The following is a 128,455-nucleotide window of genomic DNA, read 5'->3' on the forward strand; positions in this document are numbered from 1 at the left end:
GTCTGCCACACAAAGCTCGCTGTTTTGTGAGAATTTAAGAAACGGAAGAAGAAAGAAATGTCTGGGCACCAGGCCAAACAATATCCAAAAAGGCAGGAGTCACAGAGGAGAGCTAATGAGTATTAGTGGGAGCACGTGTTCCAAGTGAGAGGCGACCAGAGTCCTCTGAAAATTTGGGGAGGGGGTGACGTTCTTATATCCTGGGTTAGGGGCTTGGACTCTTTTAGTTGGCTGTTGGAAAAAACAAGCTGGAGGACTTTGGGGTATCCACAACCCTTAGGTTACATAAGGATGATAAGTAATTCATAGGGTTGTTGTGAGGATTATATTGGGATAATTCATGTAAAGCGCTTAACACAGTGCCTAGCGCATAGTAAGAGCTCAGTAAGTGTTAGTTGTTGTCTTCCTTCACTTTCTTCCATTCCCTCCACTCCCTTTCTACCAGGCTCCATTCATTCTCTTCCAAGGACACGCAGGAGGCGTGCCCACCCCTTCCCTCCGCCCCCACCCAAGCCCCGCCCCCCGCTTCTCCACCGATTGGTTGCCGAGAGGCGGAGCTGAAGGAAGAGCCCAGTGCGGCGCGGTGGGGGCGGGGCGCATGCGCGGGCTGGGCAGGGTGGAGGTGGGGAGGAAGAGCTGCCGGAAGTAGGCGGCGGAGGTGGTAGCGGAGCTGACGGCAGCTGCCAGGGAAACCGAGGCGCGGGACGCAAGGCCAGCAGACAGGCCGGCTAGAGGGTCATTTCTGCGTCCGGCACCCAGGAGGCTCGTGGTCTGCCTTTTCCTGGGCTGAGGGTCTCTGGCCCCGCAGCCTCTCCTGGACGCGGGCCTGTTCCTAAGCCCGCCAAGGGGCGCCGCGCCGAGGGGCTGCGGAGTGGGGGACGGACGCCGCCGACCCGGAAAGGGGCGTCCGGCGGGGCCAGAGGAGAGGGCTCTCCCCGCTCAGGATTTGCCCCTGGGCAGGGGACCGGGAGTCCTCACCCCCGGACTGAGGCAGGGGTCTCTGGGGGCGAGGAGGGCGCGTCGCCCTCTGCCCCCGCCGGCACCCTGGCCATGACAGGCAAGTCGGTGAAGGACGTGGATCGGTACCAGGCTGTCCTGGCCAACCTGCTGCTGGAGGAGGATAACAAGTTTTGTGCGGATTGCCAGTCCAAAGGTAGCGCATCCCACCTGGCGGGCCAGGGGTCCAGCCGCGTCGGGGTGGTGGGGGTGGGCTGCTTGAAGAGGAGGTTTCTGGAGCTTAGGCCGCCCAACTCGGCTTATAAGTGGTAACGCGTGCTGCGCTTGCAGTGAGCCTGCTGGGCTTTCTGCTGCTCGGGGATTGCTGTGGGGAGAGCTTGCGAGGGCGAGTGTGTGTGTGTCGGGGAGGATGGAAGTGATGGTGCGGGTGGAAGTTGCCTGGCGTGTTCAGGTGAGAATGTCTGTATTTGAGGGCCCTGAATGAGTTCTGGGCCGGCTGTCAGTCCAGAGCTCCCAGCATGTCACCTGCAAAGCTGGGGATGAACTGCAGTGCGTGCGTGTGTGTGTGTGTGTGTGTGTGTGTGTGTGTGTGTGAAAGAGAGAGAGAGAATGACGAGGAGGAGGAGGGAAGTGAGATGGCGGAGAGGAAAACTGCTTACATGATTTTTAAAGGTGGTGATTGTTGCTGCCTGCTCTTTGGTTAGCAACTCCTGTCATTTCGCAGCCTTGCTAAGATGTGACAAGAGTGCTTAGGTGGTTTTAGTCCTCCTGGATATGTGCAGTGGGAAACTGCCTTATGCAGTGACACAGTGCGGATTTCTAGACAGCCTAGCCCTGGCTTGTAGAGTGCTTTGGAGGCCTATGTATGAGTGGTGGCAGAAACTAGCCGATTATGCCTGTAGCGCAGGATCCGTTTAATCAGTGGAGACAGAAAGATGAATTCGATGAGTTCGTTGCTTCTATGGTGATTACACTTCTAAAGGTGAAATATGATCATTGTAAATTGGCAGAACCATTTAGTCTTTGTTTTCTGTGCCCTAGAAGATTCATGATTTGATACAATTAAAAGTCTGTACAATAGGAAATCTTGGTTATTAGTGAAATGTTGGCACTTGACACTTATACAAGCCGCTGTGAATCTTTTTTTCCGTATTTTCTAATTCTTTTGGCGTATAATTGGAGGAGTTGGGAAAATTATTTTCCCTTTGGTTGGGGAGAAATGAATAGTTATAATTTGAGGGCGACTATGCAGTGGATTTGCCAGGGTTGTTTGCCGTATAGCGTAGTGGCATATACTATAAAACAAAGATTCAGTTATATTTGTATTTATATGTTTTGAGAAAGGAAGGAAATACTTAATTGATGCTTTCACTTAATTACCTTTTATTTTTGAAGAATAAGGTTATAAAAGGAGAACAGGGGAATGATACATGGACACCTAGTAATGTGTTTTGGTGACCTCTACCAATACATAAATGGAAGTGCCATTAGGAAAACAAATTCCTAGACTTATTTCCTGACTTTTTGCATTAGCAATAATTCATTTTAAAAAGTATTTTAGGATCAATTTATGTTGAGTAGGTTAGTGTCTTATAGGTTGATTACTGTTAGATCTTCTGTTAAATCCATTGGAAGAGTCGATTGATTTTAGGAGCGTATCTTGGCTTTATTCAAATTCCCTTATGTCCTCATGTGACAAATCTTGAGTCACAGGGAAGCACCCACTGGAATGAGCATTGCTGCATTTGGAGAGTCAGATGCCATTTTGGTGACTAGAACCCCCCTGCCATTTCTCATATTACCCTTGTACTTACTCATATTCCAATAAAATACAGCATATAGAAGAGAGAGGCTGATTCACTACTTCTTCCTCCAAATTTCCATTGCTTTTTATTTATTTTATTTTTTATTTTTATTTTTTTGAGACAGATTTTCACTCTTGTCGCCCAGGGTGGAGTGCAATGGCGTAATCTCGGCTCACTGCAAACTCCGCCTCAGAGGTTCAAGGGATTCTCCTGCCTGAGCCTCCCGAGTACCTGGGATTACAGGTGCCCACCACCATGCTCAGCTGATTTTTGTATTTTTAGTAGAGACAGGGTTTCACCATGTTGGCCAGGTTGGTCTCGAACTCCTGACCTCAGGTGATCTACCCGTCTCGGCCTCCCAAAGTGCTGGGATTACAGGCATGAGTCACCACACCCAGCCCCAAATTTCCATTGCTTTTTACTAATAAGCTTACTGGGGATCAGGTTATGAAATATCAGTTAATTCCTAATGAGAACTAGTAACTGCTGGCTTGTAAACTTTATTAACTACTGTTGATGGTAGACTCCTGGATCCTCAAACAATTTCTTTTCAAAAGTTCGTTTTACATTTTACCGGGTGGCTTCAGTGACTTGGTCATTGTATTAAAAATGAGATGATAATGGGTCAGTCATCTTTCGACTATGACAAATAGGCATTTGTTGGGGCCTCTGTTTATCCAATTTATGAATTATCTATCCCATTCCACCCCTCAAAGCCCTCTCACTCTTTTTCCCCTACTATTTTCTAATTTCGGTTGTCATAATGATCATTTGGACAACTATCACATTGTTGAAGGAAAAGATGTTTGGATCAATAAATTGTTACCTGTTAGTGCTGATAAAAAAATACATTTCATTGGGGGAGGAATTTAAAAAGTGTTGGCTAAAATGAGAATTGGGTTTCAGTTTATTTACCTGTATTCCTGTGTCCTTTCCTGAAAAATTGGAAGTTAACTGTATAGGATATGGTGAGTGATTGCTCATCTATTAATATCCAGTTAGATGATGTGGCATAGACTGTAGAGCTATGAGCAGGCATTTTTGCAGTGTTCCAAAATATAACTCTTTGGCAATGACTTTTATTTTTAAATTCTTACACTTATTTAGAAACACTTATTAGTTGACTTTTAAGGTATGTGATTTAAACTTCAGAATAGAGGCTGGGTGTGGTGGCTCAAACCTGTAATCCCAGCACTTTGAGAGGCCGAGGAAGGAAGATCAGTTGAGTCCAGGAGTTCAAGACCAGTCTGGGCAACATAGTGTGACCTTGTCGCTACAAATAATTTAGAAATTAGTTGGGTATGGTGGTGCGCATCTGTGGTCCCAGCTACTCAGGAGGCTGAGGCAGGAGGATCACCTGGGCACCTGAGCCCAGGAGGTCGAAGCTGCAGTGAGTCATGATCGAGTGCCACTGCGCTCCAGCCTGGGAAAGAGAGCAAGACCCCGTCTCAAAAACAAAACAAAACAAAACAAATAAGCATCAGAATAGAGAACAAGCATGTATTCTTTTTACTTTGTACAAGTTTTGTTGATCCTGGGGTTTTTAACTTGCCTGGGCACGAGTCTCACCAGTTTCTGGGGCCACGAAGCCATTCCAGTAATTTCAGTGTGGGAAAGGAAACTTCTTTGGTGCTGCCTTTTTAAGAAATGCTGTGATTTGCTCTAGGCTCAAGATGTGATTTCTTCATTACCCAAAGCCCTGGGGTTAACGTGACTTTTAGGGTGAGCTTTTGGATTGACTTAGGTAGTGATAGAACAGAGGACAAAACTACTGAAAATTCCAGATATGTGAATGGTTACTCTGGCTGATTTATTGAGGCTGGGTTCCATTTTTGGATATGGATCATACTTCCTTTGTACTTAGGATCATACTGGTCCAAGATTTAACTTCTAGCTCTGCAGTTCCAGATTTTATCGGTGTGTCAGGAATAACTGCTAAGCCACCCCTTCAGAGACTATGTTTTAAACTGGACACTGTCTTATTTACTATGAAAGGATCTACAGTTGTCCTTTGGTATCCATGGGGGAAAGGCTCCAGGAACCTTCTGGGGTATTGAAATCCACAGATGCTCGAGTCCCTGACACAAATGGCGTAGTGCTTGCATATAACTTTTACACATCCTCCCTTATACTTTAAATCATCTCTAGATTACTTATAATACCTAATACAATGTTAATGGTATGCCAGTAGTTGTTACTCTGTATCATTTAGGGAATAATGACAAAGAAAAAAGTCTGCACATGTTCTGTACAGATGCAACCATCCATTTTTTACTGAATATTTTCTTTTTTTTTTTTTTTTTTTTGAGACAGGGTCTTGCTCTGCCGCCCAGGCTGGAGTGCAGTGGTGCAATTATAGCTCACTGTAGCCTCAGACTCAATCTATCCTCCCACTTAGCCTTCCAAAGTGCTGGGACTACAGGCATGTGCCACAGGACCCAGCCATGTTTTTGAATATTTTCAATCTGCAGTTGGTTGAATCCACAGATGCAGAATCCATTTCTAACAGAGGGCTGACTATACCTTTCTGATGACCTAAATATTTGTGTCCACTATTGGGACACTCCTTTCTTAGTGTCAAGGTTTGTGAGAAATTAAGAGCTGTTTGATGGGCAAAGATGTATTTATTCATTTACTGGATTGTTTGCAATTGAGACAGGGTCTCACTGTGTTTCTCAGGCTGGTTCTAACTCCTGGGCTCAAGGAGTCCTCCCGTCTCAGCCTCCCAAAGTGCTGGGATTACAGGTGTGACACATCATACCCGGCAGAGCAAAGAGTTAAAAGTACAAGACATTTGATCATCTTGAGGAATATTTACCTCAGACTGAAACACCATATGAAATCTAGAGTCTGACAGAAAGTGTAATAATTTTTTGCTTTTCCCTTCTTCTGCTACATCCTATCTCTGAAATGTTTCACCCCACCCAACACTGCCTGTGTTCCAACTCCTATTGTATATTTTAAAATTTACATTTAAATTTACTTTTTGAAAAAAGTAGCACTTTCATGTAGTTCAAAATTCAAAAGGTCCAAAGGGGAATATGTACAGTATAAAATCATTCTCCTGTCCCTCATCTCTGAGCCACCATTTTCCCTCCCTGGAAGTAACCATTGTTGGCAATTTCTTTTCTTTTCCTTTTTTTTTTTTTGTGTGAGACAGAGTTTTGCTTTTGTCGCCCAGGCTGGAGTGCAACGGCGAGATCTTGGCTCACTGTAACCTCTCCCTCCCGGGTTCAAGTGATTCTCCTGCCTCAGCCTCCCAAGTAGCTGGGCGCCCTCTATTTTTAATAGAGATGGGGTTTCACCATGTTGGTCAGGCTGGCCTCGACCTCCTGACCTCGGGTGATCGACTCGCCTCGGCCTCCCAAAGTGCTGGGATTACAGGTGTGAACCACCATACCTAGCCCATTGTTGGCAATTTCTTACGTGACTTTTAAGAGATAATATATGCGTAGACAAACAACAACATTTAAATATGTTTCTTTGCAGTGCTTTTATGCAAACAGTAGCATATTACCCACAGCTCTTGACATCTGCATTTTTCAATCAACAGAACATGGAGAGCATTCACTTTCCATGCACATTGAGGAGTGCTTTGCTCTTTGAAGGTGTTTTCTAAGGCTACGACCAAGTTATCTTGATTAAGTTGAAAGATATTCTTAAATGATTTGGAAGACACTGCTCTCTCTCTCTCTTTTTTTTGAGACGGAGTCTTGCTAAGTGCAATGGCGCTATTTTGGCTCACTGCAAACTCCACCTCCTGGGGTCAAGTTCTCCTGCCTCAGCCTCCTGAGTAGTGGGGATTACAGGCACCTGACTAACTTTTATATTTTTAGCAGAGACAAGGTTTCACCATGTTGTCAAGGCTGGTCTCGAACTCCTGACCTCAAGTGATCTGCCCACCTTGGCCTCCCAAAATGCTGGGATTACAGGCACAAGCCACCACGCCCAGTGACTCTGTTCTCTTTGAAGGCATCTTAGAAAGTGTCCTAGGCCCATAGACACATATAAGCCTACCGTTAAGATGGCAGAGAGGCAGAATAATGGAAGAGTCTGTAGACTTCGTGTTGAAACAGCTAGTTAAACTCCTTTACTTTGCCTATTGCAGCTTGGTGACCTGATTCCACATACACCTAACTTTCTCAGTTTAATTTTCCTAGTTTGAAAAACGAAAGTGCTTTGTAAGCTAATGTGTTACACAAATGTCTGCATTATTTATTTTCACCATTGCTGATCATAAATTTTTTTATCTTGATTTTATTAGTTTTACTTTTGACTTTATTCCCTTAAGATAGTCTGGTTACTGGAAGCCACAGTTAGAATGACTCACCCAGTAATTCCCTAGTCTTTAAGCCAAAACTGTTTTCTATATATGGAGTTCTGGCATTTTTGCAAAAATGTGCTTTATGGTACCCTTGAGGATGGTCTTTGGATGTTTCCTGATTTCAAACTCGTATGGAAGATTAGACCAGGGAATTTCTTTGTGTAGAAATTTTCTCATAGTTGTCTTAAATTTCAACTCATGTACATTAATCTTTAGCTTTGCTTTACATTTGTTTTCTCTTGATAGCCAAGTCATTGCTTATTAAATATTCCTTAGAAATGAACTTTCCTATCAATTTTAAATTATTTTAGCTGTATCTGTGGCACTTTTTTTTTCTTTTGAGATGGAGTCTCGCTCTGTTGCCCAGGCTGGAGTGCAGTGGTGCAGTCTTGGCTCACTGCAACCTCCGCTTCCCAGGTTCAAGCGATTCTCCTGCCTCAGCCTCCCGAGTAGCTGGGATTACAGGCTCCGTCCACCACACCCAGCTAATATTTTGTATTTTTAGTAGAGACAGAGTTTCATCATATTGGCCAGACTGGTCTCGAACCCCTGACCTCAGGTGATCCGCCCACCTTAGCCTCTCAAAGTGCTGGGATTACAGGCGTGAGCCACCACGTTCAGTCTGTGGCACCTTTTAAAAAGTAAAAATTCCAATGGAGCTAAACAACAGAAGGAGTTCTGCTTCCATTTCTAGTTGTTAAATGCCTTTCTCTAGCCAAGATCACATACATTTCTGGGTTTTTACAGCTAGTGCACTGTAACTCTGACAGTCATGCTTAGATTGATACAGTTTTACTGAAAGTGATTTATCAAAATCCCCATTAGATTGTCTTTTAATGTCAACATATTAAACCTGTTCCCTGAGAGATACTTTCGTATTTGTTCTCCTTGCCCTTTAAATATCATTTGGTGCCAGTGAGATGAAGAATAGAAAATGTAATATCTTTTAGGGGAACTTCGCAAGCCTGAGATCCCCTACTACATATAGTCATTCAGAAAATGTTTCTTAAGCACTTACTACCTACTTTTTCTCAGACATTGTACCAGGATATATAGATTAAAAGAAAGGGTTTTTGGTCTCAAGGATTTTACGGTCTAATGGGGAAGCAGATGTGTACAAATATAAATGATGCAATATAGAAATTATTGTGGCATGGTATACAGGGAGAAATGAAAGCACTGAAGAAGGCAAAGAAGTCTTCCTCAGGAAGTCATGGCTTCAAAGAGAAAAGTAGGCTGTGTCTTAAAGGATAAGCATGATTTGCCAAGTGAATTTAGGGAACTTTGCATTCTAGGAAGAGGGAACAGAATGTGTAAAGCCTCCGAGGTACACTGTTTTGTGTGTGTGTGTGGGGGGGGATTCTTTAGTATATTTTGACTGCATTTTGAGGAGTGATGAGGAGTAGAGTTTGATAGGTAGTTAGGATCCTGTAAGGTTAAAACCTGAGCTCTGTGGTTGACTTGCTCCGTGACATAGAGATTTTGAATATGCACTATGCTTTAGACTTCCTGTTGTATAAGAAGCCCATAGTATTGTAGGTCCACCTGCTATTCACATGGGGTTATAAATATTGCAGGCATGAAACGCTTCCTAATCGCTGAATAGTAAGAAAGGTCTGAGCACGGTGCCCATAAATTCTCCATTGAAATGTACCTTTGTGGGTACGTTAAATTATTTTAGCATAAGTCTAGTGAAGTGCCAGAAGTAGATATTATGTTATTTCTGGAGCTCATGATGTTGATTTTTGAGGCTGAACATGCTCTTAGGCTCAAGCAGGTCATATTTGGAATACCTGATGTGTGCTCCTGGTTGCTCAGTGCTTAGGATGCATAAACAGGTAGCAGCAGTCTCATCTCTCAGTATACATACTTTTCAGCAAATCTTTTTTTTTCTAGATAAATTAGAAAACTACCTTCTTTCTGCATTTTTCATCTGATGTCATTATGGTATGTAGGTGGCAGCTTTCTTGGGCACAGTTGTCTATATAACTGTTCACCACATGAGTCATTGTCTGTTTCTGTTCTTCTGCCTGAAAATTCCATCTTGGAAATTGTGTCATGCAATCAGTGACTGCAACATTCTACTTGTTATGTACATTACCACTGGCTGTATATGTTATGTTGATGGACTCTACTTGCGCTACAGAGAAGGAATAAAGTGACTTATTAAATTGAGTCAGACTCAGTTCCTCCAAATGGTATTTCCTGTAAAAATGATGCCAAGCAAGAATCTGCATAAAACATACATATGCTTTACACTGTAAGCACACAGTGCCTATCTTTTGTTATTGTGTCTGTTTAAATCCTTATCACAGTTGTACTCCTGTTTGATCAAGTGGCCAGTTTAACTAGATACTAGCTTTGAAGAAGTTCTGTATTGGCCCCTGGAATGTGACAGTTCATACCACATTGAAAAGGTAAGAACCAAGTCTTTGTAGAGTAGAACACCTTAAAGTTAATCCACTTTTATCAAATTCCTCTATTGTTAAAGCAACAGTCCTGTATTGGCTAATTTTAAAAATTGTAATGTGCCACACTTTACCCGTCCCTAGAATGTAAGCTAGGGGACAGGGGTCTATACCTGTTTTGTTCACTGTAGTATTCCCAGCACCTAGAACAGTGCTTGGCACAGACCAAGCTCTCAGTAAATATTTGTTTGAATGCATGAATTGATTTTGTCATCTGTAAATGTTTTGTTTCATATTAGAAGATACCTTTTCTAGGTTATCTGAATAATTGTTTTAATTCTTAGGAAAGCTATTAATTTTCTGAAAAATAAGTTTTGAAATATGTTTGGAAGGCCCTATGTCAGTCAAGGACCAGTTGGGAACAGAAGCCACTGTTGGTCTTATAAGCAGAGGGAATTTAAAATAGGGAATAGGTTACACGGTTGCTAGAAAAGCCAAGAAGCTAAACGGGCTGGTGAGGCACCCCATCGATTAGCAATGCCTGGGAACTACTGTGCCCACAAGGAAAATAGACGGTGCACTGGTGTCACCAAGGGCTGGAAGTCCCTGTGGTCTGGTGTGAGCGGAAGCATGGAAAGAGGAGCTGTCTGGTGAGAGCTGGAACTAGGCCGAGTGAGAGAGTGTATTACCCTGGCTGCTCCCTGCTCCTGCCTCTTATCCTCGTCAGTGCCTCCCGTTGATGGAACTTATCCCGAAATCAGTTGGCAAAGGGAGCCTGGGAGATGTAGTTCCCTGTGATCCCAGCGCAAACAGGCAAAGACACAAAGGCACTGAATTCTCCAAGATGTAATTTCTTTCCCCTTATAGTATTTGAATTATTTTGGACAAGAGAACAGAAGGTTTTCCGGCGGATACAACATTGAGTGCTTCTAAAGGATCTTGACTGTTGGTGAAACAATTATTAGTCCCAGGAAGTAATGTAACAACTCAGTCATAGTTTATATACTTAGGGGGTATGACTAGGCAAATTGGCTCCTATATTGAAATATATTTGACTGTTGGCTGCTGCCAGGAGCAACTTAGGTTACTCAGAAAATAAGTTCCCACCCTGTCAATTCTGAGAAGTCTTAGGTATGGTGTATCCACATTGAGTACATCTACAACTGGACAGCTTGAATTAATAACACAGAAGCCATACACAGAGAATGTTGAAGATTGCAGCCTTAAAACATGGTACAGCTCACTCTTTTTTTTTTTCTTTCGTTTTTTTGGAGACAGAGTCTTGCTCTGTTGCCCAGGCTGGAGTGCTTTGATGCCATCTCAGCTCACTGCTATCTCTGACTCCCGGGTTCAAGTGATTCTCATGCCTCAGCCTTCCAGGTAGCTGGGATTATAAGTGTGTGCCTCCATGCTCAGCTAATTATTTGTATTTTTAGAGTAGAGACAGGGTCTCACCACATTGGCCAGGCTGGTCTCAAACTCCTGGCCTCAAGTGATCCACCCTCCTTGGCCTCCCAAAGTGCTGGGATTGCAGACGTGAGCCACCAAGCCCGGGCCTCAGCTCAGTCTTTTCTTTATAGTTAAGGTGACTGTGGTGTGGCTGTTTTATCTTGTGCTGCATGTCAGTTTGACTAGTCTTACTGATTTGTTTGTTTTACCCCACAACTTCAGATAAGTTTGCAGTGGGTGAGGCAGGCAAGATCACTGGGTCTGTTTTCTTCTACCCTGACCTGAAAAAATATTTTGTCTTGTAAGGAATGTTGCTGCTGCTCCATTTAAGGGCAGAGCTTTCCAAGTTGTGGCTACTTGTTTTCTTCTTGATTTTAAAAGTGTCTAATGAGTTATATGAGACAAGTTCAGCCCTTTCTAGAAGTGCTTTTTTTGTCAATCAGGTCACCTGCATTTGGGCCCTTGCTATATTAATGGAATTGGTGGAACTAGGCCAGCAGAGTTTTCAGTGCAGTGTGAGTATGTTTGCTTTTAGGCTGTTACTTCCCACGGAGGCCACAGATAAAGGACTCTCATTGTTTGAGTGAAGTTACCAACTGTAACAATTGCATAGGTTTCCTTGTTTCTTTCTTTTCTCCAAAAAACTCATTTCCTCTTGGCAGGCGGTTACTATAATTCACAGGTGTAATGAAAATGTAATTTGGGATTTGAAAAAGCGTATCAGACTGCTTTCCAGAGTACCGGTTCTTTTCAACTGGTCCATTTCAACTTAAGAGATCCATCTATGCATTTTTGAAGCTTCACATTTAATAAACATAATATTTCACTGCTATGTTTGACTATTCCGTTTCCTACACTTTCTCCTTCCCTACCCCACTCTTCTGGATCCTGTTTCCCCACAGGCTTTGTGAATGCCGGTCCACTGATGGCTGAACTGCAGGTCTCTCCCCAGTGGACAGCCCCAGAGATGAGCCAGATCTGCCTCAGCTGTGGCCATCCGTCAGCGTAAGGTTGCTCTGGTGGTCGTCTTCAGTTTGTCCAGCTCTTCCCCTTATCCCCCATCCTCCCTCATGTGTGGCTGAAGCTTGCCCTGGAATCCCTCCTTTGTAGCATGTCACTGGGTAGTAGTAGAATTTTATTATTGTTGCTTCTTTTCATTTTCAATTAATGTTAAGTGATTCTCTGACAAGTTTTGTTGACATAGCCCTCTTTTCCCCTCAGTTTACAGATTTCCTGTAGGAATTCTGGTTTGCTTTTAAATACATATAGAATACAGTTTATTTAAGTTCTGGATTTCATAAGCTCACTTGGAAAATGCTTTTTTTAAAAAAAAAATTTCAGGTCAAAGCTTCCAAGAAGAAATTTCTTAATCTGAAACAACGAGAACTGGGTTCCTCAGGCCTCATGTCATTTCCCCTCACCCACAAACCAAATGTGTAATGCTCTCATTTTATGATGTGTTGAAACAGTGAAGCAAATGCGAGAGGGGGAGAGACCTACTCTCAGCTGTAGCTGATAAGCGTGTCCTAGCATGGTGATTTGAGCAATTAGAGCACCTTTTCTTTTCCTTTTCTTCAAATAGCCATGCTGTCTTTTGCAGCAGTTGCTGGTGATGGAAGACCATAAATCCCCAGGCTCTGTCTACCACAGAGCTTACATCTTTAGATGTGGGTTTACATGTTAATCCTGCAGTGTTACTTCACCTCATTGGTCCGAAGTGCACACACAGTATATTTTGTTGTTTAACTTCCTCTTTTCTTGTCTGACTGGAAGTCCCCAAATGTGTGGATTTAGAAAATAGTTCTCTAGTGTTTCTAGTTTTGAGTTAAGGAAATTTTGTCTGAATATTATTTAGGTGGTTGTTTTTGTTCTATGCCTTCAAAAATAATTTCGTACAGGATTTTCTGTGTGAACTGGTGACATCATATGCTGTAGTGTAAAGCTTGTAGAGAAGGGGGCATCGGTGTATTTTTGTTGTTGTTGACACTTTATCACTCCTTGTAACTGACACAAACCCTGAGAAGAGAAACAGGAAGGAAACTCCCTGTTCTTACCATGATGCTTTTGTTCAAAATAGCTGAAAACAGCAGAGCTGACGGAAACCAATTTGAGTGTGACAGCTGATTTGAGAAGGAAAGAATTAAGAGATGCAGGTGCTTCTGCTATGTTGAAATCATTTTTACTGAAAGATTAGCTGTTTGGAACAGGGATTGACTTTGTCTCTCTGAAAGTAGGCATGAAGAGTTCGGTTAGAGGAACTGTTACAGATGGAGGAGAAACTTGAGGAAAGGTCTTGCCTGTAGTGTGACTACAGTATTAATATTCCCAGATTATATGAAAGAGAAAGGAAGCTTCATTAAATGCAACATTGGAATCAGGAAGACTCCAGCTTGGCTCCTCTGAGCATTCTAACTTGTTCTGAGTCTAGTCTCAACAGAAGTAGCCTGACACAAGTGGCTCAGATCAAGGATCCATATTATGGGCAGAGTAAAAATAGGTCCCAGTTTCATTAGACTTCTCATACATTTAAGGAAAGAAAGATTTGTTGCCATAGTTGTTTTCTGTCTTACGGGATTTTAGGAGCTGGGGAGATGGGAGGATCCCTGTGCTTATAATCAGTAAATGCTGGTTGTTTTTTTTAAACAACAACAACAACTTTATCTTTTATGATTATGAAACCTATACCCCATGATAAAAATCACTGGAAAGTATGAAAAATATAATGATGCTGAAGGTATTTTTCATAATTCTTTTTTTTTTTTTTGAGACAAGGTCTCTCGCTCCGTCACCCAAGCTGGAGTACAGTGGCACAATCTCAGCTCACTGCAACCTCTGTCTACCAGGCTCAAGCAGTTCTTCTGGCTAAGCCTTCCGAGTAGCTGGGACTACAGGTGCACACCACCACGCCCAGCTAATTTTTGTATTTTTAGTACAGACAGGGTTTTGCCATGTTGCCCAGGCTAGTCTCAAACTCTGAGCTGACATCATCTGCCTGCCTCGGCCTGCCAAAGTGCCGGGATTACAGGCGTCAACCATCACACCCAGCCTTATTTTTCATAATTTTTATCACCCATTTACTTAAGCTTATACCATAACGATTTTATATCATTTGTTTTGCTTAACATTTATTATAAGCTTATTTCATGATGTTAAAAACATTTAAATACCTTTTTTGTATCCCATCATTAGAATGTCATTATTATCTCTTGCCCAATTGTTAATATTTGAGTTTTCAACTTTTCAACAATACAAATAAGGAAGTATAAATTTTTGTGGTGTTGTTAGAGTGATGGGTTATTTATGTGTTCAGATTTGAGTAGTCAAGTGGGCCCTCTAATTGAAAAAGTTACCACGGGGATTCTCTGGGTTGAGCCCACGTAGAGACGGCTTTGCTCTGGGCGTTATTCTGAACTGCTTCATTGCAGTAGATGTCTGCTAAGGCAAGGAATGGGGAACTTGGGAGAACCCTGGTTTCTCCATAAGGGACGTAAGGAACATAAGGGACATAAGGAGCATAAAGAACAGCTTTATGGGTCATATCACAGCAAGATGGGCCGGCACTTTCACATCATATACCTGATGTGCGGAAATACCCTTGTGCCAATGACTAGCATCTTAGGTTGTTGATATAGTCCTCATTGACTTAAACTTAGTCCTCTAGGAAGATGGATTAGAGGTCCTACATTAGTAGAAAGGAGGTAACAGCTACTGCATTATTATTTCTTTTGAAGAAGGGCCTTAGACTGGAAATGAAGACAGGGACTGTGTTTTCACATCTATCTGCATACCTAATGCACAGTGTCTGGCACATAGTGTCTGTGTCCCTGTTATGAGCAGCATTATTCTATTAATGTGTGTTCAGGTCATCTACTTTGTTTTGTTTTTTGATAGTCACCCTCATACTATTAGCCCAGATAGCTGAAGATTTGTGACAGTCCAAGAAGCTGAACAGGTGAATCTCATGGTTGCTTTGTGGTAATTGCTTCTTTGTGCCATTTCATTTCTGTGCTTCTGCCACCTGTGCTGCTTTGAAAGCTGGAGCTAGACTTGAAGCGAATCCTCTGCCCTCTCAGTAGGAGGTTTTGGTGTGACACATCGTCTTGGGAAAAATGTAGCATGAAGTGTGAAACAGGAGGCTGAAATAGCAGCCCTTTAGCCCTTTTGTGGGATGGGAGTAAATATTTAGACATTGTTCTCAGGTGCTGTGGAATTTAATAGCCTTGCAGCAGTTTTAGAAACTCTCCTTGTGCCCAATGGAACAGGTTTGTTTAATTTAAAGAATCTTACTTGGGCTTTTTTGAAATTGTGATACCCCTCCCCCTGCCTTTCCCTTACCCTGCCCCGCCAGACTTTCCCTGGGTTCATCTGCCTAATGTTCCCTTTGCAGGATCTTTCTATTCACTGGTATCTTTGCCCCACCCCCTTGTGCCATATCTTTGACCTCTACCTCATTGTATTCTATTCTGAAACACCTAGGTTTTGAAACATCGTGGTGAATGTTTTCCTTTTCAAAGGGCAAATCTCCATCTTTTGCTCTCCTCCCTTAAGCCAGGGCTGTTTTGATGACTGATATTCAGCACCCACTGGACTAACCAACCATCTGTACTTTGATCCCAGAATTCATTCTGATTTTGCTGTTTGTTTAGAACTGGAAGCTCTCTAGCTTGTTTGGATGTGGTTGTGATTCAGTGAAACTGGCACTGATTTTCCGTCTGTTTGCCGTTGGTTGGGACTTCCCCAGTGTGTTAGGAAAGCTGCTGTGCTGAGTTGCGAAGAGAAATTCGCATGTCCGTGGTCTTGTACAAGGGCTCATTTGCTCACTTAGAAGGTTTTGTGTAGAGCCTCTGCCTGGGTGAAAGACATGAGCTTCCCTGGAAACAATGGAAAAACATTTTCTGCCTGGCCACTCTGTCTTGAGCTCTAGTACGTTACACTGTTTTTCCCTTCTGGGCTTCTTTTTGAGGAAGGGGAGTGTGGATGGGAGGAACTTCGTCTTCACAAACAGTCTCAGATTCCCAGGAGCAGAGAGTGAATTGTATGTTGTAACTTAAAAAAAAAAAAAAAAAAAAAAGAACACCTAAAGAACAAGATATCAATTTCGTGACCATTATTGAGCATCTACTATGTATAACACACATTTGGGTGTGTAAAGGTGATTCTAAGTTCAGTCCAGCGGATTCTTTCTTCTGTGAACTTGGGCAAATGGCTTGACCTCTCTAGGCCTTAGTTTCTCCAACTGTGCTTAGACTAGATCATTCCTAAGGTTTGTTACAATTTTAGAATTTTATACTCTAAATGTGTATCTGTTTGTTACAGAACAAGAGAAGAGGCCTTTCCACAAAACTGACATATTCTTATGTCTCACTTCAAACTAAATGGCTTAAAAATGGTTCCTCTAGAGCAGGATTTCTCAACCTCAGACTATTGACATTTTGGGTAATTCCTTGTTGTGGGCACTGTCCAGGGCATTTTAGAATGTTTAGAAGCCAGCATTCCTGTCCTCTGCCCACTAGATGCCAGTAGCACTTCCCCACCCCTCTGCCAGTTGTGACAACCAAAAGTGTCTCTAGACATCAGCATTGCCCCTTGAGGGGAAATTGTTTCTGTTGGGAGCCATTGGTCTAGAGGGACAAAGATGAGACTATTTGAATATGGGCTGTTTTTAATACCAGTTTTCATATTGTTCCACTATTGCTTATTCCCTGTTTAATCAGTAAGCATGTATCAAGTGTGTACTATACACCGAGCCGACACTTGATTATGAGCGACTTTAATGACCATGTCAAATTTATAAATGTTGAGTCCACCTGGTCAACTTTGAAATGATTGCCCAGCTGTTAGCTCTGCAGTCCCTATAAGCCTACACCCACCAGCCTGCTGTTAGCCTTGGTCAGGGTAATGATTGAAATGTATGAAAGCATTTACTCGCAAAGGCTATCAGGTAGCAACTTAGGAAGGCCCTGGGATTGTGAGTTATGGATTGGGACTGGGTCGTGTGCATCCAGAACCTAGTATTATGATAGTTATCCCTTCAGCTTTCTAGGGGAAAAAAATCCCTCGTCAATGTGGTGGGGTGGGGAGTCTATCCTAGGGATGGAGGTTGAAGAGCAATCTCACTGGACAATGACCATATCACCCTTTTGAGTAGCTTCTTCTAAACACAGGCCCCTTCCCTCCTGCAGCGGGCAGTCTCACTTTGCAGCTTTAGTTTTTTGTTTTGTTTTTGTTTTTAAATATATGAGTAGATACTGGTTGTTGCAAAGAGGAAGTTAACCTGAAGTAACCTAAAAATGTAAAGAACTAAATGTCCCCAGGAGATGAAGACATTAACTTGAGAACCAAGTTTGCATATATTACCTGAAGTGAGGTCACTAGGAAATTGGTTTAATTATAATATCAAGTTTTGCCGGGCGCGGCGGCTCAAGCCTGTAATCCCAGTACTTTGGGAGGCCGAGACAGGCTGGATCACGAGGTCAGGGAGATCGAGACCATCCTGGCTGCTAACACGGGTGAAACCCCCGCCTACTGGGGTGCACATGCAACCAGCCGGGCGAGGTGGCGGCGCCTGTAGTCCCAGCTACTTGGGAGGCTGAGGCAGGAGAATGGCGGAACTCCTCGGGAGGCTGGGGAGCTTGCAGTGAGCTGAGATCCGCCACTGCACTCCAGTCTGGTGACAGAGCGCAGACCCGCCTCAAAAAAAAAAAAAAAAAATTATAATATCAAGTTTTAAAATATCAGGTCCACCTGGCTGACTTGAAATGATTTGCCCAGCTGTTAGCTCAGTGTCCTCCTACACCGTAACTCCACCCAGCCTGTTATTAGCCATTGCAGTGGTGATTGAAATGCATTCGATTTCCCAAGAAATCTAATCTTTGGACTTGCTACATTTGCTATAAAATATCAGTTTAGTTTAATTAACTTGAATTTGTTCTAGCAATTTCTAGTTTTCTCACTCCTGTTTTAAATTCACATTCTTCACTCAGTCGGGTGCAGAATGGTGCTTCTCGCTGATTAGGGTGAGCATCTTTGCTGGGATGCTCTGGAATTCCAAAGCCATGATTCAGACACTTAAGCCTGTGTCAGTCCCTATCCTTAGGTCCTGGCAGGCTCCGTGTTCCATTCCAGCTGAGCCTTTGCTGGAGTAATTACCCACATGGAGTCTTCAAGCCAAACAATTGTTTGTACTGAGATAGTCTCACTGTTTGGCTCCTAATGAAATAATCTCTTTCCTGCCCTCAATGAAAGCAGCTATTTTTTGTGTCCTCCCTCCCCTATTCAGAGAAGCCATGTCTCATCCACCACTCTTCCAGCTTATTCATAAATGCTTTAAGCAGGGTCTTTGTGTAAAGGAAATTGGCTAGAGCTGAAATATCATAGGCTAACCAGGAGACAAGGAGCATTAAGGACACCCTTTCCCTTGACTTTCTATTTAGGGTATTTAAATTACCTTTGTGTGATTTTCTGTAATAAGCGATCTAAAAACTTAAATCCACATAAGCAAAATACTCATACTAGGTTTTAAAAAAGTATACTAAATTAGGCTGGGCACCGTGGTTCACGCCTGTAATCCCAGCACTTGGGGAGGCCGAGGTGAGCGCATCACTAGGTCAGGAGATCAAGACCATCCTGACTAACGTGGTGAAACCCCGCCGTCTCTACTAAAAATACAAAAAATTAGCCAGGCATGGTAGGCATGTGCCTGTAGTCCCAGGTACTCGGGAGGCTGAGGCAGGAGAATGGCGTGGACCCTGGAGGCGGAATTTGCAGTGAGCCAAGATTATGCCACTGCACTCCAGCCTGGGCGACAGAGCGTGAATCCGTCTTAAAAAAAAAAAAGTATACTAAATTAGTATACTTTTATTTGTTGTTGTTACCTAAAGGAGCTCTCAAAAATAAAAGCTGGCCAGGCATGGTAGCACATGCCTGTAGTCCCAGCTACTCAAGAAGCTGAGGTGGGAGGATTGCTTGAGCGCAGGAGATTAAGGCTGCACTGCACTCTAGCTTGGGCAACAAAGCAAAACCCTATCTTAGAAGAACAAACAAAAAACCCAACAATAGAACAACCACAAATCAGTGAGTGCAGCAGGAGAGGCAGCAGAGTGCTGTGGGAGTTGGAATAGGAAGGAGAAAAAGCTTCAAGGGGAAAGTGGGCAGAGCAAGATTTGCACAAAAAGATGTTTTGCAAATAGAGGAAATAGGCCCTGTAAAGCTATTTGTGAGAGATTATAAGTTGATCAACAAAGTGTAAGTAGTTCTTCTCCCTTTTTTTGGGGGGGGGGGGACAGAGTCTTGCTCTGTCACCCAGGCTGGAGTGCAGTGGCTCAATCTTAGCTCACTGCAACCTCCGCTTCCCAGGTTCAAGCAATTCCCCTGCCTCAGCCTCCCAAATAGCTAAAATTACAGGCGTGAGCCACAATGCCTGGCTAATTTTTGTATTTTTAGTAGAGATGGGGTTTTAGCATGTTGGCTAGGCTGGTCTTGAACCCCTGACCTCAGGTGATCCACCGACCTTAGCATCCCAAAGTGCTGGCATTACAGGCATGACATACCACGCCCGGCCTCTTCTAACCTTTTTAAGGAGTATTTGTGTGAACAGAACCAATGAGTTTCTTCAAATTGACTTCTGACAGTAGTCTAAGTGGTCTCCATTTCTGATTCACCCTTTTTTCCAATTCCAAATTGCCATTATCCATGTAATTGACTCTAAAGAGAGCAAGCAAATCTATCTTCTCCAGCAGTTTTGGTCATAGATTTTTAGCTGGCTCTCTTTATCATTTGCAACTGAGTTCATTCATATGTTCCAGCGTTCAAGAATTTTTTCCTTCAGTTCCAGAACTCTTTGCTTCCATCCTGTGGTTTCTTGGGAGCACAGTTCTAAGCTTTCTTAAGATAAGTGTTTTAACCACACCATCTACCATTTTCCTCAGAAGTTGTTCTCTTCTTATGGGGTGTGTTTAGGGTGTTTGGGGCACCAGTCACTAGGGATTGGAAGGATTTTGATGGATCTTCAAGTGACTGTGTCTTGAAGGTTAGCCATCATCAGTTCACTCCATGAAATGAAAGCTTAAGGGGGTCCACTTTTGCTCTTTTTTGAAAAAGTCTATTGTCCTCAAAGAAGGAGGTGAACCTGTTCAGATTTTTAAGTTTTGTCTTATTCAGTGTTTGTAGCATCAAAGGACTGGCCTCTAATGGAAGCAACTGGGGGGCCTCGTTGGCTTATGTAATCAGTCTCATCTCACTGACTTTACAGGGTTCTTCAATACTGTCAGAAAATCTCTTGGCTAGCTCTTTCTCCCTCCTTAAAATACGTTGGCTCTTTACTATAAAAACAATCATAGCAGCACATACCAGAATCTCCTAGGGAAACCCCCAAAGACTTGGGCCTTGTCTCAGCTCTCAGACATAACTACCAAGATCTCTGCATAGCTTTCCCAGGACCAACTGGAAATAAATTTTTTTTATGACGATATAATTGACAAATGAAAATTGTATATGTTTACAGTATACAATGTGGTGTTTTGACATATATGTACGTTGATTTTTGTGGCAGTCAGGAGGTCCTCTAATTGGAACAGGGACTCACCACACCCAAGAGTCCCTCTGTCTGTATCCCATCCCCAAATCAGAAAAAGGCCTGTGGGTCTCTGTGGGTAGGATTCACTCTCTCAGATTTCTCTGTGAGTCAGGAACATGACAAGTGACATCTCTACACACAGTTTTAAGAGGAAGTGATGTCATTGTTGGTATATAGAAGTGAGAAGAGGAGTAATGAGAATTAAAGAAAGACCCAGATCATGGGAGAATTTAAGCCATACTTTGAAGTTTGGAGTTCAGTTGATGGTGGGGGGTCCACTGACATAGCTTTGAATGAGGTGATGACATTATCAGAACATATGTTGGCAGAATGTCCTTTTCAAAGCCAACAAGGTCCAAACTAGGATCCCATTCTTTCCCTCCTGAAGTCACCGGGGGAATTGAGTTGACAATAATGATACGGGATGACTGATTGATAGTTCTTTATTCCCAGAAACATCACCCAAGTAGAAACTAGTTACCTTCCACTGGTGGGAGAGACAACAAGGAAGAGTGACAGTAAATCTCTACCTGTTAATAATAAACCAATGGCCAGGCCCAGTGGCTCATTGCCTGTAATCCCAGTACTTTGGGAAGCCAAGGTGGGAATATCACTTGAGCCCAGGAGTTCAAAACCAGCCTGGGCAACATAGCAAGACCTCACCTCTACAAAATGATAATAATAATAATAATAATAATAATAATAATAAAACCAAGGCAGTAAGATTATGTGGAGCCAGATTTACTAAAAGTTAATTGCCTTCCCTTCAGCCTTTTTGGAGTAGTTTAATGAATTTTTGAGATAAAGTTACTGTCTTTCAGAAGAGGTAGATTTGAGATAATCTGGTTAAGGTATATTGACTTGTCAGAGAGGTGTATTGACTTGTCTAAAGTCACACAGGAAATTAGTGCTGTAGTTTAGATAATCCGTATCTTTAGCTCTGTAGATAAGAAGGGCCAGTTAAATAACATGAGAAAGATGAAGAATGACTCCTTCCTTTGTCCTAGTAGACCTCAGTCTGCTTCCCTGTTGATTTCTTTGTGTTACAGGCTTTAATGTTTTTTGAGAAAAGCCATTTTAAGTTAACTACTGAATTAGCTTTAGATATAGATTGACTAATCATTTCATTAGTGAGTACTTAGCAGTGTTCTACTTCCCTTAACCTCCTTTTTCCGGTTACCTCTTAGGAAGATAATGTTGCTTTGCTTCATCTCCATTGGTAATCACAGCAGTCTGTCTAATTGCTACGTCTGTTCTATCATTGAGGTCCTGGATCAAGTTGGTTCAGTGGGCTTGTATTTTGGTTGAGTATATAAGTGGCTGCTTTCTTCTGCTAGAATCTCTAAACCTCCATCTTTATCTTGCATACTTCGATATATAAGTATGGGGGGAGTAAAAAGCAGCACCAGGATATCAAAATGGTAGGAAGACAGATTAATCGGACTCAGTATAAGGAAGGCCTCTCTGCTAGTCAATGCTGTCTAATGGACAAACCGACTACCTTTTGAAATGGTACATAACTGACTTAGCGTTGGACAAAGCAGGTGGTCACCCTTACAAGGAGGGTGCATTCAGTGGGAAGTTGGACCCAAGAGGACTTCTAAAGTTCTTTCCACCTCTGATGTTCTCATTTTAAATTTCTTGGTGTAGGATTTACCTTTATTCTCTAATCAGTCTCAGACATGTTTTAATTTTGTCTCAGACATTTTTAAGCTTAACTTATGCTCTTTTTTCAACTGTACAAATGTGGACAGTGTTTCTTTTTGACAAACGGAAACAACATTCTTGCAAGATGGCCCAGATGGAAAGGGACTTCTCTTGCAAGAGTTCTGAAAGCAGAGGTTGATTGCATAAGCCTTTATTTTGGTCTCATAGTTCCTTAAAATGTTTGTACTTACAGAAGTTCAAAGTTACTGTTTATTGTTATTTTGGAATAAGGAACTTGATGAACTCTTTTTTGTGTAGATGAAAACATAGAGGTAAACATACCTCTCAGCAGCCCTACATAATTTTTCCAAGATCCCACTGGTGTTTCTGTGTATTATTCTTTTCAGTGAATCAGAGAATGGAAGGATATAATGAGTGGAACTGAGGTAACTGGCACTAGATTTGTTTTTAAAACAAATACTGCTGCTTTTTTACTTTGACTTCCAAATTTTAGGTCAGAGTTAATGACAAGCTACGTCATGTAGAATTAATCTCTTATAAAATCCAAGTTTGTTGATTTAGGTTCTTCCTCATGTGTATGTTGTATTTAACCAGTTTTCAGTGCCTACTGTAGGCTCCAGGAACTGAATTTAATTTGTGTTTTAGGTTCCTCAAGACCTAACATCTTCATAAATTGTTTATTTCATTTTACATTTTCAGAACCATTGAATGGTAAGCAGGAAGGGACCTAAAAATTACTGCAAACCATCTACTGTAGTAGTAGGACTGTAGTAGTAGAAAGAACCGTAGGGCTCGTTGTTCACCCAATTCACCACATGGGGATCGTTTCTCCACCATCCCTGAGAACTGATTACCAAGCCTCTGTTTGAACACTGCACTAACTGGGATTTTACAATTTCTGGATATGCTGCATTTGTTTTTACACAACCTTAATTGTTAGAAAATTTTTCCCCAGAGTGTGCTAAAATCAGCTTCTATTCCTTAATGCCAGTTCTGCTTTTGAAGCCTCTCCAAAGTAGCCTAATCCGTTTTCTGTGTTATAGCCTATCCTTTAAGGCATGTGAAAACTTCTTCTCCTTTCATTTTGCAAAACAGGAAGAATATATACATTTATGTTGCTTGTTGATTAACTCATTTAACATACATTTATTGTGTACCATCTTCTGTTTGCTAGCATTGTGTCAAGTGTTTGGGATAAACGATGAAGGAACATGGTCATTGCCTTCCAGAGCTCATAGTCTGTTGAGGACAAGAGAGACCTGTAAGCAACTCGAACAAGATATTAAGTATTAGAAGAACAAAGCTATTATCTGGGCTATTAGCGATAGAGAAAGTTAAGGTTTATTCCACTGGAGGGCGTCACAGATGAACTGGATTTTTAAGTTTGTCAAGCAGGGAATGAGGGAGAAAGCCATTCCAGGTAGAAAGAATGGTGTAGTCAGAGATATTTGAGTGTGTCGCATATTTCAGAATTATGACTTCCTCAGCACGTGTAAAGCACAAGGCTCTCAACAGACTTTATATATCATGTTAAGGAGTTTCAACTTATCCTACAGCCAGTAAGGAACCCTGGATGCTCGCATTGTTTTGTTTTTATGATATCTGTACTGGTTTTTCCCACTGCAAACTTAATAGAAAGTTCATTGCAAACAATCCAGAGAGTATATATAGAGAAGAAAATAGATGTTTCACAATCCCATTATCCAGATATAGTAATAATTTACATACATTCTTCTAGATGTTTTTTCTGTGCATACCTGTACATTTATTCTTTTTTCTTTTCTTTTTTTTGACAAGGTCTTGCTCTGTTCCCTAGGATGGAGTGCCATGGTGCAATCATAGCTCATTGCAGCCTTAAATCCTTGGGCTCAAGCAGTACTCCCACCTCAGCCTCCCAAGTAGCTAGGACTACAGAGGCATGCCACCACACCCAGCTCATTTATTCATATTTTAAACAAAAATGGAATTGTTTCATGTATACTCTTTTAATACTGGATTTTAAAAATTACTATATCATGGAGATACTTTTGTATCAAATAGAGGCTCCAAAATTTTTCCCCATTAAATGGTGATACCATAATTCCTTAATGTAACCTATTGATGTTTCTAATTTTTATAAAGATGTAATAATGAACATTCTTAACATATTTCTTTGTGTACTTGACCTGTTTTTTCCCTGATGAATTCTTACAAGTGGGGTCAAAGGATTTACTTAGTTCTTTTGTTTTTTTGAGTTAGGGCGTCAATATGTTGCCCAGGCTGTCCTCAAACTCCTGGGCTCAAGTGATCCTCCAACCTCAGCCTCCTGAATAGCTGGGACTACAGACATGTGCCACTGCACCTAGCACACTTGTTTTAATTAATTTTTAAACAAATGTTGCCTCCCTGCTGTGTTCAAGGAAGCATGCTATGCTGTGGGTATATGATAGTGAATGTCACAGGTCTGGTGTCAGCTCTTGTGGCACACATTAGTGGGAAAGAATCTTAATCAAATAATTAGATAGTAACAAAATGTGGTATGATTTAGAAAAAGTAAAGGGTGGCCAGGCACAGGGGCTTACTCCTGTAATCTCAGTGCTTTGGGAGGCCAAAGTAGGAAAATCATTTGAGGCCAGGAGTTCAAGACCAGCCTGGGCAGCATAGTGAGACCCTGTCTCTTTTTTATTTCATTTATTTATTTTTAGTTTATTTTTTTCAGATGGAGCCTTGCTTTGTCACCCTGGCTGGAGTGCAGTGGCAGGATCTCGGCTCACTGTAACCTCCGCTTCCTGGGCTCGTGTGATTCTCCTGCCTCAGCCTCCCAAGTAGCTAGGACTACAGGCACGTGCCACCATGTCTGGCTATTTTTTTTTTTTTTTTTTTTTTTTTTTTTTTTTTTTTTTCCTGACTCTTTACAGCACTCAATGACCCATCTCTACAAAAATAAAAAATTCAGCTGAGTGTGGTGGCTCATGCCTGTGGTCCCAGCTACTTGGGAGACTGAGGTGGGAGGATTGCCTGAGCCCAACAGCCCAAGGCTGCTATGAGTTATGATCGTGCCTCTGCACTCCAGCCTGGGTGACAGAGCAAGACCCTGTCTCAAAAAAAAAAAAAAAAAAAAAAGAGCGAGGAAAAAAAAGAAAGGAAAGAAAGAGTAAAGGGTAAATGAAAGTTCATAGCCTTTAAAAAAAAGTCCTTGTCTTTTAGAGGTATATGCTGAAGTATACACAGATGAAATGGTATGATATTTAGGACTTGCTTCAGAATAATCCAAGGTTGGAGTCGAGGGGCAGTGGGTGGGAGTAGAGCTGAAACAAAATTGGCTAGGAGTTGATAATTGCTGAAGCCCATGGTTAATTATGCTCTGCTTTTGTTTGTTTGAAATTTTCTATAAGGTAAAAGCCAAAAGAAAGGGTAGAAGAGAGATTACAGTCGTGTTTAGACTGGGGAGCCAAGGAAAGACTCCTTTGAGGAAGAAGCATTTCAGAGGGTCTATTACTATCTAGACCCTCGTGATGTATAGGAGTTGGCCAGGCTGCAAGGGGCATTTGGCAGTTAGGGAGTTTTTTAGGCAGCAGGAGCAGCATGTTCAAAGGCCAGCAAGCCCTGAGGCACCATGTTGGTGCCTTGAGGAAATGAAAGAAGGCTGCTGTCATAGGAATTGAGAGGCTGCGGAAGGAGGCATGGGCTAGACCTTTAAGACCTTGGAAACCATGTTAAGGATTTTGTTTTTTAATCCAATAGTAATAGAAGAATTTTAAGTAGCACGAGGTAGCTCTGCTTCTTTAAGAGCTCAAGTTGGCTGTTGGTGGAGAATGGTTTTGGTTTGGGCTCGAGGGAGAAGAGAATGTAAAAGTGGAGAGAGAGCTATTAGGAGGTTATTGCAGTGGTCCAAAAGAGTCTGGTGGTTTTAGATTACAGAAATAGTTATACAGATGGAGAGAAGAGATACTGATTTGACAGATATTTTTGGCTTGGTGATGTGGGGGCTGAAGGAGAGAGAGGTTTTATGATGCATAAATTTCTGGCTGACGCAATGGAATGGATGGAGGTGTAGTTGACTAAGATGAAGGAAAAAGGAAGAGATTTTGTAGCAAGAGATTGAGAGCTTAGTTTGGAATATGCTATTCAGAAAATGTACACCAATTTACATATTTACCTCTGTGTATAAGACTACATGGAAGGTATTTATATTTAGAGGTCTGATCTGTACAGATTTGTGTTTTAGAAAGATTATTCTAGTGGGATTCTGGAGACTAATTGCTTGTTAGTCTGTGAGGTTTTTGAATTGAGGTATCTCATTTTTATTTTCTCTGCCTTTGTATCCCCAGTACTTAGCAGACAAAGTGCTTGGCACATAGGTACACAATAAATAATGTTAAGAGAATGAATGCTGGCCAGGCGCGGTGGCTCACTCCTGTAATCCCAGCACTTTGGGAGGCTGAGGCGGGCGGATCACAAGGTCAGGAGATGAGACCATCCTGGTTACCACGGTGACACCCCGTCTCTACTAAAAATACAAAAACGAAATTAGGCGGGCGTGGTGGCGGGCGCGGTGGCGGGCGCCTGTACACCCAGCTACTTGGGAGGCTGAGGTAGGAGAATGGCGTGAACCCGGGAGGCGGAGCTTGCAGTGAGTCGAGATTGCACCACTGCACTCCAGCCTGGGCGACAGAGTGAGACTCCGTCTCAAAAAAAAAAACACACACACACACAAAAAAAGAATGCTTATAGGTGAGAGATGAGAAGGTCTAGGTAGAAATGGATAGATTGTGGAAAAGTTTCCAAGATAGATTCAACAGGATTTGGATGGAAGATGGGAGAGATTTTTCTGTCCCTTCTCTTACCCTGCCGTTGAACTTTTTGACAGGTCCATTATGCCAGCAGGTCTAAATATAGGTAGCCATCAATTTATCAATTTTTTTTTCTCCTCAACATTTATTTGTTTGGAATGCCATAGATTAGAACTCAATGAGGTAATTATTATAATATTAATAGTAGCTTGAAGCCCTCCGTCACTCTAGTTCCCGTTTTCTGTCTGCTGAGTTTTCTGTCTTCCAGAGCCTTTCTAATCCTGGCGTTTGATGGTGGGGAAAGTTTCAGCAGCAAGAGGAATTTGCAGCAGTAGTTACTCAGTATGTAGAAGCTGTCCAGAAGTTGAATATAAGTTGGATATTACCTGTATGCTTTCCATTTTACAAATGGAGACATAAGCCCTAAATAAACTTGTCAAAATACATGCAACAGGTCCATGTAAACCCAGGTTTTTCCCATACTGAGCTGGTACTTAGGACAGTTGATTTCTTGACTGATCAACCAAATCCATTTCCATCTACTTTTTTCATTTTCCCTGATCGCTTATTACAGAGTGATTCTATGTTAGTTTTAGTATTGCTTAATGCTGCCCAAGCCTGCTCTTAGGCTCCTGTTGAATATGTTCACTTATCTGTGACCTTGTTCTTGTGTTGTGTCAGTCACTACCAGTTTACATCACTTGCCTATCCTCTTTGCTTTCAAAATTGTTTGGCATATTGCCTCTCAGCATCTCTTTTCATTTTAAATTTCAAAATGGTATCTTTTATATTTTTTCCTTGATTACCATGACCAATATGTATTGAACAATTGGTTTATCTCTCTTTATTGATACATAATAGATATATATATTTTCATGATTATTTTGATACATTCACATAATGTGTAATAACCAAATCATGATAATGGTATATCCATCACCTTAAACATTTATCTTTATGCTGGGAACATTTGAATTACTCTCTTCTACCTATTTTGAGATATATGGTAGATTATTGTTTGCTATAGTCACTCAACTGATTTATTGAACACTAGGTCTTATTTCTTCTAACTGTATTTTTGTATTTTTGGGGTTTTTTGAGACAGGGTCTTGCTCTGTCGCCCAGGCTGGAGTGCAGTGGTGTGATCTTGGCTCGTCGCAACCTCTGACTCCTGGATTCAAGCAATTCTCCTGCCTCAGCCTCCCCAGTAGCTGGGATTACAGACGTGCCACCATGCCCGGCTAATTTTTTGTATTATTAGTAGAGATGGGGTTTCACCATGTTGGCCAGGCTAGCTAACTATATTTTTGTACCCATTAATCAACCTCACTTCATCCTCCATCCCCCTACCCTTTCTGGCTTCTGGAACACCGATTTACTCTCTCTTCATGAGATCCACCTTTTTTAAACTCACTGACATTTGCAGCAACACAGATGGAATTGGAGATCATTATGTTAAAACAATTGGTTTCACTTGCATTTTTAGATTAAATGCAAAATTGCATTACCAGATTAAAGTAGGCTGGCCTTGCAGCAGCAATACCAGGTACTGTGGAATCCAAGTACCCACCACTTAGGCTGACAGCCTTGGGCCTTCTTTCTTTGCCTGTGTAGTGGGGGCATATGCAAGCACAAGGGCAGGGTGGGGGTGTGTAGCAGAGAAAGGGAACAGGTGAGGGTTTAAAAAGTGCATTTTCAAGAAATATTTTAAGATCAATAAAGGAAGCTGCTTAAAATTTCATGTTTTCTAGAAGACTTTGAAATTGGGTCTAAGGTAAATTTCTTCTCTCTAATATTCAGTTCATTTTGGTTCTGGTATTTTAGGACCAGAACTCATATTCCTTTCCAAAAAGAAGCACTCTGGCTGAGCTTGGTGATTCACACCTGTAATCCCAGCCCTTTGGGAGGCCAAGGCGAGTGGATCACCAGAGGTCTGGAGTTCGAGACCAGCCTGGCCAATGTGGCGAAACCCTGTCTCTATTAAAATATGAAAGTTAGCTGAGTGTGGTGGCATGTGCCTATAGTCCCAGCTACTCAGGAAGCTGAGGGAACAGAATTGCTTGAACCCAGGAGGCAGAGGTTGCAGTGAGCTAAAATCATACCACTGCACTCCAGCCTGGGTGACAGAGCGAGACTCTGTCTCAAAAAAATAAAATTAAAATAAAAAGAAGCACTCTGTGGTGTTGCACAGAGTGTAGGTATATATTACATATATGAATGAGTTAACTGGCCCATATCAGGAAGATGAATGGGAAGTGGGTTCTGGAAACCTCATTCGATACCACGTCCTTATATATAGTCCTCAGTTATTGTCCCTCTGTGTTTTAGGCACTGTGAGGTGAATGCTATGGTACCCATTTTATAAATGAGGAAACTAAAGCTCAGTCTCTCAGAAGGTCACACAGGTAATCATTGAAGGAACTGCACTCAAACCTAAGTCCTTACTGGCAGCAAAGATTATACTTTTAATAACTACAACTGGCAGAGCATGGTTGCTGACACCTATAATCCCAGTGCTTTGGGAGGCTGAGGTGAGAGGATTCCTTGAGGCCAGGAGTTCACAACCAGCCTAAGCAACATAGGGAGACCTTGTCTTTAAAAAAATTTGAAAATCAGCCAGGCATGGTGGTGCATGCCTGTAGTCCCAGCTACATGGGAGGCTGAGGTGGAAGAATCTCATGAGGCCAGGAGTTTGAGGTTACAGTGAGCCATGATCTTGCCTCTGCACTCCAGCCTGGGCAACAGAGTGAGAGACCCTGTCTGTAAAAAATAAAATGAAATAAAAGTAACTACACCATTTCCCCATGTTTTCAGCCATATAAGTAACATTTGTCTCTTTTATTTTTCTTTTCTCTAGTTTCAGAATCTTTTGTGGAACATGTAGTTATTCACTAATAAATTTAGTGTCTCAAAACTAAAAGAGACTGAGTATCTGGGATATAACTATCCCTATATTCACTGGGAAAAGGTTTCAGAAGGGATGTCAGGTGGGGATCTGCGGGGGAGAAGAGGCTCTTCTCTGGCTTTTCATGAAAATACAGTTGCCTGTATTTCTGTACTGAGGCCTTGTCAGTGGCTTCAGAGTCACCCCAAGGCTCGAAGTCTTAGCCTTGCATTCCTCAGAAGCAAAACGACTTTAAGTACTCTGGAGTGGGAGCTGTGACAGTGGCTTAGATGATTGGGAATTGCCTTTTCCCATCTTAAGGCCAGGAAGCACACAGTGTAACGTTTCACAGCTGACTTTCAATTTTTAATGAATGCGTTTGGCTTCTGACTTTGTTAGTAAACAAATACATTTTAACTGTCTTATGAGTTCTAGACTCTGGAATCTAGAGCAAAGAAAAAATGCTTTAAGAAACATGAAATATTAACTTGGTGCCATTTTAAATCTTATATAACTTAGATCTTATTGAAGTTCCTTTATGAAAACTGTAACCTAAAATGGATAGACAGCATGCTAAGAAACCCCATTTACGTCAGTTTAGGGTTTTCATTTTGTGTTTGACGTGACACTCTCCCACCTGAAACAAGTGTGCAGATCGTTTTTGTGTTTATAAGATACATGGTAGACCAACTATGTAAATCCATCTAGGAATGTGAGGGGACTAAATATCGTTTTAGAAGATAAATCTGAGCTTGTGATAACGATAAGGCATTGGGATAAAATTTCAGGCAGAGAGCACCACCTGGTGGTAATAAGGAGAATGTGAGCGTTCTGTTGCAGTATTTGCCATAGTAAATAAGTGATATCTTTGTCAAAAAATTACATTCTTATTTGTAATAATCATGTATTCAAATTTCTAAAACTAATTTTCTGCCACATGATTCTAGCATTCCTTCATTAAAACTGCTGTCAAAACCTTCAGGCTGGCCAGGCGCAGTGGCTCACACCTGTAATCCCAGCACTTTGGGAGGCTGAAGTGGGAGAAGTGTTTGAGGCCAGGAGTTAAAGACCAGCCTGGGCGACAAAGTGAGACCTTGTCTCTGCAGTAAATAAACATATTAGCCAGGCAGAATGGCACACGCCTATAGTCCCAGCTACTCCAGAGGCTGAGGCAGGAGGATTGCCTGAGCCCAGGAAGACGAGGCTGCAGTGAGCTATGATGGTGCCACAGCACTCCCTGTCTGGGTGACAGCGAGACTGCCTCTAAAAATAAAAATTGAAAAACCTGCTGGCTAACCAAATAATTGTCTGTGTCCTAAAGAACTGAAGTCTTGTGCTCCTTGTCATTCCAAGCGTAGGTCCTGTTTATCTCTATAGAAAATCGGTGTCTTTTCACCTCTTTATTGCATCCTCTAATTTTTATGTCACGCTTATTTTATGTGGTAAATTTCTGCCAAGTGGGATAATGGAGAAGGAAATATTTCTGAGTTTTCAGTAAGTTTTTGGCAGGTTTCATATGAGTCATTTTTTTTTCCTGGGTGAAAATTATGAAGAGGAGTGTGATAATTTTTCAGAGTGATTATTAGGATGAGTAAAGCTGGCAGGGGATGGGAGCTTCTGTAACAGTTTTGAATTAAAATTCATATTTGAGATTTCTTTTTTGTTGCTATAAGCATCTTTATTATTTGGCAATCTAGAAATGAGATAATTCAGTAGTTGAGTAAAGTAGGGACATCAAGCTAAGGGGAAAGGATCCTATTAAGTTAATGCGAATGCATATTTTATAGGCCTGGGGTTGGGGGGAGGATAAACACAGTTTCAATTACAGGTTGAGCCGTGGACAATCATGCCTTATCTATCTTTCTTCCTGGTAGGAAAACCGAATATAGGCCACCACTAAAAAGTGGTGAATACAGGCCCATCACCACTAATACGTCTCTTGGGAGAGGACTGTTTATATAAGGTGCTCAGCCAAATAGAATATGATATGGCTTTGCACTCCTGGGATTTTTCTTAATATAAGTAACAGTCTTGTAACATCTGCGTTTCAACACTCATATTAGCAGACACTGTAAAAAAAATTGTACCATGCACAAATGCCCACATATTATATAATTCTGTTTGTATTAAATGTCCAGAATTGGCAATCCATAGAGATAAAAAGTAGATTCATAGTTGCCAGGGCTGGGAGGGAAGAGTTGGGAGAAAATGGGTAGTGCCTGCTAATGGGTTGGGATTTCTTTTGGAGTAATGAAAATGTTCTGGAATTAGATAATAGTAATCATTGCACAACTATGTGAATATACTAAAAACCACTGTATTGTACACTTAAAAATTTTAAACTAAAGAAAAGCTGACACGTGGAGGAATGAGTAGAGTCAATAAACAGGTGGTTATGGTAAAAATTATTTCACTTACGTTCTAGCAGAAATGTCTGATAATCTAATATTGCAGTTTAGGCATTGAATGTTGTAATTTGTACTTTATTGCCCTGTTCCTGACTTTCACAGGGCCGCGATGGGCCTCTTGGAACATTGGTGTGTTCATCTGCATTCGATGTGCTGGAATCCACAGGAATCTGGGGGTGCACATATCCAGGGTAAAGTCAGTTAACCTCGACCAGTGGACTCAAGAACAGATTCAGGTACTTAGCCCAAGAGTGAGTCAGCTGCTCCCATATATTCATGTAAAAGGAATTCCAGATGAATTTCAGTCAAACCAGGCCCAAAGGCAAAGATAAAGGAAAATTTAGTTGTTAAACACTTATGTCAAATTCTTGTACCTTAACAGAAATTTTTATTCTTTCTATTTAAGATACAAGTTATTCTACCTATATTTTACCTCCTTAAAACAGAAATAGTCTATGGTCTAGGACTCCATGGGTCCACAAAAGTATTAAGAGGGATCTTTGGGTGATTTTCTAAGACTCTTAGCACTTGCAGGTCTAAAATTTATAGTTTTGAATATTCACTTTTGGTCGGGCACGGTGGCTTAATCCCAGCACTTTGTAAGACCGAGGTGGGTGAATCGCCTGACTCCAGGAGTTCAAGACCAGCCTGGGCAACAGAGTGAGACACCTGTCTCTGCAAAATACAGAATTAAAAAGTTAACTGGGCCTGGTGGTATGTAACTGTAATCCCAGCAGTTTGGGAAGCTGAGGGGGGAGGATTGCTTGAGCCTCTGCAGAAGTGGAGGCTGCAGTTAGCCATGATCATGCCATTGCACTCTAGGCTTAGAAACAGAGTGAGACCCTGTCTCAAAAAAAAAAAAAAAAATCACTTTTTAAAAAAACCTCCAAATCATAGACTTATGGAAATATTTTATTGCTAAAATGCATACATGAATCTTTTAGACATGGAAAATATTTTAATGGTACATAATATTAAAAAGATATCATTTTTGTGAACTCATCTTTTCTGTGATTGTTAATATATCTTTAGACACATACAAACATGGAATTAGATGATAACATTTAAAATTTCAAAAATTTTAAATAAATTTAAACATAATTAACCTTAAAAGTATATTAAATAAGACAATGTATATATTATATTGTTATCATCTTAAAAAAACTGTAACAGCTGGAATGCATACGTGAATCTTGCATGCTGTTAGCTTGGTGGGCTTGGAGTGAGACTCCTAAGTTAATGAGTCTGGCTGACCTAAGAGCTGTACCTTGATATAGCTTCATTATTTTTTATTCTCTTCCTACATTGAAAAGCTTTAATTTTAATTTTTTCTTTCTTGGGAGTAAAAGGGAAGCCCCCCCGCCCCCCAAATCCAGTTGCTAAAGTTGGTAATGGAAAAAGAGGTTACTCTTAACGAGAAAATGGCTTTAGAAATTGCTTTAGACTGTATTTATAGTTGTATTAAAGGTCTAAAAAGGTGAGTTAGATTTTTCAGTTACACTTTACTCTGTCTTATGAAGGAAATTGTATGCCATGAAGATATTTGGGGATTTGGAGACTTAAAAAGCTCTTGGGATTTATCCCTCACAAGTGTTTAGGAGTCTACTTAAAAGCCTAATGGGAAACACATTTATTGGAATTGATTAATAGTATAAACTCAGAATGGTAACACTGATCATTGCCTGCCAAGTAGACATTTTAATTGGTAGCTGTGTATCTAAGACTGTCAAATGAGATCTTGATTTATTACTGAATTAAATGTATCTTGGTACACAGGTATTTCAGTAAAAGGAACCTATGGAGTAGGGGGAAAGACAGCTTGGGGCAAATGATTGGGAATTCCTAGTAAGGTAGAGAGAATCATGAATTGGAAATCAGAATCTTGGTTCTGACACTCTCTAGGTTGGTTCTTCAATTGTACAGTAGTGGAATTGGGTGAGAAGTTTTTCAGTTCTTTCTTGATCTGACATGCCATGTTTCTACATTCTCTTTGGTCACAGTGCATGCAAGAGATGGGAAATGGAAAGGCAAACCGACTTTATGAAGCCTATCTTCCTGAGACCTTTCGGCGACCTCAGATAGACCCGTATCTTTTCTGGAGCAACTTAGAAGGCTGAGTGGTATTCTGATGTTTGGAGAGAGTCAAACAAGACTCCAGTCCTGTAATGTGACTGGGTCATCTCTATGTGGATTAGTCAGTGTCCTTGCTTGTCCTCTGTCCTGCAGCCAAGATGCACAAAAAGCACATGTATTTGCGAATGTCAGAATTGTCATATGGTGTCACTTGAAGAAGACTCACTCTGGAATTAAGACTGCAGTGATTTCACTGTGTATTCTTCCATAAAGTTACATCTCCACTAGTTTATTTTGGACCTCTGAAACTATTGTTTAATTAAAAATAGTAGTTTATTGTGCTCTGTTAACCCTGGCAGTCAGCAAAATGGCCATTCATTTTTATCATCTTTTTATGTCTTGGGTGAAAGAATTAACTGTTGTTTACCAGTTTATCAATAACCAATAACTTTCTTCCACCATCTGTTCAACAGAGATAGCACCTAGGACACAAAACCAAATCCCCTAAAGGCAGTGCTTCTCAAAATGTAGTTTATAGATCATCTTGTTAAGGTTCTTTTTTTTTTTTAATGGATTCAGGTGGAACCTGTTAAACACAGATCTGGGGCCTTGCAGAAGACCCACTGGTCAGAATTTGGCAGTGGGGCACAAGAGTTTATGTTTTCAAGGGGTACTTACGTGCCTTTGTTTGAGGCCTATTGACCTAAGTGCTTTAAAATAGACATTTGACTGCTTTACCTATATTCTAGAACAGCCACAGATGTATAGCCACCTCCAATGTCAATTTGTAGATTAATTCCACTTGCTGCTATCATTATGCTGAAGGAAAAGCATAGGAAGTAAGGATTCCCTGCTGTAACTGTGAAGGAAGCATTTTAAGGCTTTGGTCAGAGAAATTGCATATGAACAGGCAGGAGCCATGTGGGGAAACCAGGCAAGAGGGAAGGAGGAGAACAATGCTCCATGGAACACAATTGACCTTTTATCTTCTTACTGTTTGAGAGGCTTATTTGATTCATCCTTAATAAGCTTTTTGCAGAGCTGTCGAAGGATTTATTCGAGACAAATATGAGAAGAAGAAATACATGGACCGAAGTCTGGACATCAATGCCTTTAGGGTTGGTTATACATCTTTCAAGTTTTGTCCATAATAAGTAATTTGCTTATTAAATCAGGCCAGAGAACACTTTGAAGAACTGCTACCAAAACACTCCAAAACCATCTTTTAAAAAATGCAAAAGTAGACCAAGTGTGGTGGCTCATCCCCTAATCCCATCACTTTGGGAGGCTGAACTGGGAGGATCACTTGAGCCTAGGAGTTTAAGAACAGCCTGGGCAACAAAGCAAGACCCCCATTTCTACAAAAAATTTAAAAATTAGCCAGGCATGGTGGTATACACGCCTGTAGTAACCAGCTACTTGGGAGGCTGAGGTGGGAGGATCACGTGAGCCAGGGAGGTTGAGGCTGCAGTGAGCTATGATTGCACCACTTTACTCCCGCCTAGGCAACGGAGTTTGACCCTGTCTCAAAATAAATATTTAAGCAAAAGTAAAAAATGCCAGTTACTGAGTCAAGACCATGAGATATCATGAAAAAAACTTCTGCCTATCAGTGAATTCTTTGCCTTAACCTGTAGTTAGAAGGTGTTACTGATGATTCCCAGTTTTGAATTATTTCTTGAGATGGACATGTTACATATAGTAGATCAAATAAAACAATATAAGTGTATATGTACTACACATATATACTTTTTTCCTGTAAATGAAATCAACAAAAGTAGGTGCAATTAAATCACCAGTTTCCTTCAGTTTGACCAATGTATATTTCCAGCATTACCTGCGGATAACCACTGTGTTGGTGGACTGATTGCCAATGTGACCCTTGTTTCTGAGAAGGGTTTCAGAGGGAGGCTGACTACCAGTTTCCAAGAACACATTCCACCCTAGGCATGTTGAGAATCTGCAATACAGTGTATGATAACTAGAACAAATATAACACATGGGGGACAGACAGCAACAGCATGGTTTCTGAAAGAGGAAAATATGCCTAACTAATGACAACTAATGGAGAACCAATAGATATGACTATTTAGACCTTTAAATAACCTTTAACAAGATTCTACAGAAAATTCTCTTAGGAATAATTGGCTATTTCTCTAGTCACAGAATTATTGAGAGTAAGGGATTCTTCACTTCTAGCACAGGTCCTACCTATCTATCATCTATTCTAGTTATGTAATAATGATATCATAGACAGTGAAATCACTGTTTGCGTGGAGCTCTAAGCCCTTCTGGGTAATTAAAAGTTAAGCTAATTGGAATCCACATCAGATTGATCTTATGAAGCTGTGTGAAAGGGGCATTTAACTGGTAGGTGAATTTCAACACAGGCAAGTAAGTATAAGGTAATACATATAGTTAGGTAAAAATGATTCCTTCTCAACTTTGTATGAAGGACTCTTATCTTGCAGTCATCTAGAAAAGGGACTTGTCAGTATCATATCTGTGCCAAGAAAGAATTAACCCAGTGTGCAGCTACAGCTTGGATGGCATCATCAAAAACAGTTTAGAACCCAAGCACACACATTTCCTTTTATCTATAGAAAACTGTGGTCTGTCTGCCCAGCTCTGTTCATTGTGCCTAAAGATATGAACTCAGATGAGGTCAGCCAAGGGTATCTGAGATAATTCAGATGGTGAAGGAGTAGAGTTGCTATTTGTACACAGCTATTGTAGAAACAGCAGCTCTGCCCTCAGGGTATTCATGATTACGATGCTGGTGTCCTGTACCCATGAAAGCAAGCCCGGTTACTGGATGTTTTTCTTAGGAAGGAAATAACCTCCCATTTACCAAAAATCTATTTCAGAATTTGTTATTTAATGTACTTAGATTTTTTTCATATTCTTGTGAAGATTTTTATGCCAATAATTAATATTTGCTAAGTGAAGACAATTAATATCAAATGAAAAGCAACTGGCTTTGTTAAAAACTATTCTTTTTATAATGGACAGATAAAACATTTTTAACTTAAATGAAATGTCTGTATTAAAGACATACACTTCATATGAAAAAGCTGCATGTATTGATTATAAGATTATTTTAGAGAAAATGAAAATTAAAGTGAAATATCCATGCATACTCTCACTATCTTTGCTAATAATTATCTTCTTGGTGTGTTCCTCTTTCTTTCTATATAGTTTCTTTTTGGAGGCATAATTATAATACAGTTACATAGACTTCTCCTGCCTTCATTCCACTTAACATATATTTCTATGTCGCTTATATGGTATTTATAATTTTTGATTGTTGCATCATCTTTCAGTGAGTAGCTAAATCACTGAAAGTAATAATTTATTTTACCATTTCCCCTCTGTGGCATAAGTGTTGTTATTTAAGGTTTTTTTTAGCATAAATAATTCTGGGGTGAACTTCTTGGTGCATTTAACCTTCTTCGTATTTTGGACTATTTTCGTAAGATACATTACAAGATATGGTATCATCTGGGTCAAAGGATTTCAACATTTGTCTCTTCCTAGTTTTGCCAATATACTTTCCAGAAGTTGTACCATTTGACTCTCTCTCCTCAGCATTGTATAAGAGTACTGGTTTCACTTCATCCCTACCAACATTATAGAAAGATCTTTCGCTCTGCATAAAGTGCATTTTAAATTGCATTTTTTATCACTGGCAAGACGAAACATGTTTTTCATATGTATGCTGTACTCTGTATTCTTAAGATTACTTTGTGGTTTTGTTTTACATTTAGATGTTTATTTGACTTTAAAACTTAATTTTTGTTCTTCTAATCTGTAAACTTGAAATTAAGGTTTATTTTCTGACTGTTAAAAAAAGAAATGACTATTGAGAGGACCTATGATTGAATTTATGATATCACAAAGGACATAAGCTGAGTAAGATGAACTTATTCACTAGTATACCAAGATGAGGGGAGACCTCTCAAAGCATGGGCAAATTAAATTTGGGGCACAGATGGGTAGCATACTGGTAAAATGTTTTAGCATCTGTACATAGCCTCGATTGCAAATATCAAGAGTCATGAGTGGGTTAGGAGGGCGGGTGCCTAAGGTGTTTGGAAGACACATCGTACAGCATTGAGGCTAATGTGGAAGAGGTCAACTCTCATGCTCCACACCAAGACCCCGGCCCTCAAGCTTGCATCAGAATCGGTAGGGATTTGGGCTGTCCTTTTCGGACACTTGGAATTATGATTTATCAAACTATTAGTCACCTTGGGCCCTGTGTTCTTTGTCTTGTTAAATCATTGTAGAAAGAAAAAGATGACAAGTGGAAAAGAGGGAGCGAACCAGTTCCAGAAAAAAAGTTGGAACCTGTTGTTTTCGAGAAGGTGAAAATGGTAAGTTGGGAAGTATTTGCACTGTATGGACAGCCTCAGGTATGTGTATATTTGTGAAAGGGAGAGTAGGAGGCCTCGTGGTGAGTACCATTGCGCCATCACAGCTGGGGCTAGAGGGTTCTGCATCTGGATTGGATCGCCTGCTATCACCTCTGCTCTCCCATTACCAGTTGCTGCCTAAATCTGCTCTGTAAGAGCTTCTCTTTGGGGTCAGATGGGAACTTAGGAAGTGCATCTGTTCCGTCTAAGCAAGAGGCACGTTCCAAGCCAGAATGCCAAGGCCGTGGGACACCTTCTGAGCAGATGCTGTTTCCACATTAGTCCTTCTCTTGTTAGACCTTCTGTACCCCATTTTCCGATTTCAATGAAGAACAGTCCAGAAGTGAGGCCATACTAGACCATTTTAAATGATCCCTTCTTATATTCTTGCTTTGTCATGTTGAAACAGACACGCTTCTTTTTCCACAGGACATATTGTGGCTGTAGTAGTAGAATCTCTAATATAAAAGCTTGGAATCTTGGGAGAGAGGACTTTACTTACTATTGCTTAAGGAAGAGTTTTTTATCATCATTCTGAATCACATTGTCTATAGACACAATCACTAGTGATATTGGCAGAGTGAATTAGGTAATCTTTAAACCAACCTCCCTTTCGGTGTTAAAGTAAAAGGTTTTCTAACCACTGGGAGATTTGTTGGCTCTTGGCTCTTGTACCATCAGATACCTACCTTTATTCTTGGCTTTTCCTGGGACCAAAAACTGCTGCTTCTGTTGGATCCCCTGTTCTGTGGTTGTCTTGGTTTCAGAAAGATCTGTCTCTTCAGGACGCCAGACAATCACAGGCGATATCTTTGTTTTTCGCTTCAGGTTTGGTTTATGCACTTCTGCCTCCTGACTTGATTCTTTCACCTGACACTTCCTGAGTTTCATTTCTTTGGTAACTCTTTTTGAATAACAGTAGCCCTACCCACAAGAACACCGTGGCTTTACAGTGGAGATGGGAATAAAGAGTTCAAAAACACCTGCTTATTTCTTTCTATAACATATTTTCACCTTAGCCACAGAAAAAAGAAGACCCACAGCTACCTCGGAAAAGCTCCCCGAAATCCACAGCGCCTGTCATGGATTTGTTGGGCCTTGGTAAGAGTTGGACTTTTCAGCTTCCATGTTCTTACAAATTTTGATGAATTCTCAGTGACCCTGGAAGATAGGTAGAGATGGGATTCTCCAGTTTTGTCTTCATTGCTAAGACTGTTCTCTCACACTCTTCCTGATCTGTTTTATATCTGAACAGTTGCTCTAAGGAAGTGTTTACCATGACACTTTTCAGAGCGACAGTATGGTGTAGTGGTTAAGAGCATGGCCTTTGGAGCCAGTGTCCCGCTGTGTTACTCACTGTCTATGTGACCTTGGGTAGTTTACTTAACCTCTAATGTTGCTTTCCTAATCTGTGCAGTGAGAATGAGTCTCTACTTCAAAGGTGTTGTTGGAAGGATTAAATGAGATAATGCCTCTAAAGCTCTTAGCCCCATGCCTGGTACATACTGAACCCTCCATAAATGTTAGCAATTTTGCTAAACAGCACCTTTGAGCCTCATGTCACTCCCCTGTACTCCACTCCCTGCCTGCATTCCTTTCATTTTTCAGATGCAGGCTGTTTCTGAGATGGCCTGTGGTCATTTTTCTCTAAACCTTTGAAATCCTGAACTAGTAATTCTACCGTTTCAGAAAGAAAGCATATTGTCTGCCTTTCACAGCACTGATGGTTGCACTTTGTTTCCATCTGCTTCTGCTGACTTAGGTTATTGGCTACTTAGGTTTCTAGTTTCTGTACCTTTCCTTGCTCTCTGAAAATGAACCCTTCATACCTTGCCCTTTAAATAGCCAGAAGGGAGCCAGCCAGCCCCTCACTGCGGTGCTGAAATAGCCTTCAGGCCTGGGCTTCTGCTGCCCTGTGCCTGATAGCTGGGCTACAGGCTTTCCCAGAGCACCCTGGGAATGTGGGGTGAAGCCTCTTTTGAGAAGCCCCATCCATGCTAGATGGTTCTAGAAGTCTAGATTTCTAGGTCCGTGAGATTATGGGCTACCTTTGCTTTTTGTCTAGAATAGAAGGAAGGCATGGGCTTAATAAGCAATGCTGCATCTTAACTTCAATCTCTCTCTCTAGATGCTCCTGTGTCCTGCTCCATTGCAAATAGTAAGACCGGCAATACCCTAGAGAAGGATTTAGATCTCTTGGCCTCTGTTCCATCCCCTTCTTCTTCAGGTTCCAGAAAGGTGAGTCTTGTGGGCTCCTCAGGATTAAAGAACATTCTGAAATGGGTGATTTTGATATCTTAATTATAGAACCAAGTCATGCTTCCTTGGTGGAGTTGGACTTTGGTTTTCTTTATTCTTCATTCTTCCCTTAACATTGTGTCATTTCTGTCACAATCTAAGATTGCTGTTCATGCCATTTTTTTCTCCTGCTCAAAAAGAGTGGGCCCTTTGAGTTGCTTCTGTGGAAAGTGTGTGATATTGTGAAGGCTGATACTTGAGGCTAGCTCCTAGGCCTGAGTTACTGCCAGAGAATTGTGGGTAGGAAGATTTGAAACCTTTAATGGCTACCATTCATGAAATGCCTGCTATGTCTTGGGCACAGTGTGAGGTGGTTTTTGTATATCATTTTGTGTATTTCATTAATAATTTCACATCTTCACCACAAACCTGCAAAGTGGGAATTTTACAGGTGTGGAAACATTAGTTCATAAAAGTTATGTCACTAGCCTCTGGTTATACTAGTAAATGGCTACACTGGGATCTAAACTCAATTCCCCCTGCTGCGTCATTTGTGGGTTGTTTTGTTTGTTTGTTCCTACCAAATCACATGTTTTGGTGAAAGGAAAGAATTGTAACAGAGCTTAATTATCAGGTGTTTTCAGATATTTCAATGGTAAAAATGTCAGGAAGCTATTAACTTGAACCATGAATTCTTATTGCAGATGTTAGGAACAGCAGAGAGGGAAGGGAGATCCTTAAGGAGACCCCCATGAGAACCATTTCAATTCTTCCCCTGCCCTCTTTGCCCTAAGGTTGTAGGTTCCATGCCAACTGCAGGGAGTGCTGGCTCTGTTCCTGAAAACCTGAACCTGTTTCCGGAGCCAGGGAGCAAATCAGAAGAAATAGGCAAGAAACAGCTCTCTAAAGACTCCATTCTTTCACTCTATGGATCCCAGACGCCTCAAATGCCTACTCAAGGTAGACTTCCTGGGTATCATGGCCATGTGCCAGAGAGAGACATGAGGGCTTCCATGCAGGAATTATTTACTGTGACAGAGGATAGATACTTTGGGGACCAGGATGTCCTACAGCAAACAAACCTGAACATGACCAAAGTATCAGCAGATAGAAATTAATGTAACTCAGGGTCATACTTCTGTGGAGTCTGGGGTCACACTTCGGTGAAGTCTAACTCAAGGTCTGGATCTGGACCCTAAAGGGAAAATGACTCAGTCAGCAGCCCATTGGTAAGCCATAGCAGGCCTTGTAGAGACTCTGACTACTTTGCTGTGTAAAGAGCATTGTGAGTAGAGTAATCCTGAGAAATTCCGGCTGGAAAGGGGTAGCCAGGGAGAGTTTGGGCTGACTATGTTTTTCACTCTTTAACAGACCTGTATGTGTGTTGTCTTGACAGCAATGTTCATGGCTCCCGCTCAGATGGCATATCCCACAGCCTACCCCAGCTTCCCCGGGGTTACACCTCCTAACAGCATAATGGGGAGCATGATGCCTCCACCAGTAGGCATGGTAGCTCAGCCAGGAGCTTCTGGGATGGTTGCCCCCATGGCCATGCCTGCAGGCTATATGGGTGGCATGCAGGCATCAATGATGGGTGTGCCGAATGGAATGATGACCACCCAGCAGGCTGGCTACATGGCAGGCATGGCAGCTATGCCCCAGACTGTGTATGGAGTCCAGCCAGCTCAGCAGCTGCAGTGGAACCTTACTCAGGTAAGCTATCCATTTTACTTGCAGCAAGAGTTTTGAGCCTTCCTCAAGTTTGTTTCACTTTGTACCTCTCCACTATCCTTTGAGTCCTTTCCATGTAAATGAGATAATGCCAGAGACATTGTGTTAGGTTTGCTTTTTTTCCCCCTAGAAGGTCTGTCTAAAGTCATCCTTTCTGAGGAAGAACTCCTCAGTTCTGTAGAATTCCTGTAGAATAAGTGCAACTGCCTAAATCTGAATCTCTCCACACATTCTCAAAAGCAAAAACAAACACACAAAAAAACCCTATACAAACAATGAATGCAGATATTCTCACAACAATCTCATTTGGTAGACAAGGTTCAAATGGCATGGCAATGGGCATATAAACACCAAATCTAGCAGAGCCAGCATCACAGAGGAGGCTGTAAAAACAGAAGATGGAGCAGGGGCCTAGCAGTAATACCACAGATAAAGTAACTCCCCAGAAGGAGAAGGACCTACCCTCATCAAAGACATCCTGAGAACAGGTCTGAGATGTGGCAGATTAGAACTCTGTTTACTTGGAGGATCAAAAATAGGAGACTTGAGATATATAGGAGTATAGGTAGTAACCTTGGGAAAGCATTGCTTCTCGGGGAGATGGGCATGGCCTAAAAGGAGGAGGTACCCTTTGGAGGACTGGTGGTGAAGGGAAAGAAAGACACAAGAAATGGAAATGAGAACCACAAAATCAAATATACACCTTCCTCCCTCTTCCAAAATAACCACTTCACTAATAAAAGATGGTGCTTTTAATCTAAGAAATTTAGTAAGCCTCCCCAAACCCTCACACCTATTATTGCTGATTGAGAAAAAAAATAAGACCTTACAAAATAAACCAAACATGGCAGCTGACATTTGTGCAAAACTACTACAAGAAGAAAATAGAAAATGAAAATCAAAACATTTCACGTAATGAATATTCTCCCTCAAAAAACAGTCATGAAGCAGAAGAAAATCATTACACTATTTATCAACCTGAATTAAATGTCCTTAAACAAACATTTGCAGATAAGACAAAACACCTTAAATCAGAAATTCAAAAACTTAAAGCCAAAATGGATAAAAAACTGAATGTTGTGAAATGAAAGTTTACTGAACTCAGAAAAGAAATTGAAGAAAAAGCCAAAATGTTCTTATAAAGACTGAGTTACAAGTTAGCCAAAGAACAATAGATTGAACTGAAAATATATTTGGCATTGAGGAAAGGCATGAAACAGCTAAGAGAATAAAAACTAAACATAGAAAGGAGTAAGAAGAATCAGATAGAAATTAATATAGAAGTTAGGCAAAGAAAACCTAACATAAATATATTTGGAGATGCCCAAAGAAATAAAGACAAAATAAATAAAACAAAATATGGGACAGAATTAATGTATTTAAAACTACAACACCAGAAAACTTTCTAGTAATAAAAGACTTGGATATAATAGGGGAAGAGCCCATTGTGTATCAGGGAAAATTGACCCAGAACAGTAAACTCTAAAATATATCCCGGTAAACCTACAGACTTTAAAGAACATTAAAAATGTTTAGGGTGGCTGGGCACGGAGGCTTACACTTGTAATCCCAACACTTTGGGAGGCCAAGGCAGGCGGATCACAAGGTCAGGAGATCGAGACCATCCTGGCTAACACGGCAAAACCCTGTCGCTACTAAAAATACAAAAAAATTAGCCAGGTGTGGTGGCGGGTGCCTGTAGACCCAGCTGCTCGGGAGGTTGAGGCAGGAGAATGGTGTGAACCCAGGAGGCGGAGCTTGCAATGAGCCAAGATTGCGCCACTACACTCCAGCCTGGGCGACAGAGCGAGACTCCATCTCAAAAAAAAAAAAAAATTGTTTAGGGCTCCAACCTTTTCCATACCTCCTTCTCACAAAAATCTGTCACAACAAACAAAAAATACCCAGGTTGACATCAGACTTCCTAATAGCAAAATACAAAAAGAACAACAGGGAGAGTAGTAGTTTAAAGACGCTCAAGTATATGCAAGACAAGACAAGCATTTTACAGCCAAGCCAGCCAAGCTAGCCTTCAGGTATCAAGGCTGTAAAAAATAAATATGCAAGAACTCAGGGAATATCACACTTACAAGACTCTCCTGGGGAATCTAACAGAAGATAAACTTCATCCCCCTAAGAGGTGACTGGGGTCATTTTCATTTTTGTCAAAAGAACTGATGGTGAGAATTGAATGTTAAATTGAGAATCTAAGACTAAAACAAAGGTAGTGACCAGAATATACATTATATTCTGACAAACAGGTACAACTAAAAATAATGGAAGGAGAAGGGAGAAAAGTTGAATAGTAAATATTGTATGGGAAATAAGTAGAAGTCAAAGGACGTAATAAGCTGACAAACCAAAACATGGAAGCTTGAATAAGGAAAAAGCAGACCAAGGACATCGCTAAAAAGTATTAGTATAAAGGTAATCACTAAAACAAACGTGGGATGTTCTGAATACCAAGATAATTTTCCCTTCCCTTCCCCTTCCCCTTCCCCTTCCCCTTCCCTTTCCCCTTCCCTTCCCCTTCCCCTTCTCTTTCCCTTCCCCTTCCCCTTCCCTTCCCCTTCCCCTTCCCCTTCCCTTTCCCCTTCCCTTTCCCCTTCCCTTCCCCTTCCCCTTTCCTTCCCCTTCGCTTTTCTTTTCACCTTCCCTTTCCCTTCCCACCCCTCTCCCCTCTCCCCTCTCCCCTCTGCCTTTTTCTTTTCTTTTCTGAGACAGAGTCTCACTCTGTCGCCCAGGCTGGAGTGCAGTGGCACAATCTCGGCTCACTGCAACCTCCACTTCCCGGGTTCAAGTGATTCTCCTGCCTCAGCCTCCCAAGTAGCTGGGATTACAGGCACCCACCACCACACCTGGCTAATTTTTTTGTATTTTTTAGTAGAGACGGGGTTTCACCATGATGGCCAGGCTAGTCTCAAACTCCTGACCTCAGGCGATCCACCCGCATTGGCCTCTCAATGTGCTGGCATTACAGACATGAGCCACTGCACCCCACTGAAAATTTTTAAAAACAGACAACAAAGTGCAGCAAATACAATAAACACAGTTAAAATATAATATGATGGAATAAAGACCAAACATACCAGTCATATCAGTAGGCAACTCGTCTATCAAAATAAAATGATGTTCAAATTGGCTCACAACGCAACACTAGTTTTGTACTAGGTACAAAGAAATACAAAGTGATTTAATGTGAAAACCAAGAGACAGGCAAAGTAATACCAGAGAAGTGGTATGGTGCATGTGTACTGCACATGTGCATGTATATGCTATCTTTATCAGGGTTATACTTATTTATAAAAAGTATTTTTATGTTTTTGTTTCTCTGTGGTCCGGAATAATTTACGTAGTACTGGTCTTTGAAGGTTTTGTGGAATTCCTGTGTGAAGTTTGTGGTCCCTATTGCTTTCCTTTGTAGCAAATCTTTGATACATTTCTCTGTTTCTTCTATGGAAGTCAATTTTGGAAAACTGTATTTACCTAGATTTTCCATTTCACCGAGGTTTTCAAATTTATCAAAAGTTACGCCAAGCAGTCTCATTAATTTTTTTCAGAGAACCAGGATTTTGATTTATTGGTGCTACATTTTTCTGTTTTCTACCTCAATTTTTGGTGTATCTTTCCATATGCTTTCTATGGGTTTACTTTGTTATTTTCTAGCTTTCGTAGTGGAGATTTTAATTTACTTATTTTCATTGTTTCGTTTTTATTTACGTAAGTAATGGAATGCTGTAAGTCTGATGGGAATATGTCAGAGAGACACATGAGCCAACTTCCAATGGCTCTGACTGGCCAAATGTGAGACAATTTGAACATCAAAAAGAGTAACAATAGTAATGGATTATGACACACTGAATGGGGAAAAAAAAAAAACCCATGAGTCCATGGTGATATTTTTTAAAAACCAGGTGTGGAATGGAAGGAGAAAAAGCTTTCTTTACAGAAGAATGATAGTAATTGTAAAAAGAACAAAGGATTCCCACATTTGCAAAGAAATGCCCTTCAGATTATTTATTAATTATAATGAAAGAAATATAGCCACTACCTTAGCCAAGTGATCAAACATCAAATTACTGGCAATGGAACAAAGTAATACCATGTGCTTCCTGATATTTTGTACTAAGAAAGACATCGTATCTCCTCCATAGAATCTTGCCAAAAATATTTAACCTGGATCCAATTATGAGAAGATGAATCCAAATTGTGGGATATGCTACAAAATAACTGTCCTGGGTTCTTAAAAATGTCAGTGTCAGGAAGAAATGGGAGGAAGTGGTAGGGAAACTGTTCTAGATTAAAGGAAACTACAGAGATCTGGAAATGAAATGCCATGTACATTAGAATATTGTGTTAATGTTAAAATTCTGGAGTGTGTTCATGGTTTTGTGGTTCTGTTAGAGTGTTCATTCTTATGAAGTGCCTCCTGACTTAGGAGTGAAGTGTTGCGACAGCTGCAGTTTTGTTTTTTTTTTTTTTAATCTGCGGCTTTTGATGCTCATCAAAAAAATGTAAGTTTTTATATAAGGAGGGAGAGAAAATATGGCAAATGTTAACAGTTGGTGAATTTAAGGAAGAAGATACATGGGTATTGTACTATTCTTTCAACTTTTATGTAAGTTTGAAATTTACTTTGAAAGTTGGTAAAGAAAAAGAATTTATATAGAAAATGTACTAGGCTCAGGAAATTCAAGGCATTTTTCTCCATAAAGTATTTTTCTGTTCACTGCTAGGGGGCCAGTCTTTCCATCAAATTCATGAAGGACCCCCGCCCTATCCTGCCCAAGGCCTTATTCCACTGACTTTTCTTCCAGCTCCTTCCCTTCTCATACACCGAAGACACATTAGTCTTTTTTACCCCCTGCCTTTGTTCATTGCGAACAGTCCCGTTCCTTTTTTTCCCCCTTCTGCAAATGAAAGAGGCTGCTCAAGCGCTTTCCCTGACACTGACAGTAATAGCTGTGCTGAAGATGAGGCGGGAGCACTGGGGAGGGGGCTTGCCTTTCAGCTTTTAGGATTGGCCAGGCAAGTTAACAATAGGCCCCTTTTATTTACGATGAGGGACTGGAAAGGAAAAAGAGAGGAACTCATGCTGATTTTCTGTCAACTAGATCCAGATGCCAGGATGCCTTCTTTCCCTCCCTGAGCTTTAGTCTCTGTCAACATTGCACTCCCAAAAAGTCGTTCATGTACATGGCCTTGAAATGATCTGACTGCGAAGGTCCAGGGTTTACTGTCCGTAACAGTTTCCCTTTGTCTCATTCTCCCCATCCTGGCAGAGAAAGGGACTCCCACTCTGCCTTTTGCACTAATTGGCAGAATGCCCACAGCCCGGTCTGAAAGTCTCCTCTCTGCCTTTCAGATGACCCAGCAGATGGCTGGGATGAACTTCTATGGAGCCAATGGCATGATGAACTATGGACAGTCAATGAGCGGCGGAAGTGGACAGGCAGCAAATCAGACTCTCAGTCCTCAGATGTGGAAATAAAAACAAAACACCTGTATGGCTGCCATTCTCTTCAGCCCTCGCTCTACCCTTTCCACAGCCTCCACCCTTGACCCCCATCCTCTTTTCCTACCTCTTTGTTTGGTTTAGAAATTGCTCAATAAGTCATTTGGGGTTTGGCATCCTGCCCAGCCACTTCCCAAACATGAAGACCTCTCTGTTGCTTTATGTTGTACATGCCCCATAGCCATCCCAACGTCCTCCCCAGTCCTCTCCTGGCACCAGCACCTTAGAAGTTGTTGGCAGAAGGCACTTAAACTGTGGGAGAAACGTGCACACCTTTGAGTACCTTCCCTCAAGGTTAAAGCTCCTGTCAGACTCTCAGAAGGGTCTGTAGGTGTTGTGTATTAGGCAAACGGGAAAGCGTAGAGGTCCTTCTATATATGTTAATAAGCTGTTTCTAAGTGTTTAATTTTGAAGGGGAAGCATCATGTTCTCATGATTTATGGGAATGAAGCAAGTACTGAAATCAAACTAAATACTCCCTGGGCCCTGGGTCAGTTTGACCCTAGCCCTGGGGTGAGGCAAGCCCCCTCCTATGAGGATGAGCAAAAATACTACTCTCTTCACCCTGAGTTGCTTTCCGGGTCTGGGGCTTCAGGACTTGCTGCTTCAGTCAGCCTTTATTAGCACCAAAGACTTTATGAAGATCCCACACACAGACACACATCCCTTCCTGCCTCCCACCTGCCTTCAGTAGGATCTGGCTCCGTGGCTGGAGGACAAACCCCTAGAGTGGGAATGCAGAGCTTAACGTGTACTGCTTGTGTGTGCACGTGAGAGTGTGTGTGTGTGTGTGTGTGTGTGTGTGTATGTGTGTTCCGCCTCCCATCCTCTCCCCATCTGCTCTGGGTATTTTTGTTTTTGTTTAGTTTTAGGTTTACAACAGAGAGGAGTTAATTTATCAGCAGCCTAAAACTGTTGTGTTTTTCTTACAGTTTAAAAAATGCCATGTCATTGATAACTCCCTTTCTCCTTTCCCTTCTCCCAGTCTGCTGATGACTCTTTCATGCCTGTGTATCCGGGTGCTCTGTTTCCCCACCGTTCCCAGGTGTACGAGGCAGAGGCCGGGACAGCTTTCCTCTCAGTCATTGTTCACCCCACTTGAAAATTCAGACAAGAAAACTTTGCTTAAAAGATTTCATGTGTGGGAACTACAGTTCCTGGCTGCCTTTCTCCTGTGTATGTGTAAATTCCTTAATAAATATTGCAGGGAAGGACTGTTTGCTTGGCCATTACTGTGCGTCACTCTTGGAGGAGGGTGCGTTACACTCAGGTTTTCTGTTTTCCAAAGGCAATTCTTTCACTTACTGTATTTTGGAAAATTCTGTACTTCTCATACCCAAGGGCGAGGCCCAGGCTCCAGCAGTCAGAAAGGGGGCCTCTCTCCACTGGCGTCTAGAGCTGTGAACTGAGGGAACTCCGAAGATCAGCACCTGCTAGAGTCAGAACATCAGAGCGGCATGCCTTTCCCCCACAGATGGAGAAACTGAGACACGGAGAAAGGACATGGTTGGCTGATGTCCACTAGAGAACCCTGGGCAGAGCCGGCAGTAGCCTCGCAAGTGTCTGGATTTCCAGCCCCTTGTTCTTTCCCTATGCCATGGCAATTAAGTAGTGAGTTGAAATTCCTCTCTGCCGAGAGAGCAGTAGCTTTAGCTGGTAAAGGTAACTCACCCCTCTCTGAGCTGTCGGAACTGGGCTTTCCAAATCAGTGTCAGGAATGAGAAACAGGACACTCATTCCTGGGGGCAGTACGAAATACAAAAGGAAGAAGACCGTCTTTGGTCTGTTTCCTTCTCTCCGTTTGACTCCCTTTCTGCTCTCAACAGATGTGATCTTTGGACCCTTCCTCCCTTCTTTCCTTTGAGTACACGCTTTGAGTCCTTACAGATGTAAGTGGGAGGACAGCTCAGTGACTAGGAAAGTCAGCTCTGGGTCAGGCTGCCAGTGTTCCTATCCCTTCCTACGCTGAGCAAACTACTGAACTCCTGTGTCTCCGGGTAAAATGGGGATGATGGTAATAGTTAGGATAATAAGCAGTTCCTGTGGTATATTTAGCACACTATTGGGCACTTAGTAAGCACTCAGGTATTAGCAGGTATTGCATGCCAGATCTGTGTTAGGCAGTAGCTCATTTGACAAACATTTAATAAGTGTCAGTAATGTGCCAAACACTGTTTTAGGCTCTAGAGACAAAGCAGTGAATAAAAACTCTCCAATCTCATAGGGTAATGTGGTAGGAGAAATGGATAATAAACAAATAGATCTAATTCAGACAGTATAAGACAGGGGGAGAGAGTGCGTATGGGGCCATTTGGATGGAGTGGTCACAAGAAGTTTACATTTGGACTGAGACCTGAATACGCAGCCAGTCCGTAGAGATCTGGAAAGAGTTGGAAATAGTTTGGGGGCGTTAGTTTGGGAGTCGTGAGGATACGGGTGTTATGTAAAGCCATGAGAGTGGTTGAAGTCACTTGAGAAAATAGAAGAGAACTGAGTCTGGGAACCCATCAGCGTTTAGAGGTTGAGAAGGATGAATAAGATGAATCTGAGATAGTTTCTGGTTAAGAAGCTCTTGGTCTCATGGGGCAGCAAATTTATAATTTCTTTTTTCCGTTTTTGTTTCTGAGACAGAGTCTCGCTCTGTCACCCAAGCTAGAGTGCAGTGGTGTGATCATGGCTCACTGCAGCCTTGACCTCCTGGGCTTACACAATCCTCCCAACTTCAGCCTCCCCAAGTAGCTGGGACCGAAGGTGTGCACCACCACACTGGGCTAATTTTATTTTATTTTTTTGTAGAGACAAGGTCTCCCTATGTTGCCCAGGCGAGTTCCTGTGATCCTCCCACATTGTCCTCCCATAGTGCTGGGATTACAGGCATGAGGCACTGTGTCCGGCCTGTAATTTCCCATACAGGTGGATAATGGGAGCTGAGGTGAGGGGGGACTTAGCCCATTCAGGAAACCTTCCTGAAGAGAGTGGCACTTGAGCTGAGTCTTCAAGGGAGAAGTAGCAGTTAACCAGTGAATTGGTGTGGAGAAGAATATTCCAGACAAATAGTGTCATGTGAATAAGGATATAGAAACCTACAAGAGCATGGAACATTTTGAGAGGTACAAACGTATTTCTAGGGTATGATGTAAGTGTGGTGCGCTGTGGGAGAGGTGGAGCTGGACTAGGTTGGGGGGCCTTTCCACACCCTATGAAGGAGCTTAGCCCAAAGTGTAAGTGGTAGAGAGACTTGGTAGATTTGAGTCTTAGATAGCTCACTCTTGCATCACTGTGAACAGCACATTTGAGGAAACAAGACCAGAGGTAGGGAACCAGAAATGGCAAGAGCTGACCTAGGGCTGTGGTGGTGGGGGTAGGGGAGAATGGAGGGGCTTAGAGCAGCAGTTAATGATTGATCATGAGGCATGTGAGATGCTAAAAGGTGTTCTACAGAAATGCTAAATAAAATAAGCATTTTATTTGTCTTGGAAAAGACTAGGTTATATCACTTCATATCTAGAATATAATATCTACAAAGTAATCTCTTTGAAAAGTCCTGTAGTAGACTTTTTTCGTAGTTTTCTAGCACTTACCAATACTTATTTTACCATGGAGTCAATTTCTCTGGTATATCTAATAACCATAGAATACTATTTGGGGAAAAGCAACCAGAAGAATACTTTAGGACAGGAGTGTCCTATCTTTTGGCTTCCCTGGGTCACATTGGAAGAATTGTCTTGGGCCACATATAAAATACTGATAAAATGTGATATCTGATGAGCTAAGAAAAAAAAAAAAACATAATTTTTTTTTGTTGTTGTTTTGTTTGTTTGTTTTGTAGAGATGGAGTCTCACTCTGTCGCCCCGGCTGACTCTCAGCTCACTGCAACCTCTGCCTCCTGGGTTCCAGCAATTCTCCTGCCTCAGCCTCCCGAGTAGCTGGGACTACAGGCACATGCCGCCACACCCGGCTAATTTCTTTTGTATTTTAGTAGAGACAGGGTTTCACTGTGTTGCCCAGGCTGGTCTCGAACTCCTGAGCTCAGGCAATCCACCCACCTCAGCCTCCCAAAGTGTTAGGATTACAGGCATGAGCCACCAAGCCCGGCCCTCATAATGTTTTATGAATTTGTGTTGGGCCTCATTCAAAGCCATCCTGGGCCGCATGCAGACTGTGGCCCGAGGGCTAGACAAGGTGCTTTAGGAGGTAGAGTTGGGAGGTGTCAGTATTGGATAAGATGTGGGATGGAGAGGGAGGAAGCAGTCAAATCTCCCATGTTTCTAGATTATGTAAAAGAATTACAGAAGGAAGAGAAGCTGGCTTTTCTCTAGGAAGGAAGAAGTAGATAATTAGGAGTTTGGTTTTAGGCTTGTTGAAATTGTGTTGCATGTGTTATATCCAGGTCTGGCTGACCTGGATTTAAATTGGATTTAAGAGTCTGAAGTTCAAGGAAGAGGGCAGGCTGGAGAAATTAATTTGTGAGTTAGCCCATGGAGGTGGTAACTGATACCATAGGAGATGGATGGGAATCACATAAGGTGGGTTTGTAAAATAACAGCAGTGGGCTGGGACAATTTGTGGGGAAATATTTATTTTTAATAGAAGTTAAGGAGGAAAGGCCCAAGAAGGAGAGGAGGTGGAATGGGGATGAGGAGGAATAGTCAGAAAGTTATGCAAAACAAAACAAAACTCTAGGAAAGTACAATGTCAAGGAACCCTAGGAACTATACCATCTAGGAAAAGGGATGATCACAAACATCAAATCAGCAGGAAAATCTAGAGAGATAAGGATTGGTAAAAGGACTACTGAATTTAGCATTTGGAAACGGTAAACTTCAGTTGGAATGGTAGGGCCAGAAACCAGATTATAGCGAGTTGAAGGGTGAATTGAAGCAGTTGTAAAGTAGAGAAACAGGCGCTATAAAATTAAATATACCTCGTAAGATTTAAGAACAGAAACAGAGTACGTAAATTCCAAGCCAATAAAGAGGGAAAAATTAGAAAATGCAAATAAGCAAAAATATCAACCATCCTCTTGTCCCCCAAGAAAAAGGCAGGGTAATAATTTTTTTTTTTTTTTTTTTGAAAGCTCAGAAAAGTGGACTAAACTGACTTAAAAAGTAGTATGATTGAAACAAGTCTAAATACAAAAAATACAATGTAAATGGAATAAATCCATTTGGAATACTGACATTGTCAGATTGCACTTTTAAAATCCATTCCTAGCTGTGTGCGGTGGGTCACGCCTGTAATCCCAGCACTTTGGGAGACCAAGGCGGGTGGATCATGAGGTCAGAGGTTTGAGACCATCCTGGCCAAGATGGTGAAACCCTGTCTCTACTAAAAATACAAAAATGAGCCAGGCGTGGTGGCAGGTGGTAGTCCCAGTTACTCGGGACGCTGAGAAAGGAGAACCGCTTGAACCCATGAGGTGAAGGTTGCAGTGAGCCAAGATCGCACCATTGGACTCCAGCCTGGGCAACAAGAGCGAAACTCCATCTTAAATAAAAAAAAAAATAAATAAATAAATAAAAAAGGCCGGGCCAGTAATCCCAGACTTTGGGAGGCCGAGGTGGGTAGATCACGAGGTCAGGAGATCGAGACCATCCTGGCTAACACGGTGAAACCCCGTCTCTACTAAAAAAATACAAAAAGCTAGCCGGGCGCAGTGGCGGGCGCCTGTAGTCCCAGGTACTCGGGAGGCTGAGGCAGGAGAATGGCGTGAACCCGGGAGGCGGAGCTTGCAGTGAGCTGAGATCCGCCACTGCACTCCAGCCTGGGCGACAGAGCGAGACTCCGTCTCAAAAAAAAAAAAAAAAAAAAACCCACAAAAATTTGCTATGCGGGGTGGTGTTCGCCTGTAGTCCCAGTTACTCGGGAGGCTGAGGCAGGAGAATCGCTTGAACCCGGGAGGCAGACATTGCAGTTAGCCAAGATCTCGCCACTGCACTCCAGCCTGGGTGACAGAGCGAGACTCTGTCCCAAAATAAAATTAAATTAAATTTAAAAACCCATTCCTAGCCGGGTGCAGTGGTTCACACCTGTAATACCAGCACTTTGGGGGGCTGAGGCAGGCCAATCACTTGAGTCTTAGGAGTTTGAGACCAGCCTGGGCAACGTGGCAAAAACCATTCTCTAAAAAAGTTAGCTGAATGTGGTGGCGTGTGCTTGTGGTCCCAGCTCCTTGGGAGGCTATGGTGGGAGGATTGCTTGAGCCCAGAGGTTGTGGCTTCAATGAGCCGAGATCTCCCCACTGCATTCCAGCCTGAGTGAAAGAGTGAGACCCTATCTCAAATAAATAAAATAAAATAATAAAATAGTAAAATAAAGTAAAAATCCATTCCTTCCGGCATCTCGACCTTTCTTTAAGATCACTTTCCTTCACCTGAAGTAGATCCTTTGGAAGTTTCTTTAGTGAAGGTCTCTTTGAGTTGTTCCTGAAGCATAAGGATAGGAAAATGTTTAAAATAAAGGAATGGAACAAGCAAGATCAGGCAAATGCAAAACCAAAAGTAAATGGGGATCCTTTATATCATTTATATTTATATTTTCAAAATAGACTTTCAGACAAAAAGCATTACAGGTTGAGCATCCTAACCTGAAAACTCAAAATCCGAAATGCTCTAAAATATCAGCACTAACATGACACCACAAGTGAAAAATTCCACACCTGACCTCATGTGATGGGGTCACAGTCAAAACTTTTGTTTCATGCACAAAATTATTTAAAACATTATATAAAATTACCTTCAGTCTATGTGTATAGGATGTATATGAAATAAATGAATTTTATATTTAGACTTGTGTCCTGTTCCCAGGATATCTCATTATCATTATGCATATGTATCATTATGCATAAATCCAAAATCTGAAACATTTCTGGTCAAGCGTTTTGGATAAGGGATACTCATCCTGTATTAGAAAAGAACTCTATGTAGTAATAAAATGTTCAATGCACAAGGAAAATATTACAGTTCTAAACCAGTATGCATTCTTAAAGCCTCATAGTACAAATTTATAGAACTTCATGGAAAAAGAATCCATCATAATTGTGTGAAAATTCTCCACCAGGTTTTTTTTTTTTGTGGAAATTCAAAAGCTGATTCCAAAATTTATATGGAAATGCAAAGGATCTAGAATAGCCATGACAATCTTGGAAAAAGAAAGAATAAATTTGGGCAGGGCACTGTGGCTCACACCTCTAATCCCAGCACTTTGGGAGGTCGAGGCGGGTGGATCACCTGAGGTCAGGAGTTTGAGATCAGCCTGACCAACATGGAGAAACCTCATTTCTACTAAAAATACAAAATTAGTTGGCCGGGCGCGGTGGCTCAAGCCTGTAATCCCAGCACTTTGGGAGGCTGAGACGGGCGGATCACGAGGTCAGGAGATCGAGACCATCCTGGTTAATATGGTGAAACCCCGTCTCTACTAAAAAGTACAAAAAACTAGCCGGGCATGGTGGCGGGCGCCTGTAGTCCCAGCTACTCGGGAGGCTGAGGCAGGAGAATGGCGTGAACCCGGGAGGCGGAGCTTGTAGTGAGCTGAGATCCGGCCACTGCACTCCAGCCTGGGCGACAGAGCGAAACTCCGTCTGAAAAAAAAAAAAAAAAAAAATTAGCCAGGCGTGGTGGCACATGCCTGTAATCCCAGCTACTCGGGAGGCTGAGGTAAGAGAATTGCTTGAACCTGGGAGGCAGAGGTTGCGGTGAGCCAAGATGGTACCATTGCAATCCAGCCTGGGCAACAAGAGCGAAACTCCATCTAAAAATAAATAAATACGTAAATAAATAAAAGAATACATTTGAAAGGATTCCACTACCAGATTTTAAGATTTCTTATGAAACTACAGTAATTAAGACAGTGTGGAATCAGTGCAGGATAGACATATAAACCACTGAAATAGAATACAGGACCCAGAAACAGCCCCAGGCACATATTGATTTATGAAGGGGGCAATGCAATGCAATGGATTAAGGGTAGTCTTTTTAAGAACGGACACTGGGACATTAGATAAGCATAGAGAAAAAGTGAAAGTTGACCCCCTACCTCATATCATAACAATAAATGAATTCTAGGCCGGGCACAGTGGCTCACGCTTGTAATCCCAGCACTTTGGGAGGCTAAGGAGGATGGATCACTTGAGGCCAGGAATTTGAGACCAATCTGGCCAACATGGTGAAACCACATCTCTACTAAAAATACAAAAACTAGCCAGGTGTGGTAGCACGCGCCTGTTATCCCAGCTACTCAGGAGGCTGAGGCGAGACGATCGTTTAAACCCAGGAAGCAGAGGTTGCAGTGAGCTGAGATCACACCACTGCACTCCAGCCTGGGCAAGAGAGCAAGACTCCATCTCAATAAATCAACAAAATACATAAATAAATAAATTCTACATAGATTGTAGATCTAGCGTGAAACTTAAAAAAATTAAGCTCCTGAAAGATAATAGGAGAGACTATCTTCATGCCCGTGTGGAGAAGCCTTAGGAATTAAAAAGCACTAATCATAAGGGAAAGATAGATAAAGTTGATTAGATTAAAATTAAGAACATTTATGATTCCACTAAGAGAGCAGAAAGGCTTGCCACAGAGTAAGATAAGATATTTGAAACACATATGATAAAGGCATTGTATCCAGAATATATGAAGAATGCCAGCAAAATAAGAAAAAGACAATGTATTAGAAAAATATGCAATAGAGACCAGAATAGGCACTTCAAGAAGACTAACACTGAAGACTTTGAAGAATGACTAACGTTGAAGAAATGCTGAATCTCATTAGTAGTTAGGGAAATTAAAACAAAACAAAACAAAACACGAGACATCATGAAATACCTACCAGAATGGCTAAAATAAAAGATCATTCTAAGTGTTGGCAAGAATGTGGAGCAACAGAAACTAGTAGGAGTGTAAATTGACATGACTACTTGGAGAATGGTTTAATTGTATCATTGGCTAGATAGACAACCCTATGACCCAACAATTCTGCTCCTAGGTATATACCAAGTGGAAATAGATGTACTTGAGCATTAAAAGATATGCACAAGAATGTTCTGGAAGCATTCATAATAGCTCCAAACTGGAAACAATCCAAATGCCCATCAGCAGGAAAATGGATAGATTATAGTATATTCCTACAATAGAATACTATACAGTAATGGGAATGATCAAACTACAGTTGACCGGGCACAGTGGCTAAACATAGGACATTAAATCCAAAATCTGTGGTAGGTGCATTCGTATCAGTAAATACCACCAGACCTTAAATGACATCTTTCCCTTCTTGACTGAGCACTCAGTATTTTCCTAAGAATTCCTCATGTTTTTTCCGATGACTGTGTAAGTCTCCTCCTCTGTGTGCTTCCTGTTTGCTTCCTAGTGTGATATGTTGTACCCAAAATAAACTGTGACATTCTTAACAAAAATATTTAACTTCAACCTAATCAAGTTTCTAGACCTAACTTCCAGCTTCTAGGAAGATTGAAAAACATTTTTCTTTTCTTTTTTTTTGAGACAGAGTCTCGCTCTGGGGCCCAGGCTTGAGTGCAGCGGGGCGATCTCAGTTCATTGCAACCTCTGCCTCCCAGGTTCAAGCAATTCTCCTGCCTCAGCCTCCGGAGTAGCTGGCACTACAGGTGTGTGCCACCACACCCAGCTAATTTTTGTATTTTTAGTAGAGGCCAGGTTTCACCATGTTGGCCAGGCTGGTCTCAAACTCCTGACCTCATGCAATCCGCCCATCTCAGCCTCCCAAAGTGCTGGGATTACAGGCGTGAGCCGCTGCACCCAGCCTGCACCCTGAAATTTTATATCACCTAAAATCTGTCCATTTTCAATTTTGCCATTTATCCCAAGAATGTCTTTTGATGCTTTTCTTTTTAAACCAAGATACAGTGTAGCTTTATGCATTGCATTTGGTTATTATGTCTATTCGGTTTCCTTTAGTTTCGAACAGTGTCTCTCACTTTTTTTTTTTTTCTCCTCGTGACAATGACTTTTTGAGGGGCTCAAGCCAATTAGTTGGTAGAAAGTTCTATGTTTTTTAATCTTCCTGGAAGCTGGAAGTTAGGTCTGGAAACTTGATTAGGTTGAAGTTAAATATTTTTCTCAATAATTTATCAGTTTATTTTGGGTACATCATATCACACTAGGAAGCAAACAGGAAGCACACAGACGAGGAGACTTACACAGTCATCGGAAAAAACATGAGGAATTCTTAGGAAAATACTGAGTGTTCAATCAAGAAGAGAAAGGTGTCATTTAAGGTCTGGCAGTATTTATTGATACGAATGCACCTACCACAGATTTTGGATTTCATGTCCTATGTTTAGCAGCTGGGCATGTTTTTCATAGAGAAAGCTGAACATAATATTGGCCTATCTATTCTAAAAGCTGAGATGACAGAAATGCTTTTGTATAATGTGGAGAAAGGAATTTAAGAGAATTCTGGAACAAATTACCAAATATGTTTATGTTATCCCTTTTCCCAACCTATCCCTGCCTGGCAGGATCCTGAAGACGTTCCCTTCACCAAAGTCTTGAGGCATACTTTGTTCACAAGAGTACTGGGATCATTACAACATGATTTAGTAGGAGTTCATAAAATGTTGGTGAAGTATATTTCCTTCTTCTGTTTTTTTTTTTGTTTTGTTTTGTTTTGTTTTGTTTTGTTTTGTTTTTTGCCAGGGTCTCACTCTGTTACCCAGGCTGAAGTGCAGTAACTCACTGCACCCTCAAACTCCTGAGGCTTCAGGGATCCTCCCACCTCAGTCTCCTGAGTAGCTGGGACTACAGGTGTGGGACTACATGCCCATGCCCATGTAATTCCTATTTTTAGCGTAGTTGTAATGATTCCAACACTAGCCTTTAACGATGACCCTCGTGCAATTTATGGTATTCAAAATGGATACCAAGATCTTTGGAGGTGGTTAACTGGAGATAGGGTCCTAGATAAATGGCAGATCACTAAGGCCCTACTTGACCTGTATAGGCAAAAATTTATCCAGATTTGGAGGCAGATATCAAGACAGAAATGCAGCTCCGTTTTCTCTTGCGAGACTTAAGCTAGTTTGCAGATTCAGAGCCTATTCAATAATGGAGAGGCCATGTATCCTGAGGAGGGAGCTGGTAAAAGTGCTGTCAGTGCAGAATGTGTATCATTACCATTTTCTTGATAAATGTGTATTACCATTTTTGTCTGGATAGCTGTACACTAGGGAAACTATACAAACACTTGGGCAACAAGTGGACACTAGCTGTTAGCTATTACTAATTCCCAGATACCCATGATGTTATTGTCTGCTTCTCAGAGCTCATATGGGGACCAGGTAATGATGGAGTTTTGTTTTGTTTTGTTTGTTTTGAGACGGAGTCTCCCACTGTCGCCCAAGCTAGAGTGCAGTGGTGCATTCTCGGCTCACTGCAATCTCTGCCTCCCAGGTTCAAATGATTTTCCTGCCTCAACCTCCCCAGTAGCTGGGATTACAGGTGTGCACCACCATGCCTGGCTAATTTTTGTAGTTTTAGTAGAGACCAGGTTTTGCCATATTGGCCAGGTTGGTCTCGAACTCCTGACTTTAGGTGACTCACCTGCCTTGGCCTCCCAAAGTGCTGGGATTACAGGTATTAGCCTCTGCACCTGGCCATGATGGAGTTTTTACCTAAGTCAGCTGCACCACTGGTCCAGTGGAAACTGAAACCTCTCCTAACAGAGTTCCCCAAGTGCCTGAGCATCTAGTTGGAAAAGATGTCCTTAGCACATGATAGAATCCCCACACTGGCTTGCTTAGCTGTGAAGTAAAGCCTATTAAGAAAGGAATGGATTCAGTGAGTCTTCTATAGTTGATTGAAAGAAAAAATTAAAAAAGAAAGCAATGGAGATGAGGAAGCTCCTGCAGCTCTTCCACATTAAAACAATAAATGGATCTGGTACTGCATCCCTAGGGGAATTGCAGGGATTAAAAGACTTCACAGATGTGGTAGTGGTGATTGCTATCACATGGCCTTTTAACTTGTCTTCTAGCTAGGCTTCCAACATCACAGAGCAAAGACAAGCTGTCTGCACTGTACCCTGTCTAATTCCTGACTCATGGAAACTGGGGGAGATAATAAATGATTATTATTTTAAGCAGGAAGTAATAGGCAATCTATAACATATCATAATCTGTAAGGAGTCCTGTCACATCAATGACTTATTTTAGGCATATTAGGATAACCCCTTTAAAGTGAGGAACAAATTGCTGAACTTTTTATCCCTTTCTATTAAAAAAGAAGTACAGTAAGTGGTGAGTCTTTGTGTGTGTGTGTGAAGTACATGTGTCATATTCGAGTGTGTTGACTCAAACAATTTTTTGCACAACTTGCCTACTTCAAGCAGAGCACAGAATGATGGACTTGTTTAGGCAACAGGCAGCTCTGCCCCAACCCTTATGATTCAGTAGGTCAGTTGCAGATCTGGACGCTGTAGAGACTCTTAGGAGCCCCAAAGAAAGAATCACAAAGGAAGCAGCTATGGTTTTTGAAGTTATGCCCTTTTTGGCAAGTAACTACTTTTCCATCTGGCCCTGGGGAGATTGAACTGCAGATCATGACACTCTTGGTGCCCTGGGACCAGAGCTGCCCATATGAACTGGGTGGTGATCTGCGCGTTCCTGGGGAAACCCCAGTGTCAGTGTGCTTAGGTCTTTTCTCTTAGGCCACCTGGAGTCACTGAGACATCTCTTAAAATTTGCTGCTCAGAGAGTGTAGACCTGGGTGGGAGTTCTGAAAAAGGAGGTTGGGAGTCTTAAGTGTGTAAATTTTCATTTATCCTCACCCCATCCCATCCACCATTTTCAGCATAGTAGCCTGTCCTCAGCTGAGCCTGGTGTCCTGCTGTTCAGAGATTCATCTGTGTTATCCTCTCCTGAAACTACTGGTTCAGTCTCCTGCAGAGGTAAAAGAACAACAGTCACCTATAGAGTAGTTGAGGGACGCTGGGAATATAACTGCTTCTTCAGCAGATTTGCCACCTATATTCAATTTATTTTATTTTATTTTATTTTATTTATTTGGAGACAGAGTCTCGCTCTGTCGCCCAGGCTAGAGTGCAGTGGCACAATCTCGGCTCACTGCAACCTTTGCCTCCTGGGTTCAAGCGATTCTCCTGCCTCAGCCTCCCGAGTAACTGGAACTACAGGCATGCACCACCACACCTGGCTAATTTTTTTTTGTGGTTTTGTTGTTGTTGTTGTTGTTGTTTGTTTGTTTTGAGACGGAGTCTCGCTCTGTCGCCCAGGCTGGAGTGCAGTGGCCGGATCTCGGCTCACTACAAGCTCCGCCTCCCGGGTTTACGCCATCTCCTGGCCTGGCTAATTTTTTGTGTGTTTTTAGTAGAGACAGGGTTTCACCGTGTTAGCCAGGATGGTCTCAATCTCCTGACCTCGTGATCCGCCCGCCTCGGCCTCCCAAAGTGCTGGGATTACAGGCCTGAGCCACCGCGCCTGGCCTGTGTTCTATTTTTAGCATTGCTTTCACTCTGCATTTTTAGGGGGTACTCCAGGCAACCTATTTCTCTGCTTTTCAGGACTCTGCAAGGGAAGTTGGGTTCCTCTTGTCTTTCCCCTCTGCCCACTTAGGATTCAGCCTTTTCAGGACTCGTAAGTCCATCACCATTCATCTATTTGTTTTCCAGTTTCCGAAAGTTTTTGTTATTTTTCTTCTCTTCCACTCGATGTGTCCCTGTGGGTTCATGCCTCTGGCTTTAAATCCCTTTTTCTATAGTAATGATTTTTGATGAGGGAGCTAAAGGCATATGTTCCAACTACTCCCTTTAAATAGAATTTAAGACAGAGAATAGGGAGGAATAAAGGCCAGGGAAGGAGGCCCTTCTTTTGAGAAGGAATTCAGTTTTCCAGGGAGGGGAATTGTAGACTGAAAGTCTCTCAAAGAAAAGGGCACCTGTGGGATGAAGGTGGGGACTGCTGTCCTTGTGAAGCCCTACATTGTTGGGTACTTTCTCTTTAGGAAAGTACAAAAAAAAAAAAAAAAGGAAAGTCCAAGTTAACTACAGCTTTAATTCTGAATTTCCCTGACTCTCTCCTAAAATTAGCATAAAAACTGCAATCTGGTTTATTAATTTTGTGGGAGCTTAAGGCAAGAAAGATGAGTGTGGCTTTGTTCTGTCCCATTGTCTCCCAGGAGAGAGAAGGGGTATTAGCTTTGAGTACCCATTCCGAGTGAAACCAGTAGCTGAAAAGTGACCCAAGATCCTGGAGGATTGTTCCAGAGAGGACAAGAGAAGAGCAATAACCTTCTGTTTACCCTCGTGTGTTAGTGAAGGTTGTTCTTTGAAGAGAAAGGATTCCAGCAAAATTCTAGATGAAGTGGGGTGGCAAGATGACCTATAAACTGAATGAACTCACTGGAAGCAGAAGCTCGGAACCAGAGGTGACTGTGACTCTGAAAGATGATTTCAATTATTGTGTATTTATGTCTTTAACTGTGTAATTGAAGTGTATTCTACATATAGGAAAGTATGCAAATTATAAATGTATACCTTGATGAATTGTCTGTTTATTCATTTTTAATGTGTACTAAGAGAAATGTAACTGGCACATTAAAGATGAAATTTCAAGGATGTCATTCCTTGCGATGAGGGTAGTATAGGCTGGTAAGACATGATAACTCACCTTACAAGAACTCCATAACTTACAGGCGTATTGTTCATGCATTCAGTGACTGCCTGGTTTATGTTATCTCAGAAGCAGACCCTAAGGATTGCAGTGCAAGTAGTTTATTTAGGAAACACAGGAAATACCAATAGGGAGAGGGGGAAATGAGACAGGAAAAGGAAGATAACCAATAAAGGATACACTTTGAAGTTAGCTACCATCGCAGGAGACTGGAGCTTAATCTCAGTGAAACTGGGAAACTGCAAAATACAATATTCAGAATTATGCCACCTAGTGGTGAGCAGACCAGGCATTCTCATACCAACTCCCAAATGTCATTGGTTGAGGGCTGTTGGTGGGACTACGGTGGAATGGTCAGTATTAATTCTTAGATATTCGGGGCAGCCCAGCTTCTGGCAGAGAGATGCAGATACTGGCCTCTGGCATTTGCTGGAGGCACTGGAAGTTCTCAAGGATATGCACAGGACAGAAACAGCATTGGCTACTGTAACTAAACCTTCCATGATACATCTCAGGAGTATGGCTGGTACAGATGATGCCGAGTGCTAGTGTGAATTCCTCCTACGTTGTTTTCAGCATTCTTCTGCTGGAAGTTGATGATCATTATTCATAGAAAATATGTAGGAGGATATATAATTGCAAATTGGAACTGGACCTCACTGTCAGTCTTGATAATGTTAATTTCCTTTTGATTCTATCATGAATCAGTGATGAAAATGGTATTTCTAAAGGATAAGGCTGGAGATTGTAATGGAAATGTGAACAGTGGTAGTGATTTGAATAAAATTTACTGATTGTGCACAGGAAGAACCTGGGCATGAAGGTTTAAAACAAATACTAACAAAGCTATTAAAATTGCCAATCATATAAGAGTGGGCCACTGAATTCTCTGTTTCTCAGTTCTGTGATGAGATGGGCAATGATTTCAAGCAGCTTCTCATTTTGTTCAGAAGCTCATTGGTTTTCCCTCAGAAGAATCCCTATTTATCTCTTCAAGATGCTAAAACATCTTTATCTTCCCGGATTACATACCCTTTATAACAGCACATGCCTAACTGGCACTGGCTATATCACGTGAACAATCTAAATTCAGTCCTGAAAGGCAAGGTTTAAACCAGTTTTCCACTTGAGAGATCAAGTGCATTAAATTACAGTGTTGTGTAACTGGAGTTGTGGGGTATGCCTCTTTATAATGGTGAGTCAGATTCCTTTTGCTTGAATGATATGGTTATTAACTCATCTGAACTGAAACGATACAGTTATTAACTCCCTGAAACTGTATTTTTGAAGATTATGAAGAGACACTTAAATGACTTGATAAAATATCTTCATTGGGCTGGGCATGGTGGCTCACTCCTGTAATTCCAACACTTTGGGAGGCCGAGGTGGGTGGATCATGAGGTCAAGAGATCGAGACCATCCTGGCCAACATGGTGAAACCCGTCTCTACTAAAAATACAAAAATTAGCTGGGCATGGTGGTGTGTGCCTGTAGTCCCAGCTACTCAGGAGGCTGAGGCAGGAGAATCGCTTGAACCCGGGAGGCAGAGGTTGCAGTGAGCCAAGATTGCGCCACTGCACTCCAACCTGGCGACAGAGCGAGACTCTGTCTCAAAAAAAAAGAAAAAGTCTTCATTGGGGTTTTCAGAATCCGATGGCAGAGATGAGTAGATAAGGAACCCTTTCCTCACTATCTTTGGAGACGTGACCAAATAACTTGACACATTTTGAAGGACAGATTCTAGATATTGTATTAGATGTCCTATTGAAATACAGTTTGTTAAACAAAAATTTCTCGTAATTTTGGTTAGTTTATAATTCCATCAGAGAATACAGTTAAGTATGTTGCCTTTACACACTATCCATACTTATAAATTAGGGTTTCCAGTGGTGAAAAATAGAAACACAGAAGCTCATCTTTTTTTTTTTTTTTTTGAAACAGGGTCTTGCCCAGGCTAGAGTGCAGTGGCGCAGTCTTGACTCACTGCAGCCTAGGCCTCCTGGGCTCAGGCGATCATCCCACCTCAGCCTTCTGAGTAGCTGGGGCTACAGGCATGCACCACCATTCCTGGATAATTTTGCTTATTTTTAAAATTTAATTTAATTTAATTTTTTTTTGAGATGAAGTTTTGCTCTTGTTGCTCAGGCTGGAGTACAATGGTGCAATCTCAGCTCACGCAACCTCCGCCTCCTGGGTTCAAGCAATTCTCCTGCCTCAGCCTCCTGGGTAGCTGGGATTACAGGCATGCGCCACCATGCCTGGCTAATTTTGTATTTTTAGTAGAGATGGGGTTTCTCCATGTTGGTCAGGCTGGTCTCGAACTCCCGACCTCAGGTGATCCACCCGCCTCGGTCTCCCAAAGTCCTGGGATTACAGGTGTGAGTCACCGTGCCCGGCCTTGTTTATTTATTTTTTTTTAAAGATGGAGTCTCCCAATGTTGCCCAGGCTGGTCTCAAACTCTTGGGCTCAAGTGATCCTCTCACCTCAGCTTGAGCCCATCTTTTTTTTTTTTTTCCAATAAGACTTTTTTTTTTTTTTAATGACTGATAATAAGCCAACTATCTCTCCCCTTTTAAACTGATAAAGATTTTTTTTTGTTTTGAGATGGAGTCTTGCTCTGTCATCCAAGCTGGAGTGTGTAGAGGCGTGATCTCGGCTCACTGCAACCTCCACCTCCTGGGTTCAAGCGATTCTCCTGCCTCAGTCTCCCGAGTAGCTAGGATTACAGGTGCCCATCACCATGCCCAGCTAATTTTTTTGTATTTTTAGTAAAGATGGGGTTTCACTATGTTGGCCAGGCTAGTCTTGAACTCCTGACCTCATGATCTGCCCAACTCAGCCTCCCAAAGTGTTGGGATTACAGGTGTGAGCCACTGTGCCCGGCCCTACTAATTTCTATGTGCTTATTTCTAAAGCAAGGAAGATATTTATTTTGTGTGTATTTCTTATGAGGCAACTATCTCACATCAATTCTCCTATTAATTCCAGCAGTCTTTCTTAGAGACTTTTTCTAGATATTGTATCATGTCATCAGCAAAAAAGATATAGCTCTACCTTTTCTTTTCCAATATTTGTGCCAGTTTTCTTATTTTATTTGACAAATACTCTAAGACAGTGTTACAAACTAATATGATTCAAGTTTCTGATTTTATTTGAAATTGTTTTATTATTATACTATTTAGGGTGCCATTTACAATTTTTATTTTTATAAATGGTCTTTCTTAGAAGTAAAGTCTTAGTCTGTTTGTGCTGCTATTACAGAAGACCGTAGATTGAGTAGCTTATAAACAACAGAAATTTATTTCTCACAGTTCTGAAATCTGGGAAGTCTAAGATCAAGGTTTGAGCAGATGGTTCCCAGAGGCCATCTTGTGGGTATGTCCTTATATGGTAGAAGGAAGGGACAGGGAGCTCTCTGGGGCCTCTTTTATAAGGTGTCAGATACAAAAGAAGTTCCTCTTCAAAGTTTTGACTTGCTCAACCTCCCGTTCTTTGTTCCCTACTTCCAAGGCCAAACCAACTTCCTTATCCTTCGTGCCTCCTTATCTTAGTTTCAGTAAATAACTTTCCCACCGGTCCTTATCTACAGAGACCACATCTGCTACCCACTCTGTAAATTACCCCTCCTGTCGCAACAGCTCTTCCTTTGGAAACTGCCTTTCTCACCAGTGTAACCACATTCCGAATTAGCCAATTGGGTTCAGCTTAGATTGTGCGGTCCAACTCCAGCCAATGCAGGCAGGACACAGTGACAGGGACAAGCTGCATTAGGGATAAAAACCCCTTCCCTCCTTTGTTTGGTGTGTTCTCGTGGTGGCCAAACCTGCAAACAGCACCCTGCTACAGAAGTAAATTTTGCCTTGCTAAGAAATCCTTTAAGTGCTCGTTTTCTTTGCGACTCCAAGCTTTACTTCTAACATAAGGGTAGCAATCCCACTCATGAAGCCTCCACCCTCATGACCTAATCACCTCCAAATACCATCACATTGGGAGTTAGGGTTTAACATAGGAATTTTGTGGGGATGAAACATTCAGTCTATACCAAGTAATCTCCTTCTATTCCTATTTTACTTTTTTAGTATATGAGTTTACTTTTTTAGTATATGAGTTTACTTTTTTAGTATATGAATTTTTAGTATATGAATTAGAACAATGGTTGGCAAACCGTAAATGCTCTTTACTTGTTAAGCAGATAATGATGTACCAGAAATGACTGCTAAAGTTTATGAAAGTCTTTTTCACTGACTATTGACATGATCATACAGTTTTTCCTCTTGAATTTGATGTTTTAGGTTATGTTAATATGCTTCCTGGTATTGGAACACCCTTATATTCCTGGGAAAAACTTAGTTGGTCATATCTATTTTTAAAAATTCATCACTAGTTCTATTTGTGAATATTTTATTTAGAATATTTGTACTCACAGTCATAAATTAATCTATAGTTTTCTTTTTTGTACATGAAAAATCATGGTTTAGTATTAAAGTTCTACTTCTGTTATTAAATGAATTAAGGAACATTCATCTTTTTCCTTAGTCTGAAACATTTCCCCTTTGTTGGGAACTGCTAACTGTTCATGGGGTGGGTGCCCAGAAGCCAAGTCTTTCTACCATGACACTCGCTGGCCCCTGGTCAAAGCTGAATGATCAAATGATCCTGCCAAAATTTGGAATTTTGAACTGAGTAACACAACTGAAAGTTGCCAGAACTGAATCATGTTAAGGGTGGTGGTTTAGAGGGCATCTCTCTAGGCATTTGCTTTGTGGTGCTCAGAAATCTGCTGGTTCCTAAACTTCCACAGATGAGGCTTACCAGTTCTTCCTCGAATTCCTGAAGACTCCAGAATCCTTCCAACAACAACAATAATAATAATCATTTTAACTTAGAAAGCAATTCTGGTGAGCTAGTTACTTGCAAATAATAGAGCCTTAATCACAAAACTACATATAGAATAGTTTCTTATCCCAAAACTATGTCTAGAATCTCCTTTATGTGAACATACTAACAGTTCTGCTTTTACTTTAAAACAAAAGTTTACTTTGACTAGGATATGGGGTAATTAAAAAAATTAAAAAGTGAAAAAGAAAACAAAACTTTCTTGAAATTATGTGATGTGTAACATGTACAGCAGGAACCCAACTTGATTTGTTCTTGCCATGGGCTGAATATTTGTATTCCCCCAGAAACAAATATGTCGAAGCCCTAACCCCCAAAGTGACTGTATTTGGAGATGGGGCCTTTATAGAAGTAATAAGTTTAAATGAGGTCACAGGGGTGGGGCCCTGATCTGATAGGATTAGTGTCCTTAAAAGAAGAGACATCAGAGAGCTCACTCTCCTCAAGCACACAAGAAGAGGTCTTGTGAGCATACAAGGAGATGGTGGCTGCCTACAAGCCAAGAGAAGAGGCCTCAGAAGGAAACCTATCTTGTTCACACCTTGACCTTGATCTTGGACTTCCCAGCCCCCAGAACTATAAGAAAATTAATTGCTGTTGGTTAAGCCACCCAGTCTATGGCATTTTGTTGTCTGCCAGAGAAGACTCATACTGTTCCCCAAATGGCTAACTAGTTGTTCTAATGATACTTGTTGAATAATCCACCATTACCCAGCTGTTTTGAAATGCCAGCTTTACAATATACTAAATTTAAATAAAGTGTCAAGTCTGTTTCTGAGTTTCCAATTTCATCTCACTGATTTATGAACATATTTTGGCACTAGTTTTATTTTGATTATTTTGCCTCCATAATACAAGGTAATATCTGGTAGGGCAGTCTGCCTTCATTATTGTTGGAAAACATTATTGGCCATTCTGGAACACTTGCCGTACTAGCTAAATTTTAGAATCATTTAGTTTAGTAAAAAGAAAAGCTGATTTTATTTTTATTTTTATTTATTTATTTTTTTGAGATGGAGTCTTGCTCTGTCACCCAGGCTAGAATGCAGTGGCGCAATCTTGGCTCTCTACAACCTCCACCTCTCGGGTTCAAGCGATTCTCTTGCCTCAGCCTCCTGAGTAGCTGGGATTACAGACACATACCACCACACCCAACTAATTTTTGTATTTTTAGTAGAGACGAGGTTTCGCCATGTTGGCCAAGCTGGTCTCGAACTCCTGAGCTCAGGTGATCCACCCGCCTTGGCCTCCTAAAGTGCTGGGATTACAGGCGTGAGCCACCATGTCTGGCCAAAAAAGTTGAAATTTTGATTGGGATGCATCACAGTTTATGTGAACTGGAGGAAAAGTGACATACTTAGAATGTTCTATTCCAACTCGTGAATATATTATATCACTATTCTCACCTTTTTTTTTTTTTTTTTTTTTGAGGCAGAGTCTCGCTTAGTCGCCCAGGCTGGAGTGCAGTGGCGCGATCTCGGCTCACTGCAAGCTCCGCCTCCCGGGTTCACGCCATTCTCCTGCCTCAGCCTCCCGAGTAGCTGGGACTACAGGCGCCTGCCGCCTCGCCCGGCTAATTTTTTTGCATTTTTAGTAGAGACGGGGTTTCACCGTGTTAGCCAGGATGGTCTCGATCTCCTGACCTCGTGATCCGCCCGCCTCGGCCTCCCAAAGTGCTGGGATTACAGGCGTGAGCCACCGCGCCCGGCCTCTCACCATTTAAACAAAAAAAAAATGGAGTTTTATTTATAAGTTCCTGCATAATTCTTGTTTATTCTTAGCTGTATTTTTCTGATTTTTATTATGAAAACATACACATATAGAGAAAAATCGAAAGAATTTTACTGTACGGCATCCCTATACCACCACTTAGATTCTACCATTAACATTTTATTGTATTTTATGCTGTATTTTTGTTGAGTAGCAGATAGGAACATAGACTGCCTGTGTTCCCCACTTGTAAGCTACATGATCTTGGGCAAGTTATTCAACTTCTCCCAACCTCAGTTTTCTTATCTGTAAAGTGGGAATAATAATAGTACTTACTTCAAGTGGTTGCTATGATGACAAAATCAGTTAAAATATGAAATGCACTTAGGACACAGCCTCATATTCTGTAACTATTATATGCTAGTGTATTCATCAGCTTGGGCTGCTGTAACAAAATACCATTGACTGGGTGGCTTAAACCATGGAAGTTTGGCCAGGCGCAGTGGCTCATGCCTGTAATCCCAGCACTTTGGGAGGCCGAGGCGGGAGGATCATGAGGTCAGGAGTTTGAGACCAGTCTGGCCAACATAGTGGAACCCCATCTCTACTACAAATACAAAAAATTATCTGGGCGTGGTGGCGGGCGCCTGTAGTCCCAGCTGCGTGGGAGGCTGAGGCAGGAGAATCGCTTGAAGCCGGGAGGTGGAGCTTGCAGTGAGTTGAGATTGCGCCACTGCACTCCAGCCCGGGCAACAGTGCGAGACTCCATCAAAAAAAAAAAAAAAAACACAGAAAACACGGAAATTTATTTTCTCAGTGTGGAGACTACAAGCCCCACATATGGTCCAGCTGGGTTCGTTTCTGACTAGGGCTATATTCCTGGCTTGGAGACAAAAGCCTTCTCCATAAGTCCTCACATGGCCTTTCCTGAGAGCCTGCAGCGCCTGGAGAGGAGGAGAGAAAAAAAGGAGAAAGGGAGAGGGAGGGTGATAGCAAACTCTCTAATGTCTCTTCTTATAAGGACACTGATCCTGTCAGAGCAGGGTCCCACCCTTATTTATGACTTCATGTAACCTTAATTACTTCCATAAAGGCCCTATCTCTAAATACCCTCCAAATACAATAGGGGTTAGGGCTTCAAGATAAATTTTGGGGAACCCAAACATTCGGTTCATAACAGCTAGCAAGTACTATAATTGTATTCTATTTCCAGTTGTGGTTTTTGTAAACTATTGATGTAGAAATGTATTTGGAGTGATGTACTCCTATTTTGTTGGAGGGAGAAAACTCAGCAATAAAACAGCATTACAGTATAATTGCTTTTGTGGAAAATATATAACAATGCGTGAAAAACGTTGTGTGTGTGTAGGAAAGGCTGTACACCAACCTTTAGCAAGGTTACCGCTGCTTGCTGAAATTATAGGCAATAATTTTGTGTGTGTGTGTGTGTGTATTTTCTGGCATTTCAGAAATACAAGGTAAGCAATAAACATGAGAACTTTGATTGAATACTAGAACAGAAAACTGTTGTAGTATTCTTTTAACAATACACCAGAACCCATTCAACTGTCTGCTGATAATAAATAACTGGCATGTACATAATATTTAGGGAAACTGCTATGGATTATTTTACACCAGTGTCGTTTCACCAAAAAACGTGATGCCGATGGCTCCCTTTTGTCAAGGGTTTCAAAGGCTCACCCTAAACGTTCACGTGCATTTTCCCAGCGGAGGAAAGATGGTTGTTCTTCATCAGAGTCTGGGGCCCAAGAACGCAGGCTCCTCCCGCAGGAGCCAGGCTGATGATGCTCGCAGGGATCGGATCCTGGGAGACCCTGAAAGGAGCGAACCCAGCAAGCACCGGTGGGGGCGTCTGCGCTCGCCGAGCGGCTCCCGGAGAGGACGCTGGGAACGATGCTCCGGGGAGAACGCTGGGAACGATGCTCCGGACAGCCGCTGCGCAGGCGCACTGGGCCCCGGCTGCCCGCCGCGGCGCTACAAGGGAGCGTGGCGGCGCGGTGCCGGGACCTGGCCGCAACGGTGGGAAGGCGGGGCGTGCCGGCCCAGCGGGGAGAGGGTGAGCGGGTGGCTGTCCCGAGCTTGGGGAGCTGGGCGAGCCGGGAAGCGCGAGTTCCGCCCGCGGCCACCCTGTCGCGCGCGGTGCTCTCCGCAGCCCCGGAGTCGTGCTTAGACAAAGGCTGGGAGGGCAGGGCCGGGCGGGTCCCGCTCTGAGGGGAAGACTTAGCCTCTCATTTGGGGAGGAGGAGACGGGGTCTAGCGGTTTCGCGGTTTGCTACAGCCGACTAGGGAAAGAGCTGGGATTCCAAATCCCCGGCTACTTTACACATAATTACTGCCCCAAACAAAGAATTGGATTGTATTCATCTCTTTGTGCTTCCTGACACCTGCGCGGTGCTTTGAACTTTGTGGGCTGTGTCTGCTCACCGCCTCCGTGTATCGTTTGGAAACATTTTACAGTGATCCATATACGTTCTAGCGTTCCGCCCTATGACTGAGCCTCCTTGGTCCTTTGCTGATGCTAATGTCTTCTAGGCATCTGCAGGGGCTGCTGAGAGTAAATACTTGGCGCCTCCAGCTGCTGGCCGAGGAGACAGATGGAGCTCAAGTTGGGAGATGCGCCCTGAGAGCTGATGACAGACACAAGTCCAGATCTCGGATTTTGATACTGTATGTTCTCTGGGTTCCTGAGAGAGGACATTGAGGAGTAGGAGTCGGCGATTAAAGGAGATCGGTACAATTGGGAAGCCTCCTGTCAGAGGTTCCAGCAATTTCCTCGTTAGAGGTGGACAAGCCCTATGGGCTAAGACAGAGGGTCCTCAGAAAGGAGTGCAGACGCCGTCATGCTGCAGCAGCTCCTGATCACCCTGCCCACCGAGGCCAGCACGTGGGTGAAGTTGCATCATCCAAAGAAGGTCACAGAGGGGGTGGCCCTGTGGGAGGATGTGACTAAAATGTTTAAAGGAGAAGGTGAGAATAAACTGATGGGTGGGAGGGAGGAAAAGCAGTCCCCTCTAGTGTGAGACGGAATGAGTCACTTGAGTGGAAGCATCTCTTAGATGAATGGGTGGAAGGTTTCTGGAGTTCTTGATTGTGGCTCCTAGTCTGGCATTTTCCGAAATAGTAGTGGTCAGTTCAGCCTAGGACCAGTATTTCAGTGTCATGGTTATGTATATTATTTATTTTTATCCTTCCCATGGCCATGTGGGGCAGGATGGACTTAACCTGATTTTTCTTATTCTAACAGTGGGGAAATGTAAATCAAATGGGAGGCCTGCCGAGGGTCACACAGGAACTTAGTGGCTAGGTCAGAAGGAGAAGCAGCAGGGGAAGTACCAAGTAGGCCTGGAGTAACTTGTGCTAGAAAGCAAGGAAGAGCTTAAAGACTAATGGATATGTGTCAAAAGAGGCCAGGTTTAAGGGTCTGTCACTCGACAGATTTGGGAAAGCTGAAGTATCCAAACTGATGGTAACACCAATAAGTAAAATTCCACATGATCACCTTGACACTTAAAATAGAGAAAGATGGGGGGAATTTCATTTGCAAACATTGGAGGTAATTAATACACTGATTCCTTACTTTGAAAAATAGGTTATTATGGGAATGAATGATGCATTTGCCTTGCCTTTTAGATCCTCTTCAGCTGGGGAGGGAAAGCTTTTTACAGAAAATGCCTGCCAATAATAAAGGTAGAAAGAGGCCAGGTGTGCTGGCTCATGCCTGTAATCCCAGCAATTTGGGAGGCCGAGGCAGGCAGATTGCTTGAGACCAGGAATTTGAGGCCAAGAGTTTGAGACCAGCCTGGCCAACATGACAAAACCCTATCTCTACTAAAAATACAAATATTAACTGGGCGTGGTGGCGCATGCCTGTAATCCCAGCTACTCCAGAGGCTGAGGCACGAGAATCGCTTGAACCAGGAAAGCGGAGGTTTCAGTGAACTGAGATGGCGCCACTGCACTCCAGGCTGGGTGATAGAGCAAGACCTTGTCTTGGAAATAAATAAATAGATAAATAAATAAATGTAGAAAGAATGATAGACTCTTTTACCATAAATAAAATAATTGAAAGGTTAATGAGGAACAGATACTTACATGATATTAAAGTATTATTCCCTCAAATTACTTCCTAAATGGCAAAGAATGAACAGAATTTTCCAATGGTGAGGTGTGGTGGTCACAGTTTTAACCAAATGTCTCAGTAATGGGATAGCCGGGCATTTTATACTTTCCAGATACTGTAATATAAAGCACCTGGTACCACCTACAAGGTATTCCTACCAAAAATGTTTAACGTGATCCTAAATTAAATTTAAAGACTGAACTGCTGGTTTACAGAAAATACAGGGGATGGAGAAATAAGATAAACCCCACCTTGAGGATACAGTCAGACTGTTCTTGTATCTTAAAAAGACAACGTCATGAAGAAAGGGAAAGTACTTATTCTAGAGTAAAAGAGACTAGAAGTAACAACCACTTTGAATGTGTGAACCTTAATTCACTCCTGGTTTGGAAAAAATCCAGAATAAAAGTTGAGGAAACAGTTGAGGAAATGTGAATATGGACTGAATATTTAGATGATACTATGGAATTATTGTTAATTTTCATAGATGTAATAAATGGTATTGTGGTTATACAAGAGAAGATCCTTATTTGAAATCTTTAGGGATAAAGTATTATAATGCAGACAACTTTGAAATGCTTCAGAAAAAATGTAGATCGGTAAAGCAAATATGGTAAATATTAACAATTGTTGAATCTAGATGTGGATGTATGGATGTTCAATAGTCGTGATAAAAAGTTGGAGTAAAATACAAAGTTATTCATGTGCCTTAATTCCTAGTGCTTTTTTTTTTTTTTTTTTGAGATAGAGTCTCGCTCTGTCACCCAAGCTGGAGTCCAATGGCGCAATCTTGGTTTACTGAAACCTCCGCCTCCCGGGTTCAAGTGATTCTCATGCCTCAGCCTCCCCAGTAGCTGGTATTACAGGTGTGCACCATGATACCCAGCTAAATTTTTTGTATTTTTAGTAGAGATGGGGTGTCACCATGTTGGCCAGGCTGGTCTTGAACTCCTGATCTCAAGTGATCTGCCCACCTCGCCCGGCCTCTAGTGCATTTTTTTTTTTTTTTTTTTTTGAGACAAAGTCCTGCCTGCTCTGTCACCCAGGCTGGGGTGCAGTGGTGAGATCTTGCTCACTGCAACCTCCGCCTCCCCAGTTCAAGTGATTCTCCTGTCTCAGCCTCCCGAGTAGCTGGGATTACAGGTGCCCGCCACCACACCCAGCTAATTTTTGTATTTTTAGTAGAGACAGGGTTATACTATCTTGGCCAGGCTGGTCATGAACTCCTGACCTCGTGATCCACTCACCTCAGCCTCCCAAAGTGCTGGGATTACAGGCGTGAGCCACTGCGGCCGGCCTGTAGTGCATATTTTTAATACCTCAAATTCTGCCAAAATTACTTAAATTCTAGAAAGCTGGCAGTGTGTTATGTGTAGCACTTTAGCAGATGGAAAAAAATGAGCAAGATACAGTTTCCATCCATACCCTCATTAATACTCAATTGAGAGAGATAATTATACACATAAAGTAAAAAGCAGCCTGAGATAGATACTAGAACAGATATAAAAACCAAGCTTTTGGGAAGCATAGGAGAGAATAAACTTTCTTCTCATTAAGGGTGTCTGGGAAAACTTTACTTGAACTGGGCCTGAAGGATACCTCAGTTTTTCACCAGATAGGATTTGGGTGGGGTACTATCCAGCTGTGTTCAAAGAATGGTACTAGGATTGTGTGGGTAGGTGTGTCCAGTGAATGAAGGATAATGTTTAGAGAAGATAATACTTAGAGAAGCCATGGACTGGTTGTGGAGGATCTTGAAATCTATGTTGATTAGCTGGGCATAGTGACACATGCCTGTAATCCCAGCTACTCGGGAGGCTGAGGCACAAGAATCTCTTGAATCTGGGAGGTGGAAGTTGCAGTGAGCTGAGATTATGCCACTGCCCTCCAGCCTGGGTGACAGAGAAAGACTCTGTCTCAAAATAATAATAATAATTTTAAAATAACAAGAAATCTATATTGAAGTGTTTGCATTTTTCTTTCTTGTCAGTGGGGAAACCTTTGAGGATTTTTGAACAAAAGATTGGCCTGAGAGATCTCTAAGACCATTGGGAAATATTAATGGTGAAAGCAGCTTACAGCACGTCCTCCTTATTAAGGAGGCCCTTGAGTCACTCTAAATGTCCCTCTTTGTGAACGTTTTTGGGGAGAAGCCACACTGAATGGGTCTGTAGGCAGTTTCTCTGGGTGATTTGGGGCGACGCAAACCTCATGGCTCTTTTCCTTTCCCAGCTCTGCTGTCTCAGGATGCTGATGAGACCCAGGGAGACAGTTTAGACAGTAGAGTGGCCCTTGGACCCCTGACAGCAGAATCCCAGGTGGGTTGGAGTTTCTGGTCACTTTCTTGACATTGTTTCTCAGATTTTAAGAACACTGGAATTTGATTTTCTTTGACTCAACTTCCTGGATTGGCCTTTCTTTTTTTTCTTTTTTTTTTTTTTGAGATGGACAGTGGTGCGATCTCAGCTCACTGCAAGCTCTGCCTCCCAGGTTCATGCCATTCTTCTGCCTCAGACTCTCGAGTAGCTGGGATTACAGGTGCCTGCCACCATCCCCAGCTAATTTTTTGTATTTTTAGTAGAGACGGGGTTTCACCGTGTTAGCCAGGATGGTCTCAATCTCCTGACTTCGTGATCCACCCACCTCAGCCTCCCAAAGTGCTGGGATTACAGGCGTGAACCACCGCGCCCGGCTGATTGGCTTTTCTTAGCCTGTTCTTCATTAGAAAACCAGGCCACATCAGTTGATTTCACAGGTAATTTCCCCACCAGTAGTAACCTTCCACAGGAAACCTCTTTTTTTGCCAACCTCTAGCCATTTATCCAACAAATATATTGTGCTGAGGCCGCATGTGTGTGAGAGAGAAAGAGACAGAGAGGAGAAGTATGTAATGTAGTCCTTGCCCATGAAATTCACATATCATCTGGGAGAAAGACAAACATGAGTCATTTTAAGTAACATTTAAAAGTCAACAGAATCAGTTTCTGATATTCTTGGAGATGTGTACACTTCATTGATGACCTTTAAGTGAGGATTTTTGGTCAAGTCCTAGAGCAGAACTGTAACTGAAAAAAGAAATGATTTTCTTTTCAGATTTCAGCTTTCAGAGAGGATACTGGCAGGTCATGAAGAGCATGAGCTAAATAGGCTAAGCAGAAAAGGAGGGAAGACTTCTAAGAGCAGTTTAACAGTGTGCCGTGTGTCCTAAAGGAAGTAATCAGAAAACTGATAGCACTGGCGAAACTCTGCACTACCAAACCCCAGAGGCATAGGGAAACTCAAGAAAATTAGAGAGTAGTCTGAGAAATAGAAGAGGGTATTATTAGAGAACAGAAGAGTTTTAAAGTGGAGTGATCTTGGCTCCCAAAATCACATGGTTTAATCATGTGTTTAAATCACAGGGTTTAATCCTATGTCTTTAACTTTTCTCAAATTCAGCTTTCTCATGGGTTAAATGTGGATGCTAACATTAGCCTAATAGGCCTGAAATGCATTTCAGAATTATTTACAATACAAAAAGCATTAAAATACTCTCTATACTTAGGGGATTTGTTGTTATTTCAGCCTTCCAGCATCTGAATTCTCTTAGCTTTTGGGAGGTTTTTTTTTAATTATTATACTTGAAGTTCTGGGATGCATGTGCAGAATGTGCAGGTTTATTCCATAGGTATACATGTGCCATGCTGGTTTGCTGCACCCATCAACCCATCATCTACATTAGGTATTTCTGCTAATGCTATCCCTCCCCTAGCCCCCATCCTCTGACACGCCCCAGTGTGTGATGTTCCCCTCCCTGTGTCCATGTGATCTCACTGTTCAACTCCCACTTATGAGTGAGAACATGAGGTGTTTTGTTTTCTGTTCCTGTGTTAGTTTGCTGAGAATGATGGTTTCTAGCTTCATCCATGTCCCTGCAAAGGACATGAACTCATCATTTTTTATGGCTGCATAGTATTCCATGGTGTATATGTGCCACATTTTCTTTATCCAGTCTATCATTGATGGGCATTTGGGTTGGTTCCAAAGTTTTGCTATTGTGAACAGTGCTGCAATAAACATATGTGTGCATGTGTCTTTATAGTAGAATTATTTATAATCCTTTGGGTATATACCCAGTAGTGGGATTGCTGGGTCAAATGGTATTGCTGGTTCTAGATCCTTGAGGAATCACCACACTGTCTTGCACAATTGTTGAACTAATTTACACTCCCACCAACAGTGTAACAGCGTTCCTATTTCTCCACATCCTCCCCAGCATCTGCTGTTCCCTGACTTTTTAATGATTGCCGTTCTAACTGGCATGAGATGGTATCTCATTGTGGTTTTGATTTGCATTTCTCTAACGGAGTATTTTTAAAAAATAATTGTCAAATGGTTATTTGTTTTTTGTAGCTCATACATAATAGACCCTTATACTTCTTACCCCAGCATGTCTATCTCTGTCCAGATGTCTTCATTATTAGGCAGAATTCATGTTCCCTCCAAAAATGTGCTGTTCTCTCATACTTTTATTATTAACAGAAAAACCTAGGTAAGGTTATTTTACCCATGCTAAAGTATTCTCATTTTAACCAATTCTTTCTGCCCAAGAAAAGTCCCTGTTTTCTCTTGTGGCCTTAGCCCCTTCTGAACTCCCCGCTTCCCCAAATACTCCTGAACTTTATTGTCTTTAATCAAAATTACTGTACACTGTACTGTGACCTTCTTTAATATTTCATGAATATTTTCCCTTCAGCCAGATTGTAAGTTGCAGAGGTAGCTTACATGTTTTATGCATTGTTTTATAACCTCCATTTTATGTAATCTATAATCATTATAATAAATTAAATGATTAGCAAGAGAGTATCCAGGAAAACTTGACTAGAATCTCTTAGCTTCTAGACAAGGTCAGAAAAACTTCCTGAAGTCTGGCTGAAAAGGAACGTATTTGATGTTCTAGGAACTATTAACCTTCAAGGACGTATCTGTGGACTTCACTCAGGAGGAGTGGGGGCAGCTGGCCCCTGCTCACCGGAATCTGTACCGGGAGGTGATGCTGGAGAACTATGGGAACCTGGTCTCAGTGGGTAAGGATGGGCTTCTCTTGAAAATAGAATGTACCTATTGGATGAAAACCTTTGTTTCTAAATTAAGTGCTTTGTTTGGGGTTTGGGTTGTATATTAGAGGTTTTCTGTTTCCTTCTGAACACCCAGTCAGGATTGCTATGCTCTTTTCTGCTCTGTTCTTTCTACTCTACTCTGCTTTCTTTAGAAGGCCTGAATACCAAAGAACCATATTTAAATTCTTGGGATGGCTCTGTGATCTCAGCACATACAGTCTTTTCTTCCCCATAAACAGGATATCAGCTTTCCAAACCTGGCATGATTTCCCAGTTGGAGAAAGGAGAAGAACCATGGCTGATGGAGAGAGAGATTTCAGGAGTACCAAGTTCAGGTAAGTGCAAGGCAGGTGGGGCCTTTGTGATGTCAGCCAGAGAATTCCCCTCAAGGCCTTGTCCAAGCTGTGGGGAAGACTGAGGCCCTGAGGATGGTACATTCAAGAAAGTTGATTCTGTTATCTCTATCACCCTTTTCCCACACTTGCATCTTCTCATTAGTCTCTCTGGAGTCAGAGGAAAAGAGATGCCTTTCTCATCAGGGTTAACCTTCATCATTTCTTTTGATCTGACTTTCATGATTTTTACCTCTTTCCCAGTATTCTAAACCTTGCTCTGATCATAGTTTCTTTCCCATGTACATTTAGATTTACACAGGTCTCTCCTCGTTAAACACAGTCCACTTCACTGGACTCTCATGTCATTTTACCATCGGTTTCACTTTCAATGATTTCATTTTCAATATTTTTTCTAATCCTTATTCTGTGATCACAGTTTCAATTGTAACTCTCTCATTTTAACTTGTGTAATTTAACTTTTCATGCCAGAAAATGTATGGCTCTTTGAGAAATCAACCACAGAATTCGTTCTTAGCAGATCCAGTGGATTTTAACAGTCTTCGTTAACATTTAAGTTCCGTAATAATGATAGTATTTACCTGGGTTCTCTGAAGGATAGTTGGGTTCTCTGTGAGTCCCACATTAGCTCTGTCTTAGAAATGAGGAAAAGGAGGCTGATTAAAAAATGTATACAGGGCAGTTAGCTACTACTTGGTAGACTCAGTATCTTAATTCTAATCATTCTGACACCACAGTTTGTGTGTTCTTATGGCACTATTTTACATGGCTGCATTAGATTATACATATAGTCCTTGTCACCTTAATATCCTTTCCTCTATCAACTAGTTTAATAATTTTTGTCTCCTCTATTTCTCTTATTGCTTTTTCAGTGCTTCTCATCAGTGTCTTTTTTAATGCAGATACATGATTTCTGCCTAGGTCAGGATATGAACTTATTCCTTGATCATATACTGATCTGGAGAAATTGGTTTTGTTTTTTTTTTTTCTTTTTTGAGACAGAGTCTTGCTCTGTCACCCAGGCTGGAGTGCTGTGGTACAGTTTTGGCTCACTGCAACCTCCACCTCCTGGGTTCAAGCAATTCTCCTACCTCAGCCTCCCAAGTAGCTGGGATTACAGGTGTGAGTCACTGTGCCCGGCTAATCATTTTTGTATTTTTAGTAGAGACAGGGTTTCACTATGTTGGCCAGGCTGGTCTCAAACTCTTGGCCTCAAGTGATCTGCCTACTTGGCCTCCTAAAGTGCTAGGATTACAGGCATGAGCCACTGCAGTGGGCCCTGGAGAAATTGTTTAGGTCACTGGACAGTTCCTCTTCATCTGGTGATTCAGAAGGATTCTTCTGCCTGTGGCTCCTCTATCCCCCAGGGTTTCCTCATCATCTGCATTTAGACAACATAGAATAAGCGAGGAGTTATAATAGAATAAGCAAAGGAGTTCATTTGGGAGGTTTTTATGGGCCGGTCTGTGGTGGTTCACATCACTTTCACTTTCATTCTGGTAACAGGAGAGACCTTCATGACTTCACTCAATCTAATTCAAGGGAGATTGGGAAATATAATCTAGTTGTATGTCCAAAATCGGGGAGAACAGAGTTTAGGGAATAACCAGCAGTCTCTGCCACGATTTCTGAGGAACCTTTGTCTTTTTTACACTGCTGTTCTATTTCTGTACAAACTCCCACAGATGTTTTGTGATGGTTTCAACTATTCCTTCCATGCCCATATTCTCCTTTTTTCATATTTGTTTTATATATCCATATGAACCCTATTCTTACATATCTCTGGCATTTACGACATCTCCACATAGAAGCACTGTACTTCACACCCAGTACATCCAAAAACAGAAGCCGTCTCATCTAAACAAGTTTCTCATCCTAACCTCCCTGTTCTTTCAGTCTCTAGAAATCATGATATCATCAAGAACATTAAGCAGGTTTTCGACTCTGTTTTTCCCCGGTTCCCTACAGTTTTTTCCTTAATATTACCTGTTTGATCCGCTTGTACTGTTCATCTGTGTTGAGGCAACACTAAGGCACATTTCCATCATTTTATGCCTGAGTTATTAAACTTTCAAGTTGCATTTGCTGATGTCTTACTTTATTTTTCTGAATCTTCTTGAATGTTACTGCCAAATTTGGCCACTTGAAATACCACATTTATCTTGCTTTTGCCTTTAAAAGAAAAATTAAACATCTCCCTATTCCCTGTAATCAGTGATCTAAACATCTCTGCTTGCTTTTTAAGCTGACTCCAAAATTTATTCAGCTATTTCTGAGCTCTTTTTATGTGTTGTTACTAAAGTGAGGTTAGAAATACTAAGGAATAAGATTTTTTTTGTGAACAGGAAGTATTGGTGCTTTAGGTTGGCAGAGCCCAAAATGGATGGATAGGAATAGTAAGGGTAAATATCAGAGAAACTCCTTCATCCAAAAATTTTATGCCAGGTATACTATGAATAAAATATATATTCTCTATCCTTAAAGATTTTACAGAGTAATTAACATTTTATCACAAATTGAGAAGCCATTTTCTACCTCTTATATTGGCAAAAATTATGAAGGTTGATCAAATCTAGTGAGTATGCAGGGAAAGGCACCCATATTTGCTGAGTGTGCACACATCCACAACCCATCAATTTCTCTAGTAAAGCCAATGAAATACTGACAGGAGTATAGAAACATTTATGTATAATGATGTACTATGGTGTAATTTTATAACAGTGAAAAATTGGAGACAAGTGAAATGTTTTTCAGTAGGGACAAGTCAAATTATGTTATGTCCATGCAGTAGAATGCAATGCAGTTGTAGAAAAAATAAGATAGCCTAGCTAGGTGGTTTACATTGTCTTCTCAGCAACTCAGAAGGCTGAGACAGGAGAATCACTTGAGTTGAGAAGTTGGAGACCAGCCTGAGCAACATAGCATGATCCCATCTCTAAAATATAATAATAATTTAAAAAATTTTTAAATAAAGAATGAGATAAAACTTAATGTACAGATATAAAAAGAGGCCCATAAAGATGTAGACTTAAGGCTGGGTGTGGTGCCAATAACAAAGGTAGAAAGAGGCCAGGCATAATGGCCAACACCTGTAATCGCAGCACTTTGGGAAGGTGAGGCAGGCGGATCACTTGAGGTCAGGAGTTCGAGACCAGCCTGACCAACACAGCAAAACCCCATTTCTACTAAAAGTACAAAAATTAGCGGCCAGGCGTGATGACTCATGCCTGTAATCCCAGCACTTTGGGAGGCCGAGGCAAGCAGATCACAATGTCAAGAGGTTGAGACCATCCTGGCCAACATGGTGAAACCCCGTCTCTACTAAAAATACATAAATTAGCTGGGTGTGGTGGCGCATGCTTGTAATCCCAGCTACTTGGGAGGCTGAGACAGGAGAATCACTTGAACCCGGGAGGCAGAGCTTGCAGTGAGCAGAGATCGCGCCACTGCACTCCAGCCTGGCAACAGAGCGGGACTCTGTCTAAAAAAAAAAAAAAAAAAAAAAAATTAGCCAGGTGTGGTGGCACATGCTTGTGACCCCAGCTACTCAGGAGGCTGAAGCAGGAGAATTGCTTGAATTTCAGATGCGGAGGTTGCAGTCAAGATCGCACCACTCCACTCCAGCCTGGGTGACACAACGAGACTCTGTCTCAAAAAAAAAGATATAGAGGCCGGGCGCGGTGGCTCAAGTCTGTAATCCCAGCACTTTGGGAGGCTGAGACGGGCGGATCACGAGGTCAGGAGATCGAGACCATCCTGGCTAACATGGTGAAACCCCGTCTCTACTAAAAAATACAAAAAACTAGCCGGGCGAGGTGGCGAGCGCCTGTAGTCCCAGCTACTCGGGAGGCTGAGGCAGGAGAATGGTGTGAACCCGGGAGGCGGAGCTTGCAGTGAGCTGAGATCTGGCCACTGCACTCCAGCCTGGGCGACAGAGCGAGACTCCGTCTCAAAAAAAAAAAAAAGATATAGAGTTAAAACAGATGTAGATATGTATATGATTTTTTTTTTGCACAGATGTATATTTAAGACCATATATACAAATGCATACATTCACATATACATTTTGGTGGGAAATGCATGAATAGAGACATTTCAGAATCCTCAACCACTGGAGGGAATTTTATCCCAGTTAGGGAGATGCTATCCTTTGTTAAAAGTCAGTGCATTCCTACATTATTCAGTGTTTTATTTAGTGTTTAAAAGTATTTGAGATACCTTTTAAAATACTTTTTTTGTAAATAAAGAAAATTTTGTCATAGAAATATGGGCTTGAGATGATACGATGTTAGAATCCTATCTTCCACCCAGGCATGGTGGCTTACACCTGTAATCCTAGCACTTTGGGAGGCTGAGGCAGGTGGATTGCTTGAGCTCAGGAGTTTGAGACCAGCCTGGGCAATATGGTGAAAACTCCTCTCTACAAAAAATGCAAAAACTAGCCAGGTGTGGTTGCATGTGCCTGAAGTTCTAGCTACTTGGGGGACTGAGGTGGGAGGACTGCTTGAGCCTGGTAAGTTGAGGCTGCAGTGAGCCATGATCACGCCACTGCACTCCAGTCTGGGTGACAGAGTGAGAGACCCTGTCAAAAACAATATTCTATCTTCCTTGATCTTATCTTCTGATATTTGCTCTTATTGTCTTATTAGTTTATTTCCTCTTGCACTTCACATGGATGAGCTCCTCCTAATTTCCTAAAGTCATTTTACATACTTTTTTCTTTGAGACAGAGTCTTGCTCTGTTGACTAAGCTGGAGTGCAGTGGTGTGATTACAAGCTGAGATGTGAAGTGATCCTCCCAACTCAGCCTCCCAAGTAGCTAGGACTACAGGCACACACCACCATGCCTGGTTTGTTTGTTTGTTTGCTTGTTTGTTTTTGTAGAGACAGGTCTCTTTATGTTGCCCAGGCTGGTCTTGAACTCCTGGGCTCAAGCGATCCTCCTGCCTCAGCCTCCTAAAGTACTGGGATGATAAGCATGAGCCACTGCACCTGGCCCACCTTACATACTTCTAACAGCTTCTTTTCTCTACTTCACTTGCATTCATATCAGCTCTCAAGGTGGCAGAATCACATTTGAAGACAATCCAAAACTCCTGTACCTAGTAATATATATTTTGTCCTCCCATTCTCACTGTGGCAATTAATTTTTTAAAGTGCAGGGAATATGGGTCATTTTTATTTTTTTATTTCTTTCAGACTTGGAGAGCAAAACAAAAACCAAAGAGTCAGCCTTACAGAATGATATTTCATGGGAAGAATTACATTGTGGCCTAATGATGGAAAGATCTACAAAAGGAAGCACCATGTATTCCACCTTGGGAAGAATCTCCAAATGTAATAAGCTAGAAAGCCAACAAGAGAACCAAAGAATGGGTGAGGGGCAAATCCCCTTGATGTGCAAGAAAACATTCACTCAGGAGACAGGCCAAGAATCTAATAGATTTGAGAAAAGAATTAATGTGAAGTCAGAAGTTATACCAGGACCAATAGGTCTTCCAAGTAAAAGAGATCGTAAATATGACACATCTGGAAAGAGAAGCAGATACAACATAGATTTAGTTAATCATTCAAGGAGTTACACAAAAATGAAAACCTTTGAATGTAATATTTGTGAAAAAATCTTCAAACAGCTTATTCACCTTACTGAACACATGAGAATTCATACCGGGGAGAAACCTTTCAGATGTAAGGAATGTGGAAAAGCCTTTAGCCAAAGTTCATCTCTTATTCCACATCAGAGAATTCATACTGGTGAGAAACCCTATGAATGTAAGGAATGTGGGAAAACCTTCAGACATCTTTCATCACTTACTCAACATGTTAGAATTCATACTGGGGAGAAGCCCTATGAATGTAGGGTATGTGAGAAAGCCTTCAGCCAAAGCATTGGACTGATCCAGCATTTGAGAACTCATGTTAGAGAGAAACCTTTTACCTGCAAAGACTGTGGAAAAACGTTTTTCCAGATCAGACACCTTAGGCAACATGAGATTATTCATACTGGTGTGAAACCCTATATTTGTAATGTATGTAGTAAAACCTTCAGCCATAGCACATACCTAACTCAACACCAGAGAACTCATACTGGAGAAAGACCATATAAATGTAAGGAATGTGGGAAAGCCTTTAGCCAGAGAATACATCTTTCTATCCATCAGAGAGTCCATACTGGAGTAAAACCTTATGAATGCAGTCACTGTGGGAAAGCCTTCAGACATGATTCATCCTTTGCTAAACATCAGAGAATTCATACTGGAGAAAAACCTTATGATTGTAATGAGTGTGGAAAAGCCTTCAGCTGTAGTTCATCCCTTATTAGACACTGCAAAACACATTTCAGAAATACCTTCAGCAACGTATGAAATATACTAAATATACTAAACATCAAAGAATCTATGTTGGAGCAAAAGATTCAAAATCAGTGGTTCCCTGATTTTTTTATTTCCAAAAACACATTAAAAAAAATGGTTTGGCACAATAGCCGGGCGCGGTGGCTCAAGCCTGTAATCCCAGCACTTTGGGAGGCCGAGGCGGGTGGATCACGAGGTCAGGAGATCGAGACTATCCTGGCTAACATGGTGAAACCCCGTCTCTACTAAAAATACAAAAAACTAGCCGGGCGTGGTGGCGGGCGCCTGTAGTCTCAGCTACTTGGGAGGCTGAGGCGGGAGAATGGCGTGAACCCGGGAGGCGGAGCTTGCAGTGAGCCGAGATCACGCCACTGCACTCTAGCCTGGGAGCACAGCGAGACTCCGTCTCAAAAAAAAAAAAAAAAAAATGGTTTGGCACAATGTTACCAACTATTATTTTTGCCATATTAAAAGCACAACCACCTATTATCAGCATTGTTTCAGAAAAGAAAGGACATTTTAATATTTTAAAATGTAGAAACATTTCCCCCCTCCTTTTTTTTTTTTTTTTTTTTTTGAGATGGAGTCACCCTGTCACCTGGCCTGGAGTGCAGTGGCTTGATCTTGGCTCATTGCAACCTCCACCTCCTGAGTTCAAGCAATTCTGCCCCAGCCTCCCGAGTAGCTGGGATTACAGGCGCCCGCCACCACACCTGGCTAATTTTTGTATTTTTAGTAGAGACAGGGTTTCACCATGTTGGCCAGGCTGGTCTTGAACCATTGACTTCAGGTGATCTGCGCATCTCAGCCCTCCAAAGCACTGGGATTACAGGTGTGAGCCAGCATGCCTGCCCCCCATCCCCCTGCCTTTTTTAAAAGACAGTTTCTTGGGAGGCTGAGGCAGGTGGATCACGAGGTCAGAAGATCGAGACCATCCTGGCTAACATGGCGAAACTCGGTCTCTACTAAAAATACAAAAAAAAAAAAATTAGCCAGGCGTGGTGGCAAGCACCTGTAGTCCCAGCTACTCGGGAGGCTGAGGCAGGAGAATGGCATGAACCCGGGTGGCGGAGCTTGCAGTGAGCTGAGATCGCACCACTGCACTCCAGCCTGGGCGAAAGACCGAGACTCCATCTCAAAAAAAAAAAAGACAGTTTCACTCTTGCCCAGGCTGGATTGCAGTGATGTAGTCATAGTTCACTGCAGCCTCAAACTCCTGGGCTCAAGCAGTCTTCCTGTCTCAGCCTCCCAAGTAGCTAGGACTACAGATGTGCACCACTATGTCTGGCTAAATTATTATTATTATTATTATTATTATTATTTGTAGAGACAGTCTCACTATGTTGCTGGGCTGGTCTCAAACTCCTGGCTCCTAGCAGTTCTCCCACCTCAGTCTCTCAATATGCAGCGATTACAGACATGAGGCACCATGTCTGGCCAGGGACAGCCTTTTATATTATGTCAGCTTTATGACAAATGCCCACATTTGTCTTTACTTTTCTCAATTCACTATGTGCCAGTGAAATTTCATGACATGTTAGTGATCTGTGGATTGACTTTTGAGAAACACTGTTTTAAATATCCCTTTAATAAATCAGAATAAAATATAATACAGCCTTTTACTCTAGCCCTTTATATGGCTAGAAGAGGTGGAAATTAAAATGTTGATTCTCATTTCTAGAAGAAAAAATGTTAAAGGGAGTTTTCTAGAATTGATCGATAACTTACTGTACATGAGATACTTATTTATATTTTTAATTTTTCTATAGAGCAAGAATTGGCAAACTTTCTGCAAAGGGCCAGATAGTAAATACGTTAGGTGTTGTGGGCCATGGGGTCCCTGTCACAACTATTCAATTTCCCCAATTTAGTACAAAAATAGCCAGAGACAATATATAAACTAAAGTATCTGAACCTTGGCACTGCCAATATTTTGGACTGGATCATACTTTGCTATAGGAACTGCCCTGTGCATCCTGGGATGTTTAGGGGCATCCTTGGCTTCTAACCACAAGATGCCAGCATTCAATGCTGATAGCTGCCCCTCCCCCAGTTGTGGCAGCCAAAAATGTCTCCAGACATTGCCAGGTGTACCTGGAGGCCAAAATTGTCCCTGGTTGAGACCCACTGATGAATGTGTGCAATAGTGGTTCCCATAAACTGCATTTAAAAAACAGCTGTTAGGTTTCATTTGGCTCAAGGGTTGTCATTTTTCACTCTCCCCCCATAGAGTATGTAAAATGATTAGAAATGACAACAGACTATCATTTAGTATCAGATTAGTATGTGTATATGCCATAAATTATTTCCTTAGTAATTCCTTTAGTATTTTGTTGCAATAATTCTTTAAACACTACATTTTTAATACTGTCTTGGAGCCTAGGAATTATTTTTGGAGATATTTATGCAGACTTCCATCTATAATGATGGGTTTTTTATTGTTAGTCCATAAATATTTTGAGATGTATCTCTAAAAAACAAGCACTCTGAAAACATAACCACAATGCCATTATTATACCTACCAAAATTAACCACAATTCCTTAAAATAATATGTCTTTTTGAAGACAGATATATTGAGACTTCATTCTGGGGAGAAACTTTTCGTATAACTGTATTTAACTTTTCCTTTGCCAAGCATACAATATTAGACTTGAAATACACTTTGTATCACGTGGAAGTGTCTCTTACGATAGCCCCTAGAACAACACATCAAGAGGCCCACCAAAGAGGACCAGAGAAAGATGACTGCAGGAGCCATACTCAGGCAGGGAAATATGGAGAGAAAGTGGAGGAATTGGCTCCTAATGCTTCACTATACTTAATGAAATAGATACTCCATCCTTACAGACATAATTGGAAGTAAGTCAAGTTCAACTTCTTACTGTTTTATGTGGAGAAAGAACAAAAACATGAGTATTGTAAGTGTGAATTATCCAAAGTAAAGCTATAAATCCAGAATATATACCAGTATCTCTAGAATTTTTTGTTACTACATTTACTTAAAAAAAAAAAAAAAAAAAAAAAAGCTGGCCTCTAACTCTTAAGTCCTGTATGACTTTGATGGACAGAAAAAGAGTGGGGGTATACACTGTTTCTTAAAATTGTTCTGCCATGTTTCTATGCTCTTAGAGTTCCCAATAATTTGAATTTCTCCAATTCCTCATTTCCCTGAAAGACATGACTATGACTTTTCTCTATAGTTCCTGCCTCAATGATCTCATACAGTCTTTGGCTTAAAATACCATCTCTGTTTAACAACTGCCAGATTCACATCTCCAGCCCAGACCTCTCCCGAACTCCAGCCTTATTCTAACCTTTGGGCCGTTTCACTAGCTGTTGCAGATGTCCTATACCCTGACCTTCTCATCTTTGCTCAATTGTTGCCTTCTTACTGAAGCCTGTCCTGTCTATACTATTTAATTCTGCAGCTGTCTGCCTTCCAAATCAAGAAAATCCCATACCCTTTCACCTGCTCTATGTTTTTCATATCACCTATCACCTTCTAACACCCTAGATACCTCACATATTTATGTTTATTGTTTACTGTTGTTTTCCCCAGCCGTAATGTAAGCTCCATGGGTGCAGGGGCCTTTGTTTTGTTCACTGATGTATCGCAAGTGCCTAAAACAGTGCCTGGCACACAGAAGGGACTCAGTAAATATGTATTGAATGGTTTTGATTTGAACTGAATTGAACTATGTATTCATTATGAAAATAAAGAAATGTAATCCATATACTTTCCTACCTACATTTTATATGTGAGAAAATATTTTGTGTTTGTTTCCTTTTTCTTTTCTGTACAAGTGGACCAACATTTGAGAATCACATACCTTTGAGAATCATAACTGACATACTTTAAGATAAAAGGGTACTTCTAAGTTAATTTGGTTTGGTTGTTTTTGTTTGTTGAGACAAAGTCTCACTACGTTGCTCAGGCCGGAGTACAGCAGCATGATCATGGCTCATTGTGGCCTCAACTTTCTGGGCTCAAGTGATCCTCCCACCTCAACAACCCGAGTAGCTGAGACTACAGGCACATACCACCACACCTGGCTAATTTTTGTATTTTTTGTAGAATGGAGTTTTGCCATGTTTTGCAGGCTGGTCTCAAACTCCTGAGCTCAGGCAATTATCTGCCTCAGCCTCCAAAACTGCTGGAATTACAAGCATGAGCCACTATGCCCAGCCTAATTTGTTTAAAATGCATTTAAATATGGCTGATTAACAACATGAGTTTATCTTTATTTCGTGAACTTGCGTGCATAAGTAAAATGGAGCGTATAAAAGACAATAGAGGAGAATATAGAAGCAGACATGAGATGTCAAGTTTTTGGTGGTGAGAAAATAGGAGTGGTGACTGACTTAGCAGAGCCTGCAGAAAATTATACTGGCACTAGGATGTTCCTGGGAAGACAGAGGCCTTGGAGACCGTGGGCATTATGGAAGAAAGAGGGCTGAAAACGGGGATTCATTGAAATTCTATCGTCAGATCCTTAGACCCCCTCACCTAACCATACAGCTGGCTGTTATGCACACATTCCTCCCTGATGCCTTTCTTCATCCCATTACCCTTTCCTCATCCCAAAGGAGACTAGATGTTTATTCTCTGGTGAAGGACTGTCTCCCAATGTGCTGGGATTATAGACATGAGCCACCATGTCCAGCCAGGAGCAGCCCTTTACATTATATCAGCTTTATGACAAACTCTCAAATTTGTCCTTACTTTTCTCACTTCACTATGTGCCAGTAAAATTTCATGTCATGTTAGTGACTTGTGGATTGACTTTGGTGTCCTTGATTCCAGAGTTGTTCTAGAATCAGGGACACCAGACAGTAGAGACTGGGGTAAAAGTACGGCTGAAATGGGGACTAATGTAAGGCTGCATATTGAACTGCGGGGCCCTCAGCACTCTTTTCTAGTGAAAACCAGACTTTCATCCCTTCAACCATCTTCCATCCAACCCCAGCAGGAGATTGGAGGAATCCTCTGGGGAAACTGGTTGGGAGGCTGGGCGTGGTGGCTCATGCCTGTAATTCTAGCACTTTGGGAGGCCAAAGCTGGTAGATCTCCTGAGCTCAGAAGTTCAAGACCAGCGTGAGCAACATGGTAAAACCCCATCTCTACCAAAAATATGAAAATTTAGCCAGGCATGGTGGCACGCACCTGTGGTCCCAGCTACTCAGGAGACTGAGGCGGGGGATCGCTTGAGCCTGGGAGGCAGAGGTTGCAGTGAACCAAGATTGCTCTACTGTACTCCAACCTAGGTGACAGAGTGAGACTCCATCTGAAAAAGAGAAAGAAAGAGAGAAAGAGAGAAAGAGAGAAAGAGAGGAAAGAAAGGAAAGAAAGAAAGAAAAGAAAGAAAGAAAGAAAGAAAGAAAGAAAGAAAGAAAGAAAGAAAGAAAGAAAGAAAGAAAAAGAGAGAGAGAAAGAGAGAAAGAGAGAAAGAGAGAGAGAGAAAGCGAAGGAAGAAAAGAAAAGAGAAAAGAAAAGAAAGAAAAACTGGATGGCTCTGAAGAAAAGATACTGACATTTGTGGATACTTCAGTGAAACATAGAGGTCAATTTACTGTATTAGTCCACTTTCACACTGCTATAAAGAAATACCCCAGACTGGGTAATTTATAAAGGAAAGAGGTTTAATTGACTCACAGTTCCACATGGCTGGAGAGGTCTCAGGAAACTTACAATCATGAAGAAGAAGAAGGAGAAGCACATCCTTCACGAAGTGGCAGGAGACAGAAAGTGAAGGAGGAACTTCCAAACACATAAAACCAGCAGATCTTGTGAGAACTTACTATCACAAGAACAGCATGGGGGAAATTACCCCCGTGATCCAATCACCTTTCTCCCTTGACACATGGGGATTACAAATGGAGATGAGATTCGGGTGGGGACACAGAGCCAAACCGTATCAATGGCCTAAACACCCTGCATGTAAAGACCAAGCTTCCAGTCTCCATAAAGAGAAGAGAAAATGAATGGTAGGAAATACATACATATACATAAGACAGTTTTTCAGAATCAAAGGACACAAATATTCACATTAAAAGGGTCCTCTGTCTGCCCAGCACAGTAATTACCAATGGCTAACATTTATCATTCATTTACAATGTGCCAGGCACTGTTCTAAGTGCTTTATACATTTCAACTAATTTAATTCTCAAAATCTTCTGAAGTGAATGCTAATATTATTCCCATTTCACAGATGAGGAGATAGAGACATATAGAAGTTAAGCAAGTAAGGACACTCAGGTAGTAAATGGCAGATCTGGGATTTGAATCCAGGCAATCTGCTTCTCAAAAGAACCCACATCAAGGAACATAATTATGAAGTATTAAATACACACAGCAAAAGAAAACACCCTAAAGGCTTCTGGGGCAAGACAATAGGTCATTGGCTTTTATGGAAAGCAGAAAAAACTTTAGACTTCTCACAGCAATAATCAAGCAATGTCTTCAAAATGTTGAGAAAATGGGCAGGGCACAGTAACTCACGCCTGTAATCCCAACACTGGGAGGCCAAGGCAGGAAGATCACTTGAGGCCAGGAGTTTGAGACCAGCCTGGGAAAACACATTGAGACCCTGTCTCTACAAAAAATAGAACAATTGGCTGGGTGTGGTTGCATGTGCCTGTTGTCCTAGCTGCTCTGGAGGCTGAGGCAGGAGGATGGCTTCCAGGTGTTTGGGGCTGCAGTGGACCATGGTCACACCACTGCACTCTAGCCTGGGCAACAGAGTGAAACCCTATGTCTAAAAACAAAAAACATTTCATGAGAAAAATGACTTTCAGCCTAGGGTTCTATGCCCAGCCAACTACCAATCAAATGTGAGGGCAAAATAAAAACATTTGATATGCCAGGTATCCAAATTTACCTTCTCTGCACCCTTTCTTAGGAAGCTGGAGGAGGATGTGCTCTATCAAGACAAGGGAGTAAACAACAAAAAGAGAGGGAGCTAAAGGATCTAGAGAACAAGTGCTTCCAACCAGGAGGGCAGAAAATAGACTCAATTTTTAGACTCATGAAGTGAGACAATTAATACCTAGTCTCTGGGATTCATGTAAAAACACTCCTAAGATGGACACTTACTTTGATTTCCTTCCAGTTTTATTTGTGTGTGTCATTCCATTTTTACATTTAAAAATATTTTACTTATCACTTCATACAGAATTTTTTTTCATCTTTCAAATTCCAGAGTATCTTTGTTTTTTATCTTCTCAGAATGTTTTTCTGATTTTTCTGGATGTTAGCATCACTGATAAGGTTATTTTCTATATTTTAAGTTAGTGTTTTTACATCCAATGCAATTGAAGATCTAAACTTTTCTTTTCTTTTCTTTTCCTCCTCTCCTCTCCTCTCCTCTCCTCTCCTCTCCTCTCCTCTCCTCTCCTCTCCTCTCCTCTCCTCTCCTCTCCTCTCCTCCCCTCCCCTCCCCTCCCCTCCCATCCCCTCCCCTCCTCTCCCCTCCTCTCCCCTCCTCTCTCCTTCCTTTGCTTTCCTTTTCCTTTTCCTTTTCCTAGAGACGGAGTTCCACTCTTGTCACCCAGGCTGGAGTGCAATGGCGCGATCTTGGCTCACCGCAACCTCTGCCTCTCGGGTTCAAGCAATTCTCCTGCCTCAACCTCCCAAGTAGCTGGGATTACATGCACCCGCTACTACACCTGGATAATTTTTGCATTTTTAGTAGAGACGGGATTTCACCATGTTGGCCAGGCTAGTCTTGAACTCCTGACCTCAGGTGATCCACCCACCTCGGTCTCCCTAAGTCGATTACAGGCGTGAGCCACCTCACCCAGCTTAAACATTTCTGCTTTCCAAATTTCTAATCAATTATCCAAAGACCTTGCATTTTATGTCATCCCTTCTTAATTGATTGTATGTGTCAACACACTCTATATACATCTACATATATGACCTTACTCAGAACTACATCATCCCTACGAAGTGGGATGGAATTATTTTTCCTCAATATTAAATTGTTCTCAGATCTTAAGCATTCATAACAGAGTGGTAAAGAGCTTGAGCTCAAGAATCATTAAAAACTATATTCAAATTCCAGCTTGATCACACCCTACCTTTGTAATCTTAGTCAAATTACTTAATTTTTCTTAGTCTTATTTTTCCATTGTAAAGAGGGATTTGTAATAGGCACTACACAACAGGTTTATTATACCAGGCATATACAATGACTCAAAAATAAAAGCTACTAATATTGTATTTTGCGTTTTTTACTTGTTATAAAAAAGTAAATGCTCATTTATTAAAGCACAGAGATAGGTAAACAAAACAAACATGACAGAACCTAGGTATTAGCAATGTTAAAACTTTGAGGCAAAAAGACAAATACTATATAATTCTACTTATATGAGGTATCTAGGGTAGTCACACTAGTAGAGACAGAAAGTAGAATGGTGGCTGAGGGAAAAGGAAAAAGAAGAATTGTTTAATGGGTATAGAGCTTCATATTTGCAAGATGAAATTCTAGAGATCTGTTTCACAATAATGTGAATATACTGAACACTACTAAACTGTACAATTAAAAATGATTAAGATGGGCTGGGCGCAGTAGCTCATGCCTGTAATCCCAGCACTTTGGGAGGCTGAGGGAGGGTGGATCACCTGAAATCAGGAGTTCGAGACCAGCCTGGCCAACATGGTGAAACCCGTCTCTACTAAAAGTACAAAAATAAATTAGCCGGGCGTGGTGGTGGGCGCCTGTAATCTCAGCTACTCAGGAGGCTGAGGCAGGAGAATCGCTTGAATCTGGGAGGCGAAGGTTTCAGTGAAGTGAGATTGTGCCATGGTGCTCCAGCTTGGGTGACAAGAGCGAGACTCCATCTCAAAAAGAAAAAAAAATGATTAAGATGATACATTTTATGTTACGTGGTTTTCACCACAATAAAAAATTTGGAGTATTTCTTTCCAGCAGATGCATTTTAGTACCCAGTTTTGAAAATTCCTTCAAATTCACTTGTGCTAATGCCATATCATCTCTTCAGCGACGTTTCCTGATCACATGCTGCTTTCCCTACCTGGCTTTTGGTCATGATTTTGCAAACACCCTCAACTCCATATATGTATGTTGCTAAGAATCAGATTTATATTTCCAGCCCCAAATTCTGTCTGCACTTGAGACTCTTAGTGCATACTTCATTCTTGGATATGTGTTAGGCATCTCAAATTTAATAGGTCCATTTCTGACCCTGCTTTATCCCCTATATTTCCTGCTTCAGTAAATGGGAACACTCGGTTGCCCAAGCTGAAATTCCAAGCATCATCTTTGACTCCTCTTTCTTTTATGCTCTTCATTCAACCCATCAGAAATTTCTGAGTTGAATCTTCGAAATATATCTTTTCTCATCCTCTCCACTGCTACCACTTAGTCCAATTCACCATTCTGTCACTTGGCTTCCTGAACATTTGCGTCCCCCACAGTTTATTATCCTCCAGATAGCAGCCAAATGACTGTATTAAAACATAAATCAGATTATGCTGTTTCTCACTTCTAAAGTCTTCAAAGGCTTCCCATTTCTCTCCGAATACATCCAAATTCATACCATGGTTTGCCTCAAGCCATCCTGGATTCCTTGCCAGTCCATGCATATGCCCACACACGCTTTCACCTCAGGGCCTTTTTCTTCTGCTAAGATGCTTGCTTTCTCCAGGTGTCAGTAGGGTCCACTTCCTGACTTCTTTTAGGTCTCTGTTCAAATTGCATCTTATCAGAGGGATGTCCCTTGATTACCCTGTGTAAAACAGCTCCCCACTTCTTATAGATATTCACTTTTGGATTGATTATATTTTATTATTCTTTTCCCCCTCTTTGCTATTCTGAAGTTGCATGCTCTGCTTCTGTTCTTTTAGTTCTGAAAGATACAATATGCATTTTTAGAACACTTTATTAAATTACAATATTCATACAGAAAATGACATATATAGAGAGATAACTATCTTGATGAATCTTCAAAATTAAACATACCTGCGTAACCACCTCGTGGATTAAGAACAGAAATTATAGCATTTCAGAAGCCACCAGAGCCCTCCTACTTCCACTCACTACCCTTCAAAGGGTTACTTCTAACACCATAGATTAATTTCACCTGTTTTTGTACTTTTAAATAATGGAGTCACACTGTGTATATTCTTCTGTGTCGGGCTTCTTTTGCTCAAAGCTGTTTGTGAGCTTCATCTATATTGTGTGTAGTTGTTTGTTTTCATTGCTGTGTATACTTGATTATGTGAATATATCGATATTTATTTACCCATTCTACTGTTGATGGGCTGCTATAAGCATTTTAGTATATGTCTTTTAGGGAACATATTTATGCATTTCTGTTGAGTATATACCCAGGGGCAGGATTGCTGGCTCCTAATATTCAGCTTCAGTAGATACTGCCAAATACTTTTCCAAAATAGTTGTACCAGTGTGCAGTCTCATCAGCAGTATCTGAAAAATCTAGTCCTTAATTTTTATCTGTGTTAATGTATCATTTTTCTTTATGTTTAGTACTTTCTATAGTGTGTAATAAATCTCTGCCTATATTAAGGTTGTAAAAACATTCTCTGATTTTCTTCTAAAAAGTTTTATTATTTTATATTTAGATCTCCAATCCATTTGGAATATTTCTGTATATGTTGTAAACCAGGAGTTAATATGAATATCCAATGGACCCAGCACGAATTTATTAAGAATACCTTCCTTTCGCCACCCGTCATATGTAAGGTGGTGGTCTATGTGTATGTCTGCATCTGGACTCTATTCCCTTAATTGTTCAGTTGATCTATTCTTACACCAACAACTACCTCATTGTCTTAGTTACTATAATTGTATATTAGTCTTCATATTCAGTAATATGCCCTTCCAGCTAAAAATACACATAAAAATTCCAGCCAAAAAATGGCTGGGCATGGTGGCTCACACCTGTAATCCCAGCACTTTGGGAGCCCAAGGCAGGCAGACCACTTGAGGCCAGGAGTCCGAGACCAGCCTGGCCAACATGACAAAACCTTTCTCCACTAAAAACACAAAAATTAGCTGGGTGTGGTGTTGCACGCCTGTGATTCCAGCTACTCAAGAAGCTGAGGCATGAGAATCGCTTGAACACAGGAGGCAGAGGTTGCACTGAGCCAAGATGGCACCGCTGCACCCCAGCCTGGGCAACAGAGAGACTCTGGTCTCAAAATATATATATATGAGAGAGCATATACACACACACACACACACATACAGACATTTCACACATCAAAAGATGCATTTTATATATATATATATATATATACTCAATATGCTATATCTATTTTTTTAAACCTCATGGACTACTGAGATTTTTAGTCTATTATTTATGTTCACTTAGGTTTAGTCAAAAGTTTTTTACTTTGTTCTTTTTTCCTCTTTGCATTTTTAAAATTTTTGGTTTTCAATTACTTTTTCTTTGGTAGAGATAGGGTCTCGTTTTGTAGCTCAGGTTGGTCTCGAACTCCTGGCTTCAAGTGATCCTCCCGCCTCAGCCTCCCAAAGTGCTAGGATTATAGGCTTGAGCCACCATGCCCAGCCCTCTTTGCATCTTTGCATCTGGAATCATTTTCTTTTTTCTTTCTTTTTTTTTTTTTTGAGGTAGAGTCTCACTCTATTGTCCAAGCTGGAGTGTGGTGCTGTGATCTTGGCTCACTGCAACCTCTGCCTCTTGGGTTCAAGCAATTCTCATGCCTCAGCCTCCGGAGTAGCTGGGATTACAGGCATGCACCAACAGACCTGGCTAATTTTTGTATTTTTAGTAGAGAAAGGGTTTCACCATGTTGGCCAGGCTGGTCTCGAACTCCTGGCCTCAAGTAAGCCTCCTGCCTCAACCTCCCAGTGTTGGAATTACAGGCATGAGCCACTGTGCCCAGACTGGAATCATTTTCTTTATGCCTACAGCTGAAACTTGAGAATTTCCTTTAATGTAGTCTGCTGGTGGTAAATAAACTCTCTGTTTTTGTTTGTCTGAAAATGTCTTCATTTCATCTCTCTTCTTCTTCTTCTTCTTCTTTTTTTTTTTCTGAGTCAGCGTCCCACTCTGTTGCTTAGGCTAGAATGCAATGGCAAGATCATGCTCAATGCAACCTCAACTTTCCAGGCTCAAGTGATCCTCTCACCTCAGCCTTCCAAGTAGCTGGGACTACAGGCATGTGCCACCATGTCCAGCTAATTTTTAAATCTTTTGTAGAGATAGGGGTCTCACTATGTTGCCAGGGCTAGTCTCAAACTCCTGGGCTCAAGCGATCCAACCTCCTCGGCCTCCAAATGTTGGGATTACAGATATGATCCCAAACTGTGCCAAGCCATCTTTATTCTTGAAGGATTTTTTTTTTTTTTTTTTTTTTTTTGAGATGGAGTCTCGCTCTGTCGCCCAGGCTCACTGCAAGCTCCGCCTCCCAGGTTCACACCATTCTCCTGCCTCAGACTCCTGAGTAGCTGGGACAACAGGCGCCTGCCACCACGCTCCGCTAATTCGATCCGCCAGCCTCCGCCTCCCAACCTGCTGGGATTACAGGCGTGAGCCACCGTGCCCGGCCTGCATTCTATTCTTTAGACGTGAGTTGGCCTCACATTCGAGAGAGTCTCCAATATTTAGAAACCATCACAGCCACACTTACCATTTTCTCTTTGCCTTTAGTGTTTTTGAGACGGAGCAGGGACTCCTTCTTAGAGGCCTGGGAGAGCCCCAGGCATGAAAATAAAGGAAAATATTGAATTTCTTCGAAGGAAATTCCAGGCACCTAGCTATCTCTGAAAAGTAAATAAGTAACTTGTTAAGCAAGAAGGTAATAGTAGCCTAAAACAATAGCCAAGGAGGTTGGAGTCCAGAGATGTTTGGTTTCCCTATAGAAACCAAAGATGACATCTTTCTGAGATGGAGTCTCGCTGTCGCCCAGGCTGGAATGCACTGGCGCGATCTCGGCTCACTGCAAGCTCCGCCTCCCGGGTTCACGCCATTCTCCTGCCTCAGCCTCCCGAGTAGCTAAGACTACAGGCGCCCGCCACCATGCCCGGCTAATTTTTTGTATTTTTAGTAGAGACGGGGTTTCACCGTGTTAGCCAGGATGGTCTCGATCTCCTCACCTCGCGATCCGCCCGCCTCGGCCTTCCAAAGGGCTGGGATTACAGGCGTGAGCCACCACGCCTGGCCAAGATGACATCTTAACATATGTCCCTGAGTGGTCTTTCAGAAACCCGGACCCCACCACTGAGGATCCCTAACTGAACAGATCTGCTGGCGAGTAGACCTCACATAGGGAGAACTGAAGATTAAACTCCGATCGTAGTGTTTTGCTCTAAATTTATTCCGGAGGGGCCTGGAGGGAGTTACAGCCGCAAACCAGTTAACATTTTCCTCTGCTGATCCCAAATTTTAAGACAAAGCGTCTCTTCCTTAACCAACCGCAAATCAGAAAATCCTGAAATCTATTACCTGTAAGCCGGCCCGACCCCACACGCCACCCCCCTTCAAGATATCCCACCCTTTTAGGCCAAAACTAACGTGTACTCTCCATGTATTGATTTACGGTTTTGCCTGTAGCTTCTGCTTTCCTGAAATTTACCCCTGCCTTTACAAACCCTTACCTGCCAGCCATGGAGGAGGTCAGAATGTGATCATTAGCTGCTTGGTCCTCCTTGCTTGGTGCTCTGCAAATAAATGCCTTCCTTTCTACCACTGCAACCTCAGTGTGGGTATCTGTTTTTACTGCACCAGGCAAGTGGACCCCAGTTTGGTTCTATAACAATTTGTAGTTTTACTATAATGCATGGATTTCTTCTACTAGGTGTAGATTTCTTTGACTAGATAAATAAAAGGGTTTATTTATCCCACTAGAGGGTTTATTTATCCCACTATGGCATCTTATATCTGTGACCTGATTGCTTTCATAGGTACTAAAAATATTCAGCCCTTATTTCTTCAAATACTATCTCTGCCCTAGCTTTATCTCTTGTTAAACTTAGTTTGATCCTCTTAGTGTATTCTCTATGTCTCTTACTCTGTCTTCTGTAGAGTACATTTTTGTTTCTCAGTGCTTTATTCTAGATAATTTCTTGTGATTTACCTTCCTTTCAATCTATTCTCCATTCAGCAATGTCTAATCTGCCATTAACTGAGTTCTTAATTTAGTTACTGTATTTCTCAGTCATAGAATAGAATAGAAGTCTATTTACTTCTCTTTTAAATCTGCTGTATCACTTTGTATAGTTTTTGGGTACCTGACAAAATTGTCCAAGTTATCTTTTTTATTTCTTTGGACAAAGAAAATATTATTTTATTTTACTTTTTTTCCTAAAAACTCTAATAGTTAAGCAAGAAAATATACATATATTTTAAGCCAGGGTCTTGCTCTGTCACCCAGGCTGAAGTGCAGTGGTATCACCGTGATTTACTGCAGCATCAACCTACTGGGCTTAAGCGATCCTCCCACCTCAGCCTCTTGAGGAGCTGGGACTTCAGGCCTGTGCCACCATGCCTGGCTAATTTTTGATATTTTGTAGAGACTGGGTTTTGCCATGTTGCCCAGGCTGGTCTTGAATTCCTGAACTCAAGCGATCCAACTGCCTTGGCCTCCCAGAGTGCTGGGATTATAGACATAAGCCACTGTGTCCGACCCAAGAAAATATTATTTTAATTCCAAAAGCAGTTTTTTCTGCAGGTCTGTTTCCAATGTTTGTGTTTCTGCTGGTTCTCACTAAAATAGTCGAGTTTCTTTGTGTACCTGTACCTTTAATTCTGTATTTGACATTGTCTATGAAAACTTACCTGTAGGAAAAATGTGGGCCCTACAATTATAAGGCTTTCCTCCAAAAAGGATTCATATTTGCTTTTGCCAAGCATCTGGTGACACCATAGTCAGAGACAGTCTAAAACTAAGATCATGTTTGAGACAGGCAATTTGATCCAGCCTGTAAATTCCTTTTAAGCTGTTCCATTTTCAATTCATCCTCACCCCGAGGCTGTTGCCCTCTGGGGTCCCAGTTATTGTAAGGAGGGTCTTCTTCTTCTTCTTCTTTTTTTTTTTTGAGATGGCGTTTTGCTCTTGTTGCCCAGGCTGGCACAATCTGGGCTCACTGAAACCTCCGCTTCCCGGGTTCAAGTGATTCTCCTGCCTCAGTCTCCCAAGTAGCTGGGATTACAGGCATGTGCCACCATGCTCAGCTAATTTTTGTATTTTGGGTAGAGATGGGGTTTCTCCATGTTGGTCAGGCTGGTTTCAAACTCCCAACCTCAGGTGATCTGCCCACCTTGGCCACCCAAAGTGCTGGGATTACAGGCATAAGCCACCATACCCGGCAGTAAGAAGGGTCTTCTATTTTACTCCCCGCTCATCGTGTTTTATTTTATTCCTCTTTGAAGTTGAAAAGGACGATTATCATTTTCCTTCTAGGTAAATGCCATCAGGACAAAAGCAGCTTCCAAGCTGTATTACTTACCTGGATTCTGGCTTTTTTTTTTTTTTTTTTTTTCTGAGACAGGGTCTTGCTCTGTCACCCAGGCTGGAGTGCAGTGGCACGATCATAGCTCACTGCAGCCTCTAGCTCCTGGGTCCAAGTGATCCTCCCATGTCAGCCTCCCAAGTAGTTAGGCCTACAGGTGTGAGCCACTGTGATGGACCTCCTACTATCTTTTCATATGTTAGATGCCTTGTTACGGACTCAACAGACCCATTCACAAGACCCTAACCAATATGACTGTGTTCAGAAATGGGGCCTTTACAGAGGTGATGAAGTTAAGATGAAGTTTAAATGAAGCATTAGGGTGTGCTCTAAGCCAACACACACGAAACTGATGCAAGATAGGCAAGCCAAAATCCGAGCTTAGCCTAGGAGAATTCTTACCTTTGCCGGGGAAAGAATTCAAGGGTGAGTTGGTGGTGTTAGTAATCTTTTATTGAACTGTACTGTTCCTTCTGGAGCAGGGATAACTCATAGGCCGTGCACCCATAGTTGGCAATGTGTGGGCTTTGGGCAACTGTGTTTATATTCACTTATAACCACTTTCAATTACATGCAAATTAAGGAGTAGGTTATTTAGAACTCTCTAGGGAAAGGTTATAGTTTCCAGGTCATTGCCACAGAAAGGGACGGTGACTTCCAGGTCACTGCCATGGTGCTTGTAAACTGTCTTGGCACTAGTGGGAATATTTTATGATAATGAGCAATGAGGGTGGCTAGGGACCTCTTTCCTCACCATCTGCTGGTTCTTGCAGGTTTTTACACTTCATCCCTTAGCTACCAGGGAAATAAGTCCTGCAGCTCTCCTACCTCAAAACCATGTGAAGACAAAGAAGGTGACCATCTGCAAGCCAAGGGGATAGACCTTAGATAAACCAAACCTGCCCACACTTTATCTTGGATTTCTAGCCTCCAGAACTGTGAGAAATTTCTGTTGTTTTAGCTAATCAGTGATTTCTTTAATGGCAGCCCTAGCAAACTAATAACACGCTTTTAAGAACATTAAAAATATATATTACTGCTGGGCGCAGTGGCTCACGCCTGTAATCCCAGCACTTTGGGAGGCCAAGGTGGGTGGATCACTTGAGGCCAGGAGTTTGAGACCAGCCTAGCCAACATGGTGAAACCCCATCTCTACTAAAAATACAAAAATTAGCCAGGCTTAGTGGCAGGCGCCTGTAATCCCAGTTACTCAGGAGGCTGAGGCAGGGAGAATTGCTTGAACCCGGGAGGTGGAGGTTGCAGTGAGCGGAGATCATGCCACTACACTCCAGCCTGGGGGACAGAGACTCTGTCTCAAGAATAATTATATATATATGCCAGGTGCGGTGGTTCACGCCTGTAATCCCAGCACTTTGGGAGGCCAAGGCGGATCAATCACTTGAGGTCCGCAGTTTGAGACTAGCCTGACTAACATGGAGAAACCCCGTCTCTACTAAAAATACAAAATTAGCTGGGCATGGTGGTGCATGCCTGTAATCCCAGCTACTCCAGAGGCTGAGGCAGGAGAATCGCTTGAATACAGGAGGCGGAGGTTGTGGTGAGCCGACATTACACCATTGCACTCCAGCCTGGGCAACAAGAGCGAAACTCCGTCTCAAAAAAAAAAAAAAAAGTATACACACACACACGCGCGCGCACACACACACACACATTCTAGAATTTTATTTAATTTTATTGTTGTTTTCTACAGTGGGTTGATACAAATATCCTAGCCCACCATCTCCCCACCCTGCTTTCCTTTTCTTCATAGTCCTCACCATCACCTGGGGTATTATCTATTTATTTTTCTATTTGTTATTGTCAATAATTTCAATGTAATTAAGTTCCAAGAAAGCAGAACTGCATTTTGCTAACTGCTGTATACTCAGGGCCTATAAGAATGTGGGGGTAGATCTTACACGCTCAGGATAGATAACTGAATGAATGAGTTAATGAATGAATGACAGAGAAGGCGCTTCACCGGAAGGGCTGAAGGAGGTCTCCCAAGGACCGCTGTGAGGAAACGTGGGGCGGTGTGGCTGGGTGGCCGATACCCACGGTTCCGGGCGGCCCTCGGGGGCGCGCTCCGGCGGCTTCCAGCTTCCGGGTTCGAGGGCGCGCGCTGCTTCCCGGGAGAGGGCGGGCTCCGTGGCCGGCCCCCGTGGGCGGAGCCGGCGTCCGGGGCTCACAACCCGCCGGAAGACTTGCGGGTTGTGGCTGCTGCTGCTGCTGCAGCGGGACCGCGTGGGGTGGGCCCCGGAGCCACCAGAGCTGAAGCTAGAGCGGCCGGCGGTGCTAGCGGCCGGGAGGGCGCGGCCGGAGGGCAGAGGCCAGGCGAGACGCTCGGCTGCGGCCTAAGAGGTCGGGCTGGGTGGGCTTGGCTGCAGCCGCCGGTCCCGTGTTAAAGCGGCAGCCAGGAAGGTGTATCCTCGCCCGGGTCTGCAAGACGACGGCTCAGGGCACACCTCCCATTCCGGCCCTCAAAGCCTCGCTCCTGGGGGCGCGGCTGAGAAAGTCCACCCGCCTGGGCGGACCGCTGATGGGAATTTGGAGCAGAGCCTCGTCCACTCCGGAGGCCGAGGGTCCTCTGGGCTTCCGAAGGAAGCCGACCTCAACACTGGACGCTTTTTGGAGAATGATTGCGTTGAGTGGAGATGTGGTCTGTCTATAAAAGGCTGGGAGGGAACAATATCTGTTACCACTCAGTCCGTCTCTAAGGAGACACTCTACTGCTGAAAACCTCAAGAGCGAGCGCTCCCACGCCCCCATCTCTGGTCCTACCTGGGTCCAAGGCCGATGTGGTGAGTAGGAGTCTGTGTGCAGTCTTTTTAAGTCCGAGGGTGGCGTGTCTAGGAGCACTGTGAGGGTGGGGCATCTTCGATATGAAGCTTCTCAGCCATTAACTGTTTCGCAAGTAAGATTCGAAAATTCCTGCACTTTGGTAACAAGACCTTTTATGTATTCAGGGGTGGGATATGTTTCACAAGCTCCAATTTCTAGAACACACGCAGCTCCTGTCTCTGCATATAGTCTCACACACACACACACAAACCCATAAGTCACATACCCATCCTTCTCCAACAAACTTCAAAAAGTTGGGCCAGCTCCCTTCCCACATAGTTCCGACTGTTCTTGGGGTGCCATATACTTTGGACCTGGTCACGGTGAAAGCACCTGGTTAGATTCTAGGGGTTGGTTGAAATGATGGATTTGAGTTGTTTCCAAGTTTGCCTATTACCACTCTGCAGTAGTCCTTACTATACTACATTTACACCATTTGAAGACATACCCTCTTTCCCAATCTTAACATTTCTGAAACCAAGATGCATCTTCCCAGTGTGGGTCAACGGACCTTACCAGCTGCTGGGCATCTGCGTGGGTGGTGATGTGGCTGTCACTGCTTGCTCATGCCAAAATGCAACTATGTCATTATTATGTGAGTTGACATATTTTGAACTTTAAATTCAGATTTAATTGTTTCTAAAAATAACTTTAAAAACTAATGCTATGATTCAGCAATATAAGAGGTTTATAACAATGTTTATTAAGGGTTTACTGTATGCCTAGCATTGTCTCAACCAACATTACAACTCTGTAGAATACAATTATTATCTCCATTTTATAGATTAAGAAACTGAAGCTGAGAGTTGAAGTGTCTTAGAGCTTTTAAGTGCAAGTCTCAGGGTACTAAGCCAGGCTGTCTGATTTCAAAGCCTGCCTTCTTAAACCCCGTCTGTATCCAGGCAGAAGATGCATGCAGAGAAGACGAGGCAGGGTCTGTGCATGTTTGTGTGTGTATGTATGGACCTGGAGATGGAGCCACATCTAGGAACATGTATTATATTTATTCCTGCATGGATAACATTTTCTTTTTTTTTTTTTTTTGGTATTTTGCATTTTTAAATATATTTCTGCAGATTCTGGAGTTCTGGAGACAAGTGCTTCTGGATCCCTCTTCCCTTCGCTTTTGCTCCTCTATGGAGACATGAACTCAAACCTAACTAACTGGCTGCCTCCCAAAGAAAGTGCTTGATTTAAAGGGGAGTTTGTTTTCCAGAATTGTTAAAGTCACATCAGCCTCTAGGAACCCCCAGGTCCTGGTGCTGCAGGGACACACCAAAGTCCTGAGGGCAGGTGATTGGAATCTGAGCAACACCCCACAGCTGTGAAGCCTCTCATCAGAGCTTCTGGCAGTTTCCTCACCAGAAGTGGACAAGTCCAGTCAGGCAGTCGTCATGCCACAGCAGCTCCTGATCACCCTGCCTACCAAGGCCAGCACCTGGGTGAAGTTGCAACATCCAAAGAAGGCCACGGAGGGGGTGCCGCTGTGGGAGGATGTGACTAAAATGTTTGAAGGAAAGGGTGAGAATGGACTGATGGAGGGGGGAAGAAGGGGATCTCATTTGTGTGGGAAAAGATGGGTACACACTTCATTGAAGTGGAGAGAAAGAGGGAGAGAAGGTTCTTTGTGGGTTCATTTCTTGTGGTTTTTGGGAAGGGGACAGCTGTGAGGGAAAATCTTGGGTTCCAGCATGGACTCCTTGTGACACGTGCTTTCAGCTGCTCTCATCTCCCATCTTCAGATACTACATGCGGCAGGAAGACAGAACACAAGGTGTTCTCCGCCAGTGGTGCCTGAGTGTGGGAATGTGATTCACAGACAGGGGTCTAAGATTTCTGCCCTCCTTAAGTCCTCTAAGGGTTTTCCTGCACAGGTTCCAATGGTTTTCACCCCAACCCAGTATTTATCACAAGTATCATTGTTTTCATCTGCTGAGAGGCAGGAATGACATGCCAGATTACTCTCATGTTATCCTGAACTGTGGGAGTGATGCCCCAAAATCACACCTTCTTTAGTGGTCTGGTTAGCAGTAAATAGAAGGATGGAGGAAGTCATGTGTCTCATGTGGTGTTTTAATTCATACCTTTAATGCTTTACATTCAGCCAATATTTATTGTTTTAGCCGTGTCAGGCAGGGACTTTGGCTAAGCATCTTAAAAGATGGAAAAATGAATATCTCTAATTCTGATTACCAGTGGATGGAGATAGGCATACACCTCAATCAAAATAATAGAAGCGGCCTAAGAAAAGTCCTTTTGGAACACAAGAGACAGGACACTTTGTTCTGGTTGTAATTTTTTTTTTTTTTTTTTTGTGACAAAGTCTCACTTTGTCGCCCAGGCAGGAGTATAGTGGCGCGATCTCGGCTCACTGCAACTTCTGCCTCCCAGGCTCAAGTGATTCTCCTGCCTCAGCCTCCCGAGCAGCTGGGACTACAGGTGCCCGCTACCATGCCTAGCTAATTTTTGCATTTTTTTTTTTTCATATTTGATAGCAGCTTTTTTTCATTGGTTACAAAACCTAAGCCTATATACAAAATTAGGAACACATTTAGATGCCTCTTTTGAAAGAATGTTTTAGTCTTTTTAAACTAAGTTTAAAAAATTAAAACCATGCAATTTTTAAACACTGTTTGGAAAACTTAAAAGTGCAGCAGTATACTTAGTTTCCTTTATCTATGAAATGGTGCAATTCCAATTCAAAACTGGTAAGGTCACAACAAATTGAATCAAGGAAATGCATACAAATGTCTGCACTACTTGATGGTAATGTTTATTGAATGTTAGTTTGTACTTTAAAACATGAGAGGAAATAGGAATCATCACAGTAGAGGCCCAATTTTAATCATAATGTATGCACATTTTAAAAGGTGGTCAGTTAGGTAAGGAAAGTCCAGAAGAAACTAAACTGGAAGGGGTACAATTCACAATATCAAGAAGATTTGGACTTCAAGGGTTTCACCGAAGTTTGTGACCTTAATTACCTTTTACGTTGCTATAGTTTTGAGTCACTCTCAATGTCCCTCTTTGTGAACCTTTTCAGGGAGGAGCCACATTGAGTGGGTCTGCAGGCAGTTATAGTTTTTGTTACAGTTTTTGTATTTTTAGTAGAGATGGGGTTTAACCATATTGGCCAGGCTGGTCTCGAACTCCTCACCTCGTGATCCACCTGCCTCAGCCTCCCAAAGTGCTGGGATTACTGGCATGAGCCACTGCGCCTGGCCTGGTTGTATATATTTAAGAAATTTTCACAGAGCAGGTAACATTGATTTGGGCCTTGAAGAATGTCTTAGGTTTTTTGTGTAGATTTGGGGAAAGGATACAAAAGTGGGTGCCTTGAAGAAAATGGGGAATCTTTAGTTCGACTGAGAACCTTTAGCCTGACTGACTAAGAATGTGGTGGGTGGGTGTGTCCCATGTATAAAGGATGGTAGTGTAGTGGTACCCATTGTTGAGAAAATATGCTTTGGGCAGATTGTAGAGTGCCTTGAAGTCCATGGTGAAGTGTTTGGATTTTTCTTTCTTGTCAGTGGGGAACCTTTGATGATTTTTGAACAAAGGAGTGGCTGTGCTTTTGGACCAGTATTGACCATTGGTAGAGTTTTTTGGAGGGGGAGTGGGATTTAAAGAATTCTCCATTTAAATACTTTGTTCTCTCATACATAGTTTTTGATCATCGGGAAACATGAATGCCCAAGGCAACTTGCGGCAGGTCCTCCTCATTAAGGAGGCTTCAGGCTGCTCTTGAGTCACTCTCAATGTCCCCCTTTGTGAACCTTTTCAGGGAGGAGCCACATTGAGCGGGTCTGCAGGCAATTTCTCTATTTGGGTGATTTTGGGAGATACAAAGCCCATGGCTCTTTTCCCTCCCCAGCTCTGCTGTCTCAGGATGCTGATGACCTAAAGACCCAGAGAGAAAGTGTAGAGGATGAAGTGACCCCTGGACTCCCGACAGCAGAATCCCACGTGAGTAGGGATTCTGTCTTTTGCAGAGGTGGGAGTGGTGGTGAGGTAGGGTATTAAGACTAACAAATTCAACCTGGGGAGCTCAATGCAAGTTGCCCTTTTACAGAAAATTGGGCTCCAGTGGTGGCAATTTCCCTACTCACAGGGGTCTCCCTCCATGTCACTCTTGTTTCTCACCAACATCTAAATCTAGTATTATGCTACTTTCTATAAAGAAAGTGAAATGAGTGATATAATTCTAGCCTCTAAAAACCAATTGATACCACTTGAGATCTAAGAGAAATCTCAATAAAATACTCAAAATCAAAATAGGTAAGAAGGTTCTGACTTTCTTAGTGACGTACATGTATTACTGTGAACTTGGAGAGGTGACCTTAAGTGTGATATTGAGAACAGAGGTCAAACCAGAACCAAAGGAGAAGTGAGTAGGGAAGAAATAGGCCACACAGTACACACATCAGACAGGCTGGGCAGCAAAGCTAGAGTAGCCACTGAGAGCAGCTACAACAGGGTGTCACAAATGGGATAGTCTGTACTGCCTATTGGAAACATAGATGAAATGGAAGAAAAATTGTAGAATAAATGTGAAAGAAAGACTTAAAGAGGAGATCTTATTGGAGGACAGAAGAGTTTTAAGTGAAATGAACTGGAGTTCTGAAATTAGATGGTACAACATCTAATTTCTAGTTACTCAGTGATCTGGGGCAATTACTTTAGCTTTTTTTTTTTTGAGATGGAGTTTCAAGTTTAAAGTAAAAAGATGAAAAAGCTATACCATACAAACAATAATTGAACATTGGAGGTATATGTTATATCACGCAAATGGACTTCTGGAAAAGAAATATTACTAGGCAAAAAGGGACATTTCGTAATAATAAGAGGGTCAACAATTCTAAGTGTCTATACACGTGATGACAGAACTTCAAAATAAAGCAAAATTGCCAGAACTAAAGAGAGAGAGAGACAGAATCACAATAATTAGAAACTTTAACACTCCTCTCTCAGTAATTGATGAGTAGACAAACACTCATCAAGGATACAGAAGATTTGAACAACACTATCAACCAATTTAACCTAATTAACACTTATGGAAGGAACACTACGCCTAACAACTACAGACCATATATTCTTTTTAAAAAATAGAGATCTCATTTTAAAATGAGATCTGGGAGTGGGGTGGAATCAACTGATGGATCGACTCGGCATGGAGTGGAATACTGATTAAAAAGGGGCATGAGGGAACGTTCTGAGATGGTGGAAATGTTCTCTATCTTGATTTGATTACATGATGTTACATATGTCAAAGTCAAACCGTACACCTTTTTTAATTTTTTTTTTTTGTAGAGACTCAGTCTCACTTTGTAGCTCCGACTGCAGTGCAGTGGTACAATCATAGCTCACTGCAACCTCAAACTCCTGGGCTTGAGCAGTTCTCCTGCCTAAGCCTCCCAAGTAGCTAGGACTACAGGAACATGCCACCATACTCTGCCAATTAAAAAAATGACACAAAAAAATAGGGTCTCACTATGTTGCCCAACTGGTCTCAAACTCTTGAGCTCAAGCAATCCTTCTGCCTCAGCCTCCCAAAGTGCTGGGATTACAGATAAGCCCACTGCACCCAGCCCAAACTATACACTTTCTTAGTGTATTTTCCTGTATGTAAATTGTATTTCAGTTTTTAAAAATGTAATCCTTTAATCCCATCAGTTTATGATAAATGTAAGAAGTGAAAAATTCCAGATGGAAGAATGTAGCGATAACTCTTTAGACTATTATCGTTACTTCTTCCATATTACTATAAATAAAGCTGCAATATATTCCAATCCTAGATGGCAGATATTAGCATTTGAACTTCTTATTTGAGGAAACTGAGATTGTAAAAAGCTAAAGTGGCTGGGTGTGGTGGCTCACACAGGTTCCAGCACTTTGGGAGCCCAGCGGGCAGATCACCTGAGGTCAGGAGTTTGAGACCAGCCTGGCCAACATGGAGAAACCCCGTCTCTACTAAAAATACAAAATTAGCTGGACGTGGTGGCGTGTGCCTGTAATCCCAGCTACTCGGGAGGCTGAGGCAGGAGAATCACTTGAACCCGGGAGGTGGAGGTTGCATGAGCCAAGATTGCGCCACTGCACTCCAGCCTGGGCAACAAGAGCAAAACTCCGTCTCAAAAAAAAATAATAATAAAATAAAAAAAAAAATAAAGCAATCCGTATGGTTGGGTCTAAGTGTATACTTTTGTTTTTGTTTGCTATTTATCCTATCTAGCCTTTGTTTTTATGTTTCTCTTTTCCTGCCTTCTTATTTTTTGTTTGGTTTTGTTTTTTTAAAGACAGAGTCTCACTCTGTCACCCAGGCTGGAGTGCAGTGGTGTGACCTCGGTTCACTACAACCTCCGCCTCCTGGGTTCAAGTGATTCTCCTGCCTCAGCCTCCCAAGTAGCTGAGATTATAGGCGCCTACCACAACGCCCAGCTAATTTTGTATTTTTAGTAGAGATGGGGTTTCACCATGTTGGCTAGGCTGGTCTCAAACTCCTAATCTCAAGTTACCTGCCCACCTCAGCCTCCGAGAGTGCTGGAATTACAGGTGTGAGCGACTGTGCCCAGCCTTTTTCTGCCTTCTTTTGCATTGAATCATTTTTCAGTATTCCATTTTATGTCCTCTAATGACCTTTAAGCTACAGTTCTTTGATTTTTTTTTTTTAATTGAGACAGAATCTTGCTCTGTCACCCAGGCTGGAGTGCAGTGGCGTGATCTCGGCTCATTGCAACCTCTGCGTCCTGGGTTCAAGCAATTCTTCTGCCTCAGCCTTCTAAGTAGGTGGGACTACAGGTGCGTGCCACCACACCTGCCTAATTTTTTTTTTTTTTTGTATTTTTAGCAGAGATGTGGTTTCACTGTGCTAGCCAGAATGGTCTCGATCTCCTGACCTCGTGATCTGCCTGCCTTGCCCTCCCAAAATGCTGAGATTATAGGCATGAGCCACCCCGCCCGGCCTGCTTTCTGTTTTTTTGTTTGTTTGTTTTTTGTTTTGTTTTGTTTTTTTGAGACAGAGTTTCACTCTTGTTGCCCAAGCTGGAGTATAGTGGCATGATCTCAGCTCACTGCAACCTCCGCCTTCCGGGTTCAAGCGATTCTCCTGCCTCAGCCTCTTGAGTAGCTGGGATTATAAGCTCCCACCACCATGCCCAGCTAATTTTTGTATTTTTAGTAGAGACGAGGTTTCTCCATGGTGGCCAGGCTGGTCTCAAACTCCTGACCTAAGGTGATGCATCCACCTTGGCCTCCCAGAGTACTGGGATTACAGGCATAAACCACTGAGTCTGGCCAGTTCTTTGATTTGTTTTTAGTGGTTGCTCTAACAACCACTAAAAACAGTCATATATGCGAAGCCATATAATATTAATTCAAAGTAACTGTGGAATGTTACACATTGTATTTAACATTACACATGTTACAAAAGTAACATTCCACAGTTACTTTGAATTAATGTTTTATGGCTTCACATATGATATGAAAGACTTACATTATATTTTCATATACTCCTTCCCACTCTTAGCGTTTTGTCAATATACATTTTGTTTTACGTGTAAAAACACCACAGTACATTGTTCTTAGTTTTGCTTTTAATAGTAAACTGTCTTATAACAAACTATGAACATGGAAAAAAACACATCTTTCGTATTTGCCCTTATATTTATCCATTTAGGCACTCTTCCTTTTTTCCTTTCATTCCAGGTTTCTATCTTGTATTATTTCCCTTCAGCTTAAAGAACTTTGTTTAGCATTTCTTATAATGTGGGTGTTCTAGTGACAAATTCTCACAACTTTCATTGATCTAAACATTTCTTTATATTCCTATTTGAGGATCTTATTGGATAAAGAATTCTAGGTTGACTGCTTTTTCTTTAAGTACTTTAACAATGTTCCATTATCTTTTAGATTGTATTATCTGTGATGAGAAGGCAGCTGTTATTCTGTTTATGTGATGTATCTGTTTTTTTTCTTTTTCGTTTTTTTTTTTTAAGACAGAGTCTTGCTCTGTCGCCCAAGCTGGAGTGCAGTGGCGCGATCTCGGCTCACTGCAAGCTCCGCCTCCCGGGTTCACGCCGTTCTCCTGCCTCAGCCTCCCGAGTAGCTGGGACTACAGGCGCCCGCCACCACGCCCGGCTAATTGTTTGTATTTTTAGTAGAGACAGGGTTTCACCATGTTAGCCAGGATGGTCTCAATCTCCTGACCTCGTGATCTGCCCGCCTCAGCCTCCCGAAGTGCTGGGATTACAGGTGTGAGCCACCACGCCTGGCCAATGTGTCTGTTTTATACCAACTTTTATCTGATGTGCACAGGTGTGATTTGTTGTTGTTGTTGTTGTTGTTGTTGTTTGAGACGAGTCTTGCTCTGTCATCCAGGCAGGAGTGCAGTGGCATGATCTTGGCCCACTGCAACCTCCACCTCCCGGGTTCAAGCAATCCTCTCACATCAGCTTCTCAAGTAGCTAGGACACACCCAGGCTTATTTAAAAAAAATTTTTTTTTATTATTTTTTTTTGTTTTTAGTAGAGATGGGGTTTCACCACGTTGGCCACGCTGGTCTCAAACTCCTGACCTCAAGTGATCTGCCGTCATGGCCTCCTGAAGTGCTGGGATTACAGGCATGAGCCACAGTGCCTTGCTGTGATTTTCTTTTGAGTTTATCCTTTTTAGGGTTTGCTGAGCTTCTTGGATCTGTGGGTTGATTTTTTTCCCATTAGTTTGGAAAATCTTCAGCCATTATGTTTCAAATATTTTTTCTACCTATTCTGTTTTCTGAGATTGCTCTTTCTCCCTCCCTTCCTTCTTGCTTTCTTCCCTTCGTCTCTCCTTCCCTCCTTCCCTCCCTCCTTTACCTCTCAGGCTTAAGCAATCCTCCTACCTCAGCCTCCTGAGCTCCTGAGTAGCTGGGGCTGCAGGTGTGTGCCACCATGCCTGACTAATTTTTGTATTTTTTTGTAGAGATAGGGTCTTCCTATGTTGCCTAGGCTGGTCTCAAACTCCTGAGCTAAAGCAATCCTCCTGCCTTGGCCTTACGAAGTGCTGGGATTACAGGCATGAGCCACCCCACCTAGCCCTGAGATTCTAATTGCATGTATAATAGACCACTTGATATTATCCCACATATTTTTTTCCTCTTGGTACTCTAGTTTGAATAATATTTATTGACCCATCTTAAGTTTTACTGATCACTGATCTTATCTTCATCATGGTCTAATCTACTTTAAGCCCATCCAATGAATTTTGTAGATACTGTATTTTTCACTTGTAGAATTTTCATTTACAGTTGATTCTTTTTTTATTTTTTTTTTATTTTTTGAGATGGAGTCTTGCTCTGTTGCCAGGCTGGAGTGCAGATCTCTGTAGCCAGATCTCGGCTCACTGCAACCTCTGCCTCCCAGGTTCAAGCGATTCTCCTGCCTCAGCTTTCCGAGTAGCTGGGACTACAGGCATGCACCACCACGCCCAGCTAATTTTTGTATTTTTAGTAGAGACGGGGTTTCACCATGTTGGCCAGGATGGTCTTAATCTCTTGACCTCGTGATCTGCCCGTGTCAGCCTCCCAAAGTGCTGGGATTACAGGCGTGAGCCACTGCACCCGGCCTAGAGTTGATTCTTGAGCAGCGCAGATTTGAACTGTGCAGGTCCACCTCTATACAGACTTTTTCAATAAATATATTGAAACATTTTTTGGAGATTTGTGACAATTTGGAAAAACTTGCAGATGGACCGTGTAGTCTAGGAGTATCGAAAAAATTAAGAAAAAGTTAGGTATGTTATGAATACATAAAATATATGTATATACTAGTCTATTTTATTTACTACCATAACAGATACACGTATCTATTATAAAAAGTTTAAAATTTTCAAAGCTTGTATGCACAGACTATTCTTGGTGCCATTCGCAGTTGAGAGAAATGTAAACAAATGTAAAGATGCAGTATTAAATCACTACTGCATAAAATAAACTATAGTGCACATATTGCATTACTATGATAATTTTATAGCTATCTCCTGTGGCTATTGTAGTGAGCTCAGGTGTTTCAAGTATCTACTTAAAATTCAGTGTGATGCTAAGCGTGTCTGCATTAGCACTTCATCTCTCCAGAAATTGCTTATCACAGTAAAAAGTCATCTCTCGGCCAGGCATAGTGTCTCATGCCTGTAATCCCAACACTTAGAGGGGCCAAGGCAGGAGTGTAGGTGTATATACATACATATATGTGTGTGTTTTGTATGTATATACACACACACCCCACACACACACACACACACATAGTTTCTTCATTTGTTTTGGTTTGTTCTATTTCCAAACCCTTTCGTCTCTCTGGTGGTTAAGGTGAGGGGCTTCTCCTAGAGCTGTGGCTGAACTCTGGCTGTCACACAGCTTTTTGATTGAGTATGCTTCTAATTAGCCCATGCCACCAATGCTGAGGGCTTTCCTTTTTATCTTTTTAGCATTTGAGCTTAGGAAGGGATTAGACTGCAGTTCCAGACAGTTTTGTTCCTTTTTACATTAAACTCCAGCAGGGCCTCAGAATTCAAGCTCAGTAAGAATGCATAGGTCTTTGTGACAATAAGTGTGCGAGGTGGTGGGGGAACCTCTATCCCCATCCCACCCTGTTCCTCATCTCCACCTCTCTAATTTCATCTCCTTCCACTCTCTCATCAACCAGGCTACCTCTAGCCATGCTGTTCACTTTCCTGTTCCTCAAGCCAAGGATGCTGTCACCTTAGGTCCTTTGCACCAGCCCAGGATGCTCTTCTCTCAGATTTCTATGTGGTTCTCTCTTTTACTGAATTTATGTCTCTGGTCAAATATCACCCTTTTAGAGAGCCTTCCCCAACCACTTTACATAAAAGATTATCCTACCCTCACTCTGGTTCTCCCAATGTCTCTTATTCTGCTTAATTTTTTTTCTTAGGCATGTATCACCATCTGTCTTTCTATATGTTACATTATTTATAGTAATCTCCAGATTAGAGATCCAGACAGACTACAGTTCCAGACAGTTTTGTTGATCAGATTTGGAGATCAAAGGATCTCCAAACAGATCCAGAGAAGGCTCCTGATAAAAGTAAGTTTAGAATCTCTCAGAATTTAGAATACCATCAGAACTCCTTGGAACTTAACAGAAGTGGTCTCCGGCTAAACAGAAATGTGTTTGATGTTCTAGGAATTGTTGACTTTCAAGGACATATCTGTTGACTTCACCCAGGAAGAGTGGGGGCAGTTGGCTCCTGCTTATCAGAATCTGTACCGAGAGGTGATGCTGGAGAACTACAGCAACTTGGTGTCAGTGGGTAAGACTTGGCTATCCATGTATCCAGAAACCCACCCATTACAGGAGAGTCATTATTTTAAATTGTTGATGTGTGGATTCCTTGAGGCTTGATTTTGGGTTCTGTATTAAAGATGTCTTATTCCCTTCGAAAACGTAGTGAGGGCATATCCGATTTGACTTTCTTGGGGAACAACTTTACTACACAGAGTTAGAATAGAAAGACCCACCCCTTTTCACTTGTGGAGGCCCGGAATACCAGAAGACTTGAACAAAACTCTGGGGATGGTTCTTAGACATCAGCATAAACATTCACACTCTTTTTTTACTACATAAGCAGGATATCAACTTTCCAAACCTAGTGTGATATCCCAATTAGAGAAAGGAGAAGAGCCATGGATGGCAGAGAAAGAAGGCCCAGGAGATCCCAGTTCAGGTGAGACCAAGTGTGTTAGTCTGTTTTTGTGTTGCTATAAAGGGATACCTGAGACTCCATAATTTATAAAGAAAAGTTTAATTGGATGGTTCTGCAGGCTGTACAGGAAGCATGGCGCTGGCATCTGCTCCTGGTGAGGGCCTCAGGAAGCTTACAATCGCGGTGAAAGGCATATTACATGGTGGGAGCTGGAGCATAAGAGTGAAGGAGGAGGTGCCAGGCTCTTTTTCTTTTTCTTTTTCCTTCTTTCTTTCTTTCTTTTTTTTTTTTTTAGACAGAGTCTCGCACTGTTGCCAGGCTGGAGTACAGTGGTGCAATCTTGGCTCACTGCAACCTCTGCCTCTGGGGTTCAAGCGATTCTCCTGCCTCAGCCTCCCGAGTACCTGGGACTACAGTTACGCGCCACCACGCTCAGCTAATTTTTGTATTTTCAGTAGAAATGGGGTTTCACTGTGTTAGCCAGGATGGTCTCAATCTCAACCTTGTGATCCACCCACCTCGGCCTTCCAAAGTGCTGGGATTTCAGGCGTGAGCCACGGTGCCCAGCCGGTGCCAGGCTTTTTAAACAACCAGATCTCACGTGAACTCAGAGTGAGAACTCACTCATTACCATGGGGAGGACACTCATTCGTGAATGATCCACCCCCATGACCCAACACCTCCCACCAGGCCCCACCTCCAACACTGGGGATCACATTTCACCATGAGATTTGAAGGGGATAAATATTCAAACCAAATCACCAAGGCAGATGGAATTTTAATATATAGGTCAGAGTGCTCAAAGCCTCGGCTGTGGGGACGGCTCAGACCACTGTACGGAGCCTCCAGTAAACTAATATCACCCCTCCCTTCCTTACCCCTTTGCTTCACTGAGCCCTTGCAAAAGTCTCTCTGGAGGTGGAGGAAAGAGCAGTCTTGTCCTCATTAAGGTTGAGCTTGATTTTCCCTTTCTCCAGTATCCTAAGGGCTGCCGATCTAAAGCTTTCTCTAAGCAGTCAGATGTATGTGGTATTTTCACAGAAAATCAATCTCTTTTCATTGCATTGTACAAATCGTTAATTTTCCTACACTCCATTTTTACTTTTTGCCAATGTTCATTTTACAATTCCAGCTTCAATTCTCATTCTCTTTTTAACTTACATATCTTAAGTTTTTGTAACAGCTACTTCATGAAAACTCCTGTAAGAGAAATTACCAAAGGATTCCTTCTCACCAAATCTTGTGGTCCCTAACAATCTCCTCAAACTTTGCTTTTTATTGTGAAATATTTTAGACTTTCAGAAAGGCATAGAAAACATTATAACACATTTATGTGTAGCTTCCACCTAGACTAAGAAATGAAACAGAGTTGAAGCTCCACTGTCCCCCTTACACCTTTTGAAATAACCACTCTGCATTGAAATATCATTCCCATGTCTTCATGCTTTTATTGCATGTATAATGTAGTAAAAGCAGTCCATGTATATTAGTGTATACATATTAAACAATATATAGCATTGTTTTGTATGTTCTTTTTCTTTAAATAAATGGTGTATATACGTCTTCCTTTTGCTTTTCTCATTCAACCCTGGTGATATTCCTCAGTATGTTATTCTAGTTCATTCATTTCCATTGAGTTAATAAGCCACAATTTTCTTATTTATTTTCCTGTTGATAGACATTTACATTGTTTCCAAATTTGGGAGTTACAAATATTCTGCAGCAAAACTTTGTGTCCATAACTTCTTGTATACATAACGCAAGTGTTTCTCTAAGATAGTTGGTAGAAGCAAAATTATTGGGTTGTAGAATATATGCACTTTCCTTTTGCTGGGTATTACCAATTTGCTCTTCAAAGCAGTTACACCAGTTTATTCTCCCATTAACAGGGCTTGAGAGTTTCCATAACTCAGCATCTTTGTCAACATTTGTTATTGCCAAACTTTAAGATTTTTGTAAATTCACTGGGTTATGGTATCTTGTTTCTTTCATTTTCCTGACTACTAGTGAAAGGAAGTATATTTCTCATGTTCATTGACCATCCATCCATCTCTTCTTCTGTCCTTACTCTAATGCCACGCTCTTCTGTTAATTACCTGTTTATATCCCATGCCAATGTTTCTATAATCTTTTTTCTTACTGATTTGTAGAAAAAAAAATGTGTGTGTGTGTGTGTGTGTATTCATTCTGGATAATCTTGATAGCTTTATGTTTTGCAAATGTTTACCCTAGGTCAGTGGCCCATCTTTGACTTTTCAAAATTAGTGTCTTTTGATAGATGTGAGTTTCTCAATTTAATGTTACTGAATTTATCAGGTTTTTCTTTATTGTTTGTGCTTTTTGTTTAAGAAACCATTTTATGCCTTGTTATTCTCCTTTTTTGTAAACTTTAAAAAAAATTGTTTTTAGAGACTGGGTCTTGCTATGTTGCCCAAGCTAGCCTCGAAGTCCTGGGCTCAAGTGATTCTTCTGCCTCACCCTCTTTAGTAGGTGGGACTGCAGGTGCATGCTGCTGTGCCCTGCTATCCTCCATTTTATCATATACGTGTATCATACATATATGTTTCTACATATTCCTATATTTTCAAAGTTTTGCTTTTCACATTTAGGTTTAATTCATCTGGAATTTATTTTATATAAATACATTTGTATGTATGAGGTGGAAATCTGATTAACTTTTTCCACATGGATAATCAGTCCAGGAATAGTTAATGTGCTGTGTCACCTGTCAAGTTTCTTCATATGTTTGGGCCTATTTCTGTTTTGCATATTCTTTTTCTATTGTGTTTCTCTCTTTATGTTGTTTTATTATTTTGTTTTTCTGTCCTTACTCTAATGCCAGGGTATCTTAAAAACTTTCATAGTGAGACTTAATATGTGGTAGAGGTAGTTCACCCACCTTGTTCTTTAAAATTGTTCTGGTTATTCTTGGTTCTTTGTTGTTCTATTTGAATTATGTAATCAGAGCATCAAATCACACCCACAAATACTCTGCTGGCATTTTGATTGGAATAGAATTGAATTTCTAGATCAATTTTGGGGGAGTTAACATTGTTGTGCTATCGAATCCTCCTGTCCAGGAATATGATACAGCACTCCGTTTATTGATATTTCCTAATTTTTTTCGGTAACATTTCAGGATTTTCTCTTGTACGTATTGTACATTTTTTGTTAGATTGATTCTGAAAATCTTACATTTTGTTGCTATTGTAGGTGGTATTTTTTTTCCTTTTCTTTTCCCCAAGCCTCAGTCGTGAACAGGTATATTTTTAAAAATTATGTTAGGCCGGGCGCGGTGGCTCAAGCCTGTAATCCCAGCACTTTGGGAGGCCGAGACGGGCAGATCACAAGGTCAGAAGATCGAGACCATCCTGACGAACACGATGAAACCCCGTCTCTACTAAAAATACATAAAAAAACTAGCCGGGCGAGGTGGCGGGCGCTTGTAGTCCCAGCTACTCGGGAGGCTGAGGCGGGAGAATGGCGTAAACCCGGGAGGCGGAGCTTGCAGTGAGCTGAGATCTGGCCACTGCACTCCAGCGTGGGCGACAGAGCAAGACTCCGTCTCAAAAAAAAAAAAAAAAATTATGTTGCTGGCCAGGTGTGGTGGCTCATGCCTATAATCCCAGCACTTTGGGATGCCAAGGCAGGCAGATCACCTGAGGTCAGGAGTTCAAGACCAGCCTGACCAACATGGTGAAGCCCCGTCTCTACTAAAAATACAAAATTAGCCAGGTGTGGTGGTGCATGCCTGTAATCCCAGCTACTTGGGAGGCTGAGGTAGAAGAATCACTTGAACCCAGGGTGTGGAGGTTGCCGTAAGCCAAGATCGTGCCATTGCACTCCAGCCTGGGCAACTAGAGCGAAACTCCGTCTCCAAAAAAAAAAAAAAAAAATTATGTTGCTGGTATGTAATAACAAACTTGATTTTGAATATTGACCTTTTATGCAGCCACCTTGTTTTATTCTGTTATTAATCCAATCATTGTTTGTGTATTTTCCTGGGTTTTCTCTTCCTCAACTTACAATAATGAAAATAACAATAAAAGCTACCATGAATGTTCTTTCCCAGCCTCTGGATGAAATCTCAAAGAGTTCCATTGATGATCCCATTCCTTTAAATAACAAGAACAGTCTTGACTTTAGTAAAATGCCTATTTAGTTCAGTGCAATAATAAAAACTCCTAACTTCATTCAAAACGAAATCCTCTCTTCTTCCCCACTTGCTTGAGACTCTCTCATGCTCGGATACTGAATTAGGGAGGGATGCATAAATGGCTTCTTTTCTTTTCCCCTATCTTCTTTTCCTCCTCTCCTATTCAAGACCAGAATCAGGGACCTGCAGAGTGTAGATATTATTAGACATTATTATTGTCTGTCGTCATTTAGAATTTGACATTTTGAATTGCTAATGATCCATCTGTGTTGGCTAAAAAATCTTATAAGAAATTATACCTTTCAGGAATACATATAGACCTGTCAGTTGAAATATTAGTAATGGTGCAACAAATTGATCAAGTAAACATCTTAAAGGGATTTTCCTAGAACCTAGCAGCAGTCTGGGTTTCTTACAAGTCTCCTTTGTATAAGTAATACTTTCATGAACATATTAGTAACCATAGAAAGAAATATATATATACACACACATACACACATACGTTTCAGTGAAAGACAGCATAATGTTCTTGTGTATATTCTTAGCTCAAACCGTATTTTTTGAACTATAATGTCTCCTGCTGCTGCCAGAGTGGGGAGGGAAACATCTTTTTATCTTTCTGAGATTGTTTTCCAAAAGTAGTTGTCAATTAAAATATTTATATTCTTAAGTCATAGCTCTGAAATTTTATTATTTAGTATTATTAGAGCAGGACTAAAAGACTCAAATATATATATTTATAAATATATATATTTATAAATTTTATATATATATAAATTTATATATATAAATATATATGTAATATGACACTTTTAACCTGTTCACTGTTTCTTAATTTGCTTTCCCATTACCTCTTCAAGCAGCATAATCATATTTCAATATAGTCAAAATCTCATGCACTTATCCATATTGTTGTCTAAATCTGTGTTCCATAACCACTACAGTAATTGGTTTTTCAAAGCTTTTTTTCATTTCTTTCAGACTTGAAGAGTAAAATGGAAACCATTGAGTCAACTGCAAAGAGTGCCATTTCACAGGAGCGCTTATATCATGGCATTATGATGGAGAGGTTCATGAGAGATGATATCATTTATTCCACATTGAGAAAAGCCTCCACATATGATGATGTCTTAGAAAGGCACCAGGAAACTTGTGTGAGAGATGTGAGACAAGCCATCTTGACCCATAAGAAGAGAGTCCAAGAAACTAACAAATTTGGGGAAAATATAATTATGCGTTCAAATGTTGTTATTGAACAGAGGCACCATAAATATGATACACCTACAAAGCGGAACACATACAAATTAGATTTGATTAATCATCCAACAAGTTACATAAGAACAAAAACCTATGAATGTAATATATGTGAAAAAATCTTCAAACAACCTATTCACCTTACTGAACATATGAGAATTCATACTGGTGAGAAACCTTTCAGATGTAAGGAATGTGGACGGGCCTTTAGTCAAAGTGCATCCCTCAGTACACACCAGAGAATCCATACTGGTGAGAAACCCTTTGAATGTGAGGAATGTGGGAAAGCCTTCAGACATCGCTCATCACTTAATCAGCATCATAGAACTCACACTGGGGAGAAACCCTATGTATGTGATAAATGTCAGAAAGCTTTCAGCCAGAACATTAGCTTGGTTCAACATTTGAGGACTCATTCTGGAGAGAAACCCTTTACTTGCAATGAATGTGGGAAAACCTTTAGACAGATTAGACACCTTAGTGAACATATAAGAATTCATACTGGGGAGAAGCCCTACGCATGCACTGCATGTTGTAAAACCTTTAGTCATAGAGCATATCTAACGCATCACCAGAGGATCCATACTGGGGAGAGACCCTACAAATGTAAAGAATGTGGAAAAGCCTTTAGGCAGAGGATACACCTTAGCAACCATAAAACTGTTCATACGGGAGTGAAAGCATATGAATGCAATCGCTGTGGAAAAGCCTATAGGCATGATTCATCCTTTAAAAAACATCAGAGACATCACACTGGAGAAAAACCTTATGAATGTAACGAATGTGGAAAAGCCTTCAGCTATAACTCATCACTTAGTCGACACCATGAAATACACAGGAGGAATGCCTTCCGAAATAATGTGTAAAAACAGGTATTTGACATGAGAACAAAAGCCAAGTGTAAATTGGTGATTTAGAATGCTTTAAAATTTCAGGACTCAAATGTGAGGAATTGGTGTAATGATGCCAACTTTTAATTTTTCCCATTGTAAATAAACATTACATTGACAGGTACTGACTACTAACACTTCTATAAAAAGTACTTAAGATTAAAATCTGGTCCTTCAAATTAAATGAATTCAGCATTATGAAAAATTAACAACATAGTTTTTTTCTGATTTCACGGTGGATTAAATTATTCTTCATGGGTATTCATGATTTGCAGACCAGCATTTAGGAACTATAACTTAAAATATCACCAACCCTATTTTTTTTAATTAAAATTTTATTTTTTTGGCCAGGCATAGTGGCTTGTGCCTGTAATCCCAGCACTTTGGGAGGTCAAGGAAGGAGGAGCAGTTACCAGAAGTCAAGACCAGCCTAGACAACACAGCAAGACCCATCTCTGCAAAAAAGTTTTTAAAAAATTAGCCAGGCATGGTAGCATGTGCCTGTAGTCCTAGCTGTGCAGGAGGCTGAAGCAGAGGGATCACTTGAGCCCAGGAGTTTAAGGTTGCAATGAGCTGTGATCACACCACCACATTTCAGGTGGGCAACAGAGTGAGACTCTGTTTCTGCAAAAAAGAATAAAATAATATTTTTTAATGGAGAAAACTTTCACATGGTATAAAGTCCAGAAGGTGGAAACAATTGTATACAGCGAAAAGCCTCCTTCCTGTGTTTCCTACCATTGATTTCTGCATAGAGGCAACCATTTTAAATAATTTTTTGTGTATCCATTCAGCTTTTTAAAATTTATGTCCAAGAGAATACAAATATACAGTTTTCCTTTGTCTTTTTGTTGTTGTTTGTTTGTTTTGAGATGGAGTCTCACTCTGTTGCCCAGGCTGGAGTGCGGTGGCACTGTGTCAGCTCACTGCAGCCTCCGCCTCCAGGGTTCAAGCAATTCCCTGCCTCAGCTTCCCGAGTAGCTAGGATTACAGGCACCCGCCACCACGCCTGGCTAATTTTTGTATTTTTAGTAGAGACAGAGTGTCACCATGCTGGCCAGACTGGTCTTGAACTCCTGACCTCAGGCGATCTGCCCACCTCAGCCTCCCAAAGTGCTAGGATTACAGGCGTGAGCCACCATGCCTGGCCTCCTTTGTCTTTTTAAGCAGAAATGGCCACCTCCTATACAGACACATCTGCAAGTTACTTTTTTTTTTTTTTTGAGACGGAGTCTCACTCTGTCACCCAGCTGGAGTGCAGTGGCGTGATCTCAGCTCACTGCAACCTCCACCTCCCAGGTTCAAGGGATTCTCCTACCTGAGCCTCCTGAGTAGCTGGGATTACAGGTGCATACCACCACACCCAGCTGATTTTTGTATTTTTCAGTAGAGATGGGGTTTCACCATGTTGGCCAGGCTGGTCTCAAATTCCTGACCTCAGGTGATCCACCCACCTAGGCCTCCCAAAGTGCTGGGATTACAGGCGTGAGCCACTGCGCCCAGCCTGCATGTTACTTTTATTACATGATAATATAGGCCAGTTGCAGTGGCTCATGCCTGTAATTCCAGCAATTTGGGAGGCCAAGACAGAAGGATTGCTTGAGCCCAGGAGTTTGAGACCACCCTGGGCAACATAGTGATACCCGGTCTCTAGAAAAAATTTAAAAATTAGTTGGGTGTGGTGGTGGCACTCGCCTGTGCTCCAGCTACTTGGGAGGGTGAGGTGGAGGTTTGCTTAAGCCTGGGAGATCGAGGCTGCAGTCAGCCATGATCATACCTCTGCACTCCAGCCTGAGCAACAGAGTGAGACTCTGTCTCAAAAACAAAAACCAAACAACATATCATAGATGTCATTCCTCTTCACTATATAAAGTGCCTACTTATTCTTTTTTATAGCTGCATAGTATTCCATGGTATAAATGTACTCCAACACTTCGCTATGGATGGGTTTTGGTTATTTTCAGTCTTTTGTTTACACAGTGTTCAATGAATAGTCTTACACATTTTTGTTTCACACACATGTAAGTATGTAGGGTAAATTCCTAGAACTGGAATTTCTGTGCTAGAGAGTATGTGTGGAGGGTTTTTTGTTTGTTTTTTGGGTTTTTTTCCTTGTTGTTGTTGTTGTTGTTTTTTGAAACATAGTCTCCCAGGCTGGAGTGCAGTGACACAATCTCGGCTCACTGCATCCTCTGCCTCTTGGGCTCAAGTGGCTCTACTGCCTACAGCCTCCTGAGTAGCTGAGATTACAGGCATGTGCCACCATGCCCAGCTGATTTTTGTATTTTAGTAGAGACAGGGTTTCGCCATGTTGGCCAGGCTGGTCTTGAACTCCTGGCCTCAAACAATCCATCCAGCTCAGCCTCCCAAATTACTGGGATTACAGGTAATTTAATCCCAGTAATTTGGGAGGCTGCACCCAGCCAAGAGTATATGTGTTTTTATTATGGATATTGGCAAATGGGCCTTCATAGAGGTTTGGACCTATTTATTTTCCCACCGGCAAGATATGGAACTGTAGGAGCCATATCTGATGCTGAAGCATCTCCTAGACCTGGATCAACAGGCCTATCTGCCATCTGAGGAGCATCAGCTTGTTTCAATAACACGGCCTAGAAGGACCAGGTGGGCTGCACCCCCTAGAAATAGTGACCACTTTCCATACCTGGAGCCAGAGAGGAATCTGCATCTTGATTGGTAGCCCAGTTCACCAAAGTCTCAGCTGGAGAAGGAGACACCTTTCCACCAACTGTTCCAGTCTCTGACTTAATGAGGCTGGAACTGTTTGATGGATGAGAGTCCTTTTAAGGAAACTGATCCTTTTAGATTGTAAAAGATAAAGATAAAAGGATCAGTCTCTTTAAAAGGACTCATTGCAGTGAATATAATCTTGGCTGCAATCCTTCTGATTGGAATGGAAGAGAACTGATGATTGAGGCAAGGTATTTAGGATGGCAGGGTCTACCATGAATGATAGCCTGAACATACATAGCATTTTACAGGATGCTTGTGTTAGAGAGTTATAGTTAACACATGGAAGGAGACAGCAGGAGACAAAACTTTCTAATGAAAATTAACGAATGAGCATTAATTAAAATTGCTTACGATGTGGTGAAAGCTAAATACCAAAGCCAGCACCACAGTGATTTTGAACATGTTTTATTTTTAAACCTGATAACATTTTATGAAAGTTTTAGTGATTCTGTGTTAATGGATTTCCTATCAGGTCCCTCCCCACAGCCACTACTCCAGTTACAATCCAACGCCTGGCACTTAAGATCCTCATTATATCTAGTCCTACCTTATAGCTTCAACTTCTGTTTACTTTCCTCCTTCCCATATGGGCTCTGACCAAAGTCAGTATGTTAGGATTCTTTAGGTTGCAAATAACTAGAAATCAACTGGGGCTACCTGAAGCCTCAAAGGAGGATGATGTTATTAGAGGGATATTGGGGTGTCTCATGGAATTCAGGGGCTATGATACATGCTCACAGTGGACTGGGACCAGGTCTTGAAGGACTTTGGGAAACCCAGATTGTTTTTTCCTCTCCATCTTTCACCTCTGTTTCTGTCTTCATTCTGGCCCTGCCTTTTTAAACACCTGATTGCAAATCATGGTTACTGTCAATTCCATATTTTACATATATTCAGTTTCCATCACCCAGACAAAAGCTGTCTTCTCTTTCCATCTTCAGTGTAAAATTCCTGGGGTAAGGATTCTTATTGGCCCAGGTAGGTGAGGTGCCCACCCTTAAATCAATTGTAGGCAGAGATGTCGGGTTTTATGAGAACCATATGGATGGAGTGGCTGGAAGGGCAGGAGAACAGCTCCCGGAGGAAGGGTTTAGTGTTTGTAGAGTTCCAAATCTTACCCATTCTTCAATGCCAGCTCATGGAATCAGGATTTTGGAACTGAGAAGGGTTTAGGAACTCACCTAATCTAAAACCATAAATGGAGAATAACCATCTTCAATTACTCATATCTTATAACTCAGTCACATTTTTTTTTAGCACATTTACTCCAAATTTGTCATCCTAGCTTTCCATACACCTGCTTTTAATTGGCTGAATATAGCCACACTTTGCCATTTTAAAGAAGTTTACTTCTTAGGTTTACTACTGCTCCAGGAAGCCTTATGTTATGCTTCAGAGCCTACCCACTGGCTTGGCTTGTTATCAGTGCCTGTGTGTTTATTCTGTTTACCCCATAGGCACTATTCCCTCCCTTTGCTGATGACAGAAATGTCCTTCTCTAGGGGTGTGTCAGTAGGCATAGTCTCTTGTCTAGCTAGACATTTTGTCCGAGTGATTTTTTTTTTTTTTTTTGAGACGAAGTCTCGCTCTGTCCCCTAGACTGGAGTGCAGTGGCGTGATCTCGGCTCACTGCAACCTCTGCCTTCCAGGTTCTAGCAATTCTCATGCCTCAGCCTCCCGAGTAGCTGGGATTACAGGCATGCACCACCATGCCTGGCTAAATTTTTTGTATTTTATAGTAGAGATGAGGTTTCACCATGTTGACCAGGCCAGTTTCACACTCCTGACCTCAAGTGATCTGCCTGCCACGGCCTCCCAGAGTGCTGGGATTACATCCGTGAGCCACTGCGCCTGGCCTGTTTATTGTATTGACATCCCAACACTTTTTTTTAAACGCTAATTTTATTTGTATTATTTATTTATTTATTTTTTAAAGACAGGGCCTTGCTCTGTTACCTAGACTGGAGTGCAGTGGCCCAATCCATAGCTCACTGCAGCGTTGAACTGTGCTCAATCCTCCCACCTCAATCTCCCAAGTAGTTAAGACTACAGGCTCACATCACCACGCCCAGCTAATTTTTTAAATTTTCTGTAGAGATAGGGGCTCACTTTGTTGCCCAGGCTAGTGTCAAACTCCTGGCCTCAAGTGATCCTCCCACCTCAGCTTCCCAAAGTGCTGGGATTACAGGCATGAGCCATCGTGCCCAGCCCCAACACTTCTCACTCTATATCTCTATCTTAGAAATCTCTCCTGAGCTCCAGATCATTGTATTCAGTGTCCAACTGCGTATCTCCACTTGGCTATCCCACAGTCACCTCAAAGTCAATATGTCCAAAACTCAACTCATAATCTTTTCAATAAAATCTGTATTCCATAACCCAGGAAGTGGTACCACCATCTACCCAGTTCTCCAGCTTAAATTTCTTCCTCTCCATTACCTCCCCCAATCAGTCACCAAGTCCCGTATATTCTCCTCAGTCTATCTTTTTCTCTCCATTCCCATTACCAATGTGTCAATCAGGTTCTTAGCACTTTCTAACTGCTTAAAAGATTCCAAACTGGTATTTCTATTTGTGATTTGGATTAATCTCTCTAGCCTCCCCACTGCTTCTAGAGTAATCATTCTAAAACATATGTCTAATCAAACCACATCATTGCTTGAAATCCCTCAATGATTTCTCATAACTTTAAGATAAAGGTAAGCCTGAGCAACATAGTGAGAACTTCTCTCTACAAAAATTTAAAGATTAGGCCGGGCGTGGTGGCTCATGCCTGTAATCCCAGCACTTTTGGAGGCTGAGGCAAGTGGATCACCTGAGGTCAGGAGTTCGAGACCAGCCTGACCAACATGATGAAACCCTGTCTCTACTAAAAATACAAAAGTAGCCGGGCGTACTGGCACATGCCTGTAATCCCAGCTACTCAGGAGGCTGAGGCAGGAGAATCGCTTGAACCCAGGAGGCGGAGGTTGCAGTGAGCTGAGATTGCGCCACTGCACTCCAGCCTGGGGGACAGAGCGAGACTTCATCTCAAAAATAAAAATTGTTTTAAATTAGCTGGGCATCGTGGTGCATGCCTGTAGTCCCAGCTACTAGGGAGGCTGAGGTGGGAGGATTACTTGAACCCAGGAGGCAGAGGTTACAGTGAGCCAAGATTGCACCACTGCCCTCCAGCCTGGGCGACAGAGCAAGACCCTAAGAAAAAAAAAAAAAAAAAAGGTAAATTTCTTAGTACAGACCAGTATAGAGCATTTCATGTTTGTCTAGAAGTGGCTCCCAAATTTCCACCCAGGCATATTTTGCTCCAGCTATAAAGACCTTATGGTTCCCTAAATATTCCATGGTATTTCATGGTTTCTGGTCCTCAATGATGCAATTTTCTCTTCTGTCTAACTTTTTTTTTTTTTTTTTTGAGATGGAATTTCTCTCTGTCACCCAGGCTGGAGTGCAGTAGCACCATCTCGGCTCACTGCAACCTCTGCTTCCTGGGTTCAAGCAATTCTACTGTCTCAGCCTCCCGAGTAGCTGGGATTACAGTTGCCTGCGACCATGCCTGGCTAATTTTTGTATTTTTAGTAGAGACCCGGTTTTGCCATGTTGGCCAGGCTGGTCTCAAACTCAACCTCAGGTGATCCTCCCTCCTTGGCCTCCCAAAGTGCTGAGATTACAGGTGTGAGTCACCGTGCCCAGCCCAACTTCTTTATTTAGTTAGTTCCCACTCATCCTCCCAGATTAGTTTGCATCATACAAGGAAATGACATGTGATACACCTCACAAAATGTATGCCTTTCTTGGATGAGTCCTTGAATTCTTGGCTGGATTGACTAAAGAGATAAGCCTTATCCTATAGGATTTGAGACCAGAAAGTGACAACGTGGGGTTTAAATTTTATAAAATTACTATGAAATCAGTTTGGGAGAACCACATCTCAACATGAGGCAATAGCCCAGTGCAATAACTTACCACT

At 41.8% G+C, this 128,455-nt stretch overlaps 3 protein-coding genes and 2 long non-coding RNA genes across 10 annotated transcripts; 4 read left to right on the plus strand and 1 right to left on the minus strand.

The window, feature by feature from the left end:
* The first annotated feature begins 603 nt into the window (after positions 1-603).
* Positions 604-49,436, plus strand: SMAP2 (small ArfGAP2). 3 transcript variants are annotated; one of them, XM_003891660.5, is made up of 10 exons: positions 604-1,153; positions 32,352-32,485; positions 34,250-34,335; positions 35,362-35,440; positions 38,612-38,698; positions 39,757-39,838; positions 40,866-40,975; positions 41,770-41,935; positions 42,372-42,688; positions 48,072-49,436. In XM_003891660.5, exons 1-10 carry the CDS (start codon positions 1,051-1,053, stop codon positions 48,195-48,197), a joined length of 1,290 nt encoding a protein of 429 aa, XP_003891709.1. In that variant the 5' UTR covers positions 604-1,050; the 3' UTR covers positions 48,198-49,436. The 3 variants fall into 3 exon arrangements, with proteins under 3 accessions (XP_003891709.1, XP_021795550.1, XP_021795545.1); XM_021939853.2 differs by lacking the exon at positions 604-1,153 and adding an exon at positions 11,003-11,948; XM_021939858.2 differs by lacking the exon at positions 32,352-32,485 and having other exon boundaries at positions 1,087-1,153; positions 48,072-49,432.
* Positions 49,437-61,001: 11,565 nt separating this feature from the next.
* On the minus strand, positions 61,002-64,314 carry LOC103883908. Its single transcript, XR_004184401.1, has 2 exons — positions 62,882-64,314; positions 61,002-61,138 (listed from the first exon to the last, which is right to left on the minus strand). It is a non-coding gene; the product is annotated as an uncharacterized LOC103883908 (long non-coding RNA).
* Positions 61,047-62,240, plus strand: LOC108586557. The gene is made up of 2 exons (XR_002522813.2): positions 61,047-61,146; positions 61,777-62,240. It is a non-coding gene; the product is annotated as an uncharacterized LOC108586557 (long non-coding RNA).
* Positions 64,315-71,568: 7,254 nt separating the features above from the next.
* On the plus strand, positions 71,569-85,565 carry ZFP69B (ZFP69 zinc finger protein B). 2 transcript variants are annotated; one of them, XM_021939860.2, is made up of 5 exons: positions 71,569-72,479; positions 75,865-75,950; positions 78,572-78,698; positions 78,971-79,066; positions 84,284-85,565. In XM_021939860.2, the coding sequence occupies exons 1-5, from the start codon at positions 72,353-72,355 to the stop codon at positions 85,447-85,449; spliced, it is 1,602 nt and encodes a 533-aa protein (XP_021795552.2). In that variant the 5' UTR covers positions 71,569-72,352; the 3' UTR covers positions 85,450-85,565. The 2 variants fall into 2 exon arrangements, with proteins under 2 accessions (XP_021795552.2, XP_009204037.2); XM_009205773.4 differs by lacking the exon at positions 75,865-75,950.
* A 17,452-nt stretch (positions 85,566-103,017) lies between these two features.
* ZFP69 (ZFP69 zinc finger protein) lies at positions 103,018-121,939 on the plus strand. 3 transcript variants are annotated; one of them, XM_009205803.4, is made up of 6 exons: positions 103,018-103,700; positions 104,817-105,261; positions 107,615-107,706; positions 114,915-115,041; positions 115,357-115,455; positions 120,572-121,939. In XM_009205803.4, exons 2-6 carry the CDS (start codon positions 105,135-105,137, stop codon positions 121,708-121,710), a joined length of 1,584 nt encoding a protein of 527 aa, XP_009204067.2. In that variant the 5' UTR covers positions 103,018-103,700; positions 104,817-105,134; the 3' UTR covers positions 121,711-121,939. The 3 variants fall into 3 exon arrangements, with proteins under 3 accessions (XP_009204067.2, XP_003891713.2, XP_021795575.1); XM_003891664.3 differs by having other exon boundaries at positions 115,360-115,455; XM_021939883.2 differs by lacking the exon at positions 103,018-103,700 and adding an exon at positions 114,707-114,815 and having other exon boundaries at positions 105,239-105,261.
* The last annotated feature ends 6,516 nt before the right edge of the window (positions 121,940-128,455 follow it).

Source organism: Papio anubis, chromosome 1, assembly GCF_008728515.1.
Source record: "Papio anubis isolate 15944 chromosome 1, Panubis1.0, whole genome shotgun sequence".
Taxonomy (NCBI): domain Eukaryota; kingdom Metazoa; phylum Chordata; class Mammalia; order Primates; family Cercopithecidae; genus Papio; species Papio anubis.

Excerpts from the sequence above, each read along its gene's own strand:
- SMAP2 (XM_003891660.5), top strand. The coding sequence starts at position 1,051 with ATGACAGGCAAGTCGGTGAAGGACGTGGATCGGTACCAGGCTGTCCTG. Across the intron at positions 32,486-34,249 it reads GGACTCAAGAACAGATTCAG|TGCATGCAAGAGATGGGAAA; the intron begins GTACTTAGCCCA and ends CTTTGGTCACAG. Across the intron at positions 41,936-42,371 it reads GCCTCAAATGCCTACTCAAG|CAATGTTCATGGCTCCCGCT; the intron begins GTAGACTTCCTG and ends TTGTCTTGACAG.
- ZFP69B (XM_021939860.2), top strand. The coding sequence starts at position 72,353 with ATGCTGCAGCAGCTCCTGATCACCCTGCCCACCGAGGCCAGCACGTGG. Across the intron at positions 72,480-75,864 it reads TAAAATGTTTAAAGGAGAAG|CTCTGCTGTCTCAGGATGCT; the intron begins GTGAGAATAAAC and ends TTCCTTTCCCAG. Across the intron at positions 79,067-84,283 it reads TTCAGGAGTACCAAGTTCAG|ACTTGGAGAGCAAAACAAAA; the intron begins GTAAGTGCAAGG and ends TATTTCTTTCAG.
- ZFP69 (XM_009205803.4), top strand. The coding sequence starts at position 105,135 with ATGCCACAGCAGCTCCTGATCACCCTGCCTACCAAGGCCAGCACCTGG. Across the intron at positions 115,042-115,356 it reads CAGCAACTTGGTGTCAGTGG|CAGGATATCAACTTTCCAAA; the intron begins GTAAGACTTGGC and ends TTACTACATAAG. Across the intron at positions 115,456-120,571 it reads CCCAGGAGATCCCAGTTCAG|ACTTGAAGAGTAAAATGGAA; the intron begins GTGAGACCAAGT and ends CATTTCTTTCAG.